Source organism: Cotesia glomerata, linkage group LG10 (assembly GCF_020080835.1).
Source record: "Cotesia glomerata isolate CgM1 linkage group LG10, MPM_Cglom_v2.3, whole genome shotgun sequence".
NCBI classification, from domain to species: Eukaryota; Metazoa; Arthropoda; class Insecta; order Hymenoptera; family Braconidae; genus Cotesia; species Cotesia glomerata.
Window position 1 is genome coordinate 287455 of NC_058167.1, and position 144179 is coordinate 431633.

Sequence of the window (144179 nt, forward strand, 5' to 3'; positions counted from 1 at the left end):
CCAACTTTACCTAAATCCAAACAATGAAACTCTGCACCGGTGTGATGTCCGCATACTACCAAAATGTTCTACACAGCTAATCAAATTACAACAAGCGAACTCCTGGGCTTACTCTACCTGCGAACCAGAAATTTTCATAACAACTTGTGACACAACTCCTCGGACTGAACACGAACTCCACGGCTCCGGAACCCTCACGCTGTCTCCCGGCTGTGTCTCAACAAATAACCGCCTCATGATAAAAGGAACCGAAGAAGAAGGAGAAACAAGCGGAATCTACGCCTTCCCAACTATAAATTTGACGCGTCTAGCGACAAACCTCACCGAAGAACCTAAACCACCACACCTACTAACAAAAATCGCCGAAGAACCAATAGCTGAAAACACCTTGCTTTCACCATGGGGCGATAGCCTCGAAGGAAACAACAATAGACTCACACAAATCGGACTTCACCATCAAGAAGAATCAAAACATCGACTCATCACCGTAGCAAACACAGGAGCAATACTCTCAATCATTACATCCCTTATATTCTTCCTTGGATATTACTATTGCGGCTGTTCCTGCAATTGCCTAAAACTCCTACGAAAAATCAAGAAGAAACAAAAACAAATTGAAAGAAAATTCAATGAAACATTCGAACTCTCAAATACCAATACAACCGACTCAACCTCGTCATCATCAACAAGATACCAACACAACCTACCAGCAACACCATCAAAGAAGCCAAAAACCGGCATCCGACTAACTGACTACGAATAAAACGAAGTAAAGAAAGATAAATAAATTAAAAATATATTTTATATAAACTAATATAAGTATATTAACATAAGCGCCTCAGAAAGTAAGAAAAAGGGAGAACACACATACAATTCCTTTACAAAAAAAAAAAATTTTTTTTTCAAGTTCCAAAACTTTTTTTTCTCTCCCCTTCTCTTCCTCTCAAAAATAAATTTTAAACTGATCATACGTTAAAATGATCTACGTGCTAAAAGTATATTTAATACAAGGCAAGTCATCTGGCGGTAACTAAACCATCGAAAGATCTATAAATCATTAAAAAACTGTTTTAACTACAGCAAATCAATTACCATACTACCGGTAATTAAAAACCGCAATCAAACCAGCGACCCTCATTACCACCCACCGCCTAACAAACGACCGCCTCATAACCACGCCTATGTGCCACATACACGATCCAACAAATACTACACATACTTACCTCCATACTTAATATACTAATTAAATATTAACATACAATTAAAACTAAATTAAAATTAAAACTTAATCTAAGTAGGAAAAGGAAAAACTAATAACACCTTAATTCTTTCTTTTCCCATTTATTTAAATACTCCTTTTCATAAAAAAATTTTTTTTACACTAAACAAAATTCCCTCCTCCAGAATGCCTCGCCGGTTGGCCCCAAAGAATGAGAATCCCCACACGACGGATATGGTCAGCGAAACGTGAAACTCTAGAAACATACAAAAAAAAATTTTTTTTTAAAAATACCTTACGTTATAAAGAAAATTCAACTCACCCTTCAAAAATAACAAACAAAATTCTTATTGAATACAAATTCAATAAGTGCTCCCCGCAACCGTTCTAAATCGGAAAGGTTGGGAGCGATGAACTCCTCCTCGCCATCTGGATTCTCCAGCATATGGAGAAAGAAGAAGGTTGCTGCGCCCGAAACCTCAGGCCCAGCAGGCCCAAACAGAGCCATCCACTCCTCGACTAGATCCAGAGCCTCGTGTGGGGTAAGCGGACCAATCAAGCGACGTAAAATCTTTACTCCCTGCCGCAAATCCTAAAAACAAAATCTTTTATATAAAAAAAAAAAAAACAAACCCCTTTTCTCTCCTCGCCAAATTCTATATATTTATACAAATTACTCTACTTACCCGCTCTCCAAACACAGCAGTAACGTACTGGAACCAAGTTCCATAATTTTCATAACACCTTTCAACGGGGTACATTTTTTTAAATTTTTCCCTCGCAGTACTAGACACGTACACTGTTTGACGAATACTGGCACTCCCAATTGACACTTGATAAGTCGCCACGAATAAAAATTAAAACCCTTGCTCAGCAAAATTTATAAAAAGAACGCGAATAAAATTCAAACTTACACGCCAGATGACTAACTTAAATCATACCGCGAAAGACAAAAACACCACCTATATAAGATAACAACCTAAAAACAATACTACTACCGATAAATTAGAAATTCTGCGAAACAAAGCGCAAAAATTCAAAAGAAAGAATTCAAGTCAATACACATTTTATATAAGAACCATAATGTAACTAGAGATATATAATCATATAATTGTAAACATATATAATTTATCCTATACTATAAAACTATATATTTACACATGTAAAGGGCAGAAACGCACTCAATAACGAAATAAAAATTATTATTGTTAGAATAAGACTAATAAATATTATACAATTAATAAAAGTGAGGCGATGCCTTTCCACCAAAGGAGAGACACCCGCAACTTCAAAAGAGGAGATGCCGAGGCACCCCTTCTTTTGGGGGGGATGCTGTTATATCCGGCGTTGCCTCATATAACAAACAGGGTCTCTCCCCTTCGATGAAAAGTACAACGCTTGCACTTTATTACAACGAAAAGTACAACGCTTGCACTTTATTAGTTTCGGCAATCACTCGGACAACACCTCGATGAAGAAATGAGCACACTGTCCACGTTCTGTCAAATTGCAATTTTAGACCAATAACAAAATTCAACTCCCTTCCGAAAATCACGATCCAGGTGTATAAAAACCACCAAACACCACGGATCAAATGTTCACTCTTTTATTAAAGAATACGAAGGAAGGTATCTTCGTAGAACCCGTGTGGGTCCTTATACCGCGTTACGTATAAGGCAGTATACAGCACTCGGTCGCGTATACAAAATCTAAATTCATCTCAACCTTTAATCTCATCTTCTACGAACCACGACAGTGTGCTTTTCGAGCAGAATCGAGGGCCCCGTGGCCGTAGTGATATCAAAATTATAACCTTTCGTCCTATTATCTGTTAACGGCGGATCTTAGTGTCTGCCAGAGTCGTTACTCTGTTTACGAACTCAATTTTAATAAACATTCTATCTGTCAAAAGATAGAAATAAGTGATAGTTCATAAGTGAATTAGTGTACATTGAGTGCGTCTCGCCCATAGGGCGAATAATTGAATAAATCATAAAGACCAGAACTTCTTGTTTCACTTTATTCTAAATTAAGATCCTGAACCTCTTCGAGTACACTGATCTACATCACGAGAGAAAGAGGAGAATCCAACCCAGGATCAACCGATCGACCAATTCAATTCGAATCAACCGGAAAAATCATAAAGGACAACTGTGAGTTCAGTATTTGATATCGACTTCCCTTTTAATTCGCCGTTGGAACTCCTGGTTACCGGGAGGCGTTCGAAATCCACAACAAAAATAAAACTCTTGTAGCTTGCCTACAAGAGAAAATCTATCTAAAAACGTGTCCGAGCCTCCTCAAGGCCCACACTACCAATAATTATTTAATTATAATTAATTCGGACATAACAACAGGTTCCCGAACGACCCGAAAGTGTAAGTAAAATTTATTGTTTGGTTAGGTTAAGTTATATTGATTATGAAATTAAATGATATTTGATAATTATTTTAATGAAATATTTATGACAGAAAAAAATTCTTTTGAAATGCCACTTGTAGAAATTATATGAAACCAAGAATTCAAATTTCCAGAAATAATACTTAAACTGAAATCGGTAGACGTCTGACTACTGTTTCAATTTTTTTCAACAAATTAACTATTAAAAAAATTATTTTCTATAAATAACTCATAATTTTTTCAATATTCACATAAGGAATTTAAAAATAAATTTTGTAATAATTTTATTATAATAGAAATCTTCAGAATTGTTCAATTACTGCCAATTTTTAGAACCAAAAATGAATTTCTTTTTCAGCTGTGCTGCATGGGTTCAATCAGTCGGAAACGAAGACTTTCTCTACCTAAATGAAGCAATTTTGCATTCAAAGAAATTTTTTTGTAGCTGTCGTTTCAAAGATTGAAAAAAAAAACCATTGTAATAGTATCAATAAAAATTTTTTTGTTTTATAATTTGTGATAATTTTTTTGAATTGTTCATTTAAATACTCCTAATTTGGTAAAATTTTTTAATGGAACTCACCTTAAAAGTAAAGCCTACTGTCTTATTTCTACTCCCGCTTCTTCATTTCGGCTTCAGGATACACAAGCAAGAGTGCGCTCCCATATTCTTTTTACATTGCTAATTAATAATTAAAGAATTGTTATTTTTTATTAATTTTTTATATTAAAATATATTTTCTGACGAATTAAAAATTCCCACAAAAATACCCTAAAAAAATTTATCCGCTAAAGCTTTCCCGCTATTAGCAAAATACCCCTTAATTTAGGGGAAAATCCCCCAAGTTGGCATCACTGATACATTTAGATAAATTAATATTATAGTAGTTTATATTCTATAGATAAAATTCAAAAACTTCTATAAAATCATAACTTTTTTGAAACTTTTTACGCTTATTGAATAAGCCTTATTCAAATCATCAATAAGAACTTTTAGTTACCGCCCGGGAAAAAATGATCAGGACTGATCAGACCTGTTCATATCTGATCAGGCCTGAAATTAGACCTGAGCAGACCTGTTCATATCTGATCAGGCCTGAAATTAGACCTGAGCAGGCCTGTTCATGTATGATCAGGCCTGAAATTATACCTGATCAGACCTGTTCATGCCTGTTCATGTCTAAAGCATTAAATACGCTCAGACCTGATCAGACCTGTTCATGCCTGCTCATGTCTGTTCATGTCTGAAGCGTTAAATTCGTTCAGACCTGATCAGACCTGTTCATGCCTGCTCATGCCTGCTCATGTCTGTTCATGTCTGAAGCGTTAAATACGTTCAGACCTGATCAGACCTGTTCATGCCTGCTCATGTCTGTTCATGTCTGAAGCGTTAAATCCGTTCAGACCTGTTCATGCCTGCTCATGCCTGTTCATGTCTGAAGCATTAAATACGCTCAGACCTGATCAGACCTGTTCATGCCTGCTCATGTCTGTTCATGTCTGAAGCGTTAAATACGTTCAGATCTGATCAGACCTGTTCATGCCTGCTCATGTCTGTTCATGTCTGAAGCCTTAAATACGCTCAGACCTGATCAGACCTGTCCATGTCTGATATCTAGCCAACACTGAGAGACAATTTTATTTAATAGTAATGAAATTTTATTACTATTTAATAAAACGTTTATTTGGCTAATCCCAAATAAAAATTTATTAAATATTAATTAAATTTCCTTAAATACTAATAAAAATTTTTATTAAATACTAATAAATGTTTCTTAGTATGTAATGAATATTTATCTACATGTAATATAAAGAAAATTATTTAATCAACTAACTAACAAGTATTGATCAGTAATTAATTGAATAAATAATTAAGTAAAAATTGAATTTTGTCGGAACTATATTTTTGAAATACAAAGTCTACAACTGTTGTTATCCGAGTGGATGTTAATTTTTATGCACTTAAATTTAAAAATTTCACAAATGAATCGATAAGAGTTAGACATTATTTAATAAAATGAAAACAGAAGCAGAAAACCAGACAATGTAGGGACGCATTTGTTAAAAATAAAGACTATGATTTCATAAATTCAATCGAATATTTATTTATTTTATTATTTAAAATCTCTACATGTGATTCGTCATGAAGTAAACAAATAGGTTAGGTTAGGATGTCTTGTTAAAAATCTTAATACTATTTATTAAAAGACTTTACTGTGAAAATATATTTGAATATATTATAATTAATTGATGAATATTAATCTTTTTTTTTGAGATTATTTCTTTTAATGACTTAATATTCGTATTAATGACAGCAAACGAAAGCGTCGTTCGTGGTTATTTTAATAAACACATATTAGTATTTAAGAAAATTTTATTAAATACTTATGAAATTTTATTAAATACTAATATAATTTTATTTATATGAAATATAATTTTATTAATATTAACTAAATTTTTTTTCAAGTCCAAATAAACTGTTTTATTACTATTGAATAAAATTCTCTCTCAGTGTAGAACCATATGTTAATGGAGCGAAAAAAAATACATAGCCGTTCCGAATAAATCACTGTAATATATGATTAATTATTAATAATTAATAAATTAGGTATAGAACTCCGTTAACTATAAGGATAAATCATGTATAAAATTTGAATTACTTGAAGTAGCTCGAAAGATACTCTCAAGTTAAGATGAATCATTTGGTCAAGAGGTAAAGTGTCAGTCTGAAGAGCGCGAGGTGTACGGTTCGAATCCCCGTCGGCACCGATTTTTTTTTTTTTTATGGACCTGATCGAGTCAGACATGAACAGATCTGATCAGACCTGAACATGCCTGGCCAGGTCTGATCAGACCCGGTCATTTTTCATACCTGATCAGACCTGAAGACTCATGCCTGTTCATGTCTGATCAGATCTGATCATTTTTTCCCGGGCGACCATTTCCAAGAGTCGATAATAATACAGTCGACTCTGTCTAAAGGTATCAGGTTGGGACAGGACCATTGCTTAAGGGTTCCCTCCCCACCATCAGCACTTCCCTTACATTATATTCCCCTTAATTATAAATAACTTTCATTTTTGGAATAACTTTCAAAAGGCTTTACCGATCGATTCCAAAAACTAATCAGCTCTTAACATCAAAAAACCACGTCAATCTTCTCCAAGAACGTCAAAATCTGTTGATTGGTTCGTGAGTTATCTTTGTCTAAAAAATTCGGAAAAAGTGAATTTTTCGAATTTCTCTCAAATTTCCGGTCTGATCAAGTTGTATGTAAAAGTAAATCATAGAAATTGGAAAACTGCGTTGATTGCTACAGACCGCGTACAGAGTTCAAAAGCATAGAACAGCCCACTCTTTGAGCTCGGAGAGCTTAAAATAACCCATAAACTGTATTTTTGAGCTCGAAACTTTATAAGTGCAATTTTAAGCACTTAGGTATGGAATTAGCGGGAAGTTGCAGGGATGGCCTTCAGGGTCATCCGTTTTCCTAATTTTTTCAAACACCAATTGTATGCGTGTCGATTAATTCCAAAAAGCTCTACTTTTCGACAAATTGCGTTGGACACTATAAACCACACTAAAATAAGCTCATTTATTTTAAAGATGTAGTGAATGATAATTGTTGAAAATTTTTTTTATTCGTTTCTAAATATTCTCAATTAATCAGAAATTAAATTGAATAGAACTTATTTGAGAATGGTCCATATTTCTATCCTTATTAATATTTGTAAGCCGAAAATATATAGAATTAAAAACTTTTAAGCTTTCAAAGCTATACTCATATTATTATCCCTACTCTTAAGTTAAAAAAAAATCGGCATTACATCAACAGGTTTATTTTAGCTTTGCGCTCAAAAACAAAAAGTCTCTGGGATAACATGCAGGGTCAAACTTTGTTTAATTTTTATTTTAACCCTGCCATTATTCGATGATATGATGATGTTTATGTTAATATTATTTCTTTCAAGAGAATTGTATTTAGTTCTACGTATGCTATGTTCGTGTCAGCTGTTCTAAAAGTAATTTATTTCGTCGTCACGATCTAGTTTACATCACAGTTAAAATAAAATAACGGCTAAATTCTTCACTATTTTTAAGTTTTGAATTTGAATTTTTCCAAGAAAATTTCATATTAAGAAAGAATAGTTCTCATTTTTTTTTTAATCATTTGTAGACTTAGTACAAGGATGAATATATTATTGATTTTTTACTAAGAATATCGAAGGTACTAGTAAATTCACGTTGATAATGACTTATATTGATCTAAATAATTCGTAAAAATGTTTTTTTGACCTAAGAGATGTAAAATTTTTTTTCTCTTAAAATTTTCAAATCGATTTTTTGTGCAGCGTTACTGGAAGGGGTAGTGAATAGGGAGTGGGGAAATGAAAGCGAGCATCGCGACGTTTTTAGGAGTCGCGCTAACACTTCCATCGACATTGCATTTGAAGAAATAGACACAAGAAAAAACGCAGTTGTAACACAGGTTAGTTTATTTACGGTTATTCACAATTGATTCTAATGTTGTATTAGCTTTTCTCAACTAATTTTTTTCTTGAACAATTTTATACAAATTTTATTTCCGTTAAACTCATTTACAGATAATAATACTAAATGAATCTTTTATACCATCTTACATTCTTGAGTAACATCATCAGTCAACTGAATATGAAATTACATTCATGGCGCATCTATGGTTGTAATTTATTTTGATGAGTTTAGAAGATTATGTTCTTGCCATAATTTTTCTTGGACCAAAATAAAATTTTGTTCTATTTTCTGTGCTTCTCAGAATGACAGCATTCAATTGACTTTATAATGTAAAATTTTGTAATCAATACTCATCAGTTGAATTTAAAATTGATGAGACACTCATAATACTCAAACTTTTATTCGTTTTCGTTTTCCAAACTAAATATTTGTAAGTAGTATTATATTATAACATTTTGATGATTTACAAACATAGAGTATCTCAAAAAAATTGAACAATTACTTCAAAAATTCTAAAACATAAAATTAGAAAAAAAAATAAATGAAAAATTTTAACTCAAGCATCATTTATACGTGAAATTGTTGTATAAGAATATTTAAATGAAGTAAATGTTCACTAAATAACAAGTGGTAATATTAATGTCAATAGGAGTTAATTAACAACTAAATTGTTAAAATATTAATTTTTTCGATCGTTTTTTCGTTACAAAAAAATCCATAACAAAATATTTTAAGATTCAAATTTCACACATTACTCGTTGCTGGTTTAAGTAACAGTCTGTATTGAGAGTATCCTACAAAGTTACTTTTTAAAGCACCGAATTAGATCAGATCTATTTTAACGTCAAGCGAAAGCCCAGCGGGCTATTTATTGAATAGATAATAACTTGCTTTGCTGTTAGTGTTTTTAGTTTTACTTATCTATCACCCGTTATTATTATTATTATTATTATTATTATTATTATTATTATTATTATTATTATTATTATTTAAGATTTTTTATTGATTTGTTTTATGATTATAATTATAAACCAATATAACAACAACATTGAATATTTTTAGAAATCTTCAGTTATTAGTGGGTGCCATCGATCTAGATAACGAATAACTCATCGAACACTATGTCAAGACCTATATTAAGCCGACCACGTACACGTGTTTATGACTGTAATTACGACAAAGGGGAGTCTTACTACAAACCGATGATGGATCATTTGGATAGAAAATACAGTACACGACCACTTTTTCCGGAGTCAAGAGGTTCATTTGCTGATGAGATTGCGGCAAGACGTAGCGACATCGGTAACATCTTTAGTCGTTTTCCAAAATGGTTTTAAATGTTATGAAACATATTTGTTATGATGATAATTTATTATAAACGGTTTTGCTTATAATCTCAATCCAAAAATATGAATTTAGTTTTTTGCTTATATTCTCAACTAAATTCATTGTCTGATAGTTATTTTCCAAATTTTTGATTGATTTCACAATAATTCACGTTCAATAATCTCTTTATCGATTTTTTAACCGACCGAACGTTTCATAATTTTTATGATATTAAAGAAATAACTTCAAATATGCTGTTAAATTTTCAAAATTCAATAATGAATAAGTCATCACAAGTATTTTATAATAAATACCCACCTCATGACCGTATTATTCATATATGTTTGTATCTGGCATCCTGTAGTATTAAGCAAGCATTAAAAATTTTATTTGTTTTTTGATTGCACTGATATGAATGCATTTTGAGTGTTACGTCCCGAGTGTTACGTTATTATTTCTTTTCTGTTCATATATGTTCTTTCAATAATTCCTGCCTAAAAGTGTTTGTCCACTTATGAGAAAATAAACATCAGATAAACTAAATATAATGATGCAATTAATAAATACCATTATCGTTGTAAAACGAACATAAAAAAAATTCATATTTTTTCAATAGAATTTTATACTTAAGTAGTAAACTAGGTATTACGTAAATAAATCCCCTTGAAATCGATTTTCAAAATCAATTTCAGACAGTTAAGAAAAATTACTTTTTTTTTAGTTCTGGTATATTATACTGATATAAAATTCAAGTCTTTAAATAATTTTTGATATATATTTTTGTTTTTCAGACTAGCTTAGAAATAATTATTCAAGCACTGTTTTTAAATTGATTAATTACAATATTATCATGATTGTATAAAAAATTGAGCTGTTGGTCTGATAGGAAAGAAAGTACAATGAAAATTACGTTAATAATATCATAATTGTTATAATCAAACATTATACCGACGAAATTCTGCGAAAAATGTAACTTGCGATATTACACCATGAATTTTATTGAGCAAATAACACTATTTAAGAACGGCTTACACTTTTTTTTTCGTCCTCTGTTGAATAAATGGTAGTATCTCTGCTGCACTTGTAGTGTCAATGGAAACTTTGGGAGTGAATTGCTCATAAAATAAATGGAAATGTTTCAATTCTATTATCTATCTGCGAACGAAGCGTTTCTTTAGAAGCATCATTTTATCTCTCGGCAAAATACTCGTAAACTTAACCATCAACCTGCTTTAATAAAATACACATTTTTATATGTAGCCACAGCAAAAAGTTTAACTATAAATAGTAAAGCGTCGGATACAAGAGTCCATATTACAGTTCTGGTTATTGAATAATTAATGTTAATGTTAGCAGTATAAAATAATTGATATATTTTTAATCACTAAACATTTTTTTAAGTTTTCCACTAAAAAGTAGAAAGTTTTATCGATTTACATTTTTATTTATTGCAACGATTGCCGTAGTTAATTTGTTGTTATAGTCACAAATAAAACAAATCATTAATTGAATATATTTATCAAAGCTATCAAAATTCCAAAAATTGCTGCTAGCAATAGACTTTCTACTTTTCTTCTAGTAAGATTTTTTTTTTTTTAATAAAGATCTTTGTAAATTTGTTTTATGTACCTAAAAAAATTTCGAAGTATTATTTGCCATAGAAAGATACACTGTAAACACGAAAAAAAAACACTCTAAAATAATATTTCTACGGTTGGAACTACAAAACATTTATTTTCATCAAATTTTTAATTTCTGTCATACCTATGAAAAAAAAAGCTGGCACATTGTCTTGTTTTAGCTGAATGAAAATTTATTTTAGTCTATAAACTTCGTACTCCGATGTTTTTCGAATTGAAGTTGTCGGCGATTTCAAATTTAAATATATATATATATATATATATATATATATATATATATATATATATATATATATATATATATATATATATATATATATATTGCGGTGACCTAAAAGAACCGACTATTTTTAACTTCCCGCTAAGAAAATCTCAGATTTTCAAAAATCGGGAAGTTATTGGTTTTACCCCGTTTTACAAAAATCCAGTTTTCATCAGATCTCGACGTTTGAAGGTCACAGGAAGCTTCCCTGACTATCCCCGCGAGGGTGTCACTATGTCTGTATGTATGTATGTGTGTGTGTGTGTGTGTGTGTGTGTGTGTTTTTTTTTTCCTTAGGCGGGGGAATCTTTTTTACGGATTCTAAGCATAGCTGTTTGGCCTGGATATGTGGCGACTCGATGCAGCGTCATACTAAAATTCGACGCTGACGCCCCTACCCACTAAACCCTAAACCCCTTTCTCTTCTATCCTCTGATCCCCCATGGTACCACCGTAAGGCATTTCTTTGCGGGGGGAGGAATTAGCTGCCGTTCTTCCTTCTGGTGGCTAAGATGTTATTTCTTTCTTCTAGATTCTGTCTTTCGCTCTTTTCTTCTCAATGGATCGCAACTCTGTAAGCACTTTTGTAGCAAAAGTGCTTGTGGCGTTCCAGGCAGCTTCTGACGACAACATTGCTTCTACTATTGATTCTGGTTGGGTTCTCTTTTTCAGAATCTTCTCTAACTCATCGCACTGTTGGTTGAAACGTGGACACACAAAAAAAACATGCTCCGCATCTTCATTGACCCCTGGACAGGACGGGCACTCTGGGGTATCATCGTGCTTAAAGCGGTGAAGATACTTCCGGTAACATCAGTGTCCTGATAACATCTGCGTTAAATAATAGTTGATCTCACCGTGACTCCGGTTGAACCACACATCAACTCGAGGTATGAGACGGTACGTCCACCGACCCTTATCTGAAGCATTCCACTCTTGTTGCCATCTTGCGATGCTGTGTTGCCGTTCTTCCCTTCTAAGTTCTTCAGGGCTCAGTGTGGTTGACCTTTTTTGTTGGTATAGGTTCCGTCTTTCCTCAGCTAGGACTCTGAGAGGCAGAGTACCGGAAATAACACACACTGCTTCCTCTGATATTGTGCGGAAGGCGCTAGTTACTCGTAGGGCACTCATACGATATATTATCCCAAATGGATATTCCGTAGGTGAGCACCGATGTGACTACTGATGACAATAGCAGCCTCCTGCTCTGCTTTGGGCCTCCGACGTTCGGCATCAATCGTGCGAGACTAGCTCTCACTACTGACGCTTTCATACAGACGTGTTCCACTTGCTGCTTGAAGTTGAGTCGGGCATCAAGCATCACTCCCAGATATCGTATATGAGGTTGTGATGTGATTTCTCGGTCACCGACTTTTAGCTTAATTGTTTCAACTTCTTTTCGGCTGGTAATAAGCACTGCTTCGGTCTTCTGCTTGGCCAGTTGTAGGTTCACTGTATCCATCCACTGGTTGATCTTCTCAAAATTGATGTCAAACAGATGTTGAATCTCGTCGAGGTGTTTGGCGACGATCACTGAGGCAACATCATCCGCATACGCTACCAGTTTGACACATCTTGGAAGCTTCAGTCTCAGGAGCCCGTCATACATGATATTCCACAGAAGTGGACCAAGAACAGAGCCCTGTGGCACACCACCGGTTATATCATACTCTTTCGGACCATTCTTTGTATCGTATTTCAGCACTCTATCTGTAAAATAGCTAATCACTAGTCTGCGAAGATATGTTGGCACGTTCTTCTCGTCGAGAGCTTGCATGATGCAGTCTCAATTAGCGGAATTGAAAGCATTTTTGATGTCCAAGGCAGCCACCAGTGTGTGTGTGTGTGTGTGTGTGTGTGTGTGTGTGTGTGTGTGTGTGTGTGCGTATGTATGTAAGTATGTAAACCTCTCATAACTTTTGAATGGCTTTACCGATTTAATCGCGGTTGGTGCCATTCGAAAGGGTTTGATTGTACTTAAATTTTGAATATAAGCTGGACCGACTCGGACCGATAGATTTTGAGAAATCTAAAAAAAACTGTAAAAAAAATTTTTTTCAAAAGTGGTTTTTTTGGAATAACTTTTGAACGGCTCTATCGATCAACTCCAAAAACTAATCAGCTTTTAACCTTGAAAAACCACGTCAATTGCCGCTAATCAAGTCAAAATCGGTTGATTTATTTGAGAGATATCGTGCAGGAAAGAAAATCCAAAAAAGTGTTTTTTCGGAATTACTCCGAAATTTCTAGTTTGATCAATTGAAACTTAAAGATTTTTCAAAAGGCTTAAAAAACTGCGTCGAATGCCGCGAACCACGTAAAAATCGGTTCATTTATTCAAAAGTTATTGCGGTTTGAAAACTCAAAAAATAGTGTTTTATCAAACTTTTATTAGACTTCTGAGCTCGAAGAGCTTTACAGCAATATTTATATTTGTATAGACCGGATATACGCAAATGATAGTCTGGATGACACGCAAAATCGTGAAGCGTTCCACATTTTTACAAATATAAATATAAATAATGCTGTGAAGCGGGAAAGAATAGGAGTTACGGTAATTATTATGTGAAGCGTTCCACATTCACGTAACAGGATATTGGTAGGAAAGGATTGAGAAAGGAATGTGGAGAAGATCATCTTAATGTGAGTTTATAGAATATGCGAGTAAAAATTATTAGATAGCTCGGACTGGGATTCGAACCCAGAACCTTCCGAAGGCATGTCGGCTACTCTACCATTTGAGCTATCCGGTCAATATTGAATTTCCTTTCGATTATTCTATATACATTAAGCCATACCGTCCATCTTACGGCAAGCATTTTTATAAATATAAATAATGCTGTGAAGCGGGAAAGAATAGGAGTTACGGTAATTATTACGTGAAGCGTTCCACATTCACGTAATAGGATATTGGTAGGAAAGGATCGAGAAACGAATGTGGAGAGGATCATCTTAATGTGAGTTTATAGAATATGCAAGAAAAAATTATTAGATAGCTCGGACTGTGATTCGAACCCAGAACCTTCCGAAGGCATGTCGGCTACTCTACCATTTGAGCTATCCGGTCAATATTGAATTTCCTTTCGATTATTCTATATACATTAAGCCATACCGTCCATCTTACGGCAAGCATTTTTATAAATATAAATAATGCTGTGAAGCGGGAAAGAATAGGAGTTACGGTAATCATTACGTGAAGCGTTCCACATTCACGTAACAGGATATTGGTAGGAAAGGATCGAGAAACGAATGTGGAGAGAATCATCTTAATGTGAGTTTATAGAATATGCGAGAAAAAATTATTAGATAGCTCGGACTGGGATTCGAACCCAGAACCTTCCGAAGACATGTCGGCTCCTCTACCATTTGAGCTATCCGGTCTATACTAAAAGTTATGCAGATACATGATATTGTAAATTTGAGGATTAAAACTTGAATGCATCACGTGGAAATATTGAGTAATAAATTAATTTCAATTTCTTTTTATTTTCCATGCGTTAAGGATGACTTTGAGATCATATCAAAAAAATAAAAAAACAGTTGAAATTAATTTATTATTCAATATTTCCACGTGATAAATTCAAGTTGTAACTCTCAAAATTACAATACTATGTATCTGCATAACTTCATCTATTTCAGAAGTTGCAAAAAACGAAAAAAAATTTTTTTTCGAAATTCAAAAATTGATATTTTTGAAAAAAAACACCCTTCTAAAAATTTCAGAATTTTTTAAAATGATTACTATGTATTATACAAAAAGGATGGAGCTAAAATTTTAACTTCGATCGTCATTTTTAACGATTTTCAAAAATTCATAATTTGACAAATATTGCATTTTTGAAATTTTTTTTTCAATAACCTTAAGTGTCCCCTTTTAAACAAAAAAAGTTCATTTCTATACCTACAATAGTGTTCAAGATATTACAAAAACAAAATTGAAAAACTGAAAAAATTGCGAAATTTTGAATTTGCATATCTTTTGAAAAAAAATTTTTTATTGTTTTTCCTTTGGCAGAACTTCGTTTTATGATAAACGAAAACTTCTGATAAAAATTTGTCCAAATTGAAAGAGATCGATTCCAACTATTTGTCGATCTGACATGGAATGACCCAATTGCCAACTATTTCTTTAAATTTCGAAATTTAGTCATTTTTAAATGGCTGTAACTAGTCTTTTTGTAGAGATAATCATACTTTGTCTTAGAGTTTTGTAAAGCTCAAAGACTTTACTTTAAGAATATAAAATCGTTTTTTGTAAAAAATTGCGTAAATTATGTGTAAATTCAATTTAAAACAAAACAGAACTTTTCCCATGTTAATTAAATGGAAAACTAAAATAAAAAAAGCGACCCCTTAGAGTTGAGCTATAGGGCTCGTGTTTGGTGAGGATTTTTTTTATATCAAATAGAAACATTTGAGAGGGTAAGAGTTAAAAAAAAAATTAAAAAGTTTTTTTGAATCACCCTAATATATATATATATATATATATATATATATATAATAGACTGATTCAAAAAAATCGACTATTTTTTTTTCTTAAATATATCGAAAATATTGTTGGAAATGATGAAAAAAAAATCCTGTAAAAGTTACAGCCCTTAATATTAATATTAAGATGTCCCGCATGGTAAATTTCAATTTCCCGTATGATTAACATGGGAAAGCTTGTTTTTGTGAGTTTAGAATTTTATAACTCTTTAATCCTTTACCAAAAAAGCTAGACTAAATCATTTTCTTGTGTAAAATTGAACGTTCTACAAAAAAGCTATCTTAGAATTTTTCGATAAATCAACGCGTTTTGAAGTTATTCAACTTTAAAATATAATTTATAATATTTTTTAATTTTTTGACGAAACTATCAAGTTTATCAAAAAATTTTGTCAAATTTTACAAATGTTTTGTATTGTATATTTCTTTTGGTTTAACAGATCCTTTTATTTAACTGTCAAATTTCTAATACTATCGTATCTTAATTTTTCAATAAATTCAAATTATTTTTATTTTCAATTAAAAATTATTTTTATTTTTTTTTTTTCCTTAACCTTGTGACATTGGAGTAGTTTTATTAAAATTCGGAAATTTTTTCCTATATTCACTGATAACAAGTAATAAGTATTGCAATTGTTCTTCATTTTTTGTAAAACACTTATTGTAATGTTCGACCAACGCTACCCCACGTTCCGCTACATCGTTAACCACAGTCAATTTATCAAAAAACTTCACACATTCATTATAATTTTTATCAAAAGGCCAAAAATTCACATCTCTTTCCATAAAATCATACGGTAAATCAAACGCTGTAAAAATGAACATAGAATCTTTTGATACAAAATCACTCATATATTTCTGCAAAAATCCTTCAATGTCTTCTTGTCTGATCTCTAATTTTTTGGCTTTCGTATTAAAACCATCTCGATTCTTCAAATTAACAATAATTTGTTCTTTCACTTCATTTTTTACACATCCATCAAATAAAGATATAACGGCTAATTTTTCAGATAAATACCATAGGTGAATCTTCATTTTTTCAGTAGTTGCAGTAGATATTGCCAAATTTACTGCTTTGTATCGAATTAATTTCTGCATGAAAATTAAATCATGTTGTGCAGCCAAAGTCGCTGAAATCGAAGTAAACCACGCTGTTATATAATTTGTGATGATAAACTTGCATATTTCTCGGAGGCTATTTATCTCATAAGTTGTGAGTTTTAATTCTTCCCGAAAAATGAATATTTTTAAACAAAATATTGCTTTGGACATCCAACGAGCATGACTCATAGCTCCTGGACTTTTGAACGAAAAATTTTTTTTTGGAACAACTCCTAAGAAAACTGATGACAGCTCCAAAAATTATCTGTGTCACTCCTTGGATGATATTTCTGCAAAGAAGTTAAAATTCAAAATATTGATTTATAAACTATTATTTTCCATTCGTCGAAAATAAAAGAAATAATGAATGAATTTGAACCAAAATACAAATAATTTTTGAACCGATAAGTTTGATAAGCTTTATTTCTTCTCAACGATTTTTTAAGATATGCAACAAAACTTAATCACTTAACACAGACCTTACCTGCAAATATTCTCCAATGAATCATAAAATTTCATCAGTGATGTCTGACAAAGCTTGATCAACAGCGGTATCTTCTATACCCGCTTTGAATTTTGATTTATCAATTTTGTTCCAAAAACCTTTGAATCGATTGAAGATTGGCACGTTCGGGCCTGTTTGTTTAGGCCAATATACTTCAAAAACGCTTTTTAAAATAATTTCAAACATGTGGTGACGACATGGTAACCAAATAAGTTCCCGACCTAAAGCTTTCTCTAATTCAACACCTGCGCCGTGATAAATACCTAAAAAATAAAATTCAAGTAAGATATTGGAATAATGCAAATTGTATTTTAAACTTGTTGTTGCTCACAAAAACTTAAGAAACAAAAAAAATTTTCAGTTTTATGTTAATGATCTTAAAGTATTTTAAGCGAAATTGTGTAAATCTTACAAATTTATTTCAACGTCATGAGAAAAATTTTGTAATGTTACCTGTGTTAGTAACTGCAGTATCAAAGCACACTGCTTTAACATATCGACTAACACCCCACTGATCTAGAATCGAATGTACAGCTGTTGCTTGTTCTATTCCAGTCCCAGAATTTATTTTTGGAACTCCTAATAATTGTTCTTCACCAGATGACGATAAAACAATAGGCAGCCTATCAACGGTATCAGACCCAACTATATCACTTAAAAGTTTCCCGTCCCAATGAACAACGTAATTATCATCCAATTTCAATTGTTCCTTTAGTTCTCTAGCTATACCTTCTCTTAGAGATACACGTGCCCGTCGAATAGTACTATAGCTTAAATTAACATCATTAAGATCATATCCAACAATTTTTAAAGTTGCAGCTATGATATAATGCAGCGATCTAATGCAGCAACAAGTTCAGGTGTCATTATAGACATTTTTAAAGTCACTTTTGGCAGATATAATTCAACTTCGAAATTTGAAACATGACTTATCGTTGATTGTGATGTTGTTAGTGTACCTTGCCTTGAAGTAGTGTTACTATCTTGGCTTGGAGTGATGGTACTATTGTCAACCAGTTCATCCGAATCTGTAAATTATTAAAACATCGTACTTTTAAAAATGTTCACAGCTCGATATATTCTTGAAAGCTCATGAAGTAAAAAAACATAAAAATTGCAAAGCTTTTTTTCCGTGATTTTTTTTATACTGCTTTTTGACCGCAGCATCCAAAAACTTTTAACCAAACTTTACTGAAAATCACACTTTTTGCAAAAATTAATGAAGTAAAAATAATATAAAGATTTTGTGTGCTTGCTTGTCTACTTAATGCGAAAAGTAAAAAATCTCCATATTTTACAATTCTTTTTCTCTCATTTTAAAGTCAATGAATTAATCAATCAGCAACTAACATGAAATATTTGTGAAAAACTTGAATTAATACATACTTTCTTCATCTACCTCCATCAGTTCTTTATATGTTAGAGGTTTTTGTGGAAAATTATCAATAAATCCACGCCGACCTGATGATCTCTGGGCTAGCAAAAATTCATTTCCCTCTTTACTTAAGGTTTTGGCTGCTTTCGTGTGAGCAATATCAAATAACTCCTTCAACTTATTCTTAAAAACAGTTTCATTTTTGATTTGCGTGAATGATTGTCTCCGTTTATAACTACGCTGCAAACTTTGCTACTTTTTGAACATTCTCAATAACTTATTGATGGCATTTAAAGTCTCACAAGTAGGAATTTGAGCCTTTTTCCATTGTTCTTGAACCTCGGTCACAGTAAATAAAGCACTTTGTTTAACACCACACTTTTGTACTTTGTAATTATAGAAAAATAAAGCTAAAACGTCCTTAAAAGTTGGAAGTTTACGTCCAACAATACCAGTTATTGGAAAACCAATTAAATAAATTTCTTTATCCATTTTTTATAATCGATTTTGTCCATTTAAAAAAGGACTCAGTTACGAAATAATTAAAAGAAGAATAAATATCGTTCATCAAATAATTGGACAAATAACCCATAAAAAAGGAATTCTAGGATATGAATTAATTAATTGCAAAAAAATTAATTTAAAATACAAGCCAAAAATATTCACGAAAAACAATGATAAACTATAGCAACAATCAAAGTCCGAATTTGGAGGTTAGAACACCGCGTCACTCACAGTTATCAATTGAACAATGGGTTATTATTACACAAATCAAAAAAGTTCGGTTAAAGCGTCGAGTCGCGGAATAATGAGCGTTGTAGTGCGAGGTGGTCAGATACTAAGGGAGGGGGCGTCCTTGAAGCTTTTTTGATGGTATGAATAGTAGTGTGGTTAATTAAGAACAAATAGTACAACCGATGTCTTCTCTGTTTCGCGCTTCGATGATTTTAACTGTTAAACTAGCTTCGATAAATAAAAAAATTAAATCAGTACATTTTTATTAAAGTAATAAAATTAATTGCATGAATTTGAAATATATAATATTATGAACTTATAAAATCAATTAAATAATAGATGAAAATAATTTTTAATTGAAAATAAAATTAATTTGAACTTATTGAAAAATTAAGATACGACAGTATTAGAAATTTGACAGTTAAATAAAAGGATCTGTTAAACCAAAAGAAAAAATATAGAATACAAAAAATTTGTAAAATTTGACAAAATTTTTTGATAAACTTGATAGTTTCGTCAAAAAATTGGAATAAAATGAGAAAATATTATAAATTATATTTTAAAGTTGAATAACTTCAAAAAGCGTCGGTTTATCGAAAAATTCTAAGATAGCTTTTTTGTAGAACGTTCAATTTTACACAAGAAAATGATTTAGTCTAGCTTTTTTGATAAACAATAAAAGAGTTATAAAATTCTATACTCAAAAAAACAAGCTTTCCCATGTTAATCATACGAGAAATTGAAATTTACCATGCGGGACATCTTAATATTAATATTAAGGGCTGTAACTTTCACAGGATTTTTTTTTCATCATTTCCAACAATATTTTCGATATATTTAAGAAAAAAAAATTGTCGATTTTTTTGAATCAGTCTAATAACTATATCTGAGTTGAAAAATTCATCAGACATGATCAGATCTAGTCATATCTGATCAGATCTAAACAGATATAACTATATCTGAGTGGAAAAATACATCAGACATGATCAGATCTAGTCATATCTGATCAGATCTAAACAGATATAACTATATCTGGGTTTAAAAATACATCAGACATAAAAAGATTTTATTATATCTGGCCAGATATAACTATATTTGTTATTTATTAATAAATACTTATAATCTATTTTAATAAATATACTTTCCTCCCAAATAAATATTTATTGAATGTTAAAAAATATTTATTAGAATTTAATAAATTAAATAATTGTCTTCGAATAAATTAATTTGTTAATAGTTAATAAATCTTTCTATCAGCGTATATTGATAATTAATAATTTGCAAATTTGATAAAAAACTTTGTTCATTACGCATCGATCATGGACACGAATCACATTACTTTTAGTTATTACAAACTCTAGTCTTCAAGTAAGCCTCGTAGATAAACAGGTAATGAATTAGTCTTCCAAGCGTCAGGTCCCAGGTTCAGTTCCCACGCGCGCCGATTTTTTTTTGTTTTATGGAAATAATTCTATATAATTATATAGGGCAATTTTTCGTATATAATTATGTATGAGTATATATAATTATATATAATCTTTTTTACCCGGGCAATTTAAAGATCTGACCAGATCTGGTCAGATATAATTATATATGGCCAGATCTCATCAGATAGAGACAATTTAAAGATCTGGTCAGATCTGCTAAGGCAGATCTGGCTAGATCTGTTTATACATGGCCAGATCTAATCCGTTTTTCCCGGGCACTGACTCACAGTTTCTTCTTATTGCCGAACCACAATAAACAGTTAATTTATCAACTGATTTACCAGTCAGTTTACTTTTGCGGAAAAGAGTTTTTTAACTTACCGCTAAGAAAATCGAAGACTTTTTTTAATCGGGAAGTTATTGGTTTTATCCCGTTTTGCAAAAATCGTGTTTTTATCAGATCTCGACGTCTTAAGGTCACAAGAAGCTTCCCTGACTACCCCCGCGATGTTGTCACAATGTCTGTATGTATGCGTGCGTATGTGTGTGTGTGTGTGTGTGTGTGTGTGTGTGTATGTGTGTGTGTGTATATGTGTGTGTGTGAGTATGTAAACCGCTTATAACCTTTGAACGACTAAACCGATCGGAACTTACTAAACGGTGTTCTAAAGAGTTTCCTCAAACTTAGATTTTCTGTAAATTTGAACCAATTCGAACCGATAGATTTAAAAAAATTTTGAGATACCTCAAAAATACTACAAAAAAATTTTCATTTAAATGTGGTTTTTTTTTAATAACTTTTAAATGGCTCTATCAATCAACTACAAAAACTAATCAGCTCTTTACCTTGAAAAACCACGTCGATCACCGCTAATTCGGTCAAAATCGGTTGATTCGTTCGAGAGATATAGTGAAAGAAAGGAAACCAAAATAAGCGTTTTTTCGGAATTACTCTGAAATTTCTAGTTCGATCAATTCGAACTTGAAAATTTTTTATGAGGCTTTAAAGACTACGTCGAATGCCGCCAATCGCGGAAAAATCGGTTCATTCATTCAAAAGTAATTGCGATTTGAAAATTCAAAAAATAGTGTTTTATCAAACTCCTATCAGACTTTTGAGCTCGGAGAGCACAAAATAACACATAAATTGTATTTTTTAGCTCGAAGAGCGCAAAACCGTCATAAGTGCAATCTCAAGCGCCTAGGTATGGAATTAGCGGGAAGTTGCAGGGATGGCCTTCAGGGTCAACTGTTTTCCTAATTATTTTTTTAATCAAGTAGTAATTACTAACTGAAGTATTTCAAACGAGTTGCCCTTAGGAAAAAGTGAAAGTATTAGAAAGTGAAAGTAATGGACAATAAATACGGACAAACAATAGACGAACAGCTGCTCCGATATACATGCGGCGCACTGAGCCTACTTGACTTTAAGAGCGCACCTTCCCAAGGCTGTATCTCCGAAACTTATATTCGGATTGACTTGAAAATTTAGGATAATATTCTCGAGATGTTGTAGAAATTATTAGGACAATAAAAAGAAGTTGATTTTTTTGAAGCCATGAAATCCAGGTAACTCCTTAAGGACCTCAAAACGTCGAGATCCTATGATAAATTGATTTTTGGAAATTTAACTCAAAACATAACTACAGCCTGATTTCTTTTAATATTCAATTTTTCATATTTTGTGGAAATTTATTGAAAAAATTTGATAAAAAACTTTCCGTTATGAAAATCGAAAATTTCAAAAAATTAAGCTGTGATTTTGACTTCAAAAATTTTTTGTCTCCCAGTGTTGATGAATAGTGTGATATGATGAATAGTGTGAGTTGCACTTTTGATTAGTCAGAAATTGATATTGTTGATGTTACAAAAGCATTACATCTTACATTAACAAAAACATAGGATAAAAGCCCTGACGGTATAGATTTAAAATGGCTGAAAAATCATCTTCCGCAAATATCTATTTATCTTACAGCACTTTTTAATCGATCTCTTAGTTCTGGTATTTTTCCTGTTGCTTGGAAAACTATATTTATCATTCCTCTAAACAAAGTCTCACCACCGCGATTACTGTCGGATACACGTCCAGTAGCAAATACTTTTCACTTGAGCAAAGTATTTGAAAGAATTATTGCTAATCAAGTGGTAGATTACTTGGAGGATAATGAACTAATAGATAAGTATCAATCAGGCTTTAGAAAACATCATAGCACTCAATCTGCGTTACTAAAACTAGTTGGAGACATTAGGTGTGCAACGGAAGAGAATAAATTAACGTTATTGGCACTCTTTGATCTGACTAAAGCTTTTAATTTTGTGGATCACAAAGATATTCTTGTGACTTTAATAAAGTTAGGTTTCTCAATAAATACTGTCGACCCTGATAAAACGAAATGATTTGAAATGATTAAAAAATGTTAATCATTCTAAATCATTTTTAATCATAAAAATATAATTAAAAATTATTTGGAATGATTAAGAATTTTAAATCATTTTCAATCATTTTTAATCATAAAAATATAATTAAAAATTATTCAAAATGATTAAGAATTTTAAATCATTTTTAATCATAAAATTATGATTAAAAATGATTTGAAATGATTGAAAATTCTTAATTATTTTTAATTATATTTTTATCATTAAAATTGATTCAATACTTTCAAATTTTGAAATTTTATAATAAAAATGCAACAGTTCGACGAAAATATTTATGTTTACTTACTAAAAATTTCATAGGTCCTCATCAGTAGATAAAATTTCTATAATAATTATTTTTAAATAGTATTTAATAGCACCAAAAAATTTCATTTGCGATAACTCAATTTATGCTTAGTAAGAAAAGACAAAAAAATCGAGTAATGTAGCACCATTGAAAAGTAATGCATGATTGAAAATATTTAATTCAGATTCTATATCGAACTAATATCAGAGTGTAATTTAAGGATTAAAAAATATAATATAATGTTGGATACATTTTGAAAAGGACACACTACAGCAGTTAAAAAAGGTTTTGGGCCAAAAGATCGACAAAAAAAATTATTTTTGCCATTCAGACCGAAGTAATTAAAAAAATAAAGATTCCTGGGTACAAAAAATTATATTATATATAATTATACATGTTCTTGTGATTATTGTAAAATATATAAAATTTTTTTTACCCGGGTTTGTAAGAAATTTTTTTTTAATTGCTCGCCATCAAAGTTATGCTATACATTGTAAAAATAAAAGGCATGAATGGAAAAATAATGATTTTTGAGCCTTTAATTCCTTTCAGAGTAAAATTCAAAGCGAGGAAGATTTTATTTAGATTATTAATGAAATAAGATCTACAGAATAAACACCTTTTTTCCTACTACCTGGAAAAAAAAATTTATATATAATTGTATATACTCATATATAATTATATTACAATTATATATAATTACATATGGTCGTACATAATTACATATGAATATGTATAATAATACAAAATTAGATGCAACATTTTTTTAATAATTATATACAATTATATAATTATAAATATAAATATAATTATAAATAACCAAATATAAAAAAAAAATATATATGATTATATAAAATTATAAATAATAATATATATTTATACGGAAATCATGTATAATTATACATGAATCATATATAATTGCATATAAATTTTTTTACTCCAGTGGGTATTTTTTGATTACTATAAATTAAACATTCTCTTTTTTTTTTATCTAAGGGTCTATTGCTTCAATGATTAATAATTTTTTAATCTATAGTATTTTGCAAATCAAATAATGAAATAGGAACTGTTTTAACTCATAGAAAAATTGGATTTTACGAAATTAATAATTTTGTCCAGTTATAAAATTATTACCCAAGCCCTCCAGCAATATATAGTTCCACATACTAAACAAATAATTACATCAAAATCAGAGCTTTTAATTCTGATTCTACTTCTATTCTTTTTTAATTTTAAAGTAATTATAAATTTTAAAGCAATGGAGCATCTTAAAAATTTCATTATATATCATTATATCCATTAGATATCATTATATAATATATACATATATATATCTAATATATATATATATATATATATATATATATATATATATATATATATATATATATATATATATATATATATATATATATATATTAATAATTTATAAATTTTATAAAAAATTTTGTTCACTACAAATCGATCATGTATACGATTTGCATTACTTCTAGTTTTTACAAACTCCAATATATAAGTAAGTCTTATATATAAGTAAACAGGTAGTGAATTAGTAAATGGATTTTCATAAGCAAATAAACTTCTTTAAAAAAAAAATAGTGAATTAGTTTTTCAAGCGTCAGGTCCGTGGTTCGGTTCTCGTGCACGCCAAATTTTTTTCATTTCTATGGAAATAATCACATATAATTCTACATAATTATATGTGATTCTATACAATAATAGATATTTATATCGGGCCATTTTTCATGTATATTAATATATCAGTATATACAATTATAGATAATTTTTTTTATTCGGGCTGGTAAATAAAAGTAAGAAATAGTTGTTGTTGGTGTGAAAATTAATGAAGCCTTTTATTTTTTTTTTTTTGTTTAATTAAAGAATTTTTTTCAAATTGTAATTATTTTTTCAATTTTTGTAGTTGAAAAAAAATTTTACGTTTTACTCCGAGTTATGAAAGTGAAATTTCATTCGGAATTTACTCTCGAATTTTTACAATGTACAACAATGAGAGAATATCGCAATAAAATCGTAAGGTAAAAAATTAAAATGCAGAAAATTTCAAAGTGGTGAGACTAGAATTCAGTGCTGAAGAATAAATTCAAATATTATTTCAATAACCATTATGATGATGACTATTAAAAATTCAAAATACTTCCAAATCACTCTGTCTCCAGATATTTTCCAAGCCGAAAATAGTATTAACAACGATTTGAAATAATGAATGATTAATTTTGAAAATGATGTACACTACTCTATAACGTTAAAAAAAAATAATAATATAAATTAACCATTGGTGGTTTTATCAAACCATTTCGTTTAATCGAAATTTCTCCAATAGAAATAATTTACCATTATTGAAAACTTCTTTATACTATCCGAATCATTTCAACTCGTGACGGATAACAAAAATTTAAACATTATTTTATGATGTCAAATTATTTGACATAATCACAAATTTTCTAATACTAATCAAATAATTTCCAATTATAACTGGTTACAAACATTCTAGCATTATTTCATGATTACAAAATTTTTTAAATGATTCCACATTTTTAATACTAACGAAATTATTTTCAACCATAATTGGTGACAAAAATGTATAAAGTATGTTAGAATTCGTAATGATTCAACATGATATAAATTTTGTAATACTAATCAAATCATATTCAATCATAACCAGTGAAAAAAATTCGAGCATTATTTCACGATTGAAAAAGATTTAGAATGATTAAAAATTTTTAATATTGACCGAATCATTTTTAATCATAACTAGTAACAAAAATTCAGAAAGTATTTTAGGATTTGCAATGATTTAACATGATTCCAAATTTTTAATACTAACCGAATCATAATCAATCATAACCAGTGATTAAATTCGATCATTTTTTCACGATTAAAAAAGATTGAGGATGATTAAAAATTTTTAATACTCACCGAATCATTTTCAATCATAACTAGAAACAAAAATTCAGAAAGTATTTTAGGATTCGCAATGATTTAACATGATTCAAAATTTTTAATACTAGCTGAATCATTTTTAATCATTACCGGTAACAAAAATTCAAGCATTATTTCAGGATTAAAAATGATTTGAAATGATTCAAAATTTCATATACTGACCTAATCATAGTCAATCATAACCGGCAAAAAAAATTCGAGCATTATTTTACGATTAAAAAGGATATAAAATGATTAAAAATTTTTAATACTGACCGAATCATTTTCAATCATAACTGGTAACTAAAATTCAGAAAGTATTTTAGGATTAGTAATGATTTCACATGATTTAAAAATTTAAATACTAGTTGAATCATTTTTAATCATAACTGGAGACAAAAATTTGAACATTATTTCAGGATTAGAAATGTTTTGAAATGATTAAAAATTTTTAATCATTTTTAATCATTTCATATACTGCCTATTTCCCATTATTCAAAATGATTCATAATGATTCATTGTGAAATTTTGAAAATGATTTACATGATTTGAAATCATTAAAAATGATTAATTTTTTAATCATTCTTTATCATATCAAATCATTCTGTTTTATCAGGGGAATGGTTCTTTTTATCTTTAAGAAATAGATCTTAATCGGTTATAAATGACTTGGGCTCACCAGTTGAGTTTTTGAGTACTTCCTCTGGTGTACCGCAAGGCTCAGTTCTTGGTCCTATTTTATTTCTATTAGTGATAAACTCAGTAGCGTCTAAGTTAATTTACAGCACACATGGTTTATTTGCCGATGGTATAATTATTTATATGCATTTCTACTACTCTCAACTTCATGATGCAATTATAAATTTAACAATTGGTGCTCAAGCTGTCGCAAATTGGGCTCGAGATCATGTTTTAGAAATAAACTTAATTAAAACAAAGGCTATGCTATTTAGTTCAAGGAATAGGTTAAAAATACATCGAAATGCTCTATCTCCGATAATTATTGATGGTATTACCCTGCCCTACGTTGAATCAGCTAAGTGTATATAGGGCTCCACATTTCAGAGAATCTGTCTTGGAATTTACATATTTCAAAAACTGTGAATAAAATAAACTCTACTTCGTATAGTTTAAAATTGCGAAAAAATATTTTTAGTATGGATATAAAGAGAATGCTAATCTCAGAAACTATATTACCTCTAGTTGACTATTGTTCTATCATTTTATGAGATGCCACGTATGAAAATACAGTCAAAACCGTTTACAGCGACTTCGCTTATTATTGTGTCGGTTATTACGACGAAATTTTTTGGTCCCGTCTCTATTACATATAAAATTCTCAAGCAAAAAAACAGCTTATAACAACATTGCTTATAGCGACAAATCGTTTATAGCAACCGAATTCACAGTACTTATAGTAGTAAACTCATAGCAAAATACATTGGTTATAGCGCCTGATAAATACTTTCATTCGTTTTGCAGTGAATATACTTATGATGTCATCAAATTCTTTTGCAGCTTCAAATTAATGAGAATCACAATTTTCATTTTAGTTAATGGTCTTACAAGTTGTAGAAAACAATTTCGTTACAATCTTAAAATAATTCTCCGACAAAGTAACTGATTATTTTCAAAAATAATTATGTTATTAAATCTATATTATTAAATGTAGTATTGAAATTTATACGTGGTTTTATTAAAAACCATTTTATTAAAGTGTTGAATAAATTAATTTATGTGTAGTTTAATAAATATTAAATAAACTTTCATCAAGTATTGTTTTTTAATTTAATCCGTGCATTTTTGTTTTCGAATATAATATATGCATTGCTAATTTTTACTTAATGCTATATATACGTTATTGGAACATTAGAGAATGCATAGGCTCATGTGGGGCAAGTGTGCGCAGTGGGAGAGAATGCGCAAACCCATTCTTTTGAGTCCCAAATACATGGAATTGCGCACTCTTACCCACTGCGCACACTTGCCCCACATGACTCTAAGTCTGTATGACTCAGTATGGCTTTATATAATTATGCATAATATGAAATGATCATGCACGAACTCACATAACTGCGTAGTATTACGCATAAATCAATCAATGAAGTCAGGCTCCATCATAGGGATTAAGAAAGAACGAACATATATTATTGCGTAAATACAACATTTTTTTCTGGTGAAAATATATTTTTTTGCAAAATATTTATATTAATTCAATTGAATAAAACTAAGTTCTAGTCGTTATATTTAGACCCAGGACGGCGACTGCGTGGCCGAGCGGTTTAAGTCTTAAACTACCCGTACAACAGTCGCTCAGGCGTGGGTTCGAGCCCTGGAAGTCGCAATTTTTCTGCAATTTCCAAGGCTTGCTCCCATGCCGACTGTACCCTGGCCAGGTTTCTGTGGTTTCCTTGGTCACTGTGCTAAGGGGCGGGGCACAGGCAAATGCGGGTACAGACTGTAAGTCGGCCACAGCCGCGGAAAAAGGAGAAATAGTATTGATAAATAGTAAAGCATAATAGATTGTTATAGAATATATATTCTCACACAATTACTAAAAAAAAAAAAAATATTTAGACCCAGGACAAAATTCATCATATTAAACGACGTCGAATGAGTAATCAAACTATGCTTAATTAAGAAGCTGATTCAACATATTGGTTAGTATTTGTAACTTATGACTCAAGAATACCCTGTTCAAGGTTCGTAAAGGAACAAATTTTCAGCCATTTCACAAAAAAAAAAAATTAAGAAAACTGTTGACCTTAAAGGCCATCCCTGCAACTTACCGCTAATTCCATACTTAAGCACATAAAATTACACTTATTATGTTTTTGTGCTCTTTGAGCTCAAAAATATGATTTTCGTGTCATTTTAAGCTCTCCGAGCTCAAAAGTCTGCAAGAAGCTTAATAAAACACTATTTTTTGAATTTTCAAACCACAATAACTTCTAAACCTATCTTGACTCTTTCTTTCACATGCTCTCCTTGATCTCCATTGGCCTTTATCACATACCCCAGATATATATATTTACTAGCTGACCCGGCAAACGTTGTTTTGCCATATAAATAATTTCCTAGTAATTTCTAGTGTAGACAAAAAATAGCTTACTTATTGTAAGTATGTATGTATGTTAGAATGTGTATATTGTATGTATGTAAGAATGTGGTATATGCGTGAAATAAGCATGGAGCGCTGTGAACGATGAGGGAATATAAAAATAACAAAAGGCAAACATTATTTTTAAGTTATTATAATTTATTCCTTAAAATTATATATCATTAATTAAACAATTACGACAGTAACACTATTAAACAATATCAATCTCTTAATGCTATAGCGTGAACGATATTTTTTGTTAGTCCATCTTTAGCTAACACAAACAAACTGGATGGTTTACCCACTCGAGAGCATGCCACGTATAATTATCCGTGTGAAAAACATGGTGTTCTCAAATCTAATCCACAAACAGACATCGTTTGACCTTGGGATTTGTTGATAGTCATTGCAAATGCCAATCTAATCGGAAACTGAATACGTTTGAATTGAATTGGCACATCTGTAGGTATAATAGGAATCCGTGGTATGAGTATATTTTCACCTCTGAACTTGCCATTTAAAATCCTGGCTTCGATCACGTTTTTCATTAATTTTTGAATGACTAATCGCGTACCGTTGCACAGCCGGGGCGGGTTCAAATTACGAAGCAAGATAATTGCAGATCCAACCTTTAATTGTAAATTATGCGGTGGCATGCCTGGCAAATCCAGTGAGTTCAAAAACTCTGTGGGAAAATTTACTGCTTCGCTGTCGTCGCAAACTGTATCAATAGATTTATATGATACCAAGTTCCCTGGCAACAACATTTGTATCTTTAGATTTAAATTGACAACGTCTACATTTTTTGCTGCTAAAATCGCTCTTTCTGCAAGCCACTCATGATTTATGTACTGTGTGTGTACATCGGGAAATATTTGTTCAATGAGAGTATCTTGCGAATCAGCGATTGTGCAGAAATCGGTCGGTAATTTTACGTATCCAGTTTCATCTATAGCAACTTTTCCATCACCGATATCTAAGAGTTGTTTTGAAAATGTTTCAGCGGATGGATCTTGAAGCATTTGAACGCGCATATTTATTTTTAGCTGTAATTTTTCAACATTACGCCACAATGGAGATGATTTTAAGCAAGCGTTGATCTCATCAGCGTATGTTGAACGTGGAATGACTGGAAGTGTTTGTCTGAAATCACCTGAAAGGACCAACAGAGTTCCGCCAAATAGTTTGTCACTGTTTTTAATATCTTTCAATGTCTTGTTCAACACCTCAAGTGAATGTTTGTGTGCCATAGTACATTCATCCCAAATAATAATTTTACACCGTTTCAGCACAGTGGCCATGGACGATTGTTTCTTAATGTTGCATACTGCGTCAGGGTTATTCTGAATATTTAGTGGCAGCTTAAATACTGAATGAGCTGTTCTACCTCCATCCAATAAAGTTGCTGCAATGCCCGATGATGCAACGGCCAATGCGATGCCATTATTTGATCGTATTTCAGCAAGAATTAGCGAAATAACGAATGTTTTGCCAGTTCCACTCGGTGCATCCAAAAAGAAGAACCCACCTTGTCCAGCTGAAACTGCGAGCATAATGCGATCATAAATGGTTCTTTGTTCCTCATTCATTAGTGGGACATTGCGGGCAACAATCGCTGCCATTTCTACAGTACTGTACTGCAGTTCACGATTCATTTCAGTATTCATTAAATCAGATGCAGTTCGATTTGGCGAATTCATACCGAAATTACTAAGTGGTAAGTTGGCAATGACAATGCAAAGATCCTCAATAGCAATCAATGCTTTATTGTACATTTCGTCGCTGAATGTTATGGTTAGATCGTGGCACCGTATACGATGTTGATGCAATATATCATCAGTCATTGAATCTTTGTGATTTTCCCATAATATCTGTGCTCGGGCTGGGAAACATGTAGTCAACACTATAGCGAATAGTAGACGAATTTGTATTGCTGTACAGTTCAATGCAGCTTCAGCAAGCATGCATTCCCACTGGTTGTCGTCTTCCAGCAAGCCGAGTGCAAGGCATGCATCTTTATACGTTGGATATTGTTGTCCATTCACTTTACGTATATCTTGAAATGATAATGGGCCAGTAACATTAACCAACAACAGTCGAAGATAAAAGCACTCCGTGTGTCTTGGATTGACTGTAAATAATCGCCCCAAGGCGTTTGATTTGAATAAATTGAGACATGCAGCAACTGGTGAGCCTTGCTTGCGGGGCATCCATGTTTTTGTTTGAGTCCATGTGAAATAGCGTGGTACTTGTGAATAGAGTAATGTTCATGCAAAGGCACCAAAATTATCCGCACGATTACACAATTCAAAAAATGCAGTGAGTGTAGTTTTAGGTGGATTTATTGCACGATCAATCGCTGTCTCGTTCGTGAAAAATACACGCTGACCGTTTTCAAGATGGATGGCTAACTGAACAACTGCTGGATCCCGTTCATGAATTGGAAAACCAAAGATACGCCAAGCAGCTTCATTGGAGCTGATGTACCGACCAATTTGGTAGAGCGTTATTTCATCGTTTTTATTCACTGGAGGAGCATTCACATTAGTATTTTCCACTCTAAACACAGCCATATCACTGCCTTTATGGACATACTTGCAAATGTATTTGATGCTCTTCACAGAACTGCAGAACTCAACATTAATATGAGCATTATATGTCTTGCTCAGCAGAGGCGAATATGGCACCACCCAACGATTGTCAATATCAATGTCTGTGTTGATGATATTTTTAATAAATGATTGTCCGCCATTTTCAGGATTTCTTCGACGATATATTGGGTATCCGTCGACATTTGTGACCGTATCATTGGTAAAATCTTAAGGGAAATTTTTAGTACATTTTCCATCAGCCATGCAAGGCGATGAACTATTAAGAGTACCACATGGACCATGAATCATGTTTGTTGTAACAATATCAAACAGCAGTTGGTCAGTGGATGGATCTGGAATTTCCGCAGAAATAATACTATCGATTTCTTCAGGACGGATTTTGTCGATGAACCAAACCAAAATGTGTGCATGAGGTAATCCTCGCTTTTGCCACTCAACCGAATACATCCAGCAACGTGTGGGACCAAATACATGTGATTTAGTAATGAAACTTATTAAAGACTTCAACTTTTGTCTGAACACACGTGCTGTAATGTCATGGCGATGTATTGCATTTTGACCAGGCAGTAGCAAAGATGTAATCTCTGGCCATTTTGGATTACATGTGAACGTGATAAATAAACATGGTCGTCCATATTCGCGCACGAAAGTCAGAGCATCCTGTATATATTCTTGCATATGACGTGGACTGCCTACGTACGATGATGGTAAAATGACATGGTTACCAATTTCGGCGACGTCGGCGTTGTTGTTGATAGCGTCTCGCAAATGAATGTACTCTTCCACGCGCAGCTTTTGTTGATCATATCGTAAGTATCGTAGTCGTTCGCTCTCAATCTTCGCGTACATGTCGACCATGAATTGTTGACAAAGCTCACGACATCGTAAAATGACGTTGTCCAGGCCACGTCTAATCATTAATCGGTACGCATAATAATCCTTTGAGCTAACGTTCTTGTTTGTTTCAGCTCCTGTAATATTTGTTCATAAAAATTAATTTAAATTTATTACGTTCAATAATTTAATTGTTTTGTTAAATGATTAATGATCAAATTAATAATCAATGAAGTACCTGATACGGGATCTCGTTGTTTTATGTTTATGCAATATCCGTCTTGTCCCTTCCAGAATATTAGCGGATATTGGAGAGCGTCATATGAACGATGTGTGTCAGCAATGAACTGAAGATTATTATTTCTTCTACGAATCACAATTTCTCGTGCAGCTGTACAATCGCCAACCATGATTCCAGCAACATCATCAACAACGGGTGCATTGAATCTACGAATATGCTTTCCAGCTGGTGTTTTATCAGGATTAATGACGATAGCGTGATTATCGCTTTGTAATTGGTGCATATGTGATTTGAATATTTTTAACAACTCGTTGTGCTCGTTCAAAAGAGCATCTAGCTCGCTGACGATGCGTCTGGCATAAAGTGAATCAAGGTTATTATAATCACAACGTGCATTCACGCGATTGGCAAGTGCGCTTCCGGAATCCTCGCCGCCCATAAAGTAGATTTGTAAGAATTTATGTGGTTTGTTTGGCATTGGCAGCAGTGAGCCCATTTTATGATAAACTTGGCCTCTGATTTTGAATGTAGAATTGAATTGTTGACCATTTGCATTAGTATTTCGAATTATTTCTGTTGCTCCGAACGATGTCATTTGAAAGCATGAATTGAATCTTCGAATTGACTTCAGGAACACGTTAGAATCTGGATCCGTGCCGATAAGTAAGCCGTTCAATGGTTCAGGTGGTGTTTCAATTTCAGGTAGTTGCACTTTTCCTGACGCGCAACACATCCCAGCTGGCTCATTTTTGAATTTCAGAGCATGACAATGCGGATATTCCTTGTCCATAGCACCAATTACCACTTTTGAATGAGCATAATATTCAATATCGGGCTCATACTGGAATGCTAGACGCAGGAATGAATCAGATATAAATGCTCGATGTACCTGTTGTCGTTGTTGGTCATTTGTTCTTCGTCTATTGACTGTGAAACGGCGTGATTGTCGTTGTTCTAATCTTCTGACTTCATTGCGTTCAGCTCATGTATCTTTTGGCTCTTCTTGATGCAATTGCGCCATTCTGACACGTGCATCAGTATTTTGTTGCTGGATTTGTTCTTCTGTTCTTTCGGATCTGCTATTTCGCAAGTTTCGAGCTTTACTTGTACTGCGACTCAAATCAGCCCCTTTGCGTTTTCTTGGCATTGCTCACTGTACAAAACATACATAAATAGAATTAATGAAATTATTTAATGATGAAAAATGTTAAAAGTATAATTAGGGCCAGGATTTTTGCCGCAGTTTTGAAATGATTAGTTTTAATTTATGAAATTATAACAAAAATATAAGTTTTATGGAAAAATTTTTCAAACAAAAGTAAAAAATTAAATTTTATGAAAACATTGTCTCTTATAATTTTTTCATACAACCAATATTTCCATTGACATTTCAAAATAAAGATTCATAATGATTGATTTTTTGGAAACTATGAAAATCTTAATTGTTCAATTACATTTTTTTAATAAAATTAAATTAAAATTACATTTTTAAATAAAAATTTTTAAAATTAAATAAAAAAAAGTATACTTACAACACAAAATCCGTTGTTATTGGAAGCTCGTGTCACGTGTTGAGTACTTTTGAGGTTATAAAATCACTTGATTAACTAATTGTGCAAAATACACTCAAAATTGATAATTTAATTATTATTGATAAAATAGGAATGATTAAAAGTTAATATGAGAGTTACACTGAGATAGCAAAATAATAATTGTCAACGTTACTACTACACTTGATGCATAAACAATGATGATGGCCGACAACTGTGTAGGGAGTGAGAAAGAAAGGAGACCGGCTTCGTTCTCATCCCTACTCCGTGCTGTTTACTGGGTCAGAAGTGACACCAGTAGACATCTGGCGGGGATAACTAATTAAATGACGATTGATCAGTTTTCGACCGGAGAGGAAAAATGATTAAATTACTAAAATGGCTATTAAAAAATAAGGGTTGATCGTAGAAGGGTGAAAATTGAGGATTGTATGTATTTTTGTATGTTGTATCATAAAAAAATAGAAATTAAAAATTTTGTCTAAAAAATAAAAAAAAAAATTTAGGGGTGGACTACCCCTAAAATTTAGGGGGATGAAAAATAGATGTTGGCCGATTCTCATAGATACCGGATAAGCACAAAAAATTTTATCAAAATCGGTCAAGCCGTTTCGGAGGAGTATGGCAACGAAAACTGTGACACGAGAATTTTATATATTAGATTCACCTCTTCAATTTCTTCTCCTTGCCACATTCAAGTCTCTTTCTTCGTCCTCCCACCTCTTTTCCTGCACCTCATGACTTTTGTCTTTTTCACATCCAATTCTAAGCCCTTCTCTTCCACGTACCTCTTCAGAGTTCTAATCATTCCTCTTATTTCGTTCTTGTCTTTTGCCAGTAGAGCGACATCATCTGTGTAAGCCAGTGAGTATACCTTCTTGCCCCCCGACAACTCTACCCCTCCCCATCTTCCTTTTTCCAATTCCTCATCCAGGTCCGCTATAAACAATACTAAAAGCAGTGGGCTTAGCGGGCATCCCTGCCTCATACCTTTCTCCGTCCAAAATTTTTTTACACTATCCTTTCCAACTCTAACTTTTCCCCACGTCTCCTTCAATACCTCTTTGCATCCCTTAACTAGCCCTTCCTTGACTCCTCTCTTCCTTAGCTCTCTATACAATTTTCCTCTGTCCACTGAGTCAAACGCCGCTTTGAAGTCTACGTAGAGAACTATCGTTTTACCTTTCCTTTTTGCAATTTCTCGATTGATCAGATCGTTCAGTATGTAGATATTATCCATCGTCCCCCTTCTTCTCCTAAATCCAGCCTGACTCTCCGGTACTAGCCCCATTTTTTCAACATCTATCCTCATCCTTTTTTCCAAAATTCCCACATATACCTTGTACACCGTCTGTGTTAAGATGACTCCTCTGTATTCTTCTACTTTACTTCCCTCCCCTCTTTTCACAATAGGCACCACTACCCCTTACAGTTAAATAAGTAGACTTATGGACGGCGTAAGATGGACGGCGGAGAGTATGAGGTCCACCTAATTGCAAGCATCGAGTGTTTGAAAACGATGCTTACAATTTCTTGAAGCGGGGCATAATTATCTCCCTTAGTAGTAATACTATGGAAAATAATGGTGCTTACAAAAAATTTCGCAATAATATCATAATTTACAAAAAAACTAATATATTTCATAGATCCTGACATCTAAAAATTTTTTCGTATTTTTTTCTGAAAACTACATCTAAAAAAAAAAATTTTTTATTCAGTCCGGTCTCAATTGGTCAATTTTTGAAAAAGTTCTATCATTTAAAAAAAAAGCGGTTTTTTTCGAAAATTCATAACTTTTCTTGAGTTGGGAAAAAAAATCTACAAATATTCTAGAAAATGTATTTGGTTGGGTAGAAAATGATAAAAAATTTTCAGCCAAATCCAAGAGGGTCGGGTCAAAAACTCGGTGATTTGGCATGGAATACTCCATATATGTATACTAGCTGTTACTCGCCTGCTCTGCTGGGCGCTTTTTAGAATTGCATTTTTAGATCTAGACTTTAAATTTAATTAGAGTATTGTTTTGACACACAGATTCCCAATTCTATCGAATTGGCATGCACCTTTCATACATGTAATTATTCTAGCTAATATTCATTGTAACTTTCAATGTGCAATCATTATAACATTCCCGTGTCTTTCTTATAAAAATGAATAATAATTGATATGAAAAAAAAAATTTGTAATGAGCATTGAAAGTTTGTTAAAGAAATTGCCGGTCTCATAAGTGAAGAAATCTGCCTAGTATATAAACATAACCAATAGAATTAAAAAATTTATTTTAAACAAATGATAATCGAATAGAATGAATGTAGTTACAATAAAAATTCATTATTTCTAAGTAAAAAAAATATAAGTTCCGGATAAGTAATCACCACCATATCATATACTAAAACCTTCTCCGAAACACGCTGCATCTTATGGTATATGTATTATTCCGATCGGTTTAGTAGTTTTCGCAGTATAACCGGACAAAAAAACCGGCTCTCCATTTATTAGTATAAATATGTATATGGGTGATTCTCTGTAAGGATGTTTTTTACTGTCCCAGACGTTTTTTTATTAGAAAAATTGTTATTTTGTTACAAAAAAAAATTTATTACGAAAGTAAAAAAACATTTCTATTTGGAGCATTGAAAACTACAATGAAATAAATTTTGGTTTTTTTGCTATAAATTCATTGCTTCATGTTCATGTAAGGGCTTACATAATTTTCCATGATTTTGCATTATCATACATTAGTCATACATAGTTCTTAAAGTTATATTTCGACCGTAATTTTAAAGACGCATGGTTATTTATAATCATACATGACTGTGTATAGTAATGACTTGAACATTGGTCTATTTTCACAATTTCATTTTTCAATTTTGAAATTTTGTTACTCATAGAAATGTCAATATTTTTTAAATAAATCTTAAAGTTTCTGATAGGAAAGTTAATTTATCGAAAAATGATATGAGACCTTTCTTGTAGAGCATTCTATTTTCTTTCGGAAACTGTAAGATTTTTTTCAAAAATATTGATATTTCTATGAGTTACAAAATTCCAAAATTGAAAAATGAAATTGTGAAAATAGACCAATGTTCAAGGCTTTTATTAAATGTGTATTATTAAAAAATTGATATAAATAATCATTGTAACAATTTATCTGATAAGTATTTTTTAAAAGTAGCCTTGAATACTTATAAAGTTAGCCTTGAAATTGTTTTATATGCGATTTTTATATCGTGAACAAATTATTTGATGTTATTTAAGTTTGCAGGGTTCGATTTACTCTCAACTACGAGCTAACATAGTCAGCCAAAAGTGTCCCTGAATATATCCTAGACATGGAATACAACATGATTATGATTGATCAGTTATGATTATGCTTGGTCATACATGATCACGCATGAGTATTTGTCAAACATGTAAATAAGCATGATCAAGACTGATTAATTATGATGATGCTTGGTCGTGATGATCAGTCATGAATATTTGCCAGACATGGAAAAGCATGATCATGACTGATTAGTTCTGATGATGCTTGGTCATGCATGATCTGTCATGAATATTTTTCGGGAAAAAATGATCAGACCTGACCATGCCTGATCATGTATGATCAGGCCTGAAATTAAATCAGATCATGTCTGTTCATGTATGATCAGACCTGAAATTAGACATGATCATGCCTGTCCATGTCTGTTCATGTCTGAAGCGTTAAATACGCTCAGGCCTGATCAGACCTGGGTGTATGATTATGCTTGAATAAATAATTATGTTTAGGCCTGATAAGACCTGTTCATGCATGATTAACCTTCTTAAATGTTATTTTCAGTCTAGAAGGAAAATTTTATCGAACTATAGACTGCAGATCTATTTTGAAGATTAATTTGTTCCGTATGACGTATCAGTTTCTATCCCCTTATAAATTATAAATGTACAACTTTCATAAAAAATTTCAGCTTAAGCATAAACTTTTCGATTTTCCATCCCAAAACGATGATTTTTAAACAATTATTTATCAAACAATCTATCATTTTAACTGAAAAGCTTTTTTCAATGATTTTACTTTCAAGCGCACAAAAAAAAAATATTTATATAGTTACATAATACAATTTCTCAAATTCTTTCGTAAAATGTTTTATTTGATATACTAATATTTTTTTTCGCATATAATTCAATTTTCTTCCAAAAATTTGAGTTCAGCTTTCTGTCCCAGCAACCGTTCACCGTAAAAAATTTTGCGTCATTTCGCCAAAAAATTTGGTGTTAAAAATTTGTGTGTTAAATATTTAACACCTTTTCGTGTTGATTCAATAGAATTGACACAAATAAGTGTTAAATTAACACATAATAATGTAAAATTTAAACATACAAATTTTTTAACACTATGACGCAAAATTGGTTACTGTGTTCCATTGAATAAGCGAAAAACAAAATTATCTAGTAAAAGTTTGAGTTTGATAGCGTGCAAATACCAAAATATATCAGATGATATCGATAGGCGATAAGTCCTTTCAAGATGTTTGTTATTAAGCTATACCTTCGTCCATTGCGGTCGTATCAAATTCTGCTAAATTGTAGAACACATAAATAATTCTAAGTTTCCTATACATTTTAAATAAAAAAAACTTCAAAATTGAAAGAAAAAAATAAAATTACAATTACGGAATTAAACTTGAAGAAATTTTTTTTTTCTGTACTTAGAACAATATGTTAATGGAGCGAAAAAAATACACAGCCGTCCCAAATAAATCACTCTAATATATAATTAATTATTAATAATTAATAAATTAGGTATAGAACTCCGTTAGCTATAAGTTATGTATAAAATTTAAATTACTTAAAGTAGTTTGAAAGATGTTCTAAAGTCAATAGAAGCCATTAGGTCAACAGGTAAAGGATAAGTCTAGAGAGCGCGACGTCTACGGTTCGAATTCCTCTAGGCACCAATTTTTTTTTTTTTTATGGACCTGATTCAGTCAGACATGAACATGCCTGGTCAGGCATGGTCATTTTTACCAAGTTTGCCAGGCATGGAAAAGCATGATCATGACTGATTAGTTCTGATGATGCTTGGTCATGCATGACCATACAAGCTCATGTCTGGCAAATATACATGCATGATCATGCATGAAATTAACGCCTGTCGTACATGTTCATGCATGATGATTTTTTCCCGGGAACTTTGGAAGCAGGAGTTACAAAAAATACTAAACATTACGATAATTAGCAATTAAATTAAAAATTTGAATTTCTAGGTTTAATTGTATTCATGACTTTTACAAGGTTTTTTTATTTTTTTTTTTTTGTGGTTTAAATATTTCACAAGAATAAGTCTCAATTGAGCTAGAAATCAGTTTCATTGTAAGAGATTCATCTGTGTTTGGCATAACGCAATGATACTTTTCTGCATCTGTGATAGTTTTAGCTTTAGAATAACGTATAAAGTCTCCGTTGCTTTTTCATAATCTGCAGTCGTTAAATATCTTACTCCGATTTTTGGCAAATTATTTGGTTGCACAGACCATTGATACAATTCTTGGGGGTTTGATATTTGTTTATCAAATGGTAGTTGAAGACTAGCTCTTGCTACAGCTCGTTTTAGTGTTCCTCTTACACCGACACAAGGTTCTTTGCCATGATAACTGGCAAAGAGATGCCATTCAGCATTTAATCTCAAATCTTTTTTGTGATAGTATAAATTAAGGAAGTACTGTGCAAAATCACTTTTCTTACAATATTCTTCAATTTTTGAATACGCGTACTTTTAAGTGTCCTCTATACGAATAAATTTTTTTTAATAGTCCTTGCGGTACTAATTTTCGAAATATTAGCAATTAAAAATCGTACATTTAATATGTATTCCCTATCCTGACCGTAGTTAGAGTGAACATTTTATTGAATAACAACCATACTTTTCTTAAAATTTTTTTTGAAAAACTGAGAATATTTAATTGAAGTTATAACAAGTATTTTTTATCAAAAATAACACAAACGATCGGTATTCATTTTTTTATAAGAAATGTTTGAAGTTAGTGACTTTCGATATTTTACGTAAGTGAGCGATATTCTGTAAAGAGAGGCAGCACTAGTGCGTGAGAAAGAAACCAATAGCCCTAACCTATTGGTGTCTTTTTCTTGGGGCAATACCTCCTTAACAAAGTTTTTGTAGTTTTTAAATTGTTGCGGAGCTTCATCGGAAAAGTAGTAGATCTTTTTAGCAGAATCGGACAAGGACTTTATAAAATCAGTAACAATTTTGAAAAAGACATTAACTGCAGTCGAGTCATGTATGTTACAGTCCATTATGATCACTAAACTTCTGTGCAATAATTCGTTATTTTTCTCAAAATAAAAAACCACTGGAAATATTGTCGACTGATCATTATTCCAGTGGAATCCTGGTACTGCATTTTGCATAACGAATTTGTAGTTCTCGGCAAAATCACAAACTACAAGAAATTCATCGGTTCCAAAAGACTCTTTGAGACATGAGGCAAAAGTTCTGTTATTTATTCACAAAATTCATTGATCAGATATGAACAGGCATGAGTCTTCAGGTCTGATCAGATATGAAAAATGACCGGGTCTGATCAGACCTGGCCAAGCATGTTCATGTCTGATCAGATCTGTTCATGTCTGACTCGATCAGGTCCATAAAAAAAAAAAAAAGATTGGTGCCGACGGGGATTCGAACCATGTACGTTGCGCTATTTAGACTGATACTTTACCTATTGACCCAATGACTTATATTAATTCTAGAGTACCTTTCAAACTACTTTAAGTAATTTAAATTTTATACATCACTTATCCTTATAGTTAACGGAGTTCTATACTTAATTTATTAATTATTAATAATTAATTATACACAGTAAAAAATTTCGCGTCATAGCGTCAAAAAATTTTTTGTTAAAAATTTTTATGTTAAATATTTAATTAACACTTTTTTGTGTTGATTTAACAGAATAAATGTTAAATTTACACATAAAAATGTTAAATATTTAACACAAAAATTTTTAACACTAAGATTTTTGACGCAATACTGCAAAATTTTTTACTGTGTATATTAGAGTGATTTATTTGGGACGGCTATGTATTTTTTTCGCTCCATTAACATATGGTTCTATGTAAAGTAAAAAAAAAATTTCTTCAAGGTTTATTCCGTAATTATAATTTTATTATTTTCTTTAAAAATTGAAGTTTTTTTTAATTAAAATGTATAGGAAATGAAGAATTATTTGTGTGTTCTACAATTTAACAGCCTTTGACACTACTGCAATGGACCAAGGCGTAGCTTAAGATAATAACAGACACCTTGAAAGGACTTATCGATATCAACTGATATATTTTGGTATTTTCACGCTATCAAACTCAAACTTTTACTAAATAATTTTATTTTTCGCGTATTCAATGGAACACAGTAAAAAATTTTATGTCAATGCGTCAAAATTCATCGTTAAAAATCATCGTTTTGGCATGGAAAATTAAAAAGTTCATGCTTATATAAGCCGAAATTTTTGATGAAAGTTGTACATTTAAAATTTATAAGGGGATAGAAACTGATACGTCATACAGAACAAATTAATTTTAAAAATAGAACTGCAGTCTATAGTTCGATAAAATTTTTCTTCCAGACTTAAAATATCATTTAAGAGGGTAAATCATGCATGAACAGTTCTTGTCAGCTGATATATGGAGTTTTAATCCTTTTCTATTAGGCTAGAACAGACATGATCAGACATGGACAGGTCTGCTCAGGTCTGAGCGTATTTAACGCTTCAGACATGAACAGACATGGACAGCTCTGATCAGGTCTGAGCATATTTAATGCTTCAGACATGAACAGACATGAGCAGGCATGAACAGGCTTGATCAGATCTGATCAGGTTTGAGCGTATTTAATGCTTCAGACATGAACAGACATGAGCAGACATGAACAGGCTTGATCAGGTCTGATCAGGTCTGAGCGTATTTAACGGTTCAGACATGAACAGGCTTGATCAGATCTGATCAGGTCTGAGCGTATTTAATGCTTCAGACATGAACAGGCATGAACAGACATGAGCAGGCATGAACAGGCTTGATCAGGTCTGAGCATATTCAACACTTCAGACATGAACAGGCATGGACAGGTCTGATCAGGTCTGAGCGTATTTAACGGTTCAGACATGAACAGGCATGAACAGACATGGACAGGTCTGATCAGGCCTAATTTCAGGCCTGATCAGGTCGGATTTCAGGCCTGATCAGATATGAACAGGTCTGATCAGATATGAACAGGTCTGATCAGTCCTGATCATTTTTTCCCGGGCAGATAAGACGGCTCCGAGAAGGCGTCGCGGATCGAGTTAGCCAAAACCTCGCATCAGCGTGTGACTCGGACCCCGACGACTCTCTCGCGAGTAACCTGAGATGCATAATGGCGTCAAAACGCTGATTGTAATATTAATGAGAACAGAGTCAAGTCAGTACCCACCGGGACTTACCGAACGACGGACGTCTGACTTGCCTCCTCTCCCAAATCCTTTATAATAAAACTGAAACTATTTTATCTTAACTGACATCTCTTTCCCTAGTAGAAATGATAAAGTTTTTACTCGATTAAATTTAGTATCTGGCTAACGATCATGTCTAGTAACTGGCTAGCGATCATGTCTAGTAACTGGCTAGTATAATATTCAGTAACTGTCTAGTTACTGGCCAGTTTTACTAGATATCAAATAAAACATGGTGACACTTGTAGATTTGGAGGTTATTTAAAATTAAATATGGATAAGTTTGTTACAATTCAAAATAATAATAATAATAATAATATTCAGAAACAGTGTAAATAATTAAAAAAAATTGAGTATTTCAATATAAAAATAATTTGTAATATATTTAAAAAAATGGATGAAATTTAAAAAATTGACATAATAACCGAATTGCGGTTGTGGGCAATCAAAACAAATACTCCAGACTGTCATCTAGATGAATTATTAAAAATTTTACTAGGAGTTCTTCCAGATTTGCCAATACGTGCAAAAACACTTTAAAAAATAACTGTTATTTTTATTTTTTTATATTATCAATGTTTTCAGTTTTATATTTAAGAATAATATAATATAATAAATTAATAACTTATTTCATAGTTCTTAATACTTTTATAAATGAAACTTTTATATACCAGTTAAATGTTAAATTCATAAATAAATTTTATAATTATTCCGTTGATTAATTATTACTATTTTTATTATTGATATTATTACTCTTTTGAATTGTAACAAACTTATCCATAGTTAATTTTAAATAACCTCAAAATCTACAAGTTTCACCATGTTTTATTTGATGTCTAGTAAAACTGGCTAGTAACTAGACAGTTACTGGATATTATACTAGCCAGTTCCTAGCTTAAGTCTAGTTAAACTAGCCAGTTACTGGCCAGATACTTGATTACATTTCTACTAGGGTTTGAATATATAAAACCAATCCTTGAGAGCGCTTCCGCTTTTCCACCCCAGGGTGCGAGCGTAGAAAGACGTTCCGAAAAAAAAATTATAACCCTTCATTTTCCTGTTACGAGACTAGGCTCAAAATTCGTGTCTTGGGAAGTAATATTTTTGAAAATTTTGAAAAAAAAATTGAAGATCACAAACAATCTTAAAATTGCTGTTTTAGCTCGAACAGCTTAAAAGCATAGAATAGCTTACGCTTTGAGGTTGGAGAGCTCAAAATAACACAGAATTTGTATTTTCGAGCTCAAAAAACTTAAAAACGTCATGTACGATTCAAGCGCTTAGATATGGAATTAGCGGGAAGTTGCAGAGATGGCCTTTAGGGTCAATCGTTTTCCTAATTTTTTTTTGTGTTATTCAAAAGAGAAATTTCACATGATTGGTCACGATATCTTTTAAAGTTATAATACTTTTTAGCGATTTTATTAAAGTTAATAAGTTATAATTGTTATAACAAAAACATAAAACAACTTTTTAATAAATCTATCATCTTTGATCATTTTAATCATTCTATAGTCATATTTTTTTTGTTAATAATTCTGACAGCATATAAAAAATTTTACTATGAGTGAATCGAGGTTTTAAACATAATCAGATTTCATTTTGAAATTGATGAAGTATTTATGATGTTAAAGTTTGGAGTCCAGGCATTTCATATTTTATTATCATCATAATGTGGTTATGTTTCAGTTGAGATAGTGGATAATACATTGAACGTAAAAATAAATTATATACCTCTTTTGTATGATTTATGTTGATTGATTTACAGGTAGCCGTAACTTGTCTGGATCTCGAAACGGCATCTCTAATAGTGATCTAGACTATGAATCACCTCGACCTAAAAAACAAATTTCACACTCTTTTTACGGACGAACTCAGGATGATGATGATGATGACAATGAGGAGACAGTTTATGATATATGGGGACAACGTACCAATCGCCGCAAATTGAGAAATGATGTTTCAAATGAAATTGCTTCAACTACACAATGTTTCAAAGATCAAGCAGCTAATTTAAGTCAGAACACAGATCATACTAGTGAGCTGAAACATTCAATTCAACAACAATTTCATAATATTGAAGACAAAGTCTCAAAGAACTTTAAATATACAAGAGATGATAATAATTTCATCCCATTTCAACGTTATTCTGATAATATGTCAGAATCTAAAAGAGAACATATTCCTCCTACAAAGTGGTCAAAATTGTTAACACCAGACTTCGATACATGCTCAAATGCAACTATTAGAGCACGACAAACAAAGGCACGACTAGAAGATTTAGAAAATGAAATTGAAGAATTAGCCGAGCGACAAGCTCAGCGTGAACGTCGAGCAGTTGCTCTCAAAGCTTTTGTTAATGAAAATACTTCTTCTAGTCAATTTTTAGAACGAAATGAACAAAGCCATACTTTTAAATGTAGTGAAAAAAAAGAAAAAAATGTCAATTTCTGAATAATATGTTTTCAAGATTTAATTCACGAATTTCTTGACTTCAGACTTATTGAGTTCTGTTATCCTTTTCCTTTCTCTTTACTTAATTTTTCTATTTCTTAACCACACAAATATTGCACTGATCGTACAAATCCTTCTATAATTGAAGAATTCCTTTTGTTGTTACTTTGTTGTTGTTGTTGTTGTTGTTGTTGTTGTTTTTGTTGTTATTGTTGTTGTTGTTATTGTTATTGTTGTTGTTGATGTTATTGTTGTTGTTGTTGTTGTTGTCATTGTTGTATTAATTCCTATAATATTAAATAAATAAATTATTCAGTGGATTTTTTTTTTTTTTTTTCATTTAATACGTCCGTACTTTAGCACATGCATGCAATATTGGAACTCTCTGGGTGCGTTATATAAACAATAAAATACTTTTTTTTGACATAATATCTTTGATGCAAGTACATTATTTAACAATTCTAGGCTCTCGAAATTTAGATGGTTCGAATATCGAAATTGAACGATTTTTCTTCGATGAGTATAATCCAAGAATTTGTTCTGAAGATAATATGGACAATAATTTTGTGTTAATGCAACGACGACTTAAGGATCGAGCTACTGAAAGTTTTGAGGAAGAACTTGCTGAACTACGCCGGAAGCGACGAGATCTTGAAGTAATCTTTTTTTAATAAGACAATACTAATAAAACCTTGTTATCGATATTAACTTGCTCACTAAAGTCAAAAAACAAATTCAAGTTTGAGCCTTTAAGCACCGGATGAAGTATTTAAGAGTTCTGATGCAAATAAAAAGTTGATAATCAGCATGAAAAGTAATTTAAAAATAGACATCAACTTTTATTTCCAGTCAATTTTTTAGTCTTACGGCCAAACTTAAATTTGATAATTCGTTTGAGCTCCAAGACTCTCGAAATATTACAAAAAAAAATGATTTCAGGATCACCAAATTAGAATGTTTGATTAATTTTATGAAAACAGTTAATTTTTACTTAATGTTAATAATAATGATGCAATCGAATATTGACTAAAATAATAGCAACCAAGTAGATGGGTAGCATATATATAGTATACTATAGACATCAATAACAAATAACTTCAGAGTAAAAAAAAACTGGAAAACGGTTGACCCTGCAGGCCATTCCTGAAACTTTCCGCTATGCATAAATTCGAAACGCTCGAGAAATTATATATTCCGAAGTTTTGAGCTTTTTGAGCTCAAAAACACAACTTTTATACTTTTCTGAGCTCTTCGAAAATTTAGTGGTTGTTGACAACATCCTTTTTTTAAAAGTTTTAATTGCGATGTCTTCCGATAGAATCAATCGTTTTTGATGAGCTTGCGGAATTTGACGCAGTTTTTCAAGTACGAAAAGATTTCTTACCTAACAAACGATTTGATGTAGATTCATGAAGTTATTCTAAAAAACACTTTTTTTGAATTTTTTAAAATGAAATATCTTTCGAATGAATGGATCGATTTTGACAAAATATGCGACGTCCGATACAGTTTTTTGCGCACTAATAGTGATTTTATTACATCAAAAACGATCCAAATAGAAATTTCGAAATTCTTTGAAAAATAAAATTTTTTCGTAATTGTTCGTCAACGATATCTGACGTACCGATGAATTGATGAACGAATTTTCAAACGGCATCGACGTCATATTTTTAGGTTTGAAGCTGATTAGGTTATGGAATACATCGATACAGCAGCTCAAAAGTTGTTTCGAAAAAATATGATTTTATTAATTTGTTTAGAATTACTCAAAATTAGGGGTGTGCGAATAGTGTTCGAATCGAATCGAATAGTACTATTTGATTCGAAATTCGAATCGAATATTTGAATAGTTCGAATAATTCGAATAGTTTCAATAATTCGTATGGTTTGAACAATTCAAATAGTTCAATTAATTTAAATATTTGAAACGAATAAATGAATAGGTTAATAATATTGAAGTATATTTTAAATAATTAAAAATTTTCATGCTAGTCAAAAAAATATAGTACTATTTTTTAAAACAATGTTTTTCGTCAAATATTCGATTATTATTGGAAGAAATAAAATTATTTTAAATGATAATTTTAAATAATGTTATTTTAAATCTTGGTGCTTTAATTTTGTTACCGACTGATGATAAGTAAAGATGTTATATAATGGCGCTGCTTGTCAGTTTACAACTTGTTTAATTTATGAAACTCTGAATTGTACGTCTATTAGTCACTTTCTCGAGTTGATTGCCACGTCATAATTGTAATTCATATGAAAATCAAATTTAATTTGAGTAAATTATTATGAACATGGCAGCATCGAATAGTGATTCTTCATCTCATTTATTATCTGATGATTTAATGGAAGTTTGTGCGGAAGAACATGTAGAAGTAATTATCGATGAAAATGAAAAAAAAATGACACTTCAAGAAGCCCAGCTTGGGATTATTTTAAGCTTTCCGTTATCAACCAACAAAAAATTGCTACTTGCAATATTTGTTCAGGGAATTTTAAGCTACCATCGTGTAAGTATTTTTGTCATTTTTAATCATTTTACCATAATAGCCGAATGACAATAATATATATAATTTTTATAATAAAGTACACGTATAACAATATTAAATATATTAGACTAATATAATCATATTTTAAGGAAGTTAATAATTTTGAATGATTTAATAACATAGTTGCAAAATTCAATAGTACTGTACTATTTATAAGAATGAAAACAACAATAGAATCAATGAGCAATATTTGAAAGCTAATTTTTTCAATGGTAACATATTAGATACTTTAATAATTTAGAATGTAAATTTTTTATTTTAAATTTTTAAATGGCCTGGTTGACATTTATAGTACATTTTCTCGTTCTAGTTTCACAAAAAATTCAAAGCTTTATTTTTGAAGGAGTCTAGGCTGAGTGATTCTATGACTTCAGTGGGTAGCTCTTTCCAGATTCGAATTGCAGAGATTACAAATGAATGCTCGTAGATTGTAGTCGAGAAATTTGGCCTTTTGAAAATAATTTTATTAAATTTCGCTGCAATTCTGACAGATCTTCTGATATTGGAGGAAGATCACAGTTATCTAAGAGCTTGAGTCTTCTGTAACTTCCAAGAATCATAACCTTAGTTTTTGAAAAATTTATTTCAAGGCCAACTACTCTAGCCCAATCAGCTACTGCTTTCCCATCAGTCGTAAGTTTAATTGCAGCTTCATTCAAGAGCTTCAAATTGTGCTAGATGGGCTAAATAACTGTTTATATTGAGACTTAAGATTTTTATTGATGTACGGATTACAATAGGCTGATCAATTTGTTGCTATAAAAGTTTTTCAAGATCATCTTCAGTGTTGATATGAAACTTAGGTGAATCATCATCCTTCTTTGCATAGACATTGCCACGGTCAGTCCAGACGTATTTAATTTTTGATAGTTTGGCTTTAGTTTTTATCTTCTGTACAAATTTATATATATCAGGATGTAAGAACTCATTTATGTAGATAAATTTGTTTTGGTTAGAGTCAGAAGAAGTATTAAAGACGTTTTTAGCCAGAAGTTTTGGGGAACGGCGTTTGACTTCAATGATGTGTTTACAAATTTCAGGTGATTTAAGTTTAACAATAAGCGAACGCGAGGTTTGTGTGCTATTTTGTCCACTTTGCCTCCTTTTATTGTTAAATTCTCTGATATTTAAAATATCAGTAGTCAAATTTGCAATATTTAACTTCTCAAATATTTGGTGTGTAATTTGCTCATTAGTTTGTTGTGTATTTAAATCATTTGGAATCCCGGAGATCAACAGTTGAGACGACATACGATATTCAGTAACTTGCTGAGAAAATGGAGTAGTGACTAAAGAGTCAAGAGTAGATTTAACTAACGTGATAGCTGTTGCATTTTCTTCACATTTGGCAGAATTTTGATTTAATTTCAAATTTATTTTTTTGATTTCTTCTTGAGACCTTATTTGAGTTTTGGTGACCTCAGATAACGATTCAGTTACTGCCACAAGGTCTTCCGAAAGCTTGGTTATCTTTGAATTGCTATCACTGTAATTTTCTACAAGGCTTCTAATCTGTCCACTATGTTTACTCAGGCAGACCGCGACATTCTGGATGCTCAAAGAGTTATTATAGGACATATCAAGCAAAGCATTGACTTTTTCATCTAGCGTGTGCTTTGACCAATCAGGTTTTGCCATTTGAGTTGGATTTAAAACATTTAAGGTAGGCAGACCTGTTGATCTTTGATCATTAGTGTCAGCTGAAAATTGAGAGCAAGCTTGACTAGCTAGTGTACCTGAAACGGACTGAGAGGCAGAGTTGGAAGTAACCTGACTCGCTTGATCATTTGAAACAGACATTTTTGGAGAGGTAACTTCAACTGGGGAAAGAAAAACACAGTCTTCTCCAGCAGAAGTTATAGGTGGTGTTTTCGGTGATGAATTAATTGATTTAAAACTGCTCTGCGAAGATTTCCTGCGTATCCTATCTAAGATGTTAGCTGGTCTAGGGGTCGAATGCCCAGAAGTATGTGCTTGAGAGTTTGACGGAATAGTAAGTAGAGACAGTGATGGACCAAAAGACTTTACACAGCAGGTTGCAGCTTTAGATTTAGCCACTTCTTTCGCACAGCTTGGATGATATGTGAGTTTACAGGTCTTACACTTCATTGGTCTCACATCAGGTCTATTACATCTAGAACAGTTCATAACATAACAATTTCCATCACAATGTAATTAGAGGTTGGAAGAGCTGTTAGATTAAGAAAAAACAACATTGTATGTTTATATGTTAAGTGGCGACATCCGTAGAGTAAGAGTAGTACTTAGTGGTGGGCACACTGTGATGATAAACTATATATGTGAGTTAGCTGGAATCACTTTAACAGTGTAGCCTAAAATCACGCCGTAGAAAACTCAATAACCTCCAAATCCATAAACATGAAATTGAAAAATTTATAACTTCACTTTCAGTTTAGCAATTTCCGTACTTATTTGCAATCCAGAAAGATTGCAATAAAGAGCTTGCAAAGATATGTGAATTTAGATGAAATTAGATAATTTTTATTCGCTAGAAATTATCACAACTAGCCGAAACGTAAACTTAATCGAAAATAAAGAAAACTTAACAAAATAAAGACCAAAGAACCAAAAACTGGAAAGACGACGGAATACCTCGGGATCGCTCAGTGTGCTGGTTCGTGTAGAGAGGATTCATAATTTTAATAATTCTATTCGCAACACCAAAAATTTATACTTAAAATAAAATCCTTATTAATTCAATAAACCGTAAACTTAATTAACAAACTTGATCTCAAATCACTATAAAATTACTGGAACGATACAGCTAACAATAATCAACGCTATAGTCAAGTTACAGACACTTACTTTCATAAAATAAAACAAATAAAATAAATAAATCTTAATGACTCGAATAACAATTTCAACTAAATCTGTCAACAAAACTCTAAATTCTTTATAATACAAAATCTATATATATATAAGAGATTCCCACCTATATATTGACTCATCACGATATCTCTGGAACCATAAGGCGTAGCGACTTGAAATTTGGTAGGAATATTCCTTTCGCCGAGTAGAGGTCAGCTAAGAACGGATTTTACGAAATTCCACCCACAAGGGGGGTTGCGGGGGCGTTAACAATAGAAAATTCCCATTTTTAACCTATAGCTCCTATCGACTTCAAATTTGGTAGGAATCTCCTATATGTGATGTAGAAATGATCTAAGAGCGGATTTTACGACAATCTACTCCCAATATGGATTGCGGGGGTGGACGTTGACAATGAAAATTAAAAATTTCCGACTTCTCGCTCCTACAGACTCCTAATTTTGTATGAATTTTGTGTAAGTGATGTAAAAATAATTTATGAACGAATTTTACAATATCCCACTCCACAGAGGAGTGCGGGGGTGGGTCTTAACAATGAAAATTTTAAATTTTTTAGCTCTAGCTCCTAAAGGCTCAAAATTTGATAAGTATCTGCTATATGCGAGGTAGAAATGATCTAAGAGTGGATTTTATGACAATCTACTCCCAATATGGATTGCGGGGATGGACGTTAACAATGAAAATTAAAAATTTTCGACTTTTAGCTCCTACAGACTCCTAATTTTGTATGAATTTTGTGTAAGTGATGTAAAAATAATTTATGAACGAATTTTACGATATCCCACTCCACAGAGGAGTGCGGGGGTGGGTCTTAACAATGAAAATTTTAAATTTCCGAGCTGTAGCTCCTATAGGCTCCAAATTTGGTAAGAATCTGTTCGATGGGATGTAGAAATGATTCAAGAGCGGATTTAATGACAGCCTACCCCCAATATGGATTGCGGGGGTGGGCGTTAACAATGAAAATTTTAAATTTCCGAGCTACAGCTCCGACAGACTCATAATTTTGTATGAATTTTCTGTAAGTAATGTAAAAATAATTTATGAACAAATTTTACGATATCCCTCCCCACAGGGGGGTGCGGGGGTGGGTTTTAACAATTAAAATTTTTAATTTTCGAGCTGTAGCTCCTATAAGCTCCAAATTTGAAAAGAATCTGCTATATGCGATAAACTGAAACTAAGGAAACGACCCAAAGTCGAAGAAAGTATTTACTAGCGTTATAGATTGAAATATAGATTAACTATCAAGTTGGAATACTAAAATAAAATAATAAATTATAAAATTAGTGTAAGAAAAGTAGATTTAAACGAAAGATGTATCAGAGTTTGTTAGACAAGCTGTACATCTGGTGCCAATAAATCTATCTATCTATATTTATATATGAGATTTCCACCTATATATTGACTCATCACGATATCTCTGGAACCATAAGGCGTAGAGATTTGAAATTTTGTAGGAATATTCCTTTCGCCGAGTAGAGGTCAGCTAAGAACGGATTTTACGAAATTCCACCCACAAGGGGGTTGCGGGGGCGTTGACAATGGAAAATTCCCATTTTTAAACTATAGCTCCTATCTACTCCAAATTTAGTAGGAATCTCCTATATGTGATGTAGAAATTATCTATGAGCGGATTTTATGATAATTCATCCCCAATAAAGATTGCGGGGTAGGGGTTAACAATGAAAATAAAAAATTTCCAAAATATAGCTCCCGTAGGTTTCAAATTTGGTAGAAATCATTTATATGTGATCCAGAAATGATCTAATAGTGGATTTTATAACAACCTCCTCCAAATATGGATTGCGGGGGTGGGTGCTAACAATGAAAATTTTAAATTTCTAAGCTAAAGCTCCCATAGGCTCTAAATTTGGTAAGAATCTGCTATATTTGAGGTAGAAATGATCTAAGAGCGTATTTAATGATAACCTACTCCAAATATGGATTTCGGGGCTGGGTGTTAACAATTACAATTTTAAATTTCCGAGCTATAGCTCCTACAGACTCCAAATTCGGTGAGAGTCTTCTATGTGTGATGTAGAAGTGATCTAAATGAGGATTTCAATAAATTCTACCTTCAATAGCGATTGCGGGGGTGAGTGTTAGAATTTTCAATTTCAATTTCCAAACTGTAACTTTTATAGACTCTAAATTTGGTAGAAATCTTCCGGTATAATTTTCCTGTCAAGTTCAGCTAAGAATAGATTTTATTAAATTCCTCTCCCAAAGGGGTTTGCGACGGTGTTACCAATGAAAAATTCCCGTTCTTAAACTATAGTTCCTATCGACTCCAAATTTGGTAGGAATCTTCTGTAAGAGATATAGAAATAATCTATAAACGAATTTTACGATATCTCACCCCACAGGGGTTGCGGGGATGGGTATAAACAATGAAAATTTTGAATTTTAAAGTTGTAGCTCTTACAGACTCCAAATTTTGTAGGAACTTTCTGTAAGTGATGGAAAAATAATTTATGAACTAATTCTACGATATTCTACCTCAAAGAGAATTGCGGGGGCGTTAACAATAAAAAATTTCCGTTTATAAACTACAGCTCCCATATATTCCAAATTGGGTAAGAATTTTCTGTAAGAGATGTAGAAATAATATACGAACGAATTCACGATGGTTCACCTCACAGGGGTTTGTGGGGGTAGTTGTTAACAAATAAAATTTTTATTTTCCAAGCTATAGCTCCTACAGACCCCAAATTTAGTAAGAGTCTTCTACATATAATATAGAAATTATTTAAGAACGGACTTTACAACGAATTACCTTCAATAAGGATCGCGGGGGTGGGTGTTAACAATAAAAAATCTTAATTTCCAAAATATAGCTTCTAAAAACTCTAAATTTGGTAAAAATCTTTTATTTCTCATGTAGAAATCATCTCAAAATGAACTTCAATAAAGACTATTTCCGATAGGAATTGCGGGGATGGGTGCTAAAATCTAAAATTTTAATTTCCAAACTGTAACTTCTACAGACTCTAAATTTGGTGAGAATCTTCGTGTATGATGTCAAGTTCAGATAAGAATGGATTTTCTCGAATTCTAAACCTAGAAGGGATTGCGGGGGTGTTAACAATGAAAATCTCTCATTTCCAAACAAAAGTTTCTATGGACTTGAAGTTTTGTTGAAACCTTTTGTTTATAATGTAGAAATTTTCTCGAATAGGATCTTATGAAATTCCTCTCCCATATAAGAGTGTGGGAGTGATAATTGTCAAAAAATTTATACTTTTCAAATACAGTTCCTACAGATATAGAATTTGATAGAATCGCAAGAGAAACAGGAACTTACGGGAATGGCCTCCAAGGCCAACGGATTTAAATATTTTCCTTTTTTAATAATTATATTTTCTCACAACAATCGTCTCTTTGGCAGCGGCAAAAAAAGTCATTGTAAGGTTTCCAAAATTTAACTTTACATGTAGCTATTCACTCAACGGACTAAGAATTTTACATACATTTTATTTTTGCTGATCACATAACCCATGAATTGTTCTTATTACCGGATCGCGGGAACGTAACAGATTGAAATAAATGCATTTTCTAAGCATTTGAGATGTGAAAAAGGAATTTGGCTATTTATTATAAGAGAATTCGTTAAAAACAAGTACAAATAAGTTTCTATGAAAAATTGATGTCACGGAGGAAATTTAAATTAACGGCAAAATTCGTCACGCTTTAAGCTAGCCAAATTTCAACTTCACTTATGAGACGCGCAATTACTTTAACTGAAACTTTCAATGATCATTTCAAATTTTTTTCTTCGTTTCAGTCATTATTCATTTTTGGAAAAAAACCACTGGAATGTCATAGTGATTGCACATTAAAATTTACAATGAATATTAGCTAGAATAATCACAGGGATAAAAGGAACGGGCCAATCTGATAAAATTTGAAATCTGTACAAATTTAAACAATACTCCCATTAAATTTCAAGTCTAGATCTCTAAAAATACAATTCTATGAAGTGCCCAGCGGAGCGGGCGGGTAACAGCTAGTTTATTATAAACGAGACTATCTAATATCTCAAGACTAAAACTCAATTATTAACGCTCAAATTACAATAAATAAAATAATATCATACCTGATACAAACAATGTCGATGCTGAGTAACTTTTTATAATAATTTAAATAAACTTCATAACTGTATTCATTTCTTTAGCTCAAACTAAAACGCAAAAGACTAAAATCTTAACCTGTAGCTGCAACGGTACGCACGTCCGATCACCTGAAGTGATCAGAGGCAACTCTTCAACTCGACTGTCCTCTACGAAGTCTAAAACTCGACTGTTCTTAACGAAATCTAAAACTCGACTACTCTTAAACGTGACTCACTCACAACTAAAATTTCTATATTCAATTAACTCCATAAAATATTTTAATCCCTTAAGGGAGTATTCTACTATAGAGGCATGAATTTCGCCCGGTTTTAGAAGCGCTTTACGTAACCGTGAACCCATGCGTTTTTGAACATGCCCCACACACTCCTTCTTTTCTACTACCGGGTTATCATTGTAGGGGTTAATATCAAGAATGCCCTTGAAAGTAGGATAAAGGACATAAGTAAGGACTCGGGAACGCCTACCGTCTTTTGTTAACTTGTAGCGGTCGGACCGGAACCGATGCCACGTCACTAAAACGGCTATAACTCATGAAATAATAGGAATTTTAATAAATCCTTTTAATGACATATTTTTGAATATCTAAACTTTGAAAATATGAAAAAAAAAAATTTTCGATTTTTTAAAAATTCTCCAGTAGAATACTCCCTTAATCAAACAACTAAAGCTCTGAGTATGGATATTCCTTTGGTGGATGCTCTCCAGGATTCGACTACGGCTGGGATCGAAACCAAAAACGTAACTCAAAACGTAACTTAAATCAAAATTCAAAATAGCAAAAACGTAACTTAAACCTTAACTAAAACTTAACGTAAAACGTAAACGTAACTTAAATTGATCCCATATGCTTTCGTCATGTTCCTCTACATCGGAGCGCTGGCGTCTCAGCCAGACCTAGGCATTCCACCTGGAAGTCTCAAAGGGTTAGACTGGCGTCTAACATCAAACGAAACCGGGTGACTTATAATCCCGCTCCACGGTAACGCTGATTGATCCACGTACTCTGCAGCCTCAAAACTCAAAACTTAAAATTCAAAACTCAAAACTAAAAATTCAAAACTTAAAATAACTCAATAAAACCCTTAAATGACTTGACCTCAATATTTTTCAAAAACTTGACTCTAAAACTGACTCTAATCTCAAAAATCTCAAAATCTCAACTGTAACTGTAACTCTCTAAATTCACACTAAAACAATAGCTCCTTGTTATTCGGCATCTGCACTCAGACTCTACTAACAAAACTATAATCTTTAATCCTCACAATTATTTTTCTATAAAATTTTGGCCTTGAAATATCAACTTAGAATCACAAAAATCCGTTGGCGCTAGTGACGTTCATTTCAAATAGACCCCGGTCGATAAAATAACGTCACAGTATGTATGTTTGTAACCCTTTTATAACTTTTGAACGGCTTGACTGATTTCATCGCGGTTGGTGCCATTCGATAGGGCTTGACCAAACCGATTGTGAATACACTTTGGACCGATTCGGATCGGTAGATTTTGAGAAATCTAAAAAAAACTACAAAAAAAATTTTTTTCGAATGGGGTTTCTTTGAAAGAACTTTTAAACGGCTTTATCGATCGATTTCAAAAACTAATCAGCTCTTAACATCAAAAGACCACGTCGATTGCCGCCAGTCCGGTCAAAATCGGTTGATTCGTGCGTGAGTTATCATTGACGAAAGAAAACCAAAAAAAGTATTTTTTTGGAATCACTCTGAAATTATTCGTTCGATCAATTTATACTCAAAAATTCTTTATGAATTGTGTTTTATCAAACTGCTATTAGAGTTTTGAGCTCGGAGAGTTCAAAATGACACAAAACTTATATTTTTAAGCTCGAAGAGCTCAAAAACGTAATGTGTAATTTTGAGCGCTTAAGTACAAAATGAGCTGGAAGTTGCAGGGATGGCCTTCAGGGTCAACCGTCGTCCTAATTTTTTTCTAATTCTTCTAATAAAATCAAATTAATATTTTCTAAAAAAAAATTAAAAATAGATTCATTCATATAAGATTGAAAATAAAACGTTCCGCCAAAATTTGAAAGTAATAGGAAAGTATCGAAATGTTGAGATAAGGTTGTTCGAACACTAATGCACTTGTAAAGATCAAAGGCTAATTTTTTCATATGTTATAAATTGCTATCTCATCGTCTAAATTAACTTTTTGGAATAGATTTAACGGAAAGTTATCGTTTGAAAAATTATTAAAAATTGAAATTAAACATGTAACCTGTCTTTAGCTAACATGAAGAGATTTGATGGTTTTTCTATACATGAGCAGGCAACATATAGCTGTCCATGTGACAAACATGTGTTTTCCAAATCTAAACCGCAAGTAAACAGTGTTTGGCCTTGAGATTCAAGCCATCTACCGGATGTGCAACTTAGATGCCAAACCGCCATCTATTAGGATTCTATAGAACTAACCGATAAATACACACTAAAGTCGTATAATGAACATTTAATTTGCAATAACAAATATTGAGATCAATAATTGAGATAAAAACTACCCTATCTTTCATTTCATTTCATCGAGTAATGTCGAAAAATGGCATTGGCTGAAAAGTTTGTATATGTATTTATATATATATATATATATATATATATATATATATATATATATATATATATATATATATATATATATATATACTAGCTGACCCGGCAAACGTTGTTTTGCCATGTGAATAATTTCTAGAGAATTTCCAGTGTAGAAAAAAAATTACTAACTTATTGGAAGTGTATAAGGATGTGGAATATGAGTGAAAAAGGCCTGGAGCGTTATGAACGATGAGGGAATGTTGTTTAAAAATAACAAAACACCAAACATTAATTGTTTTAATTTATTAAAAGTAATAATTATTTATATAATTAATTAATTACATAATATTAATCTCTTAATGCTGAAGCGTGAACAATATTTTTTGTTAGCCCGTCTTTAGCTAATACAAACAAACTTGATGGTTTACCCACTCGAGAGCATGCAACGTATAATTGTCCGTGTGAAAAACATGGTGTGCTCAAATCTAAGCCACAAACAGACATTTTTTGGCCTTGGGATTTATTAATAGTCATTGCAAATGCCAATCTAATCGGAAATTGAATACGCTTAAATTGAATTGGCACATCTGTAGGTATAATAGGTATTTGTGGTATCAATATATTTTCACCTCGAAACTTGCCATTTAAAATGGTGCCTTCGATAACGTTTTTCATTAATTTTTTAATGACTAATCGCATACCGTTGCATAGCCGTGGTGGGTTCAAATTACGAAGCAAAATAATTGGAGATCCAACCTTCAATTGTAAGTTATGTGGTGGCATGCCTGGCAAATCTAGTGAGTTCAAAAACTCTGTTGGAAAATTTACAGCTTCAGTGTCATCGCAAACTGTATCAATAGATTTATATGATACCAAGTCCCCTGGCAATAACTGTTGTATCTTCAGATTTAAAATGTCAACGTCCACATTTTTTGCAGCTAACATTGCTCTTTCTGCAAACCACTCGAGATTTATGTAATTCGTGTGTACATCGGGAAATATTTGTTCAATGAGAGCATCATGCGAATCAATGATTGTGCAGAAATCATTCGCTAATTTTATGTATCCAGTTTCAGCTATAGTGACTTTTCCATCGCCGATATCTAAGAGTCTTTTGAGAATGTTTCAGCGGATGGATCTTGAAGCATTTGAACGCGCATATTTACTTTCAGCTGTACTATTTCAACATTGCGCCACAATGTCGATGATTTTAAGCAGGCGTTGATTTCATCAGCGTATGTTGAACGTGGAATGACGGGAAGTGTTTGTCTGAAGTCACCTGAAAGGACTAACAGAGTGCCACCAAATAGTTTGTCATTGTTTTTAATATCTTTCAATGTCCTATTCAACGCCTCAAGCGAATGTTTGTGTGCCATGGTTCATTCATCCCAGATGATAATTTTACACTGTTTCAGCACTGTGGCTATGGACGATTGTTTTTTTATGTTGCACACTGCGTCAGGGTTATTTTGAATATTTAGTGGTAGCTTAAATACTGAATGAGCTGTTCTGCCTCCATCCAATAAAGTTGCCGCAATGCCTGATGATGCAACGGCCAATGCGATACCATTATTGGATCGTATTTTGGCGAAAATTAGCGAAATAAGGAATGTCTTGCCAGTTCCACCTGGTGCATCTAAAAAGAAAAACCCACCTTGTCCTGCTGAAACTGCAAGCATAATGCGGTCGTAAATGGTTCTTTGTTCCTCATTCATTAGTGGGACATTGCGAGTAACAATCGCCGCCGTTTCTACAGTGTTGTACTGCATTTCACGATTCATTTCAGTGTTCATTAAATCAGTTGCACCTCGATTTGGCGAATTCATACCGAAATGACTGAGTGGTAAGTTCGCAATGATAATGCAAAGATCCTCAATAGCAATCAATGCTTCATTGTACATATCGTCGCTGAATGTTATCGCTAGATCGTTACACCGTGTACGATGTTGATGCAATATATCATCAGTCATTGAATCTTTGTGATCATCCCACAATATCTCTGCTCGGGCTGGAAAACATGTAGTCAACACTATAGCGAATAGTAGACGAATTTGTATTGCTGTACAGTTCAATGCTGCTTCAGCAAGCATACATTCCCACTGATTGTCATTTTCTAGCAAGCCGAGTGCAAGGCATGCATCTTTATACATTGTATACTGTTGCCCATTCAATTTACGCATATCTTGAAATGACAATGGGCCAGTAACATTACCCAATAATAGTCGAAGATAAAAGCACTCAGTCTGTCTTGGATTCACTGAAAATACTCGCCCTAAGGCATTTGATTTGAATAAATTGGGGCATGCATCAACTGGTGAGCCTTGCTTGCGGGGTATCCATTGTTTTGTTTGAGCCCATGTGAAATAGCGTGGTACTTGTGAATAGAGTAAAGTACGTGCAAAGGCACCAAAATCATCCGCACGATTACACAATTCAAAAAATTCAGTGAGTGTAGTTTTTGGTGGATTTATAGCACGATCAATCGCTGTCTCGTTCGTGAAATATACACGCTGACCATTTTCAAGATGAACGGCTAACTGAACAACTGCTGGATCTCGTTCATGAATTGGAAAACCAAAGATACGCCAAACAGCTTCATTGGAGCTGATGTACCGACCTATTTGGTAGAGCGTTATTTCATCGTTTTTATTTACTGGGGGAGCATTCACATTGGTATTTTCCACTCTAAACACCGCCATGTCACTGCCTTTATGGATATACTTGCAAATATATTTGATGCTCTTCACAGAACTGCAGAACTCAACATTAATATGAGCATTGTATGTTTTGCTCAGCAGGGGCGAATATGGCACGACCCAACGATTTAATTTACCATCTATTTGATCGACTCGCTGAGACAACCGGTATATAAAGTCTGTGATAGCTACAGCATCCTTTGCTGGCTGGGATAATTTGTCTTGATTGAATGAAGTCGTTAATAAACTCATATCAATAATCGATGGTATTTGCCCAGGGGGTAAGGAGTCTTCCGCGTTTGTTTGTATAACTTGAGATTGTCTGTCATCAGGAATTGGAAATAGTTTCAACGGAGGATTTAGGATCTGAACCTGTGTCACTTTTGGTTGGTTAATGGTTGCGTCTAATGAGGACTGAGGTGTGATACTCTTTTCTGAAAATTTTTCGGAAATATTTGATAGGTTTAATTGTTCAAAACGCGCAGCTCTGTGGCGGCTATATTTATTTTTCTTTGCCATCGTTCAGATTAATTTGAATTTACTATGAAAAGTAATAAGGGAGTCAGTTCGTTTGTCAGGGTATTCTGGTCGATTATTTAAATGCCGTCAGTCACTCAAGAACTCGAATCCAGACTACTAATTATCTTTTTATATAGTTAACCCCTGTTTAATATTTTTAATATATTATGACTGAAAAAATTAAGTTTTGTATTGTTAAATAAATTAAAAATTTTATCTCTCACAGAAGGTGGAATCACATTAATGAATTAGACTTCTAGTATTTATTCTAATTAACAAACCTTGACGAATTATAAATAAATCAATGAAAATAATTATATATGGTGATTCGGAGCGAAGAATATTCGTCGAATCTACTTAATTATTCTGACAGTGTTTTGGCTGTGCCCAAAATTATTTTTAATATTTTATTATTTTTTAAAATAAATCAACTGACCTCTTTGTGATCCTTTATATAAGTTAATTATTGTCTATGAACGCGTAAATTTTTCGTATTTTAATTTTATATTTGAATTATAATAATTATTGATTAATTCTACTAATCAGTCTATTGATGGTTTCTCTTTTACAGAAATAAAATAATTAAAAATAGTTTGAGACAGTTACAAATTCCCTGACAGTGATAATAATTGCAAATAATTTTAATAATAGTAATAGTAATAGTACCAAAAGATAATAGTGTGAATTACCTATTTTTTGTGGATTTAATTCGTGACAGTTCCAGAAATATTCACTCAAGAGTTAGCTTTTTGTTTGAACAATTCAAGCAATAGCTTATCAATTAATTAAATGGTACTTACAGATAATTCCAGTTTTTTAATAAATTAGATTTTTTTGTCTTTACTATACTGTGCAATATAATCTAAATAAAAAAGCCTTGATCTGAGAAACTGGTGGTTCCTAATATTTTCTTAATTATTTCTGCTTCCAAATCAGTAATTGTTTCCTCTCGCTTATTGTTTTATCTCACTCGTTAAAATCTTTCATTCCTATATTTACATAAATAATTAGTTGAGTACACACAAAAGTATAAACTATATCATGAAATTGTACTTACAATACACGGGGCAATATATTTTTTTACTTGTAAAAAATAATTTAATTGATAGAATTTCCCATCCTCAATTTACCAAGTGGCTACAGCCTATGTTACGTTGAATAACACGTAATAGCGTCCTTTGTTAATTTTTTTTTTTTTTTTTTAAACAACAATACCAAATTTTCGATTTGGCTACAATACATTTTCCTTTTTACTATTTTTAAATTTAGCCGTGTTACATTATATTTACTAAATATTTATTATTAAACCAGTTTAATGAATTAAATTATGTCAACTGTGACATATTTACTTAAATATAAATATCTGTTTGTAAATGAACAGCAAAATTCTATACTTGTCTATTGTGTTTGGGTGTAGTAAGTGGTGAATAAACGACCAAACGGAAAACAGTATGGCGGCTCGGCGGTTGCTAGGCGACGGGCTGTTAGGGCCAGTGTTAGCGCGGAATTCCGATGGTAGTAATTCTGAAGGTAATTTTGGCGACAAAAGCTTGGTTAAAGCATCGCTGCTTCGCGCAGGTCCCCGGAACTCGTAAGTGAGGGAAAAGAAGAGTGCGGTGCGGTAGTGACGCACTCCCGGCTTGTATACAAGCCAAAAACATACAGCGTTCAAATTTTAATTCTCTCGCTTTGTGCAGTTAATTTTTAAATAATGAATTTTTGTTTTTAAATTAAATTTTATTTTAATGTTAATGATTTATAATGCAGCTTTGCCTGAAGGGCAGATTTATTTTACTGACTCAATTAAAATAAATGACAAAAAATGCAAATGATAAAAATTTTCACGGAAATTTTTATTTTGAATTTTTAAATTAATTAATTTTTTATTTTTTAAAGAATTTGATTTCGCCCTGCCCCACGTTGGGCGCCATTGTAACGTGGCTGGTCTCGACTGTTTGTAGAGTGAAATAAATTTTTATTATAAAATGAAAATTATCTAAATTTTAATTTAATAATTGATTACGAACTGGGCCGAAAAGACACGCTCGTTACACCCGGAGTGTGCAGCCGTAGCTTATAAGAGTCGATGCTGCTCTAGATGCCTGTAGCTTTAGATTTTACGGCGGACCAAGCCGATAGCTTTCAAAGCTACAAATAGCTAAATTGATTTAATTCGCGTTAGGAATATGGTCTAGGGCAGTTCGTGGGTGGCGATACTCGTTGAAAGATAGATTCAGCTCCGACACAAAACCAATCTTTGCCGCGTACTGCTCCGCTGATCGCTCAGTATGGAAAAATAGAGCTAAATGGTCGTCAAATACAAATATTGAAAAATATAGCTCAAAGTAAGTTCAATACCACGTCCAATTCTTACCAATATACCACCTGACTTACAACAGGTACTACTACCACTTCGGTGTGCTTTAACGTTGTCCAGCGGTGGTAGATTCCTCGTGGCTGTAGCTGGGCCGGTTACTGGGTCAGGAACAGACGAATTATCGAGGTGACCGACAAACCAGGATTTTCCTCGAACAATGAAACGACGCTTTCCTCAACAAAATGGCTGACTACTCGAGACCTCTTGAGTACACGACATGCCAAGCTAATTTATCTTGTATATGCGTCGTATTATTTAATTAATGTACACACAAAAAATTTTATTAGAATCGGTCCAGTCGTTTAGGAGGAGTTCAGTGACAAACACACGCACAGAAGAAATATATATATAAAGATTTAAAAATATGAAAAAATTCGTGTGCGTAGTCAAATAGAAGGTCTTGACTATCGTAACTTTAGAATGAGCTTACACTTGAAAAAATGTCAATAATTGATAAATGACGTTGTATTTTGTTCACTGGTGATATTTTTAATTATGTAAGCTCATCTTGATGTTACACTTATCGAGACTCTTCATTCTAATACCTACACTAATCTTTTATATATTTCACAAATATGATAAATATTATATCTATGAAATCTTTCATTAAAAAGCTTCACGGAAAAAAATAATCTGTGGAAATGACAGATATGGGAATGTCAAATTGACATGGTCAGATTTTGTTAGATTTACAAAGAAAAACTGTCAAATTTACAGAAATAATATGTAATAATCGACTGAGTGCCCTACGAAAAGCTAGTGCCTTCCGCACAATATTAGAAGAAGCAGTGTGCGTCATTGCCGGAACACTACCTCTTAGAGTTCTAGCAGAGGAAAGACGGGCCCTTTACCAACGGAAAAGGTCAACTGCACTGAGCCCTGAAGAACTTAGGATTGAAGAACGGCAGAACAGCATAGGCCGATGGCAACTACAATGGGATGCTGCAGAGAAGGGTAAGTGGACGCACCGCCTCATACCTCGGATCGACATTTGGCTTAACCGGAGTCACGGTGAGGTCAATTACTATCTCACACAGATGTTGTCGGGACACGGGTGTTTCCGAGAGTATCTGCACCGCTTTAAGCACGATGATTCTTCGGAGTGCTCTTCCTGCCCAGGAGTTGATGAAGATGCGGAGCAAGTCTTCATGTATGTCCTCGTTTCGAACCATAACGTGAAGAGTTGGAGAGGATCCTGAACCAGAGAATGCATCCAGATTCACTAGTGGAAGCAATGTTGTCGTCAGAAGCTGCCTGGAACGCTACCAACACGTTTGCAACAGAAGACCTCGAAGACTTGCGTTCCACCGAAAAAAGAAGAGCAAATAACAGAAGACAGAAGAAAGGAAGTTAACACCTTAGCCACAAGAAAGAAGAGCAGTAGCTAGTTCCTCCCCTCACGAAGTAATGCCTGACGGCGGTTTCCATGAGGGATTAGAGGAAAGAAGAAAAGGGGTTTAGGGTTTAGTGAGTAGGGACGTTAGCGTCGAGTCTTAGTATGACGCTGCGTCGAGTCGTCACATATCCAGGCCAAACAGCTATGCCTGGAATCCGCAAAAAGGATTCCCCTCCCCCCTAAAAAAAAACACACACACACAAACACACACACACACACACATGCAGCGAGACAGAAAAGGCAGTGCTAAATACGATGAAGGAGATTGCTGCCGCATGTGACGCCTCTATGCCGCGGCTGAAAAATCAGAGTTTCTACAGGCCGGCGTACTGGTGGTCAGCAGACATAGCAGAACTTCGCAAAATATGCCATCAGTTACGTCGCCGCGTAACGAGAGCCGCGAAGCGCTCCCCAAGCCAGAACTTGTATTCAAAAGAGTACAAGCAGGCTAAAAAGACGCTAAACCGAGCCATCAAAGCAAGAAAAGCAATGTTATGGAAAAAGATCTGTTATGATCTCGACAAGGACATCTGGGGTAAAGCCTGCCAAATTGTCACCAAACGACTTGGAAAGGCTTCGCCAGAAGCGCCGAAGTCTCCTGCCTTAATGGACAGCATTGTAGCGGAGCTTTTCCCCAAACACCTGCCGCGGGAGAAGAAACACTACGTAAAAAGCAGCGAAGTAACACCCTTCACAACTAAGGAACTACAAGACGCGGCCAAGTCACTAAAAACAGGAAAAGCATCTTGACCTGATGGCATCCCGGCATCGGTGATCAAGATTGTAGCCTTGGAATACCTAGACATACTCTTGAACACCTACAACGCATGCTTGGCAACTGGGACGTTTCATCATCGTAAAAATAGTCAGGAAAGCTTCTTAGGGCTTCAAAACGTCGAGATCTGTTGAAACCTCGATTTTTGCAAAACGGGGTAAAACCAATAACTTCCCGATTTTTCGAAAATCTTCGATTTTCTTAGCGGGAAGTTAAAAATGAAAGTTCTCGTATATTTTAAATGGGATATCTTTACACGCTGTGTAGGAGTACTTAATATTAATATTAAGGGCTCAAACTTTCAGGGAATTTTTTTGAGTGTATTTCCAACAAAATTTCGGGATGGGAGCGAAAAAAAAATAGTCGCAAAAAAAAGCGCCCTAATATATATATATATATATATATATATATATATATATATATATATATATATATATATATATATATATATATATATATATATATATATATATAGACAAAAAATTTTTTTTTTTCAAACAGGCTCAAAAGTTTTTTTTAGGTGTAAAAAAATTTCTGTGAAAAGATGAGCCCTTAATATTAATATTAAGATTGTCCTCATCGCATTTTTTTAATTCCCATAAGAATAACATGGGAAAAATTTTTTTTGCTTCTTCTGATTTTTGTACCATTCAAACGACTAGTTGACTGATAAATCGCTGTTCCAATCTTCATAGAAAATTGAACGTTCTACAAAAAAGGTTCGATAACATTTTTTGATTTGTCCACGCGTTCAAAAGTTATTCAAGATCAAAGTTCAATTTTTCAAAAATTTGATCGAATTTTATAAATTACACCGAAACTATTGGTTTCAGTGTCAAAATAAGGATCAAATTTTTTATCAAACATAAATTAGACTTCTGATAAATGTTGACCAATAATTTTTTTTTATTCAATCAAATAAATATGATGCTTTTAAGGAATTTTTTTGCAATAAATCAAAAAATAAACAATGTTATTCTATTATTATGTTCACATTCATTTTATTAATAAGTTTTGCTTAAAAAATTGCTTATCTATTTATATTAAATATTTATGATTAAAGTGATTTTTTATAACAATTTGGAAAACGTTGTCGATGGCCCCGAACAACCTGCAATAAATACTGCAACTGTTCTTCATCTTTAGTTAGGCAGCAGTTATATTCTTCAATCAATGCAACACCCCGTTCAGCAACGTCCTTCACTACTTTCAAAGTTTTGAAAAATTCCAGACATGTTTTGTAGCTGTCATCATTGGGCCATGTAGAAATATCTTCTTCTATGAAATCAGAGGGTAAATCAAATTTTTTAAATAGCTCTAATGAGTTTTTCGAAACATTACAGACCATACTAATTTGTCAAGCAACCACAATCTTTTAGAACTATGGGGTGGAGATATGGGGTTGGAAATGTCGGGAAGAGATTGAAAGAATTCAGGAAAGATATTTGAGATGGGTGCTTGGAGTTTCAAGGAGAGTGGCTGGTTATTTGGTAAGGGAAGAGCTGCAAAGGGACAGGTTGGAGGGGAAAGCAGGGATGAGAGCGTGGAGTTACGAAAAAAGGATTGAGGAAGGGCGAGGTGGTCAATTAGCTTGGAGATGTAGAATGGAGATGAGAAAAAGAATAAAAGCAGGGAGAGGTTTGGTAGGTTGGGAATTAGAGAGGGAAAATTACTTTAAAGAAAGAGGATGGAATCTTCTAGAGGTGGAAAGGAGCTGGAGGAAGGGTGTATGAGAGGAGAGGAGTTAGTAAGATTGGAGAAAAGAAGGCAAGAGAAGGAAAGGTGGGACAGGATAAGTGAATCTAGAAGTAATAGGGATTACAAATTTATAAAGGGACTAGGAATACCCAGATATCTTAAAAAAGGATGGAGTGAAGAAAGATGGAATAGGGTGGCGAGATTTAGATTAGGAGACGCACTGAAGGGGGACAGGTACTGGGAGAATAAGGAGGATAGGCTATGCAAAGTCTGTCATTTAGAAGAGGAGACGTGGGAGCATGTCTGGGAGGTGTGTTCTGGGCTAGGGGTGGACAGAGGATGGCAGGAGATGAGATCAGAAGTACTGGGTGACGAAGGATAAGGAGAAACTTGGCTTACAGGGATTGAGATGCTATGGGGGGACAAGGAGAGGGTGTAAGGGGGTCGCGAGTAGTAAAATACAACGGAAGCGGAGGTCTCTCGAGTGCGTGTGCAATTGAGGTATGGAGGTATGGGTGGAGTATGACTGCGGGTTTTTTCTTTGCTATGATAGCTTTCTTTTTCCCGCCAGTGTGAGCATTCTGTGTGTTGAGGTTGTAAATACTGTTGGATTAAGCGTTATATTATAATGAAGTATGTAGATTAAGACTTAGGTTTAAGCACAATTTTTGTAAGTGGAATGGGAGTCCGCTGTTTGTACCCCATAAAAAAAAAATGGGCAAATAAAGCAATATTATATTACTATTGATTGAGTTTTTCGAAACAAAGTCGCTTAAATCGTTATCTAATAACGATTTTAAATTTACACTCTCTACATGATATCGCTGCTCCATTAATGTAGAACCCTCTCGAGTGTTAATGGCATAAAGCATTTTCTTTTTAATATAGATCGGAACATTGTCATCAAATAATGAGATTCTGGCCAACTCGTCATTTAAAAACCACAAATGTTCCTTTATCTTTCTGCAAGCTTCTTGTGACACCACCAAGTCAATTTTTAACTTCCCGCTAAAAATCTCAGATTTTCAAAAATCGGGAAGTTATTGTTTTCACCCCGTTTTGCAAAAATCGAGTTTTCATCAGATCTCGACGTTTGAAGGTCACAGGAAGCTTCCCTGACTATCCCCGCGAGGTTGTCACTATGTCTGTATGTGTGTGTGTGTGTGTGTGTGTGTGTGTGTGTGTGTGTGTGTGTGTGTGTGTGTGTGCGTGTGTGTGTGTGTGTGTGTGTGTGTGTGTGTGTGTGTGTGTGTGTGTGTGTGTGTGTGTGTGTGTGTGTGTGTGTGTGTGTAAGTATGTGAATCACTTATAACTTTTGAACGGTTGAACCGATTTCATCGTGGTTGGTGCCATTCGAAAGGGCTTAACCAAACTTAGATTTTCTGAGAATTTGAACCGATTCGGACCGATAGATTTTGAGAAATTTTGAAAAATCTCAAAAAAAATTAGAAAAAAATCATTTTTTTGGAATATCTTTTAAACGGCTCGATCGATCAATTTCAAAAACTAATCAGCTCTTAACGTCAAAAAACCACGCCGATCGGCGCTAATCCAGTCAAAATCGGTTGATTCGTTCGAGAGATAGCGTGAACGAAATAAAACCGAAAAAACTGTTTTTTTCACATAACTTCGTCATTTCTTCTCGGATCGTTTTTGATGATATATAATAATTTCAGAGGTTAAAAAACCGCGTCGATTGCCGCCAAAAACGTGGAAATCGGTTGATTAGTTCGAGAGATATCCTCGACGAAATATTTGGAAATAAGGATTTTTTCAACATAACTTCGACATTTTTTGGAATAACTTTCAAACAACTCTACCGATCAATTCCAAAAACTAATCAGCTCTTAACATCATAAAACCACGTCGATTGCCACCAAGCTGGTCAAAATCGGTTGATTCGTTCGAGAGATATCGTGAACGAAAGAAAACCGAAAAAAGTGTTTTTTCAGAGTTACTCCGAAATTTCTAGTTTGACCAATTGAAACTTAGAAATTATTTATAAGGCTTAAAAAACTACGTAAAATGCCGCCAACCGCGTAAAAATCGGTTCATTCATTCAAAAGTTATTGCGGTATGAACATTCAAAAAATAGTGTTCCATGAAACTTCTATCAGACTTTTGAGCTCAAAGAGCTCAAAAGCATAGAAAAGGTATCTTTTTGAGCTCGGAGAGCTTAAAACAACACACAGATTGTACTTTTGAGCTCGAAGAGCTCAAAAAAGCGGCCAGGTATTAACGGAATTAGCGGGAAGTTGCAGGGATGGCCTTTAGGGTCAACCGTTTTCCTAATTTTTTTATTTAAAATCAAATTTTTCATCAACTCTAGATCTTTGTAAGGTGCCAGAATAGCAGATGTTGCCGGGTACCAAGCTTCAATGTAAAATAAAATTACGAAGATACACACTTGACGTAAACTTTTTATTTCACGAGGGGAAAAATGAAATTGATCCCGAAAAATAAACATTTTCAAACTATAGATGGCTTTTGACATCCATCGCGCATGATGCATAGCACCAGGACGCTTGAAAGTGTATGTATCGGTTGGACAACTACCAAGAAAAACTAAAGATAATACCAAAAGCTCCCGGTAATCATCTCGAGGCTGAGACATCTAAAAAACCAAACTAATAAACATAAGTTGAAAGTATTAGTTTTGATTGTATCAAGGAAATATAATGAACAATTTTTACCTGTAAGCAATCATTAATGAAATTAATAATTTTCATCTTATCTTCATTTAAAGCACTTGCCACAGTTTCATCCTCTATTCCACTTTTATATTTGGTTTGATCAATGTCATCCCATCCTTTTTTAAAACGAAGGAAAATCGGCACGTTAGGACCAGATGTAGTGGTCCAAAAAACTTCAAAAACTCCTCGTAAAACAATTTCCAATACATGATGACGACAAGGAAGTCACACCAATTTTCTCCCCAATGTTTTTTCAATTTGAACACATGTACCTTTATAAACGCCTACAACAAGAACAGATAAAAATATATAAAAACATGAGATCTTGATTTTAAGGCGAGAGGAGAGCATACCTACGCTCACGCTGAAGTCATGCAGTAGAAATCAAATATAATAATGACATAAGTACTTGTAATTATTAAATAAAGTTTACCTGTATTGACAGCTACAGTTTCGAAACACATTGCTTTTACGTAAGGAGCAATGTTCCATTGATTCAACGTCGAAATAACAGCTAAAGCTTGTTGATAAGCAGTCCGCTATCAGCTTTAGGGACTCTAAGAAGCTGATCAACTCCAGAGACAGAAAGTAGAACTGCTAAACGGTCAACAGACTGTGAATCAGCTATATCGGGCAAAATTTTACCGTCCCAGTGGACAACATAACGATCATCAGAACGGAATTCTTCTTTCAAATCTTGCGCAATGTTTGATCTATGTTTGATGCGCGCTCGATAAATTGTACCGTAGCTTAAATTAAGAGTAGAAAGATCGATTCCTACACTCTTAAAAGCAGCAGCTAAAATAAAAGTAGCATTCCTATTTGTTACTTTTGCTCGATCTAGTGCTTCACATAATTCGAGTGTCATCACATCAATTTTGTTTGGTTGACACTGTTGACTTAGCTGATTTTCAAAGTCAGATACAACATTTGATGTCTGACTAGATGTTGTTGCTGGTAAACCAGATAGTAATACTGCGGATTTTTGGGTAACAAGTATCATATCAACAGCAGGTTTATCTGCATCTAAATAGCAAAAGTTGTTTATATAAAACAGATAGTTATAGTTGATTGAGAAAGTATACTGATAGAAGGATTTCTTCGCATTTAAGATGATTTCTTTGCACTTAAAAAATTATTTCTTAAACATCTTTTCTTAGCATTTAAAAAATATTTCTTAGTATTTAGATTTCTTAGTATTTAAGAAATAATTCTTAAATACTAAGAAATATTTTTTAAATACAAAGAAATGATGTTTAAGAAATGATTTCTTAAATACTAAGAAATCATTTTAAATACTAAGAAATTCTTCTATCAATGTAAATATAAATTGTAATATAAACTTACCAGCTGAATCTACAACCATTATATCTTGATTTTGATCTTCTTGTTGTGTTACAGTGTTATTATCAATAAATCCGAATCGATTTTTTTATCTTTGCCCGGCCAAGAACAACTTTTTCTCTTTATCAACTTTCCCGATCCAAATTGACGGTAGAATAAATTTTAAATTTTCTTTAAATTTTAATTTTTACTTATTATTTATTTTCACCACATTATTGTCAGTATGAGCAGTACCCCAAATTTTTTTGTGGGCGATATTTAATTTCATGTGCACAAACATATAGGAAACGTTAATGTCTTAAGTTCTAAAAATTTGGGGTACTCAATGACGCACGCCAAGTACGCTAAAAAAGATTTTCATCAAGTTTTAAACTTGCTACTAACTTTTTTTTCATATTTTCAATAAAGTTATAAACAGTACTTGGAGTTTTTTTGATTTCATATTTTTTTGTAAAAAACGATTATTTTTTTTCGAAGTCTTATGAACGTGGACTTGGCGCGGTTTTTTACAGTGAAACTGTTTTTGTTTGGATAATCATTACGTGTACTATTTTTGTTGACATCATTTATACAGACTGTGTCACCATTATTTACTTTTAAAAAAGAGTATCACTTCCAGTCAGTGTGTAGTAAAACGCCTTCTAAACTAAATCTTGAATTACAGGGCAGTAGCCCTAGTCTTACACCCAAAAAATGTAAGGGTTGTGGCAGCAATATTGTCACATCTGAACCTGTCAACTGCAACAAATGTTTGGCTCTGTACCACCCGGGATGTGCAAAAGCCCAAAATGTACTTCAGACAGGTGGATTTCAAAAGTGTTGTGGTCCTAAGAAAGCTATTTCACTGGATGACATAAGGGAAATGCTCCACGTAGAAAACGGTACACTTAGAAAAGAAATTTACGAAGATTCATTAAAGGTCTATGACCCGGTGAAAGCGAGCGTTGATGCGCGTCGTGATGATTTTGAAGAACTGTCTGCGAAACTTGGCGACAGGATGGCAGCTATTGAGTCGGACAATGCGTCAATAAAGAATCGTCTTGACCCAGCCTGTGCTGATATAACCAAAAATACTGCCTCTATTGACTCTTTGGTTGGCAAAATTCAAACTACCCGAGACGAAACAGAGGCTTCGATCCTTACAGAAGTCGAAGATCGACTTAGCAGGCGAAACAACGTCGTTGTATTCGGTCTTCAGGAATCCAAGGACCCTAGTCATGATCAAAGAAACCAAGCTGATCTTAGTCTTATCAAGGATTTAAACGCTACCCTTCAAATTGATCTCGCTCCAGTAAATGTTCATCGCCTTGGTAAATATTCGCCTGCTCTGTCTCTTCCAAGGCCTCTCAAAATCATTTTTAGTCAGCTCAGTCACTCAGATACAATTGTGCAGAAACTCACCGAAGTGAAGCGCTTAGGGCAACTTCTACAAGTTTTTACGCAAATATCAGTTGCGAAAGACCGCACCTTCGTCAGCGTCAAGAACATAAAAATATGCTCACGGAACTGCGTCGTCGGAAGGAACTGGGAGAGAAAAGCCTGCGGATAGTTGCGAGTAATGGGCAGTTGACCATCGTCAAACACCTTCTGAGGCTGGAACAATCTCAACAGGCTCCCGGAACACGTTAACTCTATTAAACACTTGCATTAAACACTTCTCAGTCAATTATCAAAACGTTCTTGGCTTTAAGTCAAAACTTACAACAATATTTTCTAATAAATGTCTGTTGAGTTTAACGTTTATGTTTTAAAAGAAACTTGGCTTAATTCTAATATTTTTTCCTCCGAGACTTTCGATATTGAAATATATTATTTGACTAAATAACGTATCTTTACCAATTTAAATTCTTTTGGCTAGTTTCAAATCTTAACAGATGTTTAAAAAAACAATAATTTTTCAGTTTTCTTCCCTTTTTTTTGTTTTTTTTTTTTTTAACTTTCTCTTTCTCATTTTCTCAAAACGCAAGTACATTAAATTATTATTGTTTATACTTTTTCTTTTTTATGTAATATGACTTGTATAAGGACGTTAAATTTACTCTCCAGTGACCCTGTTATTGGCTATTGCTGTTGGGTCTTTATGTAAAGAAATAAATAAATAAACACAAATGCTCGTAATCGTGTTGCGCCCTTTCAACATGATTTGAATATGTGTTAATTTGTAAATAGACTAGCGCAAATGCTCGTAATCGTGTTGCGCCTATTTAACCCTTTAATGTTCTGGAAGCGCAAAGAATCTCAGTGGGAGCTGTTAGGGGAGAGAGCCAATCATAGTCCGTTATGCGGTTGTGTGAAAGAGGGTTTAGTTGTGGTAGTGTGTCTATGCGTCCCTTTCTACTACTTTTCTGGCCCCCTCTATAGGAAAAAGACTATAGCTCTCTCACTTAAAGAAAGACATATGACTCGAATTAAGAGTGGGGATTCAAGGCCGAACATTAAAGGGTTAACAAGATTTGAATGTATGTTTACTCGTCAATAGATCAACACAAATGCTCGTAATCGTGTTGCGCCCGTTTTACAAGAATTGAATGTGTGTTTACTCGTAAATAGACCAACACAAATAGTCGTATTCGAGTTGCGCTCTTTTCACATGATTTGCTATGTGTTTATTCGATATTAGACCAATAGTCTAGTCAACAAGTGCCTTTTTGGTCAACTTTTTTCAGCAGTATCCGAAAATTATGATTAAGATGTCATTCGATTCGGAATGGAATCTAGATGATTTTTGAAAAATAATGAAGTTCCGCTTGCAAAAATTTCAAAAGTTATTAACAATTAACTAAAAAAAAGGGGGTTTAGTTTTTTGCAAATATTTCATAAACTAATGAAGATTTTTCAAATTTGAAAAAAGATTCAAAAAGAGAAGGAAATTTCCTAAAAAAAATTTTGACTCCCCGACTTGTAGGACCAATATTTATAATTTTCCCATAGGGTTGAAAATACGCCCGAAAACGGGTACTCCGGCTTGCGCAAGCCACGCCCCCTTCGGACCTTTATTGAATAAATATTATTTAAACTTATTAAATATGAAAATTAAAAATTGAAAAAATTCAGGCGCCTACAGGACCGATCAATGAACAATAATCCGTGGTCAAAAAATTTTTATCGTGATTTTTCAATAAGTTATCCATTAATTAATTGTAACGTCCACGTTTTCAAAATATAATTATCTAATTAGTCCCCGGCTCGAAATTTGCTCGCCGGAGTCCAGGGTCATAAACGGGGATCACATTATCAATAACAAAATATAAACAAAACACTTTATTTTAAATAAATCAAAGAAAAAGGAAACCTCTTTATTGGCCTGATCATGTTAATAAACGATATAAATAATATAAGCAAATTAAACAATATAAACAATACATTAGAACACTCTTTTCACACATATTCGCAGTTCAAAATCATTAACGCGGTTCAAAATCAAGAAACAATATAAGCAATATACACTAATACAATAGAAACTTTCTATCCAAACATACACGACGGTATTCACGGTTCAAACTCAAAAACGCGGTCTACAAAATACTAACTAGTTTCCCAATAACACCCCCTCCCCCCTCAGGGCGACTAGCCGTCATCCCTGTGGGGTCCTAAACTCTACCCTGAGAGCAAGTGGAGAGTATCCTCCTCGCTCCCACCTACACGGCTTATGATCACCTACCGTACCTCAGCTGAAGGCTTCGGCACGAGGAGTAGCACTTTTATCCGGTCGGTTCACGATACTTACCTGGGTCTTGGTCAGACTCCAGGTAGAGTATCACCCTCTAGAATTACTTGGTGAAGAGTATTCGTCCGAGTAATTCTCCCGAGAAAAAATTGCTTTTCCGTGCCAAAATTTTGGACTTTATCATATTTAAAATTTTTACTTAAAGCGAACGAAATCGAAATTTATCGCCATCTGTCCGGCGTCATCGAACGAGCATTTAAAAATAATTATTTATTATTTTAATCGTAATTTCCTTCATTTTCTATCCATTCGTCTCGCCAGATTCTAAGTTTTTATTTTCGAAACTCAATTCTTTATTATTTTAATCGTAATTTCCTTCATTTTCTATCCATTTGTTTCGTCAAATTCACAATTCTTTATTATTTTAATCGCAATTTCTTTCATTGTATATTCATTCAATGATTTTCCATACTAAATTGTCCTCGGGACTTATAAAAATCTTCGCTTACCTAAATTATTTCTTACAAAATAATAATCGTCATTTCTTTCATTTTATATCCATTCATCGCTTTCCCATACTAAATCTTGTTCGGAACTTAGAATAATTTTCCCAGTCTTTTAATTTCTTTTACAATTAATTTCTTTTGCTCGATTAATTCGCTCGGCTTCATAATAATTTCTCAAACGCTTAATTTCTTAATTTAATCATACCTTCGGTAACAATAATATAATATTATTAACTAAATAAATACAATAATTAAATAATAATCGCCGCACTAATAACAATAATTGTTTCTATTAATTTTTAAGTAATTAATAAAAATAAACTAAAATACTCAAATACAAAAAGTAAAATCTGGGTCATATAATTAACAATTTTTTGTAGCACGAACATTAACAATGCAAATGCGATAATTGTTAAACTATTAATCTGAGAATTTTTTCCTTCCGTGGAGCTATTTTTCAAAGGTCTTAGAATAAATTCCCGTTGGAAAAATTAAGAAATTGTTCATTTTCGTTTTGTTATTAACAATTTACTAAAATGAAAAATTATAAGGCTTTATTAAACATTGAAAACAAATTGTTAACTTCCCGCTAAGAAAATCTAAGATTTTCAAAAATCGGGAAGTTATTGGTTTTACCCCGTTTTGCAAAAATCGAATTTTCATCAGATCTCGACGTTTGAAGGTCACAGGAAGCTTCCGTGACTATCCCCGCGAGGGTGTCACTATGTCTGTATGTATGTGTACGGAGAGAAATGGATGGTAGATACCACTATACCAGTATGGGCGCCATACAGTATGGTATCGAAGATTTTTGTCCATTATTAAATTGTACACATAGATGATTCGACCATTACGGGAATGGTAACATTGGCGATAGTTATCGCGGATGCCGCAATGCTAGTATGGCCGTCAGGCCCTTACTGGCTTGCTGTATGTACAATTCTTTTGGCAGGTAGACCTAGCCAATATTGTGATATTAGCTACAACACCATTGGAGTAACAACAATGTTTATTTAATGATAGACGTAGGTTATGTCCGAAATATATTATATAAATGAAAAATGATATTAATTATTTCATGACATGATTGTTTTTTTTTTTTTTTTTTTTTTACTCTGATATGAATTGGTTTTAGTGAAGAAAAATAACAACAATCAATTAAAAAATTACAAGAATTTATGTCTGTCTTATTAAAAATATGAAAGAGATTATTTAAAAAAAAATTTATTCTAATTAAAAAAATAAAATGTTGTCAAAAAACCAATTATCTTAAAATTTATTATTCAAAAATTATATTTATTAATTTATTAGAGTCGATTTATTTTATTTAATTAAAATAAAATTGTAAGTGTCAATAACTAGGCCAGTGTCAATAACTGGGTTTTTAACCTTATACACTGATAGAAGGATTTATTAACTATTAATAATTTAATTTCTTTGAAGACAATTATTTAATTTATTAAATTTTCATAAATATTTTTTAACATTCAATAAATATGTATTTGGGAGGAAAGTACATTTATTAATAGTTAATAAGTATTTATTAATAGTTAACAAATATTTATTAACAGTTGATAAATATTTTTTTGAGTAAATTTGTTTCACTTGCAATGTCATATGATATGAAGATTGTTTATAAACAAAAATCATCTTTATAAATTATTTGCATTAATTATATTGCATTATATTAAAGTTTATTATAAAATACCAAATTCTATCACAGCTCATAATTATTTTTTATATTTTTAAATATTGAAATCGTTAATTTATTTAGTGAATTGAATTATTATCATGTATTTCAATTATAGAATTATAAAAAGTGTCAAAAGAAAATTGCTATTTTTGCTTTTTATTTTAAATAAATATTTGTTAACAGTTAACAAATATTTATTAACCATTAATAAATATTTATTAACTGTTAATAAATATTCGTTAACTGTTAAGAAATATTTATTAACATTTAATAAATAATTTATTAACTTTTAATAAATATTTATGAAATCCTATGATGTTAAAAAATCATTTATTAACAGTTAATAATAAAGCTTATTAAATAAAACAAATCCTTCTATCAGTGTAGTTTTGGTGGTAACACAAGAGTTTAATTGCTTAACACGCCAAAAATTATAGCGGGAACCGCTAGTACCATTGCGTCATCAGCAATGTAGTATGGGTCTCAGGACCATACTGTCTTGACAAGCCTGCTATGCATACGTGTAAAAAATACAATAGCACCATTACTATACTACATAGTAAATAACGCCATACACTGTAAAAAATTTCTATTGTAATTTTACAAGATATGTATTGAAAGCTAATAGGCAAAACATTTATTTAAAATTACAATCGGGTATAGTAATATTACAAAACATCCCAGATAGCAAAATGACGTATTAAGTTATTCCGAATGAGCTCAGATTTCTGATTTGGACGTCAGAGTTTACGTCTAAAAGACATCTTTAAGACCTTCTGAAGAGGTCGAATGCGCCGCTTATTGTAGACTTTAAGAACTCATCAAAACGAGCTCTTAAAGAGCTCTTTTTTCTGAACTCGCAAAAATGAACACATAAAGAGCTCTTTTAACTGAGTTCACGGAAAGACTTCGTAATTAATTGTTTTTTTTGAGTTCTCTAATAAGAGTTTAAAATGAATTCGTCCTTGGGAAGTCTAAAACATGATTTCTTTTAGAATTCCTTTTTCTAGATCTTAATTGGCAGGGTAAATATATTAATTATCGACATTTTATTTAAACTTTTTGAATTCTCTGAAATGTAATTTTGTCAATTTCTTAAACTTTATAAATATTTAAATTGATTTTTATATATATGCTATTAGTCAATTTACAACAATACAAAAATATCTCATGTATTTGAAATGTTCAACAATGATTATTCAAGATTATATTTTTAATAAAATGTCCAAAACCGATTCCTGCAAGTGCTTTATAAGCTTCAAGAATTTCAACAATTTGTTTAGAATGGAATTCAATTTTATTTTTTTTATTTTAATCACAATGGTAATCAACAAGAGTTTGTTAGTGATCTATATTATTTCATAATGTAACTCAAATAACCAAAGAATGGAGTACAAAACAAACCAAAAACTTAGCTTTAAATAAAAAAAAAAAAAAAAAAACCTCAAAATCCATGATTCTGGGACAGTTGCACACCAACTGCCAGAAAACGCAACAAAATAATCCTGAAAGAATGAGATGTTCAAATTAGCAAAAATATATATGAGGTTATAGTTTGCACTATACAATATATTTATCCATTATTCAATTAGATCTTTATAAATTTTCTAAATTATTATTTTTTGATGTGTCTTAGTGTTTAATTACCATCTTTTTTTTTTTTATACAAAATACTACTCACGATACTTTAATAGCACAGAAAAAAGACGCGTCTTAGTATATCTACACCGGACTTCACCAAACTTGTAAGTAAAACCCATGCAGTGTTGGCAGAGCCGTGAAAAATTATTATTGTGTCAGGGCCGTAAAATTATTGTACTTTGAATAAAATTATTGCACATTTCAAAATTATGTTTAATTGTCGCTTGATTGCTTGAGTTTTTTAAAATATAGTTAAAGTATTACTATTCATATGATAATTATGTAATTATTTAACATAATTTTGTAGAAATGCAATTTTTTAGACGAGTATCTACACTTGAGAACTCACTTAATTATTAATATGGCGGGAAATTTAACTCAAGTATTTCAATAAGATCATGGTAAGGAAATAAGATCATTTTGCAAAAAAATAATGTCACCAACTTCCTTTTTAATTTTAAAGATTCAATAATATTTATTCAATTTTAAATATTTAATAAAATTAAGTTCGATTTTTAACATGTAATAATTTATATCTTTATTATTTAAAACATTCAATATCTTTTTAATTTTTTTTTAAATTACGATATTGCTCATTAATCAAAACAATCACAAAATATTTCACTTTTTATAATCTGGCAATCTTACATTATCAATATTTTCAGAGTCTGAATTGTCAGATTCTGATTCATCAATCAAGGACAGAACCATTCTTTCAAAATTTGCAGATGTGGAAGTAGTTTTCTTGTTACTTTTAGGATAAAGTACAATACTCGTCATCCTACTGCATTCTTCACGAGTTAGCTCATAAGATACACAATCTTTGTTCACTCGTTGTCTAGCTAGAAGCAAGCTATTAACAGTTGATGTTACTAATTTATTTCTTGTCTTCATTTTTATTAAATTTACTGCACTAAATACTCCTTCACATTCTGTATTGGAATGAGGTAGAGAAAGTACATTCAACGAAAATTTGGACAAATTTTTGAAGCTATAAAATACCTGGTCTTCTTCACCTCGGTCAAATAAATTGTGCCAAAAAACGTCAATATCGTCCTCCTTACTCATATGGGAAGGTAATTCATAAGCAGGTAGCTTTCTTCATTCATTATCAATAATTTGATATTGATTTTCATCAACTAATCGTGGTAACGATTGCATTCAAGGAAGCAAGCTCGGTACAATATCTCTATAGGTTTCATTCATTGCATTTAGTGGCTTTAATGCAGACATTCTTTGTAATGTAATATCGTCAAAATCAAATCTTTTTTTAATTTCAAGACAGCCAGTCAAAATAAAATTTTTACAACCCGTGTAAGAATCATTTTTTAGTTGAGTATTATTTCTCATTTCCGGTTGTTGTAAATATATAGCGACGTTTGATCCTCGATACATGTTTTCAAGCCGTAAAAACTGTTCTTGATTCGATGGGTCAATTTTTTGTATCGAAGTCTTATTAACGTAGTCTCGTACCATGTATGTTTTTAATAAATCAAGGTAGATAAGTTTGACTTCATCACACATACTAGCAATTATTGGTTTATCGGATTGAAACAATTTGTTTAAATCTGTAAATTTTGGTAAAATCCAGTCTAGGAATAAAAAATACAATGTTACTAACGGATCCGAAAGAGCATACAGTATGTTATATCTACAGACCGCAATTTTACTTTCGACTTTTCTTGTTTAAAATATATTTGTAATGCATTCCATTGTTCTAATAATCGTGATACTACTGCAGTCAATGACAACCATCGAGTCTGCGACGGGTGTAATATTTTATGGATGTCTAGATCCAAAAATACTTGAAACTTTTGAAAATGAGGCTGTCTCTTAGAACTAGATTTAAAATAATTATAAACATCACGCGCTAAATCTTCACATGTACGAGGAAGCTCTTTGCAGGCTTCACTTGCACACAAATGCATTGAATGGCAAATGCATTTTAATACTGATATACCAGGACACTTTTCCCGAAACCAGCTAGCTACTGAATTGTTAATTCCCATCATTTTATTACATCCATCAGATGCAAATCCTATTACATTTTTAAAATTTATGTTATATTTATCGAATGAGTTCTCAATACATTTAAATAAGTGCTCAGCTGTAGCTGCTTGGGCAATGATTTCTTGACTAGAAGAAGCAGCAGTAGAAACATCCATTCCAGAGTCATTAATTTCTCTTTCAAAAATCTGTTGCAGTTTCCAAAATCTACTCACTATTTTTCCTTTAACATTATCGTAAAACCTGTATAAAAAGAAATGAAATTTAATAAAAATGAAAATCATACTGACGAAAAGCAAAAATAAAAACCACCTGACTACAATTCATAATGTTTGAATCGCTGAAACATCAGTTGACTCATCAATTAATATGCTGAAAAACGTATTTTTTAATTTTTCACACAAAGTCACAGTTTGTGATTCTGCAATGACATTTTTAACAACTGCTTTAGCTTTAGTCGGTTTCAATTGTACTTCTTGAAGTGTTTTCGAGTTTCAATAACAGTCTTTCAGTAAATCTATTAAGTGATCCATAATGTTGAATGATAAATTATGCTCGCAACCATGAAAGCACACATTTTTATTTCAGCTCTCTTAGTTAAAGAGCTCATTGATGATTTTTCTTTGCTACTATCGATACATTTTTTTAATGATTGTTGACTTTCGGATGGGACTGATTCCATTTTTTTGGGGTGACTCAGTGATTCTGCATGCTTATCAATTACTCCGATGTCAGCTTTCATAGATTTCTTATTACAAATAGTGCAAATGGCTTTCGTTTGGTCATCAGGGTGAGGCATCAACCATTTTCCATAGTTTTTTTTAGTTTGCCAAGCAAATCGAAATTTTTGAACTCGATGAGTGCTTAGAAAGTTTTTGCGTATTTTTTTCTTAGGAGGTGTATTTAAATTTGATTCATCGGAATCAGAACTTTTATCACTTATTTTGTCAATATATAGTCATAAAGACTTCCCAAATGTTTTAAAGTAGAATCAATACACTTTAAATAAACAATTTATTTCCAGAAGCTCTTCCTATCAGTCGTAGATTTAGAATTTAGCGTGAGGTTAAGAGAAACCGTTAAAGTATAAATTTATTAAAGTCTTAGACTGGGGTACCTAAAATACTATGCACACACTGACAAATTAAAATTAACCAATCACATTAATACATATCTAAAAATACATTCATCATTGGCTGACACTATCGTCACGCTATCTTTTAAACATAATAGGAAACATTTATCCAAGACTCGAGGCGGGATTATAAATTATACTTGAAAAGATGTTATAGAAATTATTTTATTTATAAAATTGCTGTCGTGCCAAATTATTGTATTTTTCTGAGGATTGTACGCATAGGATTGAAGATTGAAAAAAACATGAAATTGTGATACGTGTACAATAATTATCGTACGTCTGCCAACACTGAACCCATGTGTTCGCCTTCCTCTTACTCTGACTGGTTTAACAATTTCAACGTAAGATGGCGCGTAAACAGTAGCGCGCGGATTTTCAATTACAACGAGTAACGGAGTTGAATAATCCAATAATGAATGATGCTTTTCATAATACATTAAAATTTATTTTTATATGTTACATATATTTAATATTATAAATTGAATACATATTTCTTTAAATTGATAATTCACATATTTAATTTGAAGAATGGATCAACGGGAAGAAAGTGAATGATTTATTGTCAGGTATGCAAACAGCTTTTTTTGATATTTTATTTGCTCTAATAAATTTAAAAGTGGACCATGTATGTCCAGTAACAATAAATAGTAGTTTTGAGTCAATCGGGTAATTTTCTAAATTTTTAAAGTTAATTAACGTTTTGCCTTTCAAAAAAATTTTATCGTTTCTTCTAAAAATATTACACAGACAAAAAATATCATTATTTTTTAAATAGCAAAATCTATTACAATTTTGGGAAGCAGATAAAATAAATTTTCCATAATTAATTTTATCATATGAAGGGAATTTACTGAATTTGGTCATTTTACGATTAAAATTTGATACTTTTGGGTTTTGGAGTACGTTTTTAATAACTTCCTGCTGATAACCACAGGTTGCGCGTTCTTCAAGACGTTTATGGAGTTGCTGAAGTCGTTTTTCACCCTTTTTTAAAATTTTTTGGAGAAAATATAAGTAGCTTTCAAATGAGAAAACACTAAATGTATCCAGAGGACCAAATTTTAATACATCATCAGCTAAATGAACTAAATTATGTATGTTATAAATCACAAAATTTTTTCCATACAATTTTATCGATTCAGTGACGAAGTAGTGTAATAAACTTTTAGCACAGGCATTGTTTTTAATACAATCATTTTCATCACATAAAATTCTTATCGCAACGTGTAGACAATTAAAATGATACAAGTATTTTTGCGGGAGATAACCTTTAAAGACTATTGGACCAACATATAATAGAAACAATCTAAACTCTGTTGCTTTCCATCGATCAACTTCACCTAAATCTCGAGTTTTTCTTACGAATTCAGAAGGTATCCAAGCCTTTATTGATGTTAACGAAGCTGATATGCTCTTAATCGTCTTGTGACTAAATTTGAAAAGTGTTTTTTCATCTACTCGCCACCCTTTCATCCACAAGTTTATTATTTTCTTCTCAACTCCAAGACATACAAGATGCATATATTCGACGGGAAATTGTGATACCATATCAACTTCTGTTTCTTCAAATTTTGAGGTTCCTATGTGATGGTCTTCGTTTAACTTTTTTCGAAAATTATCATCAGTTCGTAAAGGGGAATCTGTTTGTAGAAATCTCATTCGATGATCACTATAGCTACCTTCCTGGATGCATTTGCTGCAACCATAATAACCAGTATGGCCTTTGGTCTGTTTTACAAATGCTCGAGCAGGTGAATCGGCGATTACAGCCCTAATTGTCACGTAAACTTTCTTATTGTTGAACTCGAAACCGTCTTTATGCAGACTTTTATATTCATTAATAAAATCTTCGAGATACTCATCACATTTAGCCGGCTTGTCATGTCCATGATAAATATCAATAACGAAAGGTGAAGCCACTTTAGGAAAAATTTCAGCCAATATTGGATATAGTTGGCTTTTAGAACTTTTGGATATAGGCAATCCATCAACATGAACATTAATTAAGATATTTGTACTTAGATCACTGATATCAATCACACTTAATTGCTCAATTAATCCTCGATGTAAGCCATAATGGAAATATTCACCAGGTTTCACAGGACGGATGGTAGTATTTTTTGGAGTCTTCAATAAAGTACGAGGATCAATGGGAAGATTTGTCAAATCTTCGACTGAATCGACGCTAATAAGAATTTTTAATAGTGCTCCACATGCAGCTTGGCTAACATTATACTGACATTGCCACTGTGCTAATTTTCGTTGTAAATTGATGTTCGGATCGTTTATGTCAGGTATTTTATTTAATGAAACATTTAAGTTTTCTGCTAGTGGAATATTATTCATAAGCCTAGAGTCAGTATCATGAATATTTTCGTCACCAATGTTATCGTGATAATCAGTACCAAGCTCTTGACTTTTTAACGATACAGAATCAATAACATCATTAGTGACAGTACAATCACGAGTAAGGTCTTCAACAATGACAGCATTACTAGCTATGTTGTTATTAGTAATTACTGCATGATCAGAAATATTTTTAGTATCACTAATACCAAAAGATTTGGTATTTTCTATTGATTCAATTGAAGATGATGAAACTTGTTGCAGTAAAACTAATTTCTCATGAGCTACTTGCTTAAGAAGCCTATTTTTTTGACTTTTTGATAGTACTTTAAAAGGTTTTCTTGACATCATTGATTTCTAATATAAATAAACAAAAATAAATTAAAGACAGATGAAAATTAAAAACATATTAAGAAATTAAAATTCCAAATTACTGCAAGATTACTTGCCATTACATTTAGGCGTGAATAAAAAACAATAATGACAATTAAACAAATGTAAATTGATTAAAATTAATCAAACTTAGAACGATTAAGTTAAAATAAAGAACAGTAATTCACAGAAATTCAATTATCTGATGAACGGCATATGCTTATTGAGACTAGGTTAGAATGCACGATCAAAACAAATATAGATAAAATAAGAAACTTTGCGCATGTGTCAAACTGCGCATTAAAATTGAATACATTTCAAGTACTTAATTCGATTTCAGTATTTTGACTTCTGAAAGAGTTAATAATCTGATTTCGGTTGGAAGTAAGGAAAAAGAATTCTTTATTCACTCATAAGAAATCGTTAAAACAGCGGTCAACAAGAAATATTCATTTAGGCGTCAAAAAAATTGACTTCCCATTTATGAGTTCATTAAGAACTCTGAACTCTGAGCTCATAAAAATGAGCTACTTAAGACGTCATGCTAGGACTTCTGTAAGGGAACTTTGAAAAGACTTCATACTGAAATCTTTATGATTTGGATGCTGACTGGGATATATAGCTCTGTGAGGTTACTAATTTTACAAAACGGTTTTGTAATTTTATAAATATTTTTAGATTATCTAAGTTTGTAAAATTACAATACTTTCCTTGAATTTTACTTTAATTGAAATAATAAAAAAGAAAGATTTGATTTAATATTTGTTGTCATTTTATTTTTATGAAGTGCTGACTAGATTTTGCATCACACGTAGACCTAATTTTTACAACTCTGATGATATAAAGTGAAAATAATATTTACCCTAACTAAGAATCGAACGCGAGCCGCGTGCTTGCCAGACCGATACCTAACGCCCTACGCCGTACGACCGATAGGTGGATCAACATCTTATTATTCTTATAAGCTAATCCAATGTGTTGATTGAGCATTACGGCTTATTATTAATTATTTACATGATTTGGGTTATTTGATGCTGTTTATTGATGGAAAATAACTAACTTTTATATTATTTATAATTCATTGAATATTAAAAAAATTAAAGTCCAACATATACTCATTCAAATATATTGATTTTGAAATGAATGTTTGAGCGTAATATTAGAATTTATAAAAGATAAATAATGCCTCGAATTTATTATTACAAATAAATAACCATAGACTAAAAATTAGTCAAAATAAATATGAAGGACATTGTTGTTTTTTTATACGTCAGTCTCATTTTTGTAAAACTGAAAAGTATTATTTTTCAAATTGGGAAACCGTGAAGTAGAATTACAATTCATGTAATATAAATAAAATTTTCTGGTAACATTACATTGCACTGTGTCATTGTATAATGAAAATTGTAAAAATAAAAAAAAGCTTTTTAAATTTTTTATGAGATTATTGTAATATATATATTATAAATTACAATATTTTTTTGTGATTTTACATACAATTATGCCGAATCAGATCACAAATAATGTTTGCAAAATTCAAAAGCTTTTTCTTAAAAATTGACGAACGGTTCTGCAATATTACAATGCTTGTTAGGTTTATACAAGAAGATTGTAAAATTACAATACATCTTGGTAGACTTCCTGACAGATATTGGAAAATTACATGAATTGTATTTTATTTCGCATTGCTATACACTGATTTGTAATTTTACATATCATTTGTTTTGTAATATGATTGTAATTTTACAAAAATTTTTAACAGTGTACTTATGGGACTCGGTACAATACTGAATTGCAATATTACACATACTATTTTAGTATCGGTCTGGAGACCATACTAACATTGTGTTAAACGCCATCCATTTCTCTCCGTGTGTGTGTGTGTGTGTGTGTGTGTGTGTGTGTGTGTGTGTGTGTGTGTGTGTGTGTGTGTGTGTGTGTGTGTGTGTAAATATGTAAAACTCCTATAACTTTTGAACGGTTTAACCGATTTCATCGCGGTTAGCGTTATTCAAAAGAGCTTGTCTAAACTTAGATTTTGAATACACTATGGACCGATTCGGATCGATAGATTTCGAAAAATCTAAAAAAAACTGTAAAAAAAAATGTGAGCCGTCACGGGACGCCTGGCAGATGTGAAACATCGACATTATTTTGTAAAAGTAATATGCAGAAAAGAACAGATTGTGATAGGAACTAAATATGTCATAATGATAAAATAAAATATTACGATTTTTTTTCCAGATAACGATGACTATTGAATAAACATTTATTTTCATTAAATACAAAAATTTACGAATTTATTTCAAATCGTGACTACTTAATTCGTTTAATCAGTGACTTCGGTAATAGTTATATTCGATGTTGCCTCTGAGGACGGTATTACTGTGACAATTGGTCGATGGTAACTGAAGTATGTTACAAAAGTATCGGACATAACATTATCAAGATATCTAATAAATACAGCATCTATTGTTGTTCCATATCTGGTGGTAGGTTCTCTTGGATTATTATTAATTTGCAATTGAAATTCTTCTTGGAGAAACGTAATTAATGGCGTTGATTCATCTTTTGCAAAATTTACATTGAAATCTCCAGCTAAAATCAATGGTAGTTTGTCTTTATTGGTTTTGAAAGTTATTGAACCTCTGTGACTGTACGAAAATAATCTCTCGTGTAAAAATGAAATGATGTCATTTATTTTTAACTTCCCGCTAAGAAAATCGAAGATTTTCAAAAATCGGGAAGTTATTGTTTTCACCCCGTTTTGCAAAAATCGAGTTTTCATCAGATCTCGACGTTTGAAGGTCACAGGAAGCTTTCCTGACTATCCCCGCGAGGTTGTCACGGTGTCTGTATGTGTGTGTGTGTGTGTGTGTATGTATGTGTGTGTGTGTGTGTGTGTGTGTGTGTGTGTGTGTGTGTGTGTGTGTGTGTGTGTATGAGAACCGCTTATAACTTTTGAACGGCTTGACCGATTTCATCGCGGTTGGTGCCATTCGAAAGGGCTTGACTAAACTTAGATTTTGAAAACTATTTGGACCGATTCAGATCAATAGATTTTGAGAAATCTTAAAAAACTGAAAAAAAAATTTTTTTCAAATGTGGTTTTTTTGGAATAACTTTTAAACGGCTTAAAGGTTCAATTCCAAAAACTAATCAGCACTTAACCTCAAGAAACCACGTCGATCGCCACCAGTCCGGTCAAAATCGGTTGATTCGTTCAAGAGATATCGTGAACGAAAGAAAACCGAAAAAAGTGTTTTTTCGGAATAACTCCAAAATTCCTAGCGCGATCAATTCAAAATTCAAGATTCTTTGTGAGGCTTAAAAAACTGCGTCGAATGCTTCTAACCGCGTAAAAATCAGTTTATTCATTCAAAAGTTATTGCGGTTTAAAAATTCAAAAAATAGTGTCATCAAATCTCTATCAGACTTTTGAGCTCGAAGAGGTTTAAAGCATAAGAAAGCAATCTCTTTGAGCTGGGAGAGCTCAAAATAATCCATAAATTGTATTTTTGAGCTCGAAAAGCTCAAAAACGTCATTGGTGCAATTTTAAGCGCCTAAGTATGGAATTAGCGGGAAGTTGCAGGGATGGCCTTCAGGGTCAACCTTTTTCCTAATTTTTTTATTAGGAGAAATGTACACAAAAATCATCATCAATTCACTTCCATCTTCTAGTTTAACGTGTGAAGCACATATATCGCCAATAGATGTTTGGGAGACATGATCTTCTGTAGCATTTTGAATTACTAAATCCATGTTGAATGTAGTAATATGTGAAGTATTGTTGTTTTTATAAATGGCAACTCCAGCGGCTCTAACATTTTGTCTCTTAAATTTAGCTATATAATGAAAATTAGGTAAGTCAACTGATTCATCTGCAGGAAGCCATGTTTCAGTTAGTAATAAAAAGTTACTTCTTTGACAAATAGAATCTTATAAATCAGTAGTATGTTTTCTAAGACTTTGGCAGTTTAAAGTATAAATGGTTAATTTATTTCTGGAGTTTATAAATTCAGTGATCAGTACTGGCAATGTAGTAAGTTTGTTTAGAGATAATCTTTTAAATTCTTGCTGTAAACTTGAAACTGATGGATCTACTATTCTTCCATGATAAAATCTTAAATTATCCTGACTGTTACATATAAACAACCCTTCAAGACTTGTTACTCGTGTTAAAGCTACGTAAAGTAATGAAATAGAATGACTTTTACTATACTCATAGACCACCTCGTCATATGTACCTCCTTGAGAGCTTAAATAAAAATTAGTATATTCTGGTACTATTAGATTAATAAAATCTTATATAACATCAATAGTATGTCTGGTGTTTAATTGATCTTGGTGATGTCCAGTTTCAATAATAATATTTTGTGACCCCTGTGATGATTGTTGGGTTCTGAAATATTTATAAAAAATATGTTATTAAAATATACAGAAAAATTTAAATTGGCTTCAATATATTAGTAAACTCAAGAATCTTAGCTAGTTATTTCAATATATTACTAAAGATCGTAAATTATAAATATCAATAATGAATGTTTCACTATAAATTTCACTATAATTAGAAAAATTAATTAATTTTTTAATGTTCATATTAATAACAAATAAGAAAAACATTCGTGCGCTGCACGCCATCAGCTGATTTTGAAATACAATTCTGTCAGTCTTAATAAATTTATTCTCTAAGCAATTGTTTTAATGCATTAATTTCAATAAGAATGAAATTAAAATTAATAATTAATTTAAAAACATTATTTGCAATGAAATTTATGTGAATTTTAATCTACGAAGAGAGTAGACTTTACATTTACTGGCGCTCAAAACACACCAAATATACGCGTGCTTAATGCACAGATAAATGCATACTTTAATTATAAAAATATAATTAACTTACTGATGACTTTATAGTGTGTCATAGTGTAATTTTGCTTCCTTTGCAGGAGGCTGATCACTTTCACTCTCTAAATTATCACGGTCAGACATTTTATTATCAGAAAAATAATTTGTTTTCAAGTAAAACACAGGTTATATGTACTGTAGTAAACAGCACTGTATACAATACGGAGTATACACTATAGGTATCCGAGCTCAGTGTAGCGAGAAAGATGGCTTAACGCCGGATCAAGTGGGAGAGAATCCCACAGTCGATTGCGCATGGCGACGCGTCGCCACACCGTACACACTACTGCATATAGACTGTATATATATATACCATCATATAGCGTGGCGACGCGTCGCCACGGCATGCGTCACCACGCCAGAATTCGGTTTTACGTGCGGCTATAGATGTTTCACATCACAAAAATTTTTTTAAAAGTGGTTTTTTTGGAATAACTTTCGAACGGCTTTACCGATCAGTTTTAAAAACTAATCAGCTATTAACATAAAAAAATTACGTCGATCGCAGCCAAGCCGGTCTAAATCGGTCCATTCGTTCAAGAGATATCGTGAACGAAAGAAAACCGAAAAAAGTGTTTTTTCAGAATTACTCAAAATTTCCTAGTTTTATCAATTCAAACTTGAAAATTCTTCATGAGGCTGAAAAAGCTGCGTCGAATGCCGTCAACCGCGTGAAAATCGGTCAATTCATTCAAGAGTTATTGCGGTTTAAAAATTCAAAAAATATTGTTCCATGAAACTTCTATCAGACTTTTGAGCTCGAAGAGCTCAAAAGCATAGAAAAGATATCTCTCTAAGCTCGGAGAGCTCAAAAACATAATTAGTGCAATTTTAAGCACCTAGGTATGGAATTAGCGGGAAGTTGCAGGGATGGCCTTCAGGGTCAACCGTTTTCCTATTTTTAACTTCCCGCTAAGAAAATTGAAAATTTTCAAAAATCGGGAAGTTATTGGTTTTACCCCGTTTTTCGAAAATTGAGTTTTCAACGGATGTTGACGTTTTGAGGTTCTAGGAAGCCTCCCCGAATGTTTCCGCGGTGATGTCCGTATGTCTGTATGTATGTGTGTGTGTATGTGTGTGCGTGTGTGTGTGTGTGTGTGTGGCCGTATGTAAACCTCTCATAACTTTTGAACGGCTCGACCGATTTCATCGCGGTTGGTGCCATTCGAAAGGGCTTGACCAAACTTAGATTTTAAATACAATTTCGACCGATTTGAACCGGTAGATTTTGAGGAATCTCAAAAAAACTACAAAAAAAAAGTTTTTTCAAAAATGTGGTTTTTTTGGAATTACTTTCAAACGGCTTTACTGTTCAACTCCAAAAACTAATCAGCTTCTAGCATCAAAAAATCACGTCGATTACCGCTAGCCTGGTCAAAATCGGTTGATTCGTTCGTGAGTTATCGTTGTTGAAAAAAAACCAAAAAAAATATTTTTTCGAATTATATCGAAATTCCTACTTAGATCGATTGAAATTTAAATATTTTTTATGAGGCCTGAAAAACTGCGTCCAATGCCACCAACTACGTGGAAATCGGTTAATTTATTCAAAAGTTATTGCGGTTTCTAAATTTACAATTAGTGTTTTATTAAACTGTTGCCAGATTTTTGAGCTCAGAGAGCTTAAAATGACACGAAAATTATTTTTTTGAGCTCGAAGAGCTCAAAAACGTAGTAAGTGCAATTTTGAGCGCTAAAATATAAAATTAGCGGGAAGTTGCAGGGATGGCCTTTAGGGTCAACCGTTTTTCTATTTTTTTTTTTATAATATTACTTTATAACATGACATATAGATATATTAAATACCTTAAATATTAAAAGCCTTGGCCAAAAGAGACTTATTCAGTGGAACTTAATAGGTAACTGGAAGGTAGTTACGGACAGTGTTTCAGATAGCTTAACTGGTAGAGCATTTGACGCGTAACTAAAAGATCCAGGTTCGAGTCCTGGTCTGGGCTGTCTGAATTATTGTTTCAGTTACTGAAAAAGTTACACTGAGTAAAAATTACATCTTTCTCTAACAATAATTATCGATAAACGAATTTTAATTGTGAATTTCACTTAAATTTTCTTTGATGGTATGAGATCTCATACCGATAAAATATTATGGTGAAGAAGTAATAATCAAAAATTAGTCATTCTTCAAGAATTTGGATCGGGAGTATTCGGCTTAGAATAATAATAATAACTATCTATCTTTATCAATAAACACTGATCTTCGAGTCAAATATATATATATATATACTAGCTGACCCGGCAAACGTTGTTTTGCCATATAAATAATTTCCTAGTAATTTCTAGTGTAGACAAAAAATAGCTTACTTATTGTAAGTATGTATGTATGTTAGAATGTGTATATTGTATGTATGTAAGAATGTGGTATATGCGTGAAATAAGCATGGAGCGCTGTGAACGATGAGGGAATATAAAAATAACAAAAGGCAAACATTATTTTTAAGTTATTATAATTTATTCCTTAAAATTATATATCATTAATTAAACAATTACGACAGTAACACTATTAAACAATATCAATCTCTTAATGCTATAGCATGAACAATATTTTTTGTTAGTCCATCTTTAGCTAACACAAACAAACTGGATGGTTTACCCACTCGAGAGCATGCCACGTATAATTGTCCGTGTAAAAAACATGGTGTTCTCAAATCTAATCCACAAACAGACATCGTTTGACCTTGGGATTTGTTGATAGTCATTGCAAATGCCAATCTAATCGGAAACTGAATACGTTTGAATTGAATTGGCACATCTGTAGGTATAATAGGAAGGCGTGGTATGAGTATATTTTCACCTCTGAACTTGCCATTTAAAATCCTGGCTTCGATCACGTTTTTCATTAATTTTTGAATGACTAATCGCGTACCGTTGCACAGCCGGGGCGGGTTCAAATTACGAAGCAAGATAATTGGAGATCCAACCTTTAATTGTAAATTATGCGGTGGCATGCCTGGCAAATCCAGTGAGTTCAAAAACTCTGTGGGAAAATTTACTGCTTCGCTGTCGTCGCAAACTGTATCAATAGATTTATATGATACCAATTTCCCTGGCAACAACATTTGTATCTTCAGATTTAAATTGTCAACGTCTACATTTTTTGCCGCTAAAATCGCTCTTTCTGCAAGCCACTCATGATTTATGTACTGTGTGTGTACATCGGGAAATATTTGTTCAATGAGAGTATCTTGCGAATCAGCGATTGTGCAGAAATCGGTCGGTAATTTTACGTATCCAGTTTCATCTATAGCAACTTTTCCATCACCGATATCTAAGAGTTGTTTTGAAAATGTTTCAGCGGATGGATCTTGAAGCATTTGAACGCGCATATTTATTTTTAGCTGTAATTTTTCAACATTACGCCACAATGGAGATGATTTTAAGCAAGCGTTGATCTCATCAGCGTATGTTGAACGTGGAATGACTGGAAGCGTTTGTCTGAAATCACCTGAAAGGACCAACAGAGTTCCGCCAAATAGTTTGTCACTGTTTTTAATATCTTTCAATGTCCTGTTCAACGCCTCAAGTGAATGTTTGTGTGCCATAGTACATTCATCCCAAATAATAATTTTACACCGTTTCAGCACAGTGGCCATGGACGAATGTTTCTTAATGTTGCATACTGCGTCAGGGTTATTCTGAATATTTAGTGGCAGCTTAAATACTGAATGAGCTGTTCTACCTCCATCCAATAAAGTTGCTGCAATGCCCGATGATGCAACGGCCAATGCGATGCCATTATTTGATCGTATTTCAGCAAGAATTAGCGAAATAACGAATGTTTTGCCAGTTCCACCCGGTGCATCCAAAAAGAAGAACCCACCTTGTCCAGCTGAAACTGCGAGCATAATGCGATCATAAATGGTTCTTTGTTCCTCATTCATTAGTGGGACATTGCGAGTAACAATAGCTGCCATTTCTACAGTACTGTACTGCAGTTCACGATTCATTTCAGTATTCATTGAATCAGATGCAGTTCGATTTGGCGAATTCATACCGAAATTACTAAGTGGTAAGTTGGCAATGACAATGCAAAGATCCTCAATAGCAATCAATGCTTCATTGTACATTTCGTCGCTGAATGTTATGGTTAGATCGTGGCACCGTATACGATGTTGATGCAACATATCATCAGTCATTGAATCTTTGTGATTTTCCCATAATATCTGTGCTCGGGCTGGGAAACATGTAGTCAACACTATAGCGAATAGTAGACGAATTTGTATTGCTGTACAGTTCAATGCAGCTTCAGCAAGCATGCATTCCCACTGGTTGTCGTCTTTCAGCAAGCCGAGTGCAAGGCATGCATCTTTATACGTTGGATATTGTTGCCCATTCACTTTACGTATATCTTGAAATGATAATGGGCCAGTAACATTAACCAACAACAGTCGAAGATAAAAGCACTCCGTGTGTCTTGGATTGACTGTAAATAATTGCCCCAAGGCGTTTGATTTAAATAAATTGAGACATGCAGCAATTGGTGAGCCTTGCTTGCGGGGCATTCATGTTTTTGTTTGAGTCCATGTGAAATAGCGTGGTACTTGTGAATAGAGTAATGTTCATGCAAAGGCACCAAAATTATCCGCACGATTACACAATTCAAAAAATGCAGTGAGTGTAGTTTTAGGTGGATTTATTGCACGATCAATCGCTGTCTCGTTCGTGAAAAATACACGCTGACCGTTTTCAAGATGGATGGCTAACTGAACAACTGCTGGATCCCGTTCATAAATTGGAAAACCAAAGATACGCCAAGCAGCTTCATTGGAGCTGATGTACCGACCAATTTGGTAGAGCGTTATTTCATCGTTTTTATTCACTGGAGGAGCATTCACATTAGTATTTTCCACTCTAAACACAGCCATATCACTGCCTTTATGGACATACTTGCAAATGTATTTGATGCTCTTCACAGAACTGCAGAACTCAACATTAATATGAGCATTATATGTCTTGCTCAGCAGAGGCGAATATGGCACCACCCAACGATTGTCAATATCAATGTCTGTGTTGATAATATTTTTAATAAATGATTGTCCGCCATTTTCAGGATTTCTTCGACGATATATTGGGTATCCGTCGACATTTGTGACCGTATCATTGGTAAAATCTTTAGGGAAATTTTTAGTACATTTTCCATCAGCCATTCAAGGCGATGAACTATTAAGAGTACCACATGGACCATGAATCATGTTTGTTGTAACAATATCAAACAGCAGTTGGTCAGTAGATGGATCTGGAATTTCCGCAGAAATGATACTATCGATTTCTTCAGGACGGATTTTGTCGATGAACCAAACCAAAATGTGTGCATGAGGTAATCCTCGCTTTTGCCACTCAACCGAATACATCCAGCAACGTGTGGGACCAAATACATGTGATTTAGTAATAAAACTTATTAAAGACTTCAACTTTTGTCTGAACACACGTGCTGTAATGTCATGGCGATGTATTGCATTTTGGCCAGGCAGTAGCAAAGATGTAATCTCTGGCCATTTTGGATTGCATGTGAACGTGATAAATAAACATGGTCGTCCATATTCGCGCACGAAAGTCAGAGCATCCTGTATATATTCTTGCATATGACGTGGACTGCCTACGTACGATGATGGTAAAATGACATGGTTACCAATTTCGGCGACGTCGGCGTTGTTGTTGATAGCGTCTCGCAAATGAATGTACTCTTCCGCGCGCAGCTTTTGTTGATTATATCGTAAGTATTGTAGTCTTTCGCTCTCAATCTTCGCGTACATGTCGACCATGAATTGTCGACAAAGCTCACGACATCGTAAAATGACGTTGTCCAGGCCACGTCTAATCATTAATCGGTATGCATAATAATCCTTTGAGCTAACGTTCTTGTTTGTTTCAGCTCCTGTAATATTTGTTCATAAAAATTAATTTAAATTTATTACGTTCAATAATTTAATTGTTTTGTTAAATGATTAATAATCAAATTAATAATCAATGAAGTACCTGATACAGGATCTCGTTGTTTTATGTTTATGCAATATCCGTCTTGTCCCTTCCAGAATGTTAGCAGATATTGGAGAGCGTCATATGAACGATGTGTGTCAGCAATGAACTGAAGATTATTATTTCTTCTACGAATCACAATTTCTCGTGCAGCTGTATAATCGCCAACCATGATTCCAGCAACATCATCAACAACGGGTGCATTGAATCTACGAATATGCTCTCCAGCTGGTGTTTTATCAGGATTAATGACGATAGCGTGATTATCGCTTTGTAATTGGTGCATATGTGATTTGAATATTTTCAACAACTCGTTGTGCTCGTTCAAGAGAGCATCTAGCTCGCTGACGATGCGCCTGGCATAAAGTGAATCAAGGTTATTATAATCACAACGTGCATTCACGCGATTGGCAAGTGCGCTTCCGGAATCCTCGCTGCCCATAAAGTAGATTTGTAAGAATTTATGTGGTTCGTTTAGCATTGGCAGCAGTGAGCCCATTTTATGATAAACTTGGCCTCTGATTTTGAATGTAGAATTGAATTGTTGACCATTTGCATTAGTATTTCGAACTATTTGAATCTTCTAATTGAACTAATTGAATCTTCGAATTGACTTCAGGAACACGTTAGAATCTGGATCCGTGCCGATAAGTAAGCCGTTCAATGGTTCAGGTGGTGTTTCAATTTCAGGTAGTTGCACTTTTCCTGACGCGCAACACATCCCAGCTGGCTCATTTTTTAATTTCAGAGCATGACAATGCGGACATTCCTTGTCCATAGCACCAATTACCACTTTTGAATGAGCATAATATTTAATATCGGGCTCATACTGGAATGCTAGACGCAGGAATGAATCAGATATAAATGCTCGATGTACCTGTTGTCGTTGTTGGTCATTTGTTCTTCGTCTATTGACTGTGAAACGGCGTGATTGTCGTTGTTCTAATCTTCTGACTTCATTGCGTTCAGCTCATGTATCTTCTGGCTCTTCTTGATGCAATTGCGCCATTCTGACACGTGCATCAGTATTTTGTTGCTGGATTTGTTCTTCTGTTCTTTCGGATCTGCTATTTCGCAAGTTTCGAGCTTTACTTGTACTGCGGCTCAAATCAGCCCCTTTGCGTTTTCTTGGCATTACTCACTGTACAAAACATACATAAATAGAATTAATGAAATTATTTAATGATGAAAAATGTTAAAAGTATAATTAGGGCCAGGATTTTTGCCGCAGTTTTGAAATGATTAGTTTTAATTTATGAAATTATAACAAAAATATAAGTTTTATGGGAAAATTTTTCAAACAAAAGTAAAAAATTAAATTTTATGAAAACATTGTCTCTTATAATTTTTTCATACAACCAATATTTCCATTGACATTTCAAAATAAAGATTCATAATGATTGATTTTTTGGAAACTATGAAAATCTTAATTGTTCAATTACATTTTTTTAATAAAATTAAATTAAAATTACATTTTTATAAGATCAACAACATTTTCGATATAAATAAAAAAAAGTATACTTACAACACAAAATCCGTTGTTATTGGAAGCTCTTGTCACGTGTTGAGCACTTTTGAGGTTATAAAATCACTTGATTAACTAATCGTGCAAAATACACTCAAAATTGATAATTTAATTATTATTGATAAAATAGGAATGATTAAAAGTTAATAGGAGAGTTACACTGAGATAGCAAAATAATAATTGTCAACGTTACTACTACACTTGATGCATAAACAATAATGATGGCCGACAACTGTGTAGGGAGTGAGAAAGAAAGGAGACCGGCTTCGTTCTCATCTCTACTCCGTGCTGTTTACTGGGTCAGAAGTGACACCTGTAGACATCTGGCGGGGATAACTAATTAAATGACGATTGATCAGTTTTCGACCGGAGAGGAAAAATGATTAAATTACTAAAATGGCTATTAAAAAATAAGGGTTGATTGTAGAAGGGTGAAAATTGAGGATTGTATGTATTTTTGTATGTTGTATCATAAAAAAATAGAAATTAAAAATTTTGTCTAAAAAATAAAAAAAAAAATTTAGGGGTGGACTACCCCTAACATTTAGGGGGATGAAAAATAGATGTTGGCCGATTCTCATAGATACCGGATAAGCACAAAAAATTTCATCAAAATCGGTCAAGCCGTTTCGGAGGAGTATGGCAACGAAAACTGTGACACGAGAATTTTATATATTAGATATATATATCTATCTATCTATGTATATATATATATATATATATATATATATATATATATATATATATATGTATATATAGATTAGGGTGTGCCAAAATGTAACTCCCGTGGAGAACCTTTTAAAATTGGAATTTTTAGTTCCGCTGTAAACAGGGGCTGCGTTTGGGCATTTCCTGATATATTTTGGTGTGAGACAAAGTATTTGATTTTCATAAAATTTTTTAACAGAAGCTTAGTTTGGGTATTTCCGGTGAAAATTCAAAATTTGGCCGGAAGTGCCCAATTAAATCTCCTGTTAAAAATCCTATAAATAATTAAATGAATTCTCTCAACCCGAAATATCTCAGAAAATGCCTAAACACAGCTGCTTTTAAAAGTGGAACTCAAAATTCCAATTTTAAAAGGTTCTCAACGAAAATTACATTTTGGCACACCCTAATATAGACATATTGAATACCTTAAATATAATATTACTATTGGTCCGTTTTCTTATTTATTTATTTATTTATTTATTACTTGTACATAGACCCAACAGCGATAGCCATTGACAGGGTCATTTAATATACATATTTGGCGTTAAGTGATACAAGAAACAAATTTTTTACTTTTCTATAAAACAATGTTATACAATAAGTGTTAAGTTACTTAAGTAGATATAAACGATATTAATAATAATAATGATAATAACAATAAATGAAATAATAGTCATGGTATAATACTAAATTTGATGAACAAAGTCTCAATTGCTATATAAATCTATCAAAATGTACATAAGTAGTAGGAGAGTAGGAATAGTTATATATTTATTTATTTACGTATATACTATCAACATTTGAATATATTACGGCTGACGCATAGATAGCAGAATGGATGCTAGAGCATTCGTTGTCAAGGGTTGATTTAAACCAAACAGGTCAAGAGACTCACTAGAGCTACTGATTAAGGTATTGCAAGCCTGAGCTAATCTATATAAGGGAGCCGATTGATCAAAATTAGAGCGAGTTGATGGCAAATAAAATGCTGCATGAGATCTCAGGCCCCTTTTCGGAATGTTTGTCGGCAATTGCTCTAGGAGTTTGGGACAGTCTATGTGGTTTCGTAAGAGTCCCTTGACAATGAATACCGTGGCGATAACTCTTCACTCCTCCAGAGACAGCATCCCAGTGTCTTTACATAACTCCTTGTTATCTACACCAATCGCAGGATACTCTCCCTTCGTTTTAAACCACAAATACTTCAAGAATCTCCTCTGAACTCTCTCGATCTCGTATATATTAATCTTGGCCGTTGGGGACCAGACGACTGACGCGTATTCAAGCTTGGGACGAACTAAAGAAACATAGAATACCTTGATGGCTTTTAAATTTTTAAAGTTTTTAGTATTTCTTATGACAAAGCCAAGTATTTTTAGTGCACTATATTCTTACTATATTCTTATAATGTTCCCTAAAGGATAGTCTAGAGTCAAAAATAACACCAAGGTCCCTACAGACTGTAACCCGCTCAAGAAATATTCCATTTAACTTGTAGTCAAACACAATGAGAGATCGTTTGCGACTGTAGGTCATGACTTTACATTTATTTTCATTTAAGGGCAACTTTTTTTCATGACACCAGAGGGCCAATGCATCTAAATTTTGTTGAAGAAAAGAACAGTCAGCTACAGAGTTGATTTGAAGGTAGTATTTTCCGTCGTCGGCGAATAATTCGAAATGACAAGAGACAAGATCCGCGATTGGGTTGATGAAAATAATGAAGAGGAGGGGACCAAGGTTAGATTCTGGTGGGACTCCTGACGTGGAGACGTATTTATGAGAGCGATGCCCATTGAACATAACAATATTCTTGCGATCAAGCAGATAGCATGCTAGAAGACTCACTAGTGACTCTGGTAGGTCCAAATTTACTAAGCTTTTAATGAGAAGAAAAATGTCCTTTATCAAAAGCTTTCGAAAAATCAGTTTCAACCACATCGACCTGACTTCCAGCAGACAGTGACTGATAAATATATTGCGTGAACGTTAATAAGTTGGTAACTGTTGAACGACCCTTCAAAAAGCCATGCTGAACATCATAAATAATCAGACTAGCTTCCAATAGAAGGTAATCACATAAGAGCATCTCGAGTATTTTTGCAAAAACTGATATTATGGATATTGGTCGATAGTTGTTGACCATCTTGTTGTCACCAGATTTGAAAATAGGACAGACTTTTGCTACTTTCCAGATCTTAGGCACTGTACCGGCAATTAGGCAGTAATTAAATATAATATTAAGGGGTTTTACAAAACATCTTGCGCAGGACTTTACTACTGAACATGGGATGCCGTCTATTCCAGTCCACATTTTGTCAGGTAATTTGATAATACAGTTAAGTATACTTACATCATCATACTGTGCTCGTTTACCAAGTAAAATCGGCTGGTTGGTATGGCTAGCTATTAAATTATCTATGTCCTCCGATACCGAAGGATCACGCGGGGAAAAAACACTACTAAAGTAATTCGCGAAGTGAGATGCTATCTTTTCAGGATTGGAACAAGTACTATTATTTATAACAAAGCTAGCTGGGTACTGATTTTGACTTTTTTTGTATTTAATTAAATTCCAGAAGCTTTTTGGTTTATTTAAGAGATTTGACTCGGCTTCGCGCTGGTAGTTGGTGTACGCTACTTTAACTCTGGTCTTTAAAGACAGTCTTAGGCCGTTATATTGAAGTCTGAGATATTCACTGGGATATTTCCTATACTTGGTCTTGATTTTTTCTTTTAGTTTTAAGTCACTTACTATATCACTGGTGAACCACGGGGGATAATTGGTAGACTGATACGGCTTAGGCTTGCATTTCGGGACAGCCTTGTCCAGGGCTCCATATAGTGTCATGTAAAACAAGTTACCCATAGATTCCGCAGATTCTGCGTTATTTAAAATGGACCAGTCAACCCGATCAAGCTCCCACATTAATGCATGCTTGTCAAAACGGTGGAAATTATATTTAGACACAGGAACTTTGGGTGGTAACTTGAAACGGTCTGTCAGGAACTGAAGAGAGATGGTAAAGGCTGGATGATAAGGATCAATGGGTACAATTGGACTGTTGTTTAGTTCAACAAAGCAGTCAACCGTGGCAAATACGAGATCGAGAAGACGATTACTACAGTTAAATATGCTATTAAGTTGGTTCAAGTTATAAAAGGTCGCAAATGCATATAACAGCTCGGCCTTAGCAGAGTATTGTTCAGACATGTGATACTGATGGAAGTGGGGAGAGTTAAAGTCGCTTATGATCAGAAGCTACTTACGAATGATTTTTAATAATTTTTATCTCCTATTGTTTAAAAAATTGTTATAAACAAATGCGTCGTTTATGAGATAATTTAAAATTTTTTTGATATGGAACATCATGTAATAAAGCAAAATGACTGATTGATGTTTAAGTAACTAAAATTAATCTAGTGATGTTACTACCATGTGCAGCGAAGTCAGTAAAGTTCAAGACTTTCACGCCAGTGGACCAGGTTCGATTCCCATTGTGAGCAAAGATTTTTTCAAGGTAATCGCGAGCTACAATAACGTAAGGCTGATAATAAACCGTAAAATCACGAATACAATCAAAATTAAATTAAATTTTTCAATTACATTCGCATTTTTTTTAGTCCTGGCAAATTAGTTCCCCTAGGCTTGGCCCGAGCCTTGTTTTTTGGTTTCCCAAAGCTTGGGGACATAGTTATCATCCTAGGCCTGGACCGATCCTTGGCCCAATGTTTAGCCAAGGCTCGTGCCCATCCTTACCCAAGACTGGTGACGCTTGGCTCAGGCTTGGTCCAAGCCTTGCCCAGTTGTTCTTTCCTACCTGAGTAATGCATCTAACTCCATCATATCCTTTCCCCTTGACCTATAAAATCTACTAATCAAAAAAAACTTCTCGATAGTAAGAAGAACCCTAAAAAGCGAAAAAAAAAATTACCGAAAATATAAAAAATATAATGCTATATCCCAGGTATTGAATGCCGTGAACTTAGAGAAAATCAGTCGATTTATTCAAAAGTTATTGCGGTTTGAAAATTCAAAAAATAGTGTTCTATGGAACCTTCTATCAGACTTTTGAAATCGGAAAGTTATTGATTCTACCCCGTTTTTCGAAAATCAAGTTCTCATCAGATCTCAACGTTTTGAGATTCTAGGAAGCTTCCCTGAATGTTCTCACGATGATGTCTGTATGTCTGTATGTATGTGTGTGTGTATGTGACCCTCTTATAACTTTTAAACGGCTTGACTGATTTCATCTCGGTTGGCGCCATTCGAAAGGGACTGACCAAACTTAGATTTTGAGTACAATTTGGACCAATTTGAACAGGTAGATTTTCAGAAATATCAAAAAAACTATATCAAAAAAAAATTAGGAAAACGGTTGACCCTGAAGGCCATCCCTGCAACTTCCCGCTAATTCCATACTTAGGCGCTTAAAATTGCACCAATGATGTTTTTGAGCTCTTCGAGCTTAAAAATACAATTTATGGGTTGTTTTGAGCTCTCCGAGCTCAAAGAGATTGCTTTCCTATGCTTTTGAGCTCTTCGAGCTCAAAAATCTGATAGAGATTTGATAAGACACTATTTTTTGAATTTTTAAACCGTAATAACTTTTGAATAAATAAACTGATTTTCACGCGGTTGGCAGCATTCGACGCAGTTTTTCAAGCCTCACAAAGAATCTTAAATTTTGAATTGATCGCGCTAGGAATTTCGGAGTTATTCCGAAGAAACACTTTTTTCGGTTTTCTTTTGTTCACGATATCTCTCGAACGAATCAACCGATTTTGACCGGACTGGTGGCGATCGACGTGGTTTTTTGGGGTTAAGAGCTGATTAGTTTTTGGAATTTATCGGTAAAGCCGTTTAAAAGTTATTCCAAAAATACCACCTTTGAAAAAATTTTTTTTTGTAGTTTTTTTGCGATTTCTCAAAATCTACCGGTCCGAAGCATTCCAAAGTTCATACAAAATCTGATTTTGGTCAAGCCCTTTCGAATGGCACCAACCGCGATCAAATCAGTCAAGCCGTTCAAAAATTATAAGAGGTTTACATACATCCACACACACACACACACACACACACACACACACACACACACACACACACACACACACACACACACATACATACGAGTAACTAGTGCCTTTCGCACTATATCAGAAGAAGCAGTGTGCGTCATTGCTGGAACCCTACCTCTTAGAGTTCTAGCAGAGGAAAGGCGGACCCTTTACCAACGAAAAAGGTCAACTGCACTGAGCCCTGAAGAACTTAGAATTGAAGAACGGCAGAAGAGCATAGGCCGATGGCAACTACAATGGGATGCTGCAGAGAAGGGTAGGTGGACGCACCGTCTCATACCTCGGATCGACATTTGGCTTAACCGGATTAACGGTAAGGTCAATTACTATCTTACGCAGATGTTGTCGGGACATGGGTGTTTTCGAGAGTATCTACACCGCTTTAAGCACGATGACTCTTCGGAGTGCCCGTCCTGCCCAGGAGCTGCTGAAGACACGGAGCACGTGTTCTTTGTATGTCCTCGTTTCGATCCACAGCGTGAAGAACTGGAGAGGATCCTGAACCAGAGAATGCAACCAGATTCACTAGTGGAAGCAATGTCATCAGAAGCTGCCTGGAACGCTACCAATACGTTTGCAACAGAAGTCCTTAAAGACTTGCGTTCCACCGAAAGAAGAAGAGCAAATAGCAGAAGATAGAAGGAAGGTAGTTAACACCTTAGCCACCAGAAGGAAGAGCAGTAGCTAGATCTTCCCTTCACGAAGTAATACCTGACGGCGGTTTCCATGAAAGATTAGAGGAAAGAAGGAAAAGGGGTTTAGGGTTTAGTGGGTAGGGGCGTTAGTGTCGAGTTTTAGTATGACGCTGCGTCGAGTCGCCACATATCTAGGCCAAACAACTATGCCTAGAATCCGTAAAAAGGATTCCCCCCCTAAGGGAAAAACACACACATACACACACACATACACACACACACACACACACACACACACACTCGTGTCGGGCTTGCTGGGTCCCGCATCGGGTGCCTCCCCAAGTGGCGGATAGGGGAATGCCCGGCATATCTGCACGTCAGATGCGTCGGGTACCGAGGAAAGAGAATACTCGGGGTGGACCAAAACCTAGCAAAAGATGGTATGGAAATGTCAGAACAATTTCAAACATCGTCTACGGTGCAGAGGAGGGATACCTCAGTGCCGGCGAGGGAAGGCGTACAAACGGGCCTGAACTCGTCGTTATCAAGCGACCGTTTGAACAGTGGAGTAGACCCCATGGCTCTGCTGTCTAGCAATGCTAGCAATGCTACAGGGAGTAAAGAAACAGCTCTGATGGAAGTAGACGCACAGCAAACAAACTTTCCTCCAATAGGTGGAAGACCTGTTGCTCCCGTCAACACTCACACATGCCGAGGAAGGATAAACTCTCTACCGACTGTCACCGGTCAACAATCGCCAATGGAACGGCTCGGTAGCAAGATCGAAGAATTAGCCGAGTTCATAAAGGATAAACGAAATCTCCACCATGAACTCAGAAATATAGTAGCGTCCATTGCCACGGCATATAAGTTGGCCAACAAACCAGCAACGAAGACGGTGAGAACCACGCAAACATCTCCGGATCTGAACAAAAAATCCCAGACGTTTTCGGTCACTCCTGAGAAAACACAGCATAGAGAAGAGAAAAACAAGAAGAGGCCGCTATCCACGCCCAGCCCTTCCTCGGAAATCGATAAGCCAGCACATAAGAAGACAGCCCGGGGTGATACCTGGACCAAAGTGACTCGGAAAAACAAGAAAAAGGAAGACTAGGAGCCAGTGGCTCAATCTGCTACAGCCCAAAACCAGCCAAGCAATATTGGCTCCAAGAAACCGAGGAGGAAGAAGATAAAAACTAAAGCTGTGCTTGTCCAACCAGCTGAAGGGCGAACATACGCCGATCTCCTCAAGGAAATCAAAGCCAAGGTTAATCCGACAGAGACTGGAGTAGACATAAAGTCTATCAAACAAACGAAGCGAGGGGGCGTTCTTCTAGAAATAGGTCGCAAGACTGAAGACACTACCGCTTTCACGGCTGCGATAAAAACAGCAACTGCTAACATCGGTACAGTCAGAACGCTTACACCAAAAGCAACGATCGAGATCCTGGACTTGGATGCCATCACTACTGAGAACGACGTCCGCGAAGCACTCAAACGTGACTTCACCGACAGCCTGGAGATCAAACGGATAAATTTGACAAAGCCTACTCGACGGGGCAACCGGGCAGCCTTCTGCGAGATAGACGAGGCTAGCGCGTTCAAAATCCTTGACAAGGCTCGTATAATGATCGGATGGGTCAACTGCCGCATTCGACCAGTTGTAAAAGTAACACGCTGCATCAGATGTCTCGGATACGGGCACGCGACGAACTCCTGCAAGGGGCCTGACAGAAGCAAGTGCTGCTTTAAATGCGGAGGAGGAAACCACAAAGCTGCAGACTGCGTTGAACAGCCAAAGTGCTTCCTCTGTACAGAGGAACAAGAAGCTCCAGATAGCTTATGTCATATTCCAGGCTCCGGGGCTTGTAAGGTATTCCGCACCGCACTTGCCGAAGCTACAAAAGGGCAGAAATGACACGCATACTTCAAGGAAACCTGAATAGATGTGCGTTGGCGCAAAATTTACTTCGCCAGCGAGTCTTTGAAGAGAGGATCGACGTTTGCTTCATCTGTGAGCAATATCTAAACCTCCAAGATAGAGCATGGTTCGCAGACAAAACTGGCACGGCGGCAATCTGGATTGCAAATACAAAGAACGTTCCACCATCAACAGCGGAAGTGGAGCAGGTTTTGTCTGGATTCAAACCCCCATAACCTACTTCATCAGCGTCTATCTCTCACCTAACGAAGGGATTAGTGTGCTCCGACAGAAACTGGCAAATATAGAGGATGTGATCACCAAGTTCGACGGCGAAGTTATCGTAGCTGGTGACTTCAATGCTAAATCGGCTGAATGGGGCGCTGATTTCTCCGACACCAGAGGCAACGAGGTCGCTGACGTCGTGGCTAGACTCGACCTCATAGTGCTAAATACTGGGAGCACCACGACTTTCAGAAGACCGGGGTACCAAGAGTCCATCCTCGACATTTCGTTGGCGACTCCAAAAATTGCCAACATGATTGAAAACTGGACAGTATCCGAAAAATACAGTCAGGAAGCTTGATCCAGAGGCACTGCGAGCTTCACTTGCACGGAGCTGGTCTACCCTTCAGAACAACCCGACTCCGGATACTTGCAGCGAGACAGAAAAGACAGTACTAAATACGATGAAGGAGATTTCCGCCGCATGTGATGCCTCTATGCCGCGGTTGAAAAACCGGAGTTTTCGCAGGCCGGCGTACTGGTGGTCAACAGACATAGCGGAACTTCGCAAAATGTGCCATCAACTACGTCGCCACGCAACGAGAGCCGCCAAACGCTCCCCAAGCCAGGAATTGTATTCAAAAGAGTACAAGCAGGCCAAAAAGATCCTAAATCGAGCCATCAAAGCAAGTAAAGCAAAGTTGTGGAAAGAGATCTGCAACGATCTCGACAATGACATCTGGGGTAAAGCCTACCAAATTGTCGCCAAACGACTTGGAAAGGCTTCACCAGAGGCGCCGAAGCCTCCAGTTTTAATGGATAGCATCGTAGCGGAGCTTTTCCCCAAACACCCGCTGCGGGAGAAGAAACACTACACTAAAAACAACGAAGTAACGCCCTTCACAACTAAGGAACTACAAGACGCGGCCAAGTCACTCAAAACAGGAAAGGCACCTGGACCTGATGGCATCCCGGCATCGGTGATCAAGATTATAGCCCTGGAATACCCAGACTTACTCCTGAACACCTACAACGCATGCTTGGCAACTGGCACCTTTTCCGCGGTCTGGACACAGCAGAGATTGGTTCTCTTAGACAAAGGTAAGGGAACCCCCATAACACCTTCGTCGTTTAGACCACTCTGTATGCTAGACATTGCTGGAAAATTGCTCGAGAAGCTCATACAAGGGAGACTTCGCGACGACATCGACCGTGCTGGAGGTTTTGCCACCAACCAGCATGGCTTCCGGAAAGGTCATTTGACAGTCGGAGCGATCAAGAAAGTCATAAAGACAGCAACACAAGCATGGTCTGGTAGCCTCAAAGCTCGTAAAGTATGTCTTCTCCTCACGCTAGATGTCAAAAACGCATTTAACAGCGCAAATTGGGGAGACATTTTAGACGCTCTGGAGCACAAGTTTGACGCGGAGCCAGAAAATCTGGCACTAGTCGACAACTACCTAGACGATAGAAAGCTAATAGTGGAAACTACTGAAGGCCCACAAGAATACGCCATAACGGCTGGCGTGCCGCAAGGCTCAATAATGGGGCCTGATCTATGGAACGCAGACTACGACGAGCTTCTTGAAATCCCGTTGCCAGAGCAAGTAGAGCTAACAGGCTTTGCAGACGACGTTGCAGCCACTATAGTGGCGGACAGCGTGGAAGAGGCCGAACTGCTAGTTCGGGAAACCATCGACACCGTCGAGACTTGGCTCGATAAGCATCACCTGAAACTCGCCAAACAGAAAACCGAGATAGTCGTTTTGACCCGTCAAAAATGGTTTCCAAAACCATTCGCTATGGACATGGGAGGAACAACGCTGACGTCAACAAGGGCCCTGCGGTATCTAGGGGTAATGAGAGACGAGAAACTATCTTTCCGTGAACACCTCGACAGTGCATGCAAGAAAGCCAGCAAGACTGTGTCTAGCCTAGCACGAATTATGACCAACACCATGGGACCAAGAACAAAAAAGAGAAGAGTTCTTCTAGAAGCAGTCCACTCGGTACTGCTTTATGGAGCGGAGATATGGGCAGACATATTAAAGCAGAAGACCCACCGGCGAAAGATCGCAGCAGTACAGCGGCGAGGCGCTCTCAGGGTTGCCTGCGCCTACCGCACAGTTTCCGAAGCGGCTGTATTGGTCATTGCAGGAGCCGCGCCCATCGACCTATTAGCGTTCGAAAGAGCAAAACTCTATGACGCTAAAGACAGTGATGATAACATGAAGGACGCAAGAACGAGGATAAAGGCGGAAACGCAGCAAGAGCGGCAGGACCGATGGACATCGGGAGAGACGGGCAGATGGACGGCGTGCCTGATCCCAAACATCAACGTCTGGCTCTCTCGGAAGCACGGGGATACGGACTTCTTCCTGACCCAGCTATTGACGGGACATGGGCAGTTCAATGCCTATCTTTTCAAGATGGGTTTGCACAGCACACCAACGTGCAAATACTGCCCGGATAAAATCGACGACGCCGAACACACATTCTTCGAGTGTGCTCGATGGAAGGACTACAAAAGAAGCACCGAAGATATCATAGGCACCAGGCTCTCCCCCTCAAGCCTGGTGACCTATATAATCAAACAAGAGGAAAACTGGTCAGCTGTTGCAGTTTATGCACAGCACCTCCTGAAAGACAAAATCGCAGAAAGGGACCAGTAGCCAGGAGTAGGCGTCGTGAGACGCAGCACGACTGGATTGAAGTAATGCTAACGCGGTTCCAATCCAGTCCTCCCCGTACCATCTAGGGGAGAGGGGAAGAGGAATGTTTTTTTTAGTGGGTAAAAATCTCCACACTACCGTCTATCGATATCTGCCGGAAGATGGGCGGCAGAGTTAACGATACCAGGGTCTTTCGAAGATCTTTTTTCGTACCTCTTTACAAAAAAAAAAAAAAACACACACACACACACACACACACACACACACACATACATACATACAGACATACAGACGATGAAGGGATTAGTGTGTTCCAACAGAAACTGGCAAATATAGAAGATGCGGTCACTAAGTTCAACGGCGAAGTCATCGTAGCCGGAGACTTCAACGCTAAATCGGCTGAGTGGGGCGCTGCTTTCTCCGACACCAGAGGTAACTAGGTCGCTGACGTCACGGCTAGACTCGACCTCATAGTGCTGAACACCGGGAGCACTACGACATTTAGAAGACCAGGGTACCAAGAATCCATCCTCGACATTTCGTTGGCGACTCCAAGGACTGCCAACATGATCGAAGACTGGACTGTATCCGAAGAATACAGTGGCAGTGATCACCAGTTCGTGACGTTCAACGTTGGATTGGCATCTGCTCCGGTTTCACAACGCGACCTTTCTAAGCAGAAGTGGAATGCCAAGAGGCTTGATCCAGAAGCATTGCGAGCTTCACTTGCACAAAGCTGGTCTATCTTTCAGAACAACCCGAATGCGGATACCTGCAGCGAGACGGAAAAGGCAGTGCTAAATATGATGAAGAAGATTGCTGTCGCATGTGACACCTCTATGCTGCGGCTGAAAAATAGGAGTTTCCACAGGCCGGCGTACTGGTGGTCAACAGACATAGCAGAACTTTGCAAAAGATGTCATAAGCTACGTCGCCGCGCAACGAGAGCCGCGAAACGCTCCCCAAGAGAGGACTTGTATTCAAAAGAGTACAAGCAGGCCAAAAAGACGCTAAACCGAGCCATTAAAGCAAGAAAAGCGATATTGTGGAAACAGATCTGTAATGATCTCGTTGCCTGCGCCTATCGAACGGTTTCCGAGGCGGCTATATTGGTCATTGCGGGAGCCGCACCGATCAACCTACTCGCGTTTGAGAGAGCGAAACTCTATAACGCTAAAAACAGTGACGAAAACATGAAGGACGCAAGAACGAGGATAAAGGCGGAAACGCAACAAGAGTGGCAGGACCGATGGACATCGGGAGAGACGGGCAGATGGACGGCACGCCTGATCCCAAACATCAACGTCTGGCTTTCTCGGGAATACGGAGAAACGGAATTTTCCTTGACCCAGCTATTGACAGGACATGGGCAGTTCAATGCTTATCTTTTTAAGATGGGACTGCACAGCACACCAACGTGCAAATACTGCCCAGACAAAATTGACAACGTCGAGCACACGTTCTTTGAGTGTGACCGGTGGAAGGACTACAAAAGCAGTACTGATGAAACTATTGGCACCACGCTCTCCCCTGAGAGCTTAGTAACCTGCATGATCAAAAAAGAAAATAACTACTCAGCTGTCGCAGCCTATGCGCAGCGTCTTTTAAAGGAAAAAATCGCAGAAAGAGACTAGTAACTAGGAGTAACGGTCGTGAGACGCAACACGGACTGGATTGAAGTAATGCTAACGCGGTCCCTATCTAGTCTTCCCCGTAACATCTATGGGGAAAGAGAGAAGAGGATGTTTAGTCGGTATTGTTGTCAATAATATTGACTTCCGAGTCCGACATACTCAGGACAAACATCTCGTCCTGGTATACGTAAATGTATTTGACCTCCTCTGTAAAAAAAAAAAAAAAAAAAAAGAAGACATACAGACAACATCGCGGGAATAGTCAGGGAAGCTTCCTAGGACCTCGAAACGTCGAGATTCGATGAAAACACGATTTTCGTAAAACGGGGTGAAAACAATAACTTCCCGATTTTTGAAAATCTTCGATTTTCTTAGCGAGAAGTTAAAAATTTTTTTAAATATGGTTTTTTTGAATAGCTTTTGAACGGCTATACCGATCAATTCAAAAAAATAATCAGCTTTTAACCTTGAAAAACTACGTCAATCGCCACCAGCTCGGTCAAAATCAGTTGATTCGTTCGTGAATTATCGTTGTCGAAAGAAAACCGAAAAAAGTATTTTTTGGGAATTACTTCAAAATTCTTAATTTGATCAATTCAAACTTAAAGATTCTTCATAAGGCTTAAAAAACTCCGTCGAATGCTACTAACCGCGTGAAAATCGGTTTATCCATTCAAAAGTTATTGCAATTTGAAATTTCAAAAAATAGTGTTTTATTAAACTCTTTTCAGACTTTTGAGGTCGGAGAGCTCAAAATGACATGAAAACTATAGGTAGAAGTACTTTTTGTGGCCACTGTACCATTTATGGCCATTTATTGTTCAAATAAACAAAAGAAATGAATTTATATCAATAAACCATTACAAACTCAATTTGTTTTAATATAAATTTTTTAAAACTCAACAAAAATATGATTACAATGTTATAGTTCCTTATAAATTAATTCAAATGTTAAGGTTGCACGGGCAGTACCCCGTAAGTCATAATAGAATCTAAATTTTTTTTTCAAGTATTTTTTCACAAAACTCAGACCTGGCAACACCACGCATAACAGCTGTTTATATTTATTTAGCTGTGTAGTGTTGAGTTGAAAAACATAACCCATAAATATACACAGGAATTATTAAAATTCAAAATTCGCGCGTTCTGTTCTGTGCAACGTTGCCAGACTGCGCTGAATCACGTGGTTTATTTATTTTTAAATATTTCGGCCTGACATTTTCGTGAATTTCTCATCTTTTGCATTAAAATATCTTTAAAAGCTTTCGTCAGAAAATTTTCATTTCATTTTTAACGTATTCTACGAAAGTTGATTGACTGAAATACAAGTTTTTTGTTTTTTAATCTTCCTATGAGGTAGTCAAATAAATCGATATATGTGCAATTCGCCAGTTTCTATAGGCTAGATGTTAAATTTCAATTTTTTAATAATTTATTAAATAATAACCTTTCGTCATATCTAATCCACAAAATTAATTTAGATGTATGAGACAGCAATTCATAACATATCAAAAAATTAGCTTTTGATATTCACAAGTGCATTAGTGTCCGAACAACCTTAACTGGCCAAAAACGGTGCTAAGATGGCCAAAAACGGTACTTCTACCTTATTTTTGAGCTCGAAGAGCTCAAAAATGCAATTTTGAGCACTTAAGGATGGAATTAGCGGGAAGTTGCAGGAATGGCTTTAGAGTCAACCGTTTTTCTGATTTTTTTATTATAGAAAGTGCAAAATTTATGTGTAATATGATGATTGAGTAATTATAAAAAAACAAAATCAATTACAAATTCTATGGGATTTTCTGGTCTGCCCTGTTACTGTCTCATAATTTCATTAATACTAGAAAATCGAACACGCTTTGCGCGCTTCTGTCAAAATGTTTATTTTCGACAATTTAATTAATCAATATTTTTACAAATTTAACTCATTAATATTCAACCGTTGCAACGGTAACCGATGTCATGGTAACCGTTGCCATGCTTACCATTGCTATGGTAATCGTTGCCAAAGTGGTCACTATAGCAACGAAAAGCGACAACAATGAAAACGTCACATCAACTTTTTAATGACGGATTCAAATAAATGTGATGTTATAATGAAATTCGGAAAAAATTAACAGATTAAGAGTATTAAAATATATTATAAAATATTTTTTGTATATTATAATTATAATTAACTGATTTGATGCGTTATGTACTTTATAAAATTGTCATGTCGTATAAGACAGTAGCACGGCAGACAGGAACTCAAGGTGCACTGGGATCTCGAAAATTAAGCAGCATTAAGCGGGGTCAGTAGTTATATGGATGACCGTTCGTGTTATATCGATAAAATTACCTGTAGTGATTTTTTTTTTTGACGTGATAACGTCTTATAAATTGATGAACACTGGCAGCGCACACGAAAAAGTCTAACGTTCTGCCTGAGCCTGTGCGTGCAAGCGAGAGCGTGCAACAAGCGATAGAGAGGCACGATAAAACAAACGATAGAGAGGCCTAAGCGTTGGCTTGTGACACATATCTCTCTTCTCGCGTGACGTCAGAGCTAGCAGTTAGAATATTGTTCTATAACTAATTGTTCGTGATTACATTTAAACAAATTATTTAAATTAAATTTTCAAAAACTGTAAATAATATTTGAAAATTAAAAATTAATTACTACAATACCATCGTAGTACGTAGTTTAGGTGGGGAGAATAAAAAGAAGGGAAAAGTAAGTAAAGTATCGAGAGTATAAGAATGGACTGAGAAAGGTGGATGGTGGAAGGGGCCCGGTAGCTTAAACGGTAGAGCTCCTGACATGTTATCAGGAAGATCCAGGTTTGATTCCTGGCTTGGTAACCTACCCCATTTATTTTTTCAAAGTTTATCTTTGCTCTCATGTAGTTTCTTTCATTTTTCTTTCATTTGTTTAACATCTTTACAACTCGAACAGATACCACAAAACTTTCAGCTTTACTAGTATTCAAGTTCGATGGACCCCATAGAACTAATGCAAAGAGAGAATGTCTCTCGACCGATAGTGCAGATGGAATGTCCATCGCTTGGCTTGAATAAGGTTCACTAGTCACTTGACCAGTAGGCATGAAAAACTTTAATTTATATATACATAATGGGTCAATGAAAAAATAATTATTAAAAATTAATATTTTAAACTAGTTTTAAAAATATTTATGTCAAATTATATCAATGATATTAGATTATTATTGTTGATAATATTAATAATTGTTAATAAATAATATTAATTATAAATAAATAAATTAATAATAATTATAAACGATAAATTAATAAAATATTTAATAATAAAATAATAATCAATTGATAAAATAATTAATATTAATTATAAATGATAATAATTAAATCAATTATCAAATTATTGTATTAATTTTTGATTAACAATGTATCAATAAGTCCTTTTTTTTTTGTTAAAATAATTTTCAAATATTCAAAATTTTTTAATTTTTAAATACAAAATAATGATAATTATTCAATTCAATTCACAAAAGTATGCAATTTTTCATCAATATTTCTTTATGACGTTATCACGTAAAACTATCGTCCGTAAACCGACTTTACAGACAACCAATTTTTTCATTTTAATTGGTTATAGAGGATTAGTTGCGATCATAGAAAGTACAAGGAAAGAAAAATATAGAATGTATAAGATCGTTTCCAATAATTTATGTAAATAGTTCTCATAAGAATTATAGGAGGGGTTCCTATATTTATAAGAATTATTCTTATAATTTATAGGAGTGATTTCTATATACACTTTGCAACTATTCCTATGATTTATAGGAATAAATCTTACGTAGGTATTATACACGGAAAGAAAATTGTACGAAAAATTACGATGAAAACATCGTAATTTTTAGTATAAGACATTGCAGTGCCGGGCCAGAACTCAAACATCGTAATTTATACGATGCAACATCGTAAATTTCTATCACTCAAATTATAAAGAAGTCTAGGTCACCGAAAAAATAATTCTGTATCACGGAGGAATTGAACCCGGTGTCCTCTTCACCATAAGCCCAAGGTTTATCCCCTTACGCCATCAGAGGGAATATCCATATCTTCTGTTCAGTCACATAATAAGACCCTCGATACAATAGTTGGTCATCTTTCGGTGGTGGCGTCGCAAACTACTGGACTCTGTCTCTCTTTTATTAAAACATATAGTATGCATCTTTATTCACTTGCTCTTACGGAACAAAAATTTGCTAAATAACATCGTAATTTTCAATAATTCAAATTGTATTCTTTAGACGGCAGCATCGTAAAAATCGAGATACTGAAAGTCTAGTCCTGGATTACGATGTTACTATTGTAATTTTTCATAGGATTTTTTCCCGTGTAGGACTTATTGCTATAAATTATGGGAATCATACCCATAATCGTATAGAAACCATTTCCATAATATTATGAATATTATTCCGATCATAATATAGGAAATATTACTATTATCATTTAGCAAGTATTCCCATAATAGTATAGCAAAAATGCCTTTAATATTATGAGAACTATTACTATAAAATTATAATAATATTTCCTATAATATTATTGGAATCGTTCCTATACTGACTGAGAGATAATTATTTTCACAATAGTGTGGGTATTACTTTTGTGATACACAAAACTCTTAATGACTCATAATAATGATGATAATAATAATAATAATAATAAATAAATAATGATAACTATACACGGAAAAAAATAAGGGGCTGCCACATGATACATTCCTGTGATAAACATTTTGACAGAAGCGAAACATTTTGATCAGAATGAGCTTATACCGTCAGAAATATCATCAATAAACAAAACACGCAGTCATTCCTTAATCATTGACATTTTTCAGGATATAAGCTCATCTTGATGTTACGCTCATCGAGACCTTTCATTTGAGTACCCACACGACTTTTTTCATATATTTTATATATATGATACTTCTCATATATATAAATATATAAAATATATGAAAGAAGTCGTGTGGGTACTCAAATGAGAGGTCTCGATGAGCGTAACATCAGGATGAGCATATATCCATAGAAATATCATCGGATAACAAAATACGCAGTCATTCCTTAATCATTGACATTTTTCAGGATATAAGCTCATCCTGATATTACGCACATCAAGGACTTTCATTTGAGTACCCACACGACTTTTTTCATATATTTTATATATGGATGGAATTAAGCAATAACGTCTTAACCAATATTTTTAAAAAAATCGAGTTATTATGATGAACGTACTTAGTATCATAAAATTACTTAGTTCATCATAATAACTCGATTTTTTTTTAAATGTTGGTTAAGACGTTATTGCTTAATTCCATCCATATATGATATTTCTCATATATATATAAATATATAAAATATATGAAAAAAGTCGTGTGAATATTCAAATGAAAGGTATCGATAAATGTAACCCCAGAATGTGCTTATATCGTTAAAAATATCATCGGTATACAAAATACAACGTAATTTCTTAATTATTAACATTTTTTAAGATATAAGCTCACCACGATGTTAAACTCATCAAGAGCTTTCATTTGAGTACTCACAAGCATTTTAATATATTTTTCATAGATACATATATATAAATATATAAAACATATAAGAATTAATGTGGGTACTTAAATGAAAGGTCTTGATGTGTGTAACATTGGAATGAGCTTATATCTTTAAATATGTCAATATTTTGCAAGATACAAGGTCATTGCTTAGTTATGTATCTAAAGATAGAAAATTTTCGAATGCAGCCAAAATATTTATCATTATAAATTGACTATCAGTGAGAATGATATGAAGCCTTGAAAAGACACAAATTCAAGTCAAGACCTTTGCAATGACACTAAATTCCACTAAAAAAACCGATTTTATCAGAGTACTATCCTGAAGATAAAATTTTTCTTATTCTTTTAATAATATTAGCAATCTGTAAGCTTGAATAGATAAAATAAAATTATGATATATATGTATTCGAGGCTCAATTTTTTTAATCGAAAAAATTTTCTGAATTTTTTAAAAATATTAAAAAATTTTTTTGAATTTTTTGTGCGTAAATCCTCTTTAAACTTCATTAATTTAAAGGATCTCTGTAACGAGAGTGTAATGCATTTAGAATTTTGTGAATAAATATTTTTTTAGAAGTATGGAAATCATTACTATAGGAACAACTTCCATAATAGTATGGAAATAGTTTCCATACTATTATAGGAAGTATTCCAATATTACCATGGGAACTATTCCCATACTAGTATGGGAACTATTCCCATATTACTATAGGAATTTTTCTTATACTATGATGGAAACTATTCCTATAGCAGTATAGGAAAACTAACTACACAATTATGGGAACTATTCCCATAATGAATAGGAAAAATCCCTATAATTTTCTTTCCGTGTATAATTTATGAATATAATCAAATATTTAACGAGAAGTAATTGTAAATTGTGACATACAATGACCTGATTAGATATGAACTGATCCGATCGGATCTGTTCATGCCTGGCCAGGTCTAGTCAGGCTCGGTCATTTTTCATATCTGATCAGACCTGAAGACTCATGCCTGCTCATGTCTGATCAGATCTGATCATTTTTTCCCGGGTAGTTAGTATGTTATCTTTACGACCATCGAAATATAAACCTGTAAGAGTTTTATGTTTTATCGTATTGTTTTGCAACATACGCCGACTTTTTTCACGTTCTCTTCTGATTTCATATTTATAGATAATGTTATTAGAATAATTTTTATAAATTATTTTAAAATCTTCGAGAAGCAAATGTGCCAAAATTTCGCCGTATCTATCGTAGATTAGGACAAAAGATACCTTTTCGGTCACCAGCTTTGGCAAAATTTAGCAATTCATGTCTCATTTGTTTAGAAGGTTTTTGATTCTTGAAAGATTCATCGGAAGAATTTTCCACGTCGGCAGAAGAAATAGAGAGTGAATTTGACAAGGTACTAATTCGTCGAACACCTACACGGAAAAAAAATTGAAGGAATTTTTACTATTTCACTATCGTAATTTTTATTAAATTAAATAGTAACGGTGGACTGTACCTCTCATTTAGTAATTTTTACGATCTACTATTGTAAATTTTATCCAACAAGCAAGGCTAACAAGAAACTTAAAAAGTCGAATAATATAGAGCAAATTATACAATATGTGTTTGTAAACTTTACAATTCAACTATTGTAAAAATTGACAGTCAGTTTTTTTAAAAGAAATTTTAGGGAGGGAGAGATAGGAGGTTTGACTAATTGGTACCAATACAGTAACCGACAAAAGAAATCAGAATTTTTGTCCTATCCGGGAATCGAACCCAGAACTCTTTGTTGGCAGCCAGAGACTCTCCCTCTACGCTATCCGAGGTAAACTAGTACCCATGTCCTTTAACATTTACATAAACTCAGAATCTAGCGCTGTGCACGGACATCGCTCACACTAATTGACAAATATTCCAATTCAACTATTGTAAAATTTGTTATAGTTCTATTGGAAAGATACAGAGGCAGCACTGGAAATTTTAATTCTTACTTTTTACAATAGTAATATCGTATTTTTTCTAATCGTAAATTGTAAAATTTCATGAATAAATAGTAAATTTTCTTCTAAAATATTTGAAAATTAATAGTAATAAAAGTATAGTCCAGCTTTACAATAGTTGTATCGTAAATTTTCCCAGAAATTTTTTTCCGTGTACTTGATTCAAATCTTCAGTTGATGTAAAAGGGATCGAGATTATTTCAGTATCATCAGGATTACACTCATCCAGTTTTCTTTTTCATAAAGATGACGAGAAAATTTTAATAAAATTTAATGCTTAAGTGTCTCTTTGGTCTTGTAAAAAGTCATATGTAGTATTGGGTAATTTAATGTCATAAACGCATTTTACTAAAGACAAACATTTACATTTTGCAATATCCCTGATAAAAAAAAAAGTATTGAGACAAAGAAAAAAGTATTGAAAAGTATTGGTTTTCTAGTCAATCCAATACTTTTCAATACTTTTTTCTTTGTCTCAATACTTTTTTTTTATTCAGGGATCAAGGAGATTTGTTTGCATGTAATAAATTCTTTTTTTTTTTTTCGTATCCAATGGTCTTACGGGATTTTAGAGGCTTTTTTATGTTTTTATATTTCTCGGCAGAAACTTTCATTAATGAGAAAATTCTCGGATCTGAAATAATCGGTATTATTGGAACTCTCGCCCATATAACTTTCAAATCTTCGGTTCTATGTCTCTTTTTATCAGTAATCATTTCTCATGCAATAATTTCTCAGCAATAATTTCTCATTCAAAAATATATCCAGCACAATAATTTCTCAAAACTAAAAAAAATCTTTACTAAAATTTCTCATAAAACAAAAATATATCTAATTTTGTATCTTGGGGTACAATCCCAACGCACGTAATGATTTAGCGCCCTTTTAACAAGATTTAAATGTGTGTTTACTTGAAAATATGCCAACACACACGCGCGTTATCATGTAGCGCCCTTTTAACAAGATTTGACTGTGTGTTTACTCGAAAATATGCTAACACACACGCACGTAATCATGTAGCGCCCTTTTAACAAGATTTAAATGTGCGTTTACTCAAAAATATGCCAATATAAGCTAGTCTATATACCGTAATAATTTATTTCTTTTCAAATAGGGGGCTTCACCCTGGACCCCGCTGTTAAGTTTTGCATGAGAAATTTTTTATGAGAAATTTTTGTCGAGATAAATTATTACGGATTACAGTGTTGGAATAAACACATTACCGATGATCCATTATTGTCTAAGATATTATTGTAGGATTAATTTTGGCAAAAATTAATTATGATGTTGATAAATATTTAACTGAGAAATTATGACCTAAGAAATTTTGTCTTGATAAATAAGCGATCGTTACCCAAATCTTCGATTATGATTTTCAGATTTCTCTAGTGTTTGGTTCTTTAGATGAAGAACAACGTAGATCGGATTGAATCTATAAGAAATGTTTAAAAAAATCTTCATAAATTGGTAAACATACGAGCTTAAATTTTTGAGGAATACCAAAAGTTGGACAGACGGAGATATTTGTTGTCTCTGACATAATTTAGCAAAATTTGGACAGAAATAAATTTTATTTGAACAGAAAATGTTGTTGTTCAGTAATAGAAACACTTCAAGTTACCAATTGTAAAACTATTGAACACAAAAATGAGAAGATTTTTTCAACACTCACTTGTAATGATATTATTACTTGTTAGATAAGGTTCACTAAAAAAAGTACTGATAAAAAAATTATAAATAATTTTTAATATCGGGAATCACGTTTATCAGTATTTGAATAAAACCTAACTTCGGAAAAACAAACTTCGGATAAAACCTAACTTCGGCACCGTCAGATGCCATCTATAAGGAGAACAATGAATAACAAAAAAAAAACCTTTGTTGCTATCAATAACTTGGGAACGGCTGGTAGTAAAAAATATATAAATGGTGTTCTAGAATCTGTAAAGTGTCTTCACGAAAGCCAATTGAAATTCAGAGGTTGAAAAATGTTTTTTCCTATCATTTTTGTGATTTAAATAAAAAATCAAAAAATGAAAAGCACTTTCTTTCAAATTAAAATAAAAGTGGAGTAAAAAAATCATATTCGACAATTTTTAGATTTTTTCGACGATCTTGGACGAAAAAAAATTTTTTTCGTTGGAATTACCCTTTTTGATCAATAATTTATTCAAAAAACAAGTGGGCCACCTCAATATGTTGAGTAAAAAATTTTGTTTTTTTTTTTTGAAAAATTTTCTTTTTTTATAAGGTACAAATTCTACTCCCATGATAAGAAAAAAAAAATTTTTTTTGTTCCACCCTAGTGAACACTGCACAATTTACAGAGTGCTATCACAATTTATGGCGTTTCCCTAAAAGTTTTACATAACTGTAATTTAATTTATAACTGTAATCTACCATAATGAATCGTAAATTCGATGTACCAAGGTTAACTTTTATCAGACGTATAAGCTAGCATATAGAATACTGTATTAATTAGTTAAATAAGTCTTAAAAGTGATTTCATTATAGTATGTGAAGATTGAATATTTATAACAATTTTCAGGACCGCTTATTTGATATGATTGACGTTGATGCGGAGATTAAACAAGCTGAAAATACTTTACAGAATGCGAATTCAATTTTCCAAAAACATGCTACTAAATTCAATAATAAAGAAGATTTAGAAACAGAACCTATTAATTTAATCGAGCGGTTAGAAAAAGTTAGAAAACCAAAAGAAATGTCAGCAACATTGGAATCTTCAAATGAAAACTTCATGCGAAAAAAAAATACACTCTTTAAATGGTCTAAATTTGCAGAGCTAAAGAGTATTTCACCTGAATATATGGATAATATGAGTAGAATGAATGTTGCGGGAAAAGCTTCAACTTTTAAAAAATCAGAAGGAACCGCCTCAGAAAAACGTCGAGCCAAAAAACAATCTGTACATAGGCGCCGAAAACAACAAGACAATTGAGTTTTTTAAAAAACTTTCTATTAAGTTTTTTTGATTATAATAAATATGTAATTAAGCAATTGAACAAAAATTTTATTTATAATTTTTCTCGTTTCCATTCTCACAAAATTCTCCTTACAATTAATTATACAATAGAATGAATATCTCAGAAGGTAAGTTATAACAATCAACTATTTAAGATAGCATACGTAGCGTCATAGTTAACATTTTTTTTGTAGTGAACTCATTTATTTCAAGTAAGTTTTGAGATACGTAATAACTGATGTCTTTTTGTTTTTGTTCTATTAAGATTGTAAAAGATCTTGATTGTTTATTTATTTATTTATTTATTTAGAGAACGCCAATCGGCAATTTACATCTATGGTATTACAATAAGAAGTAAAAAAGAGAAAAATACGTAATTTGTAAATTCATAATTTTGTAGGAAATAAGAGATGGGAAAATTGATAGTTTCAGATTTTAAAGATTAACAATAATATATATTTTATCTGTTGAGACTTATCAGGATTCAATGAAAGGAAAGATAATTAGTTTATTCAATTAAAAAGATTAGTCTGAAATTAATTAGACTCTAAAAGGAGTTCCTTGGCTCTGTTTATGAAGAATCCATAGGTACCACCGTAGAAACTTAGGTCGTAATGCCAGGTATTCACAAGGTAAGCTATTCTATTCTTTGGGCCGTTGATTACATAGTTCCTATTGGACCTTGTGGTGCGTAGTCTATTTCGCCTCATAGTTCGATCAGCTGGAGCAAATTCAAAACAATTTTGAATGTTAGGAGCGTGTCACGGGGATTTGAATCAAATTCCCGCGGCATCTTCTCCCGGGCCGGTCGCTAAGCTGGCGCCGCCAGAGTTCGCTACGTGCTCGGCACCAGCTTAGCTGGTCCCAGTACTGGCAATTAAAAATTAATATTATAACAAAAATTAAATTAATAATTTAGATATTAAGAGTTTAAGTTTAGTTTGATTTATAATTAAGAGAGTTAATTATTGATATTGTCAACTGCTGACGGTGAGGTTTATTATTATTAATGGAAAATATTCACGGCGAATATTTGGTAGCCGCGGAGCGTGTATGCGTGTAGCTACACTTTGAACTTTGGTATTATTTTATAATTTATTAATGTGTAAATTTATTAAAGATTTTAAAATGCTAATTAATTACAGGGAATTTAATAATGAATTTTAGTGAACATGTCCGTTGCTGATGGGTCCGTCGTCGGGGTAATTGCAGAAATAAGCATACGAAAGTCAATGTTTTGACTAGTCTCGTGGCGTAATGACGAGGAATAGAGAGGGCCGCGGGGGGGGGGTCTGGCGGTAGCAGGTGGAAAAGAGACACGTTGTGCTTACTTGTTGTGAATTAATTAATTAATATTGTCAAGTTTGATATCACGATTAGTGATTACTATAAAAGATAATAAAGTGTTGCCACGACATAAGTCTAGTGACCGCTCTTCTCTCTCGTGCGAGCTATAATTTGGGTAAGTCCCAGCAACGCTTATTCTGCATTTCCCCGGTGGTCGTGTCAGCATCGGCGACGGTGGTGAGGTTGTGTTGGTGTCTTAAAACGTGGCTGAGAACACGATATTAATTATCATTCAGTTGAATTATTAAATTTTACACATTGAATACACAGTGGTATTGTTAATATTATTTCGCTTACATATACTCACCGTCGGCGGCGTGAATGCCATATTTGTTGAAAATATACATTACGAAAATTTGTGCATACATCTAAAAGACCTAAGTGCATATATATATATATATATATATATATATATATATATATATATACATATATTAGGGTGATTTTTTTACTTTATTTTTTTTTCGGTCCCATCGTGAATTCTTGTTGGAAATACCCAAAACATTCCCTGAAAGTTTGAGCTCTTAATATTAATTAACGTCCTCGACCAAGGCATGTGAATATTTCCCATTGAAAATACACAAAAACTTTGATTTTTAATTTTTGAATTTCTAAAGCTCAGCGGCATTTCATGGGATCACTTTGATCGAAGATGGTTTTTTCTTAGAATTGAACGCTCTATAAAAGTGCCCATTGCCGCGAAGTCGTAACTCACACTGGCGAGGCAGTACGGGCCACTGAACCTGATTTTTTCATAAAATTGGCGTTTTTTCGCATTTATCTCGTAAATATCAAGAGCTACGGAAAAAATGTAAATGACAAACTTGTAGAGAATTCAATTTCCAACAAAAAAAGTTCTTATGGACCAAATCGCTAAGATCAATAGTAAGCGAGATATTAAGCCTTGAATATATTTTTTCGTGAAATTTTGGCCGATCATTGATTTAAACTTATTAATATCTTGTTTACTTTCTCTGTTTTTTATATTTTTTCTTCAATATATTTTTTTAAGGCTAGAAAAACAGGATATGATAAGTATCTTACATTATAAAAGCTTATATCTTAAGAATCTTTAATAAATAATGGATTTACGAGTTTCTGCATAAAACTTATGAATTCAATTACACTTAAATAATTTATATATTATTAACAGTTTATTAAATTATAATAGTTCGAATTATATTAACAACAATAAGTATTTAATAAAAATAAAAACAACGATACCAATTAATTATTATTGAAAGCAGAAAAATGAATTGTTAGATTAATTCATTGTCAATATATTGTGATTTTTTACACGAAATGTATTGAGATCGATGGTGCTGAACAGTTTGAAAAATTCTTTGTCTTTCATCTTCGTTATAAGTCAATACTTTGTGACGAACGAAGTTTATGCCACTACACTCTTCTTTTATGTGAGATAAATGACGGGGGCTGCTTTCCTTTTATTTATTGTATTACGATTTAACCGCAAAATATAATTCAATCTCCACTTTGATAATCGGAACGATAACAGTTAATAGTAGTGTCAATAAGAGCAGGCTCCATCGTTTATCAAGTGAAACCAACAGATTCTTTAGTTACGTAATATAAGTGGTCATATATCACTTCTGACTTCTGTATCTTAACACGTAGTAACCTGTAACAATCGATACCCTTATGGAACCACAATGTCGCGGGAATCGTATAAAAACCCCTTGAAGATGTTCACCAGGGCTCAGACTGCCGAAGGCTCTCGCACTCGTCAGTTCTAAATTTCAAGTTAACCAAATTCTACCAAGAATCTAACATAGAAATAAAGACGAGTACAACTACTTGCTGGCCAACCTAATCTTTTCTTTGAAAGTTGCTTACTCTCGTTAAAGAGGCTTAGGTGCTCTGAGAGCTGGTGCTCTTACAATTAAAATTATAATTTAGGGTTTCAATACCCAAACCAATATATTTATAAAGACTCAAATTAAGGAGCTCCTATGAAACGTTGTGCAAAGTTTAGTTTGTTAAGTGTATTAATAATTATAATCATATTTGTGCATTATCCAGAGTTATTGAAGATTATATTCAACAGCATTCATCAATTGTCCTTAAATTTGTATCATCTATTTAAATAATTTGTAAGTACAAATTGAATATATTTGAAGTGTGAAACCAATCATTTTCTTTCTTCTCATTCATAAGACCTGATTTCCAACTTACAGTAAGAAACGAGGTATTCACGAGTACCTATAATTCACCAAACCCACCTGCCTCCTGTTTTTCCTTCAGTTCATTAACTACCCTTGACCTTAGCCACGGGGTCGCAACTAGGGTTCCCCTATGATATAAGCCGCTCGATATCATCGGGATAGATAAAGAACAATTATTCAACCGGAAAAGACGCGATCAATTAATTATTTCATAGCTTAGGAATTTGAGATAAAAACAGACTTGAAAGTGTAGAATCATCCGGTAATCAGAAATATGAACTCTTTATCTAAGTAAACCTTTAATAATTATCATTTTAACAAAAACTCCGCTGTCTCGACCTATTCGATCGTGACAGTAGAAAATTTGGTGACAGCGGTGGGATACGCTGGTGAAAGTGTTTCTTTTTGTGTAAAGTTGTTTATTCTTAATTAAACTCATTTTTTTTTAGATAACACTTATTACATAACACTATTACAACAGTCGGGTTTTGAGAATAAATTATTTTGCATCAAAACAAACAAATATAATTAAACCCCACACATTGTATTGTATTTATTCAAGAATAAACGTAATACTACTTTCTTGAATTATCTATTAAATCTGTCAATTGACCATCAAACAAAAATATTTTTGGTTGATCTGTCGAGTACGTCGGGTGTCCAAGATAGCAATAACGTTTTGGATACTTGATGAGGATTTAATAGATGATTAATAAGTTAAGCGAAAAACAGTTGCGACGGCGCTCCATAGTTGCGTTGCGCTCCCTATTTCGTTTAACTAGTTGAACGATTAACCTATTAAGTGCCTAAATCGTTCAACGAAATAATCACACACTAAAAATTTAACACTAATTCCAAGTAATCAATTTCTTCCAAATTTAAAAATCTAAACAAAAGAAAGTTGCGTCGGCGCCTGAACGGTTGCGTTGCGCTCCCTGTATTGTTTGGATTAGTTGAATGATTAACCTACACTGTGCCTAAATCATTCAGTGGAAAAATTTGGAACTTAAATTGATTTTCTCTAATGTTTTTTTTTTAATTTTCACGAATGAGGAAAATCCGTGGTCGTAGAGCTAAATCAAAGATATTGTTTAGCAAACGATTGCGTCAAACACTGTATCCTTCTACTAAGGAGATTGAATCACATAGCGACTCTACACAGACAGATACTCAAACTAACAATACAACTATAAAAATCGATAACACACCATCATCATCATCAAGCAGTACAACAAGTACAGGAGAAATTAGTAATAAAGTAGAATTAATATATCCACCAATAGAAGAAAGGCCAGATATCACATCAGATTTTATATCTCAATTTATAGATTCCTTATTAGAACTTCATGAAGACGAATTAGAGCCACTGATAAAATTTGAATATTTTGATTATATAGAATTATTCGATTTAAATTATTTTGGTTGTTTCAACGAGAATAAATAAAAGAGATATTTATTAAACATTATTAATTGAATATTTTTAAGTCAAAAATATTTTATAAAAACACATTTTACACATAATGAAACGTAAACAATCGGGAAAGCAATATTATTTAAGATCTCAAACAAAAAGAGTTAAGAATATTCCAGAAACTGAAAACTCTAATAATCAGGTTTCAAGTACTAGTAGTGACATTAATTCAGACAAAACCAGAAATTTAACCTTGCAATTGAATCAACCTATTAGGGATAATCAGAAACAATTCCGTGATTTGCTCGCATCCGTTATTTTATTACGAATCAATATTAAGGAACTCTATCTTGTAATAGAACGCATGTTAAAATCAGATAAACAATAAGTTTTTTTTTTAAAAAAAAAAAAAATGAAATTCTTCTTTCAAATATTTAACGGAATTAATTAATAACTTCATAAAAAAAAAAATCGAATATTAAAAATCTAAACATGGAGCAAGCAATTCAGGGAATGTCTCGTCATTTCGAGATTACTGATCGAACCATGACCTCATTAGGAGAAAATCTTACCATGACACAAGCATTAGCAATGGTCCCCAATTTTGATGGGCAAAACATGCCATTACGTTCATTTTTGCAGGATGTAGAACAAGCATTACAATTAGTTACTGAGGAACAGAAACCTGCTTTTATTACTAAAGTTCGTACAAAATTAAAAGATACCGCACGAGATGCATTAGAAGATAAAGAAATAGTAACAATAGAAAATTTAAAAGACGCATTAAAAGAATATTTTTCTAAAAAGAAATCGTATCCTCAATATTGCGCAGATATTCAGGCAGTTAGATTAAAACAAAATGAATCATTACTTAGCTATTATACGCGTATTAAACGAATATGCACAAGTGCAATGGCATCATTACGTGAAAGTTTTAATAATGAAAACGAATTATCGGGTATGAAGAAAATGTTAAACGGACTAGCCTTGGAATCTTTTAAACGCGGGTTACCAGACGATTTAATTTATGGTGTTAGCGTTCAAAATCCTGCAACCCTTGATGATGCATATAAAATTGCTTTACGTCTTGAAGAAGATTTAAAAGGGAGTTCTCACCGAAATTCAAATTACTTAGCCTATGCAGCAATTCAACCCAATAATACAGATTTATCCCGTAAGACACGTATGGTTAATTTTGAAGACGAAGATCGGCGAGATGCAATCCCATTTCGATTTTTCCGAGATGATGGGTATAGACCATCATCCCCTCGTAACAAGTCACCAATACGTAGCTCCTCCCCCAATTATGAACGACGCATTGGCTCACCCTTACGGTCCAGGAGTATATCCCCTCGTCAACCAGTTCTCTATTTTACAATGCCTGGATATTTCCCACATATGCCTTATCTACCTTCAATACCTTATCAGTATCCTCCACGGGAAATGTATTCACCCCCTGTAAATTATAATTTTCCGTATCAACCATTCTTCAACGGTCAAAACAACAATCCGCCTAATTATAATAACCCTCCTAATTATAATAGTTACTCAACCTATAACCCTAACTATAATCCTACTAATAATTACAATAGACCTAATAACGGCTACGATAACAATTACAATAATAGTAATAGAAACAACGGTAATTCTCAATCGCCGGTACCTAATAAGGATCATTTAAACTCCGATCCGATTCGCCAGAAGGACGCCTTGACGAATCAAACGGAAAAGCGTCCATCAATGGTCAGATTTTTAACAATCGAACAAATGTAATGTGGACAAGGAACCAAGGTGGAAGAGGGCCGGTCGTTACTTTAAATGCTCCTGAAATATTATATGGTAGTGCTCGCTTTTTAGTCGACACCGGAGCCGACATAAATATTATTCATAAAGATGCTTTAGCCCCTCGTACAATAATCAATACTAGTGATTCTGTTTATCTTAAAGGAATCACCCTCAATAAAATTAACACGCTAGGAACCACTGAGATAACATTCTTTGATAGGCCCGAGAAATTTCATGTTCTCAATGACCCCTTACCTACTCAGACAGAAGGTATAATCGGCATTGATTTCTTAGAGAAAGAAAAGGTAGAAATATCTTTTCATCATAAAACCATAGTTACTAGTTCAGAACCAATTATGCCTATTCCATTTGAAAATTCAATCAAATCATCCGAAATTGAACCTGAACCTTCAGTATTTACATCATTAAAAGCTCGAACTCGCACTGTGATACCAATTAATCTTATACCCTCTAGTTTAAAAACTGGATTTTTACCTCGTATTGAAACACATGAAAATATTTTCATCGGAAATTGTATAGTAACCAATCGTAACAATACCTGTTATGTAATTGCTATTAATGCCTATGAAGAAGATGTTGACTTAGACATTCCTCCTCAGGAATTAATTCCTTTTGATCATGGTGAAGAATCTGAAGACTTCTTCGATGATTCAGATGAACCTGGTGAACAAGTAAATGATCAAGACAGATTCGCAAGAATCTGTGATAGTCTTCGACTTGATCATTTAAATTCAATTGAGAAAGAACATGTTTACGCTATAATTAGAGAATTTCCATATCTCTTTCATTTACCCGGTGATCCTCTATCGGCTACCACTGAAATAACTCATTCTATTCCAACTGTGGATGAAATCCCTGTATCTGTCAAACAATATCGATTTCCCCCTGTACACAAAGAAGAGATAGCCAAGCAGGTTGAAAAATTATTAGAGAACGGTACTATTACTGAATCCGTTTCTCCGTATAATTCACCATTGTGGATTGTACCTAAGAAACCAGATTCAAAAGGAAACAAAAGATGGCGTTTGGTCATTGATTATCGACGATTAAATGAAAAGACAAAAGGTGATGCATATCCTCTACCTAATATAATTGAAATACTCGATAGACTAGGTGGTGCAAAATACTTTTCTATTTTTGACTTAGCATGTTCTTTGCGTTGTCTTTGCATGTTCTTTGGAAGAACACAATGTTCGTGTTCGACGACTTTTCAATCGGTTGAAAAATGCAAATTTGGTATTACAAACCGATAAGTGTGAATTTCTGAATTTGGAAGTCGCTTATTTAGGACACATCATTGGTAACGGTGGTGTACGTCCAGATCCTAAGAAAACTGAAGCTATTGAAAAATTTCCAATTCCTAAAAACGCAACCAATGTTCGTCAGTTTTTAGGCTTGGCTGGTTATTATCGCAGATTTATAGAAAATTTCTCTGCTCGTGCTAAACCCCTTAGTAATTTACTTAAAAAGGACACTCCTTTTAATTGGGCAGATGAGCATCAAGCAAGTTTTGATGACTTGCGCAAAGCTTTATGCACTACACCGGTATTGCAATATCCCGATTTTACAAAACCATTTATTCTCACTACTGACGCCTCTGACATAGCTATTGGAGCAGTATTGAGTCAAGGTAAAATAGGTGAGGATAAACCAATTGCTTATTTATCCCGCTTATTGAGCCCTCCTGAAATGAATTATACCACAATGGAAAAAGAATGTCTCGCTGTAGTTTATGGAATATTACATTTTCGACCATATTTATATGGACAGCATTTCACATTAATCTGTGACCATGAACCTTTAAAATGGATTGATTCAGTCAAACCGCCAGTTCAGCGATTGATTCGTTGGAGAATTAGATTAAGAGAATATGAATATACCTTCATTTACAAACCCGGTAGATTTAATATAAATGCTGATGCATTATCTCGCAATCCGGTGGTATTACCAGTTGTACCTCAGTCGCAGGCAAAAATCTCTGCTCGATTATCCACTTCTATCGCTCAACATGCAGAGCGAATGAAAGCTGCAAAGGAAGCTGCCCTATCTAATGTTAGTAGTATAGGTGACAGGGTTAGACAACGACACGCAATGATGAAACCACCACCTCCAATTAAACTTAAATCAGCTCTAAAGAAAATCGGACCAGTGCAAAGATCTCCTATTCAAACAAAAGAATCCCAACCTATTCCTCCGGTTGCACAGGGCAGGAATAGCGGGTTCCCTAGCCTTGTACCTAATCAAATTCCTCCATTGAAGGATCAGGAAACAGACAAGCCGTCATCTATCAAAGATTATACTAAAATAACTTATGTCGATGATTCTGATACTAGTGATACTTCCCCTGAAATGCCACCAAGGATGCCTCTTCTACCTAATGTCATTGAATTGACTTCAGGTCATTCATCTACTTCTGATAGTTATTATTGGGATCCCCGTGGTATAGATTCACTCCGCACTCCACGTAAATCTCTGGTTACCTTTCGCGATCCAGTAGGTAGTTCAACACCCTTTCGTGTTCGTAGTTCTACCGACACAGAATCGGATGATCTTAACGGAACCTATACAAAAGGTAGAGCTAGTAAACGTTGGGCTGGTTTGCCAGTTATACCCGAACTCCTTTCTTCATTTCAAGATATCGAAAAAGAGGAGCTGGTGGAACCTCCAACCTTCGATACTGAAAAATCAATAGCCGACACTATTCCTAATGAATTATACTATCCTGGGATATCTGATGTCTCAGATGACCTAAACCTATCAATTCATACTTCTAATGAAAATCTAACGTATTTTAGAGATAATTATTTACACTTTATTCCTGCAGATTGTGAGCTCACTACTATAGTCTCTAGATTATTAATAGATACTGATAAAATAGATCCCCAAGATTTAAAATTGAAAAAGCCTAAACTAAATCAAATATTAATAACCAATAATGGTAAATATAAAATATTCAGCGCAGTAATTAAGAAAAATCATTTTTGATGAATTCTCTCTTCAAAACTTTAAAACTCTACTAAATTCTTTTAAAGACGTTATCAAACAGTATAATATCAAGACATTACGAATTTCAAAAACAGGTGATATGCTTGAAGAAATAAATCAATCATTGATTACCAGTTTGCTTAAAGAATATTTAGGAAATTGTGATTGTTCAGTAACAATTTGCCATGGTAATGTTACCATACCCGAAGATGATATCCGAACAGACATAATTGCAGAATATCATGAAAGTCTAACCGGTGGACATAAGGGCATTACTAAAACATATCGCCGAATTCGCGAACGATTTTATTGGCCTAATATGCGTGATGATATTACTGAATATATTCGAACCTGTAAAGTTGCCAAGAACAAAAATTGGTCCGTATTAAAATAAGGAACCAATGATCATTACTGATACTCCCGCAGAACCCTTTGATAAAATTTCAATCGATACGGTAGGACCGTTACCCTTAACTCCGTCCGGAAATCAACATATTTTAACCGTCCAAGATAATTTAACCAAATATTGTATAGCTGTACCTATTCCTAATATTAAGGCCGAAACTATCGCCGATGCTTTAGCTCGTAATGTAATAATACAATTCGGATCTCCTCGAGTAATACTGAGTGACCAGGGTAGATCGTTTGTCGGAAAAATATTTCATCATTTAGCTAAATTATTTAGGATCAAACAAGTTACTACTTCTGGTTATCATCCTCAAACAAATGGAGCCTTAGAACGTAGCCACATAGTACTTACCGAATTTATCAAACATTATGTAAATAAATACGAAGATTGGGATAAACTTGTACCCTTCGCAATGTTTTCATATAACACGTCCATGCATGAATCAACTAGTTTTACTCCTTTTGAATTAATTTATGGGAAAAGAGCTCGTATACCTAGTGCATTTCCCCCTCCTGATAAAACCCAAACCTATGGATCATATCTGCATGACTTAATAAATCGTATGGATGATATGCGAAATCTAGCAACCCATCAATTAAATAAATCTAAACACCGCTCAAAACGATATTATGACGAACACATAAAACCTGGTATCTTTAAAGTTGGAGATCAGGTTTATGCAATAAAGAACCCCGTAAAGGTAAATTCGATTCTCATTATAAAGGTCCATATACTATAACAGAACTACTAGACAACAATACTGCCATAATCAAAGACAAAAACAATAAACGCTCACTCAAACATATTGATAAATTAAAAATTTGTAACACACGAAAATCTTATAGTGATACCTCAGACTAATATGTATGTTCTATGTTCACTAGGATTGGAAGTCATGAATTTGATTAATTCTTGCTCTTGGATTCTATGGGTAATACCAACAGTTATGGGATTTATAGCCTACGACTGCAGCACTCCATTAATAAATATAACCTCATTATCATTAGTAGACATCAAAGATTGTAAGCTACCTATAGTGGAACCAACAATCACTAAAACAAAAGTGCAACTGTTACAATCAATAAAGGTTACTCATGTACAAGTTATTCAGTGCAAGCTTTTAATTTATAGGAAAATTAGTTATTGCGGTATACTTAATCATTTATTCGGAGTTCCAAATGGTGACGTCGAATTTATTAAAGAAATATCGCGTGAACAATGCAAAGTAATTCATGAACTTGGTATTTACACTCTTCACGATACCACACACTCTCAAATTGTTAGAAACGGTACCACTAGAACCCCAATTAAATTGGTAGGATCATACACTACTAGCGGTAATTGTAAAACCGGATCTTATACCGACGATTACGGAAGTTGGGATGACGTAGTTGTAACGGGTTTTGCTACCTTTGAAATACAAGATTATTTAGCATCTGTTAATTTAGACCAAGACGAAATCATATTAAGATCAGGAGTTCGTTGTCTCCATCGACGTGGTGAATGTATTGATTCGGAAGGTGGAAATACTTATTGGGAAACACTACCCCGTGATCACTGTAATTCTCGTAAATTCTCTATCCTATACGAAGGCGAAGCTAATAAAATCTATTCTCCTGCTAGTAAGAATGAGGTTTACTCGGTTATCAGTGATGGCATTACTTTTGCATTGAAAGCAACGGACACATTCGTGAATTGTATATCTACTTTAATTCGTACCGAACATCCTAGACTTTTTATTCTTGATATTGAAAAGGGTAGTTTCTTTAGAACATCAAATAAAATAGACGCAAAATCTATGGATCTTTTCACTTATGTTAATACTAAATTCGTTTACCTTGAACAACATTTCCATAAACAATTAGTTGCATTATATAATGACATAATAAAACAATCTTGTGAAATAGAAAGAAGAGTTTTACAAAACGCTATCATAATCGCCACATTAGCACCCGACGAATTCGCGTTACAATTCCTCAAAGAACCAGGATATATTGCTCATGTATTGGGAGAAGTGATAAGGTTCGCAAAATGTACACCTGTAGAAGTAAAATGTAGAGAAACTGAACATTGTTATCAGGAATTACCAGTAGTACGTGGAGAGAGCGAAGTTCCATATTTCATGTTACCAAAACACATATATTAGTAAAACCGGTACTCAAATAGACTGTAACCCTCTTTTTAGCACCCGTCTACCGTTTACAAAACGCTTGGTATGAGTTTACACCTAGACCTTCGCTAGTACCTACTCCACATCATCTTTCAATGACTACCAATTATTCCTGGACTTACGTTTCAGCACAAGGTTTAGCAACAGGTGGTATTTACTCTGACGCCGATATTGAAAGACTAACTGATCACTTAATGTTCCCCATCGAACGCACCGCAATATTACACACAATAGCTAGGGGAGCAACTGGTCAACAAATAGCAGATAGTTCTATAAAAATTAATTCTTTAATCGATGAAGCCGCATTTAGAGAAACCCTAAGTAAAAGCATGGGGAAAAGTTTATAACTTCTTTAATACCATTGGAACCTTTAGTGTAACCGTATTTGGATTTTACTTGACCTTTAAAGCTATTAAGTTTGTTTTAGATACCTTAATTCATGGTTACGCATTGCATGCAATATACGGATGGAGTATTTGGCTAATCGGTGCATTATGGGATTCCGTAACAAACCTTCTATTACATCTCCGTTTTAATGGTGAAGACCAACCCGAAACTGAGACCAAAATATGTAGGGATGATAGTAAAATTCCGAACGTCGAGAACGACTCTATCCTATATACCACATAGTATTACCAATGAGCCTATTACTCCTCCCACATGTCCTACCATTACACAACTTACATATTCAAATGAAGAAACCAAATCAATAAACAATCAATTATTACAAAAACACGATTAAATTTTTCATTTTTCTATATAATTTCTTTTACTTTCTTTTAGAATATTCCCCAAAATGGAGAAATTCTATCTGGGAATTCTTCTCATCATATCAGCTGTGATCTTGACTACTAATGGAAGTGCTGTGAATTTCCGGCCATTTGATTTTAAAACTGGTATTTACTTCGAGTATTTGGAAAACGTCCGGCTCACCAGAAACAACTGGAAATTAGTAACACTATTTAACCTAACTGATCTTGAACTTAAGAGACCAACAATTTCTAATCTACAAATAGATTTGATTGATCAACAATGCGAAGCATACATTAATCTTTCAGATTGCCGTCAGTATATCGAACTAAATCTCTATAATCATATGATTCAACAAATAGACTTGAAATTAACTGAGCTAAGTCGATTATTACAGGTAGACAATGAACAAACAATACCCATAAACTCTGATAAAGAGGTCATATTCCGTAGATATATTATGGATTTAAGTAACATTTTTCCAACGATATTAAATATACATACTCATATCTATAAGTACAGCCAAATCATTGACGCTGAACTTTTCTTTGAACAAGCACGTTTATTTAAAGTCAAAGGGAAATATGACAATCTAGTGCAAGACATCATTAAGCTCCTTAATCAGACTAATCCATCACCTCCAATATACTTTAATTATCTAAGAGAATGGAATATTTATATCAGAGAATACTTTTCTCAATACCTTGATCATGCCAATAATGTAATAGAGACAGTAACTTATGCCATGTCAGGGAAAATTAAGTCCTCGAGTTCTAAGTCCTCGAGTACTTTCACAAGCCCTAAAGGAATTTCGAGCAAACTGTACAAGTTGCAATTTACTAATTGATCCTGATGATATTTATTTAGGAGAAGTTGAAGTAAAATTCGACCTTTTTCAAAATTTCTTGTTCTTTTCTATGAAAGCTCCTCTTTTAGACTCTGTTGAATTCAGCCTCTTAAAAGCTCATCCTTATCCAGTTCCACAACAATGTGGAAACAAAACAATGTCCGCGTTCATACAACCTAGCTCTGATTATCTATTAATGTCCTCCAATAACCGATATTCCCCCATAACCCGGGATGAACTAAACCATTGTTATAAGTTCAAAGATTTCCTAGTATGCAAACCAAATTTTGTCTTCTTTGAAAATACCTCAAACGCAATTTGCGAAATAGATTTATTGACCACTCATTCACGAAGCAACTTACCCTCTCAATGCATTATTAAAATAAATAAAGATTTCAGACCATATTGGAAATCATTGGAAAAAGCAACCGGTTGGTTATTTTCCGTTTCGCATGTTGAATTACGGGAAATAAGTCATTACAAAATAGTAGATAAAATAGAGATTGTTGATTCAGGAATACTTACTTTAACCGATCCTTCCCACTCTTTAATAATTAATGACATTAATTTAATTGGATTCTCAAGTGACTCAGAAGTCATCACTTCCCAATCTACATATGAATTAGACTTAATACAGATTCGACCCAATATTTGTGAGCTAGAATTTCCTGAACCAACCACCTCTATCCCTAACCAGTTATCATATGATTTTACCTTAAACAAGATTTTACATAAAATTCAGAACGTTGTCATCCATAATCATCCTAATCTCAATACATCATATCTTATTTTTGGCATGCTCCTAATTATTTCTATTATTATCACTAACATATTATATTTTAATTCCAGGAAACCAGTTGGAAATAGTCCTATTGAATCATACAGTCAGACTGAACCTACTTTCATTGAACCTGAAACGCATATATATGACATTCCTTCCAGTAGTGTAAGATCATTAACAACCTCACCAACCAATCCCTAGGATGAATCTAAATCTATCTACGTAGAAATGCGTGATATTCGACGAACCCTAACTTAACAACCCATACCTGAAGAAATTTAAATTCTAGCATCTTTCTTATTATTCTCCTAATCCTAAAATGTACCTTTTCAAACAAACTAGAGGAATAACTAAAGATTTTGTTGATCTCATTGTTCGAATAGTCGGTAACGATTTGAACCTACCCGAAATAGATTTACCTGAATCATCCTTCAACACTCATGGTAACAGGGGTTACCTTGCAGCATATATTATTTCTGTAAATGAAGAAGTAAAAACAATAGTAAAAGACAAGATTGAGCAATATATGCCAGAATATAAAAGGGAACTACGTTGGAAAAAGCAATATTACCAGGATCCCCTTTTTCCTAACAGATTATTACCCAAATTATTTAATGAAGTGTCACGATCGAATAGGTCGAGACAGCGGAGTTTTTGTTAAAATGATAATTATTAAAGGTTTACTTAGATAAAGAGTTCATATTTCTGATTACCGGATGATTCTACACTTTCAAGTCTGTTTTTATCTCAAATTCCTAAGCTATGAAATAATTAATTGATCGCGTCTTTTCCGGTTGAATAATTGTTCTTTATCTATCCCGATGATATCGAGCGGCTTATATCATAGGGGAACCCTAGTTGCGACCCCGTGGCTAAGGTCAAGGGTAGTTAATGAACTGAAGGAAAAACAGGAGGCAGGTGGGTTTGGTGAATTATAGGTACTCGTGAATACCTCGTTTCTTACTGTAAGTTGGAAATCAGGTCTTATGAATGAGAAGAAAGAAAATGATTGGTTTCACACTTCAAATATATTCAATTTGTACTTACAAATTATTTAAATAGATGATACAAATTTAAGGACAATTGATGAATGCTGTTGAATATAATCTTCAATAACTCTGGATAATGCACAAATATGATTATAATTATTAATACACTTAACAAACTAAACTTTGCACAACGTTTCATAGGAGCTCCTTAATTTGAGTCTTTATAAATATATTGGTTTGGGTATTGAAACCCTAAATTATAATTTTAATTGTAAAAGCACCAGCTCTCAGAGCACCTAAGCCTCTTTAACGAGAGTAAGCAACTTTCAAAGAAAAGATTAGGTTGGCCAGCAAGTAGTTGTACTCGTCTAAATTTCTATGTTAGATTCTTGGTAGAATTTGGTTAACTTGAAATTTAGAACTGACGAGTGCGAGAGCCTTCGACAGTCTGAGCACTGGTGAACATCTTCAAGGGGTTTTTATACGATTCCCGCGACATTGTGGTTCCATAAGGGTATCGATTGTTACAGGTTACTACGTGTTAAGATACAGAAGTCAGAAGTGATATATGACCACTTATATTACGTGACTAAAGAATCTGTTGGTTTCACTTGATAAACGATGGAGCCTGCTCTTATTGACACTACTATTAACTGTTATCGTTCCGATTATCAAAGTGGAGATTGAATTATATTTTGCGGTTAAATCGTAATACAATAAATAAAAGGAAAGCAGCCCCCGTCATTTATCTCACATAAAAGAAGAGTGTAGTGGCATAAACTTCGTTCGTCACACCTCCCTGCCTAGAGTCGTCTTCGTCCTCGAAGACTCTTATTTAAGGTTAACTTATTTAAGCTTAAAACAGGTGAATGGTGATCGTTTGTGCCACTACCAGAAAGTGTAAATGTTTTGTGTTACAATTTTAATGCGTAATGTATGGCTTTTATAATTAGTTATAATTCGGAGGGATATTTGACGATTGACTAGACGTTGTATAGGTGTCCTGCCATTAACATTGAGTAACTGCATTCTCTGCAAGTCCACCCCTTGGTTTGATGTAGCTGATCAATCCAGGTAGTTAGAGATAGTTGGCAATTTCTTCGAACCTTTAAGAAATTAGAGATTCTTTTTGGCCATGATTGGTGTTCACGGTGCTTGTTGAGCATGATTGTGGTAAAAGGCATTTCAGCGTCGCCTTCTACAGAGCTTTGGAATTGTCTGTAGTGGCAATTGCTCTTGGTACCAATTTTATTGATAGTGAACTAACAAATAATCAGTGGGCACTTTGATTAATTGTTGAAGAAGGTGACATAGGCTCAGCTTCATGCAATTCCAGTTTGCCAAAAGGAGGACGTAAGTAGAGACAGCAAGGAGAAATTTGAAGTTGTTTAGCCCGTGCTTGAAGTCGTCCCAATTACTGATGAGGTCTTTAATTATAATGCCATACACGTGATGTAAGTAGCTTAGTGTAGTGTGTAATATTGTTAATTTATAAACTTGAAGCTTATTAAGAAAAGAATCGATTTTTGATTAGGGAATTCTTACTCACTATGAAACATTGTTACTTATTTTACTATTATGGATTATTTGTACTGATACTTATTTGGTATAAATTGTACATTGCTTCGATAATATGGTTCAATATAATTTCTTTGGATAATAATTGCTTAAGATATACAATATAATATATAAATAGATCAATTGTAAAAACATCGAGAAAATTCTTTATAAAATTTATATATTCATAACGAGTAATCCCTTTCTTTGCATAGGTCATGACCAGATTTGAAGATTCCTTATTTCATAGCATTGGAATTTTCAAATTTATTACGTTAAGAATCAATAAATAGTATATATGTATAAAATATAATTGAATAATTAACAGAGAATAAGTAATATGATTTTTAAGGTGACCAAATATACATTATTATTAATTCTTTTCTCTCTCTTTTTTTTTTTTTATTGTTATTCATATTGATTCTTGACTTTTCTCAAGAATTCAGTCTTTTATTAATTAGGTACGTTCGTTATGTTAGAGGTACATATGTCATTTGAAAATTAAATTTTTTTTTTTTTTTTTTTTTCTTTTTTTTTTTAACAGTCTTAGTAAGTCAGTCTCAATTGTTTGAAGTCAGTTGATAATTTTTATTTTATATTTAGGTATACTATACTACTGGTTGTTCCACACAGGCATTCTTAATCTAGAAAAATTATATTGAGAGATAGTATTATAATACGTATTTCATTATATATTTTTGGTTGATTATAATTCTTCTAGATTATGGTACGAACATATAACTAGATTACACATGCTAATAGCTGGATAAATATTCTTATTAAATAAATCTCCCTATTGGAGAATCACACAATTAATGATTTATTTGAAATCAGGGGCGTAGGGGTAGCAAGCTACAACCCAAGTGGTCCCCATGAATTTCTCAGTGAAGGTCCTTAGCAGCTTCTTGGCATGTTGTTTAATTTCTAACATAGATATACGTGTACAAAGGAAACATACAAAACACGACTAAGCATGCATATAAATATAATAAATATGTAGATTGTTCAAATCCTTTCCTCTCTCCTGGTAACTACCAAAAAAAAAAGAAATGATGAGTGTTTAAATATTAGGTTATAGGAAGGAAAAGAATAATGATGATTAAAGATAAAGCTCATCATAAGAAGAATAATCATAATCAAAATAATAATCATTATTCTTGTCGTTATCATTATCATTAGTATTCAGTTTACGATGAACAAATAAAGATATTATATTCAAAGCTGTTTTTACTTTATTCAAGGTACGATAACCAGTCATTAGATCTTCATCTTCATAATACTTATGAAGGATCATGCATGATAAACACGAGCCAAGGTCAGAAAGTTCAAAAAGCAATTCTTTACAATCATCACATTTAATATGTACTTCTTCATCTATTCGAGGATAGTGGATGCCAAAATCATAAGAATAAATATTCAAATCAATGCATTTAGTACAGTAGGAAGCATAACCTAATTCTACCGCTGGTAGAAGCTGTTTACAACAAGATAATCCGTATCTTTTGCAACTATCCTCAATTTCTTGGGGCAAATAAATGGGTAGTGTTATTGTACAATCTTGGTGGAAGGCTTTAGGATTTCTCTTTTGTCCACAGAATGGCCAATTTTGGAAATGCTTTACCGGGCGTCTATTTCTTGGTTTCTTCAATCGGCGGTTATTTAAAAAGAGTACTTCCAAATTAAGTAATTTGTAATAAGGTAGTCTAGGGGGTGAAGGAACTAGTTCATCATGAGGATTTTGAATATAATGCATTCGTCTAGAAAACCAATATAAGATTTCTTCTCTATAATTACGAGGACTATGCTTTGTTCGACCCGAGAGAAATGGCTGATAAAATAATTCCAAAGAGTTAGGAAGTTCAACAAAGAAATCCCAAGCTACTAACTCAGCTGAAGGAAGATTTCATCTGTAAACACTCCCTACAAATTCTTTAAGTATGTGTAATACATAATTATCATAGGGTGTTCTAATATGAACAGGAGTATCTTCATTAAATAATCTGGGTAATAATCTATTAGGAAAAAGGGGATCCTGGTAATATTGCTTTTTCCAACGTAGTTCACTTTTATATTCTGGCATATATTGCTCAATCTTGTCTTTTACTATTGTTTTTACTTCTTCATTTACAGAAATAATATATGCTGCAAGGTAACCCCTGTTACCATGAGTGTTGAAGGATGATTCAGGTAAATCTATTTCGGGTAGGTTCAAATCGTTACCGACTATTCGAACAATGAGATCAACAAAATCTTTAGTTATACCTCTAGTTTGTTTGAAAGGGTACATTTTAGGATTAGGAGAATAATAAGAAAGATGCTAGAATTTAAATTTCTTCAGGTATGGGTTGTAAAGTTAGGGTTCGTCGAATATCACGCATTTCTACGTAGATAGATTTAGATTCATCCTCGGGATTGGTTGGTGAGGTTGTTAATGATCTTACACTACTGGAAGGAATGTCATATATATGCGTTTCAGGTTCAATGAAAGTAGGTTCAGTCTGACTGTATGATTCAATAGGACTATTTCCAACTGGTTTCCTGGAATTAAAATATAATATGTTAGTGATAATAATAGAAATAATTAGGAGCATGCCAAAAATAAGATATGATGTATTGAGATTAGGATGATTATGGATGACAACGTTCTGAATTTTATGTAAAATCTTGTTTAAGGTAAAATCATATGATAACTGGTTAGGGATAGAGGTGGTTGGTTCAGGAAATTCTAGCTCACAAATATTGGGTCGAATCTGTATTAAGTCTAATTCATATGTAGATTGGGAAGTGATGACTTCTGAGTCACTTGAGAATCCAATTAAATTAATGTCATTAATTATTAAAGAGTGGGAAGGATCGGTTAAAGTAAGTATTCCTGAATCAACAATCTCTATTTTATCTACTATTTTATAATGACTTATTTCCTGTAATTCAACATGTGAAACGGAAAATAACCAACCGGTTGCTTTTTCCAATGATTTCCAATATGGTCTGAAATCTTTATTTATTTTAATAATGCATTGAGAGGGTAAGTTGCTTCGTGAATGAGTGGTCAATAAATCTATTTCGCAAATTGCGTTTGAGGTATTTTCAAAGAAGACAAAATTTGGTTTGCATACTAGGAAATCTTTGAACTTATAACAATGGTTTAGTTCATCCCGGGTTATGGGGGAATATCGGTTATTGGAGGACATTAATAGATAATCAGAGCTAGGTTGTATGAACGCGGACATTGTTTTGTTTCCACATTGTTGTGGAACTGGATAAGGATGAGCTTTTAAGAGGCTGAATTCAACAGAGTCTAAAAGAGGAGCTTTTATAGAAAAGAACAAGAAATTTTGAAAAAGGTCGAATTTTACTTCAACTTTTCCTAAATAAATATCATCAGGATCAATTAGTAAATTGCAACTTGTACAGTTTGCTCGAAATTCCTTTAGGGCTTGTGAAAGTACTCGAGGACTTAGAACTCGAGGACTTAATTTTCCTGACATGGCATAAGTTACTGTCTCTATTACATTATTGGCATGATCAAGGTATTGAGAAAAGTATTCTCTGATATAAATATTCCATTCTCTTAGATAATTAAAGTATATTGGAGGTGATGGATTAGTCTGATTAAGGAGCTTAATGATGTCTTGCACTAGATTGTCATATTTCCCTTTGACTTTAAATAAACGTGCTTGTTCAAAGAAAAGTTCAGCGTCAATGATTTGGCTGTACTTATAGATATGAGTATGTATATTTAATATCGTTGGAAAAATGTTACTTAAATCCATAATATATCTACGGAATATGACCTCTTTATCAGAGTTTATGGGTATTGTTTGTTCATTGTCTACCTGTAATAATCGACTTAGCTCAGTTAATTTCAAGTCTATTTGTTGAATCATATGATTATAGAGATTTAGTTCGATATACTGACGGCAATCTGAAAGATTAATGTATGCTTCGCATTGTTGATCAATCAAATCTATTTGTAGATTAGAAATTGTTGGTCTCTTAAGTTCAAGATCAGTTAGGTTAAATAGTGTTACTAATTTCCAGTTGTTTCTGGTGAGCCGGACGTTTTCCAAATACTCGAAGTAAATACCAGTTTTAAAATCAAATGGCCGGAAATTCACAGCACTTCCATTAGTAGTCAAGATCACAGCTGATATGATGAGAAGAATTCCCAGATAGAATTTCTCCATTTTGGGGAATATTCTAAAAGAAAGTAAAAGAAATTATATAGAAAAATGAAAAATTTAATCGTGTTTTTGTAATAATTGATTGTTTATTGATTTGGTTTCTTCATTTGAATATGTAAGTTGTGTAATGGTAGGACATGTGGGAGGAGTAATAGGCTCATTGGTAATACTATGTGGTATATAGGGATAGAGTCGTTCTCGACGTTCGGAATTTTTACTATCATCCCTACATATTTTGGTCTCAGTTTCGGGTTGGTCTTCACCATTAAAACGGAGATGTAATAGAAGGTTTGTTACGGAATCCCATAATGCACCGATTAGCCAAATACTCCATCCGTATATTGCATGCAATGCGTAACCATGAATTAAGGTATCTAAAACAAACTTAATAGCTTTAAAGGTCAAGTAAAATCCAAATACAGTTACACTAAAGGTTCCAATGGTATTAAAGAAGTTATAAACTTTTCCCCATGCTTTACTTAGGGTTTCTCTAAATGCGGCTTCATCGATTAAAGAATTAATTTTTATAGAACTATCTGCTATTTGTTGACCAGTTGCTCCCCTAGCTATTGTGTGTAATATTGCGGTGCGTTCGATGGGGAACATTAAGTGATCAGTTAGTCTTTCAATATCGGCGTCAGAGTAAATACCACCTGTTGCTAAACCTTGTGCTGAAACGTAAGTCCAGGAATAATTGGTAGTCATTGAAAGATGATGTGGAGTAGGTACTAGCGAAGGTCTAGGTGTAAACTCATACCAAGCGTTTTGTAAACGGTAGACGGGTGCTAAAAGAGGGTTACAGTCTATTTGAGTACCGGTTTTTACTAATATATGTGTTTTTGGTAACATAAAATATGGAACTTCGCTCTCTCCACGTACTACTGGTAATTCCTGATAACAATGTTCAGTTTCTCTACATTTTACTTCTACAGGTGTACATTTTGCGAACCTTATCACTTCTCCCAATACATGAGCAATATATCCTGGTTCTTTGAGGAATTGTAACGCGAATTCGTCGGGTGCTAATGTGGCGATTATGATAGCGTTTTGTAAAACTCTTCTTTCTATTTCACAAGATTGTTTTATTATGTCATTATATAATGCAACTAATTGTTTATGGAAATGTTGTTCAAGGTAAACGAATTTAGTATTAACATAAGTGAAAAGATCCATAGATTTTTGCGTCTATTTTATTTGATGTTCTAAAGAAACTACCCTTTTCAATATCAAGAATAAAAAGTCTAGGATGTTCGGTACGAATTAAAGTAGATATACAATTCACGAATGTGTCCGTTGCTTTCAATGCAAAAGTAATGCCATCACTGATAACCGAGTAAACCTCATTCTTACTAGCAGGAGAATAGATTTTATTAGCTTCGCCTTCGTATAGGATAGAGAATTTACGAGAATTACAGTGATCACGGGGTAGTGTTTCCCAATAAGTATTTCCACCTTCCGAATCAATACATTCACCACGTCGATGGAGACAACGAACTCCTGATCTTAATATGATTTCGTCTTGGTCTAAATTAACAGATGCTAAATAATCTTGTATTTCAAAGGTAGCAAAACCCGTTACAACTACGTCATCCCAACTTCCGTAATCGTCGGTATAAGATCCGGTTTTACAATTACCGCTAGTAGTGTATGATCCTACCAATTTAATTGGGGTTCTAGTGGTACCGTTTCTAACAATTTGAGAGTGTGTGGTATCGTGAAGAGTGTAAATACCAAGTTCATGAATTACTTTGCATTGTTCACGCGATATTTCTTTAATAAATTCGACGTCACCATTTGGAACTCCGAATAAATGATTAAGTATACCGCAATAACTAATTTTCCTATAAATTAAAAGCTTGCACTGAATAACTTGTACATGAGTAACCTTTATTGATTGTAACAGTTGCACTTTTGTTTTAGTGATTGTTGGTTCCACTATAGGTAGCTTACAATCTTTTGATGTCTACTAATGATAATGAGGTTATATTTATTAATGGAGTGCTGCAGTCGTAGGCTATAAATCCCATAACTGTTGGTATTACCCATAGAATC

The 144179-nt window shown here is 33.6% G+C and overlaps 3 protein-coding genes across 4 annotated transcripts; 2 read left to right on the top strand and 1 right to left on the bottom strand.

Annotated features, from left to right (window-relative positions):
- Positions 1-1374: 1374 nt before the first annotated feature.
- Positions 1375-2099, bottom strand: LOC123272850. The gene is made up of 2 exons (XM_044739859.1): positions 1906-2099; positions 1375-1811 (listed from the first exon to the last, which is right to left on the bottom strand). Exons 1-2 carry the CDS (start codon positions 1978-1980, stop codon positions 1545-1547), a joined length of 342 nt encoding a protein of 113 aa, XP_044595794.1. The 5' UTR covers positions 1981-2099; the 3' UTR covers positions 1375-1544.
- Positions 2100-7828: 5729 nt separating this feature from the next.
- Positions 7829-120743, top strand: LOC123273312. 2 transcript variants are annotated; one of them, XM_044740718.1, is made up of 5 exons: positions 7829-7847; positions 7972-8108; positions 9176-9415; positions 46374-46564; positions 120271-120743. In XM_044740718.1, exons 3-5 carry the CDS (start codon positions 9235-9237, stop codon positions 120682-120684), a joined length of 786 nt encoding a protein of 261 aa, XP_044596653.1. In that variant the 5' UTR covers positions 7829-7847; positions 7972-8108; positions 9176-9234; the 3' UTR covers positions 120685-120743. The 2 variants fall into 2 exon arrangements, with proteins under 2 accessions (XP_044596653.1, XP_044596652.1); XM_044740717.1 differs by lacking the exons at positions 46374-46564; positions 120271-120743 and adding an exon at positions 45223-45938.
- Positions 120744-126141: 5398 nt separating this feature from the next.
- On the top strand, positions 126142-127422 carry LOC123272875 (probable ubiquitin thioesterase DG1039). Its single transcript, XM_044739888.1, has 2 exons — positions 126142-126405; positions 126457-127422. Exons 1-2 carry the CDS (start codon positions 126142-126144, stop codon positions 127420-127422), a joined length of 1230 nt encoding a protein of 409 aa, XP_044595823.1.
- Positions 127423-144179: the final 16757 nt, after the last annotated feature.

Coding starts and splice junctions, on each gene's coding strand:
- LOC123272875 (XM_044739888.1), top strand. CDS start 126,142: ATGGAGCAAGCAATTCAGGGAATGTCTCGTCATTTCGAGATTACTGAT. Junction 126,406..126,456: donor CATTAGAAGATAAAGAAATA/GTAACAATAGAA, acceptor TTTTCTAAAAAG/AAATCGTATCCTCAATATTG.
- LOC123272850 (XM_044739859.1), bottom strand. CDS start 1,980: ATGTACCCCGTTGAAAGGTGTTATGAAAATTATGGAACTTGGTTCCAG. Junction 1,812..1,905: donor CTGCTGTGTTTGGAGAGCGG/GTAAGTAGAGTA, acceptor TTTTGTTTTTAG/GATTTGCGGCAGGGAGTAAA.
- LOC123273312 (XM_044740717.1), top strand. CDS start 9,235: ATGTCAAGACCTATATTAAGCCGACCACGTACACGTGTTTATGACTGT. Junction 9,416..45,222: donor GGCAAGACGTAGCGACATCG/GTAACATCTTTA, acceptor ATTGATTTACAG/GTAGCCGTAACTTGTCTGGA.